The sequence below is a fragment of the Notolabrus celidotus genome, chromosome 12 (assembly GCF_009762535.1).
Source record: "Notolabrus celidotus isolate fNotCel1 chromosome 12, fNotCel1.pri, whole genome shotgun sequence".
NCBI lineage: Eukaryota > Metazoa > Chordata > Actinopteri > Labriformes > Labridae > Notolabrus > Notolabrus celidotus.
This window is the reverse complement of record NC_048283.1, coordinates 21,578,357-21,691,289: the sequence shown is the minus strand read 5'-3', so window position 1 is coordinate 21,691,289 and position 112,933 is coordinate 21,578,357. Positions and strand designations below refer to the sequence as shown.

The 112,933-nt window shown below is 39.2% G+C and overlaps 3 protein-coding genes across 4 annotated transcripts; all 3 read right to left on the bottom strand.

Moving 5' to 3' along the window:
- Positions 1-10,268: 10,268 nt before the first annotated feature.
- On the bottom strand, positions 10,269-59,666 carry sntb1 (syntrophin, basic 1). Its single transcript, XM_034698370.1, has 8 exons — positions 58,866-59,666; positions 42,153-42,402; positions 33,755-33,872; positions 33,495-33,584; positions 30,350-30,486; positions 28,799-28,995; positions 17,459-17,688; positions 10,269-13,242 (listed from the first exon to the last, which is right to left on the bottom strand). Exons 1-8 carry the CDS (start codon positions 59,467-59,469, stop codon positions 13,150-13,152), a joined length of 1,719 nt encoding a protein of 572 aa, XP_034554261.1. The 5' UTR covers positions 59,470-59,666; the 3' UTR covers positions 10,269-13,149.
- An 8,753-nt stretch (positions 59,667-68,419) lies between these two features.
- osbpl3b (oxysterol binding protein-like 3b) lies at positions 68,420-104,657 on the bottom strand. 2 transcript variants are annotated; one of them, XM_034698786.1, is made up of 23 exons: positions 104,465-104,657; positions 86,515-86,666; positions 82,631-82,747; positions 81,894-81,947; positions 81,445-81,558; positions 81,056-81,220; positions 80,733-80,856; positions 80,495-80,598; positions 80,089-80,178; positions 79,836-79,995; positions 78,932-79,062; positions 78,251-78,352; positions 76,252-76,389; positions 75,544-75,637; positions 75,207-75,451; positions 73,334-73,471; positions 73,142-73,205; positions 72,970-73,048; positions 72,730-72,874; positions 71,009-71,153; positions 70,780-70,906; positions 70,000-70,122; positions 68,420-69,910 (listed from the first exon to the last, which is right to left on the bottom strand). In XM_034698786.1, exons 2-23 carry the CDS (start codon positions 86,608-86,610, stop codon positions 69,814-69,816), a joined length of 2,652 nt encoding a protein of 883 aa, XP_034554677.1. In that variant the 5' UTR covers positions 86,611-86,666; positions 104,465-104,657; the 3' UTR covers positions 68,420-69,813. The 2 variants fall into 2 exon arrangements, with proteins under 2 accessions (XP_034554677.1, XP_034554678.1); XM_034698787.1 differs by lacking the exon at positions 78,251-78,352.
- Positions 104,658-107,722: 3,065 nt separating this feature from the next.
- LOC117822763 (uncharacterized protein C7orf31 homolog) lies at positions 107,723-109,981 on the bottom strand. The gene is made up of 7 exons (XM_034697667.1): positions 109,946-109,981; positions 109,808-109,837; positions 109,486-109,676; positions 109,326-109,414; positions 108,957-109,131; positions 107,977-108,059; positions 107,723-107,857 (listed from the first exon to the last, which is right to left on the bottom strand). The coding sequence occupies exons 2-7, from the start codon at positions 109,810-109,812 to the stop codon at positions 107,723-107,725; spliced, it is 678 nt and encodes a 225-aa protein (XP_034553558.1). The 5' UTR covers positions 109,813-109,837; positions 109,946-109,981.
- Between the last annotated feature and the right edge of the window lie 2,952 nt (positions 109,982-112,933).

Here is a 112,933-nt window from a genome sequence, read left to right as displayed (position 1 = left end):
GATTAAGTTTAGTGTTGTGATTAGGATTAGGGTTAGGGTTGTGATTGGGGTTAGGGTTATGATTGGGTTCAGGGTTAGGTTTGTTTTTAGTGTTTTGATAAGGGTTATGGTTAAGGTTAGGATTAGGGTTAGGTTTAGGATTAGGGTTAGGGTTGTGGTTGCAAACTCATGCAAACAGAACCAGAACCAAACCCAATGAAACCCAACGAGAACCGAACAAGACCTGAACCAGAACCGAACAAGAACAGAACCAGATCCGAACCAAACCAGAACCGTACCAGAACCTTACCAAATCAGTACCAGAACCGAACCAGAACAGAACCCGAACAGAACCGAATCAGAAGCGTACCAGAACTGAACCAGAACTGAACAAGACCTGAACCAGAACCGAACTAGAACCTTACCAAAACAGAACCAGAACTGAACCAGAACCGAACCCGAACAGAGCTGAAACAGGACCATACCAGAACCGTACCAGAACCGTACCAGAACCGTACCAGAACCGAACCTAACCAGAACCGAACTCAAGCAAAACAGAACCAGAACCAGAACCAAACTCAAGCAAACAGAACCAGAACCAAACTGGTCAAGAAGACCGGGCTGACCAATCAAAACAAAGTTCTGTTGTGAGCAGAGCTGGGGCTGAGCACTGTGAGACCAGCAGCGAAAGGAAAAAATCAAGAGAGCCGGCTTACTCTTGATGTGAGCCGGCTCTTCTGATTCACTATAAAGCATCAGCTCTCAGAGCCGCAGCTTTTGATCATGACACATCACTAATGTGTTTAATCTGTGTTACAATTATGAGGGGGGCCTTGGACAATTTTCTCACCTGTAAGGGGTCCTTGGCTCCAAAAAGCTTGAGAACCCCTGCTCTAGCTAGTAAGAGTGCAAATTCCCGATAGTGAAAACAAACGGAACAAAAAGAGCGACACAGCTGCACAGAAACTCCAGTTGTAGACATCGCTGATCATAATAGACATCGCCATGCAGGAAGACAGTTCACATTTTTTTAAATCTCTGAGAGATCTTCAAATACAGAGTGCGTCTTTACACCGGTGTGATTTTTTCAGAGTTTACAGTAACTCAAATAAAAAATGTGACATTTGCTTTGTTTTATATTGACCACTTAGCAGGATGAATATCATGATTAAGCAGGTATATTTTGAGTGTGAGTTGAGTTGAGAAACATTTGTGGCTATTTTTGTCATTCAGTTTCATTTAAGTCATTAAAGCACTGATCCTCTGATCATTATTATTATTTAATTATTTCAGTAAGGCAGCTTCCCGATTCCTTTGCAGGCTCTTTTGTTTTTTACTTAGCTCATTTTATATTTTTTGAGAAGAGAGAAAGCTGAGATGTTGCCCATCATTGTTACTTAGTTGCACTAATAAAGTGAAGTGCTGTGCATCTGTGGTTGCATTATTCTATTATCAATTTGCCATCATTTTTAATTATGTAAGAGATGATTTCATGGATAGCCATAGAATACATGTCTTTCAATGTAGATCTCTGGAAAAGAGTGGGAACCCTGTAAAGTAACATAAAAGCAGACGTAGACAGATCAAATAAATTCAAGACCAAAGAAGAATGTCTTTAGTTTTGAGTCCGGTCTGTGGATAAACCAGCTATCCTCGAGCAGACAACCTCAGAGTTCTGCTGAAGCTTTTATTTTGGTATTTCCGCGAGGCGGTGTGAATTTGCATATTAGCTAAATGTTTAGGTTCGCAGAACAACATTTAACATTTAGATTTAACAATCAACATTTAACATTTAGATTTATACTCAACTTTTCATATTTATATTTAACATGTAGATTTAACATGTAGATTTAACATTTAGATTTAACATTGAGATTTATATTAAACATTTATATTGATATTTAGTATTTGGATTTGACAATGATTGTAACTTAAATATATTTTTCACTACAAAATTAAATGTGAAGAAGATCACAATTATTGCTCTAAATGTGATCAAAAGTGACTTTTTAAAATGTACACTACGTTTTTTAAGACGTAGTGTAAGAGTTGTTGCTGTTATTTTCAGTGTACACAACTTTGCAAACGGCGATCCATACCATTTACTCTAAGCACTATCACAAGAGTTTTAAACTGGATTCTGAATGTAATTTAGTGCCAGTGCAAAGACATAAGGATTGGTATGGCATGAGACTTCTTGGATGATTTAGTCAGAAGTTTAGCAGCTGCAGTTTGGACCACTTCTTGTAGGTGGTTCAAAGAATTGTTGCTGAGACATGTGAATAGAGATTAAAACTAATCTAGCTGAGATGAAGCAAAAGCATGTACAATCGTCTCCAGATCAACTTTGGACACAACAGAATGGAGTTTAGTAATATTTCTTTAGTTGGACACACAACTGTAGAGCCAAACAGAGACACCTAGTGACCTAGCAGCGGTGCCTTCACTCTGCAGTACATACAGTATCTTTATAATCGGCATGTGTATCTTTCAGAACAAAGTAACTTGTAACTACAGATCTTAAATAAATGTTGTAAAGGTGCAATATTTATTTTTGAATATAGATGTATCCATCAGTATACAGGAGCACGATGGTAGTACCTGAACAATTAGACTTTGTCACATTGAACCTTTGGTTGCTCCATCATGCAGTTAGGATTTCTGTATATGAGCTCATTTTAGAAACTTTTGTCTTTCTAACTTTTTCTGTGTACGATCAAAGAATTTCAGGAAGGTATCAAACAGCATGTATTTTTTTTAGAATTTATTCAGTGACAACTGCAGTCTGTTGTAGACCACATGGATGAAAACTTTTAGGGTACCAAAACATCAAAGTTATAAGCTGTAAAAACTGAAACAAAGTGCTTATTAGCGCTACAGCTCTCTGTGGAGTATACGGGAAATTGAAGTTGGTGATAATTCTCTGGCCATTTGTCACTTCAAATAATTCTTTTAACTTTGCACACAGTTATTTACTCTGTTGTTTGTGTAGAGATCTTGATTAGTGCCGCTTTAATGTTATAATTAAAATATCTTGTTTTACATAAATAATGAAGCTCCTTTAATCTGAGTTTACTTCTGTTAAATCCCCTATAGCTGTTTTCCAGCTCATTACCGCAGTGCATCCTGTCTGTCACATGATTTCTTTGTATTCTTGTCGTCTCGTCTCTGCTGCATGTGTACCTATTCTCGCTCTCTGCTCGTGGCCCTCTGAGGTTCCATCAGAGGTTTCTTGTCTTTGGTGTTGTCTTCCTCTCACCCACTTGTCATTAGAATACAAATTTTAACTATGATACAGAACATGAAAGAGTTGAAAAGAGCAGAATACAAGAACACCCTGGATTTTATATGAACCTTTGGCATGGGCCTCGTCCCTGCTTGTCAGTAGGAATCTATCATCCTCTATCCTCTTACAACCACGCAGGGCAGATGGAAATCCTACTCTTTTGTCATCAAATAATGTTGTGTTGACATGTTGTTCCTGTGGTGTTTGAACTACAACAGAACATCACTGCTTCAAACTCCCGCTGGTTCTCTTTCCATGGCAGCGTGCATGCATTCACGTGTGCAAAACACATTTATTACACATGCATTCATCCCTCATGTTTCTGCGCACAGGTTCTTGGGACAAGAAACACCAAAAGCACTCCTTCAATATGTGTGTGGAAGAGGGATGGGGTGCACTCAGGGGTACTGTAGGGACTTGGCAGAGGCATCCTGCGGCATTCCTTTCTGTCTCTCACATACAAACCCCTTCCTCACCCCTCATCTCTTTTATCATCAGGTTCCCAGAGACTGCTACTTTGTTTTTCTGTGTGTGAGAGAGAAGAAGAAAGAACAAGAGGGGAGACACAGTGTCTCTCCAGTGAAAGGGTAGGTTGTGTGCAGTCAGTGGGAGAACATCGCTTCATGATTTGAGGTTTCACGTGTGTAGGTTGTGTGGGCGGTTGTTTTTGAGAGTAACAGAGCTTGAAGTATAGCGATTGTTAAGTGGGAGGGTCACGGCAGCAACATCACCTTATAAACATGCCTGTGTCTGTGCTCTGATGTTGTGAGACGTTGTGCCTCCCTGTATACAGTATGTGTATGTTGCTGAAAGGTTACTCATGCTCTTCTTGTCTATTAACTCATAATAACAGTGACAGAGTGTGGCGATGACCCGGTTTCTTTGTCTTGCAATATCAACATAGTGTCTTCTTGTCACACAGGTTCATTGTTAATAAGTCTTTTATAAAACACAACATTAATTTAGTTTGACCTTTCACCTCAGACACACGGCTTAGTGTGAGGCTAACTTGGTTCTATCCTTAGTCTAGAAAAATTCTTCCAAAAATGCTGAGAAGTTAGGTGTCACGTGCAGGCAAAGCTAAATTTCACAAAGGACTAACATTTAATTTATATCCAGATAGAAAAGAAGAGGTCAGAGGTATTTACTTTTCACATCGACTGTAATGATGATGATGATTAATTAATATTGTCACAGAGGCTCAAAATATTAGTTGGTTGAATGCGGTTTTAAACCCTCAAATTCTGCTTTTTGGCTATCACAAATGTTGTTTTCATAGAAAAGAGACCACATCTGAGAAAGGAGGACAATGGAGAGGAGTGGCTGGTTAGCAAAACAACATCAAAGTCACCGAGTGTAAATTTGTTATTTGGCTAATTAGCAATTAACCACAATGTTTCCTGAAGAATGAAATTAGATTTTTTGTGGTAGCTGACTGGAGTCATTAATTAAACAGACTGAATAAGCTAAGAGAAATGTGGGGCGCCGTTTGTGAAGTTGTGCACACTGAAAATAACAGCGAAGATTTTCCAGATTTAGCTCAAAAGTGTCATAAAAATGTACTGTGAATTTTTTAAAGCAACTTTTTTAATCACATTTAGAGCAATATTTGTGATCTCCAAATTTAATTTTGTTGTGAAAAGTATATTTAAATTGCAATCACTGTTGAATCCAAATTCTAAATATAAATCCAAATGTTAAAGGTTAAATATAAATGGTGATGTTAAATCTAAATGCTAAATGTTAAAACTAAATGTTAAATGTTAGTGTGTAAAATATTTAGCTATTATGCTAATTCACACTGCCGCCTAGCGACTACTTTTTTATGATGTTTTGGAGCTAAATGTGAAGAATTATTGCTGTTATTTTCAGTGTTCACAACTTTACAAACGGCACCCCATAGAGAACTTGTGAAATGTTGTATACTTGCTGTTCTCTCACCAACATTTGGACGAGTGAAAGAGTGGTGAGAGGAATTACATGAACCTGATAACCAAAATAAATGGTGTGTGAGAGAGAGAGAGAGAGAGAGAGAGAGAGAGAGAGAGAGAGAGAGAGAGAGAGAGAGAGAGAGAGAGAGAGAGAGAGAGAGAGAGAGAGAGAGAGAGAGAGAGAGAGAGAGAGAGAGAGAGAGAGAGAGAGAGAGAGAGAGAGAGGGGTGGGCCGGGCCTTAAACTTCTGAACAAAGGTATTTGAGAGCTGTTTACAAACACAGTCAGCCAGACACACTTGTCATAGATGTGACTATGAAATGATGCAGTTAAACTGGCAGTGTGAGCTCAATCCCAGAGGGTAAATTGCGATTTTGAAATGTCTTGCTGGCTGAACTTACAACTCCAGAATAATTTGACGTGTGAAAACCAAGGGACTTCGGACTTTGGTCCACAGTTGGTCTCTAATTGGCCAAACATTACATTAATATAAAACTGAAGGTAGGTGGTGAAAGGTAGCCTGGCTCTGCCCAAAGTGTTAAGATCTCCATCACTCAAACATAATTTTTCCATTTTTGTGCCCCATAAAATGTCTGACCTTAATTAAACTGACCTGAAGTTAGGTACTAAAGAAATGTTCTGCTGAAGGAAGAGATGTCCATTTGCTTCTTTAAAATCTGAGATTCAAATGTAGCCAGGCAAACCTAATTTATATGTGACAAATTCCTGTTGAATCTTGGAATACCTGTCTGATATAAAACTGCTGCCCAAAGAAGCCTGAAACCACCAGGGCAAACAAGTGCAAAGAGTGCACAGAGAGTGAGTATATGCAATAAATGAAGCAAAATTTGACAGCAAACACAGTTGATTTAGAGAAACATGGAGGTATGTTTAGATTTTGGATCAGGACTCAGGAGCTTTTTTCTACTATCTTCCAGAAGAACTACCACACACTGAAATATTGAAGTAATGTCTTGTCATACCTCAAGTTTCTAAAAAAAAAAAAAAAAAAAAAAAGAAGCAGTATGGGAGGTAGAGCCTTCAGTTGTCAGATCCCTCACCTTTGGAATCATCGACCAGTCAGGGCCCGGGAGGCAGACACCTTCTCTACTTTTAAGATTAGGCTTAAAACTTTCCTTTTTGATAAAGCTTATAGTTAGAGCTGGCTCAGGCTTTGATCAGCTCTTAGTTATGCTGCTATAGGCGTATACTGCCAGGGGAACTGGCACACTGACACACTGGGATCCTATATCAACATAGAGTTCGGTCTAGACCTGCTATGTTTGTAAAAGCATCTTGACATAACGTTTTTTTATTTTTGTGATTTGGCGCTAAAAATAAAGCTTGATTGATTGATTAATGGCTGAAAATGAAAATGGCTCATTTTAAACATAAATCAGCTACATAACAAATGATCATGAAAACCTTAACAATGAAGAGATTACTTACAAGTGTCATAGGGGGGAAGATGCACCTTGTCCAGTTAAAACCTGGTGGCACTCTTGAATTCTGGCGGCTTCCTGTTGAATCTTGGAAGCATCCCTTTGATTCCTCGTGGCATCCTATCGAATTCTGATGGCATCTTGTTGGCTTCTGATGGCATCCTGTTGAATCCTGGTGGTGGTAGGGGTCTCAGGAGTGTGGAGACTTACCACATAAATAGCAACACAGTTATCCATCAATCAATCAATTAATCATTATTTATATAGCGCCAAAATACAACAAACGTTATCTCAAGACGCTTTTACAAACATACTAGACCATACTCTATGTTAAATTATTAACAAAGACCCAACATCAATACAGGATATGATCCTGGCCCCCCTTGCTGACAGGACTCGATCTTAACTATTCTCAATTCATCATGAGCGTTGCACCTCGCTGTATTTAGCAAGTCACAGCGGCAGGGAAAAACTTCCTTTTAACAGGCAGAAACCTCGAGCAGAATCAGACTCATGTTAGACAGCCATCTGCCTCGACCGAGTTAGAATACTACTACTTTAACAGGACATTTAGTGAAAATCATGGCTCACTTTCTTTCTTTCGTCAGGAATAGTGTCATGTTCAGATGGAGTGTGTTTCCGGGCTCTGCAGGCTGGACTATGACAAGTTTTGACAGTTTCTTACTTTTAGAGACTTTAGGTATGACAAGCAGGCCTGCATGTTGCGAGTGTAGTGATCTAAAGGGGTAATAGGACACCCTGAGCTCTTTAAGATACAAAGGTGCCTGACCATTAAGAGCTTTGTAGGTCAGAAGAAGATTGTTTTATTCTATTCTAGATTTTATGCGGTGCCAGTGTAGAGAAGCTAACACGGGAGAGATGTGCTCTCTCTTCCTAGTTCTAGTCAGCACTCGAGCTGCAGCATTTTGGACCATCTGAAGAGTCTTTAGAGACTTATTAGGGCAGCCTGATATAGAATTACATTAATCGAAATACAAACATGGACTGTATATATCTTTAGTTCAATCATCAAACACTGTTATGTCAGTTACTATTGGGTCCTTAAAGGAACAATTTAACTTTATTTTTTCTCACACTATCACCTCTTTAATTTCCTAAACAGCATGTGATGTTGTCTGTCTTACCTATTTAAAAGCCACAGTTTCTTATTTTCAAAGAGGTAATGTGTCAGTTTGTCTATTGCCTGGTATCAGTAGCAGATGACAGCTGTTTTTAGTCATTGAGCTAAACTAATGCAAACTGACTTCTGGCTGCAGCCTTAGATGAAAAGAACAATAGAAGAGAAATGCCTAACTATTTCTGTAATATAAAGTCCACATCGAAGTGGGATAAAGCTTATGGTTGGGAAAACGGCACTGTAGATGTAATTTGGAGAATGGGAATATTTAATGTGTGTTTGCAAGAAATGAATTAAAGCTACATAAATACTATAGTCCTCAGAAGATATTGCTTCATACTGACATCATCTTGAAATGTATCTGTGCTTTCCTGAGTGTCAGAGTTTTTCAGCTAGTTTGTCAGTTTTATATCATGTGATTTCAATTCTGTAACTTATGCTATTCACATCACACAACACACAGTTATGGTCGAGCATGTACTCATAGAAATAATTAAAGGAGTTATTAAAGATGGAAAAGAATCTCATACAGATTGAATATTAGACTCACAGTAGTGGTGGTCAATAACACAATTCAAATATGTGCTCGTTTTTTTTTATGCTCTTTATCCTTTGATAAGTGATTGTTTATTTGATCAATTTTGTGAGTGGTGCCGTGACCCCCTACTGCTTCTCCTATTATGTACAGTGTTGCTATGTAATCTCTTACACATGAAGCAGTACAAGTGGCTCACTTCTGTGCAACAACACAGGGACTTGTCTAGACTTCTGTGACTCGGGTGGCCAAACTGGGGCACTGACTCGTACAGGGGTGAGATGAAGTATGCAAGCACAAACACACAAATGAATAATGTTTACGTACTATATCTATCTCCCCTATCATATCTACTGTAGTTATAGCTATTGTAAGAATTAGACACATTATTTTCCTGTATTTTGAGCATCATAGTGGCAACACTTACTGAAACATTGCCTAAAAATGATGATTTGACAGTAAGCGAGAAGTTAAATTGAACTGTTTGATGCGTCGATTCCTCTCCTATGCACCCGTCTAATGAAATACATTCGTGAATTTTCTCCAACAGTTTAAAGCACCAACAACAGAAAACAACTTGCTGTCTTTGAATACCAGGAAAACTTCTAGCAGCCTGTTCTAACACAGTCCAAAAAGTTGGTTTTAATATAAGTCTGCCTATGATCAGGCAAATAACCCATCATAGATTAAAATTTTGTGGTGGTACCTGGGTTGGCCAATGGGACTCAGGCTGCCCCCTCTGGACACAGCCCTACCTCTACATGCAAGAACATAGACCCAAATATACATACCTGTGAGGACCTGTTACAGCTGAGGAATGCAACATAAGACTGAGCCAAGACAAAAGCTGTTCATTCTGCCTCCCTTTTATAGACAGACAAACAAACAAACAAACAAAACAACCTTGGTGGAATGTGTTTGCATGTTAGCGAGAAAGGTTTCTATATAAACACAACTCCTAATGCTCATTAGCGCACACACAAATACACACCCAGAGTTTATGACCGATTGCTAATTGATCTAGCTTTCATTAATCCCCTTGAGTGAAGAACTGACCTATATTTCTTTCTCTGGATATGGCAGGGCATGGATGACTTTGAGGTTGTGTGTTCAAATTCCAACAGCAGATGTCCATGTGTGTGTGGGTCCAAAGAGTGGCACAATCACTGGTTTTTGACCTGGAAAGAGTCCTTTGTGTTTTCCTTTCTCATGATACAACAATTGCTACCTGCAGACATTTAGTATCCCACAGAGAGTCCGACTTGATCCAATAACGACCTGAACAGAAGGGGAACGGTGATAAACACAAAGAGGTGGGAAAATCTGCGGGTAAACAATGTCAGCGAGTATACAATGTCAAGAGTTATGACTTTGTTTGAGGGCCAAACTCCTTAGCATCAGTAACACTAATGTGTCCATCCATCTGTTTGTGTGTGTGAGGGAGACACAAAGGATGCCAGCTCATTACCCAGCAGCCAAGTAAACAATGTCAAAGAGTTACGATTGTGTTAAGGGCTGCCTACAACGCAATTAATCTCAAGCTATTTGCACAGAGACACATGAATCCTTCTGCTGATCTGGTCAGTAAAACACACTCTTAACCAAGCTGAACCGTCACTGACAGACAGTAAATCTGTCCCTGATATAAAATACTGTCAGCAGAGAATATGTGTGTGTTTACAGCTGGGCTGAGTTCATTTCAATCTTAGGTGGATTCACAGAGTAGTCTAACATCCTCCTAATAAAGTCATATCAAGAAATAATTAGGAACAAGCATCATTAGCAATCAACTTGAAGAACAAGTAATTTAAATTTTAATATGAAAGAAGTGAAAATTAAACTCCCAAGGTTGATTCCCAAGCTGCCTCTTCTGATGTGTATTTTCCTGTTGATGAGAAATGAATAAATGACAAGTGAACACGAAAAAAAAGACAAACTCATCACGTCACATTTGTTAAATACATGATTTATGTGCACCATTTGAGTTAAAAACTAAACTTTATCATTCTGAGTGACAGTACAGTAGCTGGCAAAGGCATCAGAGTATTCTACATATCAAGGCAGCCTCTGCTCAGTGAGCTTCACTCTACTTGAGGGTAGCAGTAAGTGCTGGATTCTTGGCTAACAAAAGTGTTAAAATGCTTCCACTATCTTCTGATAAGAACGAAACAGGTGACAGTTCTTCTACCATGTGGTAAGCACATAAAGAGTAAATCATTTTTCACAGTGTGACTGCAGATGATCATTGGAAATGAGTATGAGTGCCATATAATGAAGAGAGCTATCACAAAATAACTGCTGGTGGAGTATTTCTGTGTATGAAACCATAGGAAAATAGCCATCACAGAAAGCACATTGTTGGTCCACACTCAGTTTGTCACATCTGTGCATGTTTATTTCAAAGTTCAAATGTTTTCTTCTCAGTCATCTGAAGGCACGAGGAAAGGACCAGGCAGCCAGCCATGCAAGTGACATGATATCCAAAACATAACGTCCTGCACTGGCTTCTGAAGGTCTCAATAAACACTGAAGGCTCTTGCAACGGCCACCTTGCTAATCAGAGAGAAAGAATACTTGGTGATTGTGTTATCATTTGATTTAATTTGGATTGACATTATGAAAATGAGAAGCACACATGGCAGTCGTGTGCTTGTTGGGGTGGAGGATGATTCTGCAAGTTGTTGGGTTGTATTTTTAAAGAGAAACAAAAGATCTCAGTTAATTACTCATCCTTAAAAATCTCATCATTCAATATCAAACCATTACCTGAATGAGGAATGATTAATCTATATCCATTATGATGTGGCTGGTGATCCATGAAGGAAGAGTTCAAACCAGCTGGAAAATACACCTATTCACTGTCTTGCTAACAGGAGAAGTAGCTGGTTAGCATAATAATTGATCCAAAGGTCACTGAGTCCACATTCAAGCACCTCAAATGCTCACTAATTAGCATGTTAAGTCGTATTTAATTAATCTGTATAAAAAAAACAAAGCGTACAAATGTCAGGTCATACTTTGACATAGCTTTGTGCAGATTCATTTGTTGTGTGTGTTGATGACTGACGTCTTTATTAGTGACCTTTGGCGGTGCTAGTAGGTGGATTTTGATTTATTGAGAAAGTGGTAACTGTTTCCATTGTTTGCAATCAGACTCAAAGCTACCTGCTTACTGGCTGCTGTTTAATGTGTTACAGATACTCATCTCAATCTCAGCAAGAAAGTAAAAAGGTAAATTTGGTGAGAGATCTTAATATTGCTTTTGACCGTTGTCTTCAATATTAGGTTATGGTATTTTTCTAATTTAATCATATGCACTTATGTCCTAATCCTAAAATGTCAAATTTATGTGATATGTTTATGTAAGTGGAAATTTAACTGCATCAAAAAGACATGTAATCTCTAGGGATGGGACATGATCTATGAATGATATTCGTTCACTTATTAAAAATTGAAGAGTTCATGCGAATAATCTCGTTTTAAAAGTACAATTTTTCATCGTTTTCACTTGTGTCTGTTTGTAATACGGTATTTCCGCCAGAAGGAGGCTACAGAGCATCTTAAAGCTGTTTGCTAACCGCATTAAGTGGTTGGCAGGAGGTGAAGAATGCTAGCTGCATTAAATAGCAAAAGAAGAAACAAAAATTGCTACAGTCGCTGGAAATACGTGTGTAGTGGTGTGAGACTCAGAAACTGCAGAGACTGAGCGTGGCTGTTAGATGTAAACACACATGCCATGCTGTTGCCTCACAGAAACAAAGATAAAGGTCCCGTGGAGTGTGTATGTTTACTGTCTACATCTTCAGTGCAAGGGGGCTCGATTACGAATAATCGTTGAATAGATGCCAGTGATATTGAATGGTATTTTGGATTGAAATGCCCATCCCTAGTAATCTCACCTGGACCCATAATGTTGTGGAAAAAATTATATCAGTTTGTAGAAGTTGGATCTTTGTTTCGTTTTTTTCTTGTTTTTGAGTGATAAATGATAAAAGATTTTAAACCATGTGTGGATTTATATTAATTGAGTTTTAAATCATATTTTAAGACTTGGACACTTAAGATCACTGTCAAGTCAGTTTAACAATGAAATATCTTAACCACCAGATGGTCACCATATGCAACCCATTCAAAAAAAAAAGCATGACATTTATAGGTGGAGTCAGCTGTCACATTGTGGGAAACTCTCCAGACCACTGTGCCCTCCAGTTCTCCATGATGAATGCTGACACAGCCAACAAGACATTTCAGGGGACGTTAACAAAGACAAATGTATAAAGTTTGTCCACAGTGTGTCAAATATTTGGTGGAGAGAAATGACAGAGTGAAATTCAGAGTGTGCTTTCAGAACTAATGATGGATAAATGATATAATCGGTAAATGGAAGGCAGTTTGCCATTACGTTGTGATTGAATTAAAAGTGAATTCATCTCAACTGTGCTGCAAAAGTCCAGTCCTTCCAATCCTGGACGTGACAGTAATGCCCAATCGGCTCCTTTCTGCCTGTATACACCATCCTTCAGCTCCTGGTTCAGCCTGTTTTTTCTTCTGTGGTTCTTCAGTCAGGTTTCAGTTGTTTCAGCCATAAAAAGCGGGGTTTGTCCCTAAGAATTATGTCCTTGTTGTACAAGTAAAACAGATCTAGGTTGGTCTCTCCAGTGTTTCTTTAACTTGAAGTTTAAGACCCAGGAAAGGTCAATTTCCAGATAGAGGCTACATTCACTCGGCTTGGGTCCTCAGCTGAAAGTTTGACATGGAGTACTGCATGCAGGCTGCAGAGAGGTGCCTAAATAAGGTTGATTTTTGTTTTCATAGTAGATGAAGTATCCTTTTTAAAGTCAGGCCACCAGACCCAGGCGGGAGATCTTAGCAGAGAGGAAGGAGTGGAGGATGAAGACGATCGGTTTTGGACATGAGTGAAGGTCCAGTTGCTGCAGGAGAAAAGGAAAACATTGGAGTTAAAAAGCAGAACAAGACAAAATAATGCAAAACATCACTGAGGACAAGAGGAGAGAAAATGATAAACGAATAAAGCGAAGCAGGCAGAAACACATTTTAGATAACAGAAAGAAAGGAAAGGAAAAAGAAAACGAGTTTGTTAAGCACAAATCATTAAATATAATTCAAAACTAACTACACAGTCAACACAGTTCCCCATGAGGCAAGGATTACACAGTGATAACTGGAGCCAAGCACTGTACAAACACAAACACCAGATCAGTGAGAAGAAAGCTCTGTTCATAGCCTGAATCAACAGACGGCGATTTCACCAGCACTATGACTCATTTCCTGTTCTCCAAGTCTACAGGGAGGTTCTAACCTACAAATCCACGCTTTGACTACTGTTGACGTGGTCGAACTGAACACAGAGGAAGTTTTAGAGGCTACCTCAGGTTCTGTAAACTTAGTGCAATGAAGAATGATCAGGCCATCACGTCATTAATGGCCTATATACTGTATTCTAGTTAATATACAGTATATGTGACCATTTGTAGGGGGAATTGAAGTATGAAAAAGGAAAAAAACTTCTTATTTATTCATATATTATGATTATAGTACAAAATTAGCAAAAAATAACAATGAACTACCCTGAGTATCCATTGGGCTTTTTTTTTTTTTTTTTTTTTTTACACTTTTATACATTTGAGGGACATTCATTCCAGAGGCCACTTTTTCTACGTTTTATACATTTGTGGGGCATCCAGAGGGCACTATTTTTGAGTGTTATACATTTGAGGGGCATCGAGAGGCCACTTTTTTGAGTGTTATACATTTGAGGGGCATCCAGAGGGCACTTTTTTGAGTGTTATACATTTGAGGGGCATCGAGAGGCCACTTTTTCCATGTTTTATACATTTTAGGGGCATCTAAAGAGCTTTTTTTTTTTTTATGTTTTTACATACAAATCTAAACCCATTCAAATATAGGGGTCTAACAAATGCCTTTACACTCAACAGGTATAGCTCTTGGATGCATTTTCTGTTTTTGTAAATTGCAAAACAAAACCTGCTGTGGCTCAGAAGGTAGTCGGTCAGGTGGCGGAAGGTTGGTGATTTGATCCCAGCTCCAGCTGCAATATGCAGAAGTGTCCTTGGGTGAGACACAGAACCCCAAATTGTGCCTGCTGTTGTTCAGCAGTGTGTGAATGTGTACAAATGAGATTAGCTAATACCGATGTCCCCTTACTATAAAGAAGCCTCTACCATCAGTGAGTGAATGGGTGAATGTCACAAGTAGTAAAAAAAGCACTATGAGTAGGGATGTAAGCATATATCTAAAGACGGTAAAAAATCTATTCAGATAAGGGTGGATTAAAATCAATTCAACAAAATGTGTATCTGAATATTATTTTAAAACTCAATATGATCCGTAGCTGTTTAACACCGTCAGTTATATACATTGTGTCGTGAAGGAAAATTTGATTTAGGGGAAAAAAACGCATTTGGCCTTATTTTTGACATTGAAAACGTTCACATTTTTTAAATGATTAAACGATAATTGATTGTTAACATTTCCAAAGATCGATCACAGAAAATCCTTGAAATTGACATCCCTAATTTAAAGAGATTTACCTCATTTGTTTTAATATTTAATACTTTCATTTGGGAATTGTTCACTTTCCATTTCTCTATAATTGTTCTGAAATTTTCCAACAAGGTATTTTTATATGGTGATTTTAGTTTTTTGCAAGTTGCGGAAAAAAAGTGTGCAGTGGTTTTGTTTGAGTTACAACGCACCTTAAAAATGAAAAAGGATTACTTTACTTACAAAGAAATATAAGAGAAAAAATATGTATTGCAACTGTCCATATCTGAGAATTGAAATAAAATAATAGTTATTTAAATTTTGAGTTCCAGTTTCCAGTTTTCTTGAAAATCATTAGAGAATCGTGAGTGAATCGCATCGTGAACCAAAAATCGTGAATCGAATCGTGGGTTGAGTGTATCCGACATCCCTAACTATAAGTGGTCAGAAAGACTAGAAAAACCTGATATAAGTTTAAGTCCATTCACCAGTACGAAAAAATAACTTGACTAACTAACATTTGACCGACTATCAGGGGGCAACCCTTCTAAATTTCAGTTTGCAAATATTACATTTTGGATCATATACCTGCAAAAATGCATTTTTTTTTTGTCTTGTTCTTAGTGTATACCTTAGTACAATTAGCAAATAACAGCAAGCTAACATGCAAACTATTGAGTGTTTGGTATAACTGTAAAATAATAGCATACAAACCCACTAAAATATTAATACATGCTAACAGTTGTGCGGGCTAATCATCCATAACTTTATTTACTCATTTGATTTATCTATGAAGGGGCCATGTACAATATCGAAGATACCACAATAAGTTGAAAGCTAATTTACAGACAGTCTCTTATCATTATTGTCACTGTGAGCATGTTAGCATAATGACTTAAAAAAAACGCCTCACCATGACTGGTTATAGCATCAGAAGCTGCTAGCATTAATATAGACACTCAGCCTAGTTATTTTTCTCCTTGTAGATACACCAGAACAGAAGTTTGTGTATATTTCAGTTTCCCCTGCTACAATCAACGTTTTGGTGTAGTCCAACCTTCTTAATACATTTTCACCACAGGAAAGATAATCTGTCAATTGCTGTGTCAAAATTAGACATACACAGTCCCTGCCAAATAAAGACTGTATAGTCAACACTTTGAAAACAAGCCCAGCTGATTCCACTTTCAAATGTTGAGCTAATGAGCCATCAGCCCTTTCCACAAGTGCCTTTGGGATTTTTAAAAAGCCTTGACTGGGACTGTGTTGGGATTCAGAAATACTAGACACCAAAATCTGTTCCGCTAAGGTAGCCAACAGAGGATTCTGAATCAAAGCTTGAAAGTGCCTTCAGTTTAATCTGAGCAGACTAACATTAGTGTATCTGACAGACATGTAATAAAGAGCTGCATGAGAACGAACAGTCTGAGGCATGCGCTCCTTTTAAAGTATCTCAATTTTTAGTTTTTTAATCCCATCGGCCAGGTGAGTAAATGTTTAGTTTTCACTTTCAGTTTGTTTTCAGCATTCAGTAAATCACATTGCTTTGGCTTTAAGAATGATGAAAAATCGATGTTGTTTTTCAGGGTTCAAACTGTTTGTATGTACGCCAAGGGATGGCAATAAAAGAGCTGCTAGAGCTCATCCTCCCTACATCAAGGTTGATATTTATACCAGTAATATCATATATAGCATCCAACAGCTAAATATACAGACCTTTAAAGAGGACACAAACATACAGAGCAGTGAGAGTTTGTACTTGGTTGTTTTCAGGTCTAGATATATAATGACTTCTTTAAGGCTGGCCTCTGAAACATAAGCTGCGTGGACTTTCATGAAGTGAGTTGTGTAAACTGATGAAAACCTTTACAGTACGTGACAGGCTATTTTTAAACAGAACATACTCTTAAATGCTTTATCTGGTAAGACCTGCGTATGTGGGGTTTGTTTTGTTTTCAGGAGGTATTTTGTGATGGAGTGCTGTAATTTACTTTTTGCTGTAGCACTTTCATATTGCTTGTCTCCAATACCTGTACTCGTGTTTGTTTCATTTCCCAAAAGGCTTTCTGAAATCCCCTGAGATTGTTATGAACATGCTCTATTTACTGAGTCGAACATGGCCACAGTGAAGTGATAAGCTTGATACTAATATTGTTTTTTTCTCCCATGAGTATGATTCAAAAAGCACATTCAATATTTCTCTGAATATGCTGGCGAAATGCAGCATATTCCCCCTTCTGTGAGTTTAGGTCAAATACATGCTGAAAATAATCTAAGTCTAAAAAAAAGTCCCTTATTTGTTCGAACTTGTTTTTTATGAAAATGTAAAGTCCTGAGCAATAGTTTCTTCTACAATATAGATTTCTAACTATATGCTAGTTTAATATCGTTGAGCGAGTCTATTAAGTGCTTTTGATACTTTTCCCTATTAAACTGAGTTGTAGCCGACCCAAAAAATATCTCACAGAACTAAAATAGAGTCAAGAATTTCCATCACTGGCAGTTGTTTATGAGTGTTGCAATACTTTGAGAAGGATTTCTCAGTGAACTCAGAGGATGTCTGAGCATATTTTGATTCATTTTGTGGGTCAAAAAAACATGTTTTAAAAAGCTAACACTCACAATCTCCCCTTCCTTCTCTCCGAAGTCCAGGAAGAGCATGCGAACTCCATCGTCGGATGACATCTTTAGTTTTTCGTAGGGGTAAGAGAGAAGCACTCGGTGCCTGCTCGGTGTGTGCACTCCTCTCTCCTCTCCGTTCTCCCCGTCTACCAGAGTAGGCTCAGCCTGCACAGAGAAGCCCTGCTCGTAGTGGATCACCAGCCGACACTCCTGACCCAGGTATAAACAAGCTGTAAAATAAACAGGGGATTTGAATTTTTGTTCTTTAGCCAACAAAAGATGATGAATAAATTATCTTCATTTTAGTTTCTTCTGTATTTATAATGTGTGGATGAGTGAATGTTAAGGTTAAGATGTAAGTCTGGATTTGCATCAGTGTCTTGTATTAAAGAGAAGGTCATCAAATTGAGAGGTTAACATGAATACAGTAAAATCACAAGCATTTGTATAATTGCCATGCAAGCAGCAACCTCTTCTCCAAATGCAGTGTTAGCCTTGTATCTAACTAACTTAACATCCAGCTAATAAATTGGGCATATAGTGGAAAACTGTAAAACTTTGAGAGCTCAGCACCGCCAAACCCTCCTTTAAATCAACAAGATGCACAAAGTGGCTACATACACTTCAATGCAGAGGATAGTCAACGGCAGTATTAAACCTGTAAATGTGTGTCATGTGGTCTTTAAAAAACAACTTCCTCCCTGTCCTCGGTTCACCCTCTCCTTTGTTCTGTTTACTTTTAGGGAGGATATATAATTTCAGTTTCATAATAACTTAATGGCCAAGTGTTGGCTTGTATTGGCCATGCAGAGTGATTAATGAGTCATGTTATGAGGTTGGATGTTTGAACAAAGTGCTCTGATATTTACTGTCTTAAATATAAAAAAGCAAAAATGACACTTAATGTTAGTTTCTCCTGTTGTTAATTTAAGCGACAGGTGATCATGAAAAGATAAAAAACATATAAAACAGTCAAACTTATGTCTCGTGGTGTTCCTCTATTTATCACTAACCTTTTTTCATCTTATTCTCTGCTGTTCTAGCAGGCAAGCCAAACACTTGTTTTTATCAGTTTTCAATAAATATCAACACTAGCATTAATTTAATAAAATGAATTTTTCAATCTATCTTATGATTGATTTTAAAATGTTTTGAGAACACTGACAGTTCATGTTATCCGCAGTTTTGATCAGATTATTTTCTATAGTTCTTGTCTCTAACTGTTCAGAGTTTGTTCAGTGTCTCTGCTGGCTAAAAATAATTATCTCTGATGATAAATAATTAATTCATATTTTCATTTCGATTACAGAGTGAGACTTGGTTTAACAGTTTCTGTCTCTGGAGGTGTTTAGATGGTTGCTGTGATGTACTGAGAGACGTTTTGTCATATCATATTTGGTCCCGTTTATATCTTTCAGTGTAAAATAAATAATAAAGATCTCCATTTTACACCTTCAGTTTTAGCTGGGGAAAACTAAATACATAGGTTTTATCCAGTGGTCATACGTGATACGCAGGTATATGCCATCTACCCGTTAGGAAAGGTCCCAGATTTCTGCATACTTACTTAGATATGTGCAATGATACAAAACAACACACTTTCATTCATAAAAAGGCACGTTGTGCTCTCAATGTTAAGAAGTGTAGACTGGACCATATGGCCCCTGTAGATTGCAACATTTTGTCCCCCTATGTAACCAAGGCAATAACACAGTTGCTTTGCGGTCATTTGCTTTGGCCAGGCAGTAGCTGCGTAGAATTGAAATACAAATTTAACTTGCATTCATTTGTAGAATAACTAAATGATATATGAAAGCCATACTGTACTCTTTACAAACACTACAGACAGAGAGGTCATTTTGATGAAACAGAATCTAAATCGTCGGGGCATTGAATTTCTGTTGTTGCATTTGTTTTGGGCTTTAGCATGTGTGTGCGAGTTTGCATCGTTTGAGCATAGGCAGTATGTTTCTCCTAATGAAGCTTGTTTGGGCCGTGACAGATCCTTTGCCCTTGTGATCCACCATATGTATCCCTACATCTCTTTCACATGTTGATTTCAAATTTACCACATTCAGGTGAAAGATTCTGCTCACATGAAAACTGAAGTGTAGATTATCTTTTCTACTTCATTTTGTCCTCCTTCCTGTGCTCCCCCTCTCTCTCAGCATGTCTTACCGAAAGCCTAGCATACCGTCTGTATCTATCTCCTAATTTATGCATCATTTTCCTCCACTTTAATGACAAACCTGTCTCATCCCCACACAGTGTGATCTCACTGCGTTTAGTCCTATTTTTCTGTTTTCTGGCAGCAGAGTTCCCTCGACCCCCTCCGCTGACATGAAGGCAGCATTTTGAAAACTTCATTTAAAGCATAAGCTCTTCTCTCTTGCTGACAGCTGATCTGCAGAGCAGAGCTGTGTGTTTGTGTGACACAATGAGCGGGAGGAGAGTTGTTATCTATGCATTGTTTGCTGACGCCCTGTGGAGGATGTGTGTGTGTGTGTGTGTGTGTGTGTGTGTGTGTGTGTGTGTGTGTGTGTGTGTGTGTGTGTGTGTGTGTGTGTGTGTGTGTGTGTGTGTGTGTGTGTGTGTGTGTGTGTGTGTGTGTGTGTGTGTGTGTGTGTGTCATGAACATAAACAGTGAGAGTGTGAGAAATGCCTCCATGCTGGTAAGGAGAAGGCATGCATTTGTGTGGAAATGTGAGAGACATGCAGATGCATATATGAGTGTATGTCTTCTAATACCTTGGAATGTGTGTGCATATATGTCTGTTTATGTTCTCGTTTCCTGAGGCATCATTCAGTCTGTGCATCTATCAACAGACTATTTAACCAAGATGTCAGTCAAATACCGCTAATCATCTACTCTTACCTAAATCCGCTCCTCCTCCTTCTCTCTACACAGGCGATTATGAAACTAAGGTTGGCAAATGTGATCACATTAATACACATAAAGGAGGATGACAGTTAAACACAAACTGAAATAATCCTTAAGTCTAATGTACGTAACATCAAACAGCAACTGTGGATTGTAATGTGCAGCAATGCAAACAAGTCATAAAATTGCATGCAAAAACAATTTCTGAATAGCACATTTTCCCATTTATGAAAAACACATTTTGTCAAAGTGTAAAATACAAAATAACACTTCAGGTGAAAGCATTGCAAATATGACATTTTCCCTTTCTGCTTGTGAAACAAACTGCATCTTTATTGATTTTGCCATGTCTCAATAGGGGGCGCTGGTGACCTAACGGTCTAAGTGCCCCACATACAGAGTTTGCTGCATTTGCTGCATGTCGTCTCCAAGCGGCAACCTCTGGTCTCAAAATGAAGCCCATGTTATACTTTAAACTGCAGTTCATTGAGTGTCCGCTTGAGGCTGGCTGCAGAAACAACAGAAACCACAGAAACCACATACACACCCATTCAAAAAAAGCTGATCTTTGCAGCAATAATAAACATGTTTACAGCCTGGTTCAAAAAGCAGCTTTGGTCTGAAGAGCTAATTTCTCTATCGGCACACACTGTACGGGGGTGATTTTTTTTTGTAAGGCAACAGTACAGAAGATATTAAGATTAAGAGTTTTGCCCATTTAAGGACATGCCTGACTTGACTGAACACTGTAGCTATTAGCGAGGAGGCTCAAAGCCCCCCTCTTTACCTTACACTGGCTCAACAGAAGTTAGGTTGCGCTCAGCAATTCATGGCTCCCACAAACGATTGGCTTCAAAACAGTGCTTCAGAAACATATGGTGACGTCACGGATACTACTTCCATTAACTATAGTTCCCCATTCTCTGCTCCCCACGTTTCCTGTCCCTCTTCAGCTGTCATATCAATAAAGGCAAAAATACCCATAAATATAACTTTTAAAAAAAAGATCAAAGGTGCATTTTTTTGTTCATGATGGTGAACAGTAGGACTTGGTATTTCCAACAGTTTTGCCATATGATAGGTATCACATTACATTTGCCATGATATGAAACATATCGGGACACTCATTGAGTTTGCATATTGACCATGTCCTAGAATTAAACAAATGTTCTTCATTGCAATGAAACCTATGCTTAGGTGTAGTTTTGAGGATCCTACAATTTAGACAAGCGTAAAATAGCCTTTGACTTGTCTCTATTACTTATGTAAATTATTATTGTGAGTTCATTTGACTTCTAATCCACTTCTATTTGCTGCAAGAGTATCCAATGTTTTTGCCTTTCATCTCCATTAAGACTTAAGGCACCAGTGGCCCTGTTGTGTGTAGACAGAGTTTCAACGTGTCGCTGCAGTATTTCACTTTTTTCTGCATTGTCTGGCCTGGATTGGCTTCTATTGCCAGCTATTAGATTGATTTAGCACTGCACCATATGTGATGTCTTCAAAATTGCCATCACTGCATTCACAACAGTATTGATTCTATAGCATGTGCATGATGCACATATGCAAGGAGTGCATGATGATATATTGACTGATTTTTTGAGTAAAGCACCAAGGACAGTGATCTAAAACGTAATAATATCAATCAACTGATACTTGACTAGCTCCAAAAGTGTCCCTGTGGGCTCTCAGGTGTTGCCAGCGTTTAATCAAGTAAGGGATGAAAGAAGTCTACCCTTTTCTGTGCCCTCGTCATTGTTTACAGTCTGACTAATACCTTAATATGTGAGAATTGAGGTGGAGTTGAGAGATAATGTCTGTGACAGGTTGTTGGCTGTATGCAGAGGTCCGTCTTCTAGAGGTAGATAAAAATAAATTATCAGGTGACTGCAGATGGGAGCAGGAATGGAATTATGGTGGATGCATTCTGCCTTTTTGTGCTCACATAGACTGTTTTTCGGGTCAACTAAAGGCACAAATCAACAGACAGAAATACAATTCTGTCTGACACTAGATGATGTGCCACTTCTACATTTTCCTTTCTACTGTTGTCCTGAAGGCCTATCAGTGACAAGACCAGTTCAGACAGATACAGGTACGGCTGGACACAACTACCCTGAACTAAAAACCAAGAGGTGGAATTTAGTAGCAGCTCCACTCTGAGATCTCCCACAAACAGCAAAGCCATTCAAACCAAACCTCACACTTTAACTGTTTTATATAAAAGGTCAATTTCTTGAAGTGTCTCTGACTGATCTGTCTCTTTCAAACTCTGATAACTTGCTTTGAAAGAGAACTATATCTCTGCTAAATTGGATATTGACCAGACTATCGTAGATTGAAAAATGTGCTTGCAGTGCTTACTCAGTATTCTTGAGACGTGATTTTTCAATATTTTTTGAAGTGTTAACAGTATTGTGTCAAAACCATTCGTATGCATGGAAATGTTCTTCAAAAGTGAGTAAGGTTGGCTTCCGATTATATTGATCAGATGAAGTCCAGGGAGTAGTCTAAATTTAGAATCTGCTTCATGAGAGGAGCAGAGTAGTGAAAAACAGTTTCCCCTTCTCATAAACAGAAAGCACTAAAACCATAGGAGGTGTTTTGATTCAAACGAGTAATGTTGATAAGACGGAGACACTGGAAAGCCCACACACTCAGTCAAAAAAAAAAGTGTAATATATCTGGCACCTTGACGACAGCCCATTTATGATGAGAAATGAGTCTCATAATGTTTAATATCTTTATAATGATGTATAAACAATCTGACAGGGCAAACGTCTCCCTAATAACAGTTGTAAATGAGGCAAAAAGTGCTGGGTCTTTGTGCTGTCCCAGAGTGAAAATTAGACCTGAAACTCTACTCCACTACCTGAGAGCCTTGATCTTTGGGGCAAGCAGGGTTTCCCACCAGAACACACACACAAACACACACACAGGCAGACTGACTCAGAGAAAGAGGCTTTTCAACGTGAAACAAAAGCCCTTCTTTCTGCCTGTTGGTGTGTGGAAAAAACGTGAAGGGGGGCTGAGAGTGATAACTGAGAGACGGAGAGGAGAATGAATTGGGGAGGGGATGATGAGAGAGGTGGGATACACTGACTCTGTTACCAACACAACAGGTGGAAATGCAGAAAGGTTATTAAGGGACAAACTCAGACTTGTTTTAGTCTTTTAAATGACACAATCAGCGGGGAAAGTACTTCCTATGTTAGAATGAATCCCAATGCACTGAACTTAAAGTGTCACAGCAGGTTACTAAGTTTGTTTTCCAAAACCACTGAGGTAGAATCCTGTTTCAAAGCCATTAAGGTGTTTACGTTCATTTACAGAGACTCAATTGACCTCAGAGGCAATTTTGAGCACTTTTGCAGCTGTCACCTTTAACAGCAGCATCAGTGAGAAGGCATATGGTGTGCACGAAAAACAAAGAAGTGGGATTTAAAAACATTTAAACACATAAATCAATAGCTGGTCTTTAGATTTGTTTTTCAATCTGTTATTCAAAATTAAGTCATGAAGTTGACCAAAAAAAGAGGGAAATAAAATTTGACACAGCTTTTATTTAATAGCCTTTAACGTTTTTAAAAGGCAAATTAATGCTTTTAATTTCCTTTCGAACAGCTGCCTAATGTAACTCCAGTTTTCAAATTTTCCATAAAAGAGAGAGTGACTGAAGAGAATATTACCTTGGGGGCCTAAGAAATTCAAGACTAGCTGTTTCCTCTCTTGGACGTGCCCATACGAAGCTTCCTCATCACTACACCTCTGCACTTTAACACTGAACCTTGCAACAGTGTCATACTAGTGGCCATTGGTGTGACATTCACATCAATAGAAAGGCAAAACAGAGCAGTGTTAGTAAAGGGGCTAGAGGGAGCAGATATGCGGAGGACATGAGCTGATTTCAAAGTCTGACAATGCAACATCACAAATCTGTCTCATTCTACTAATTACTCAAGTTTCAATATAACCTTTGAAAAAAAAATTCAAGTCACCTTGGACATGATAATAACTGAAATGACAGCAGGCCAAGTGCCTGTGAAATTTGATTTCAGAACCAAACAAATGACTTCCCCTTTAAAAATCCCTCAAAGAATGGCCTGCTGCCCAGTGAGTGATTGAGAGCTGGTATCTCTTCACTGCAAATCTTTATCACCAGACTTGACAGTGAATAAAACATCACAATGATTTATCAAAAGATTTCACAGATGAAAAGCTGACAAGGTCAGAGAACAACTCTTCAAGTGGCAACTGCTGATAAATGACTGAATGCTCTAGCATGCAGTATCACAATCCTTCTCTGGGAAGTATGAATTACTTTTTTATGTCCCAAACAAGAAACTGAAGGTTTGCCGCCAAGGCCATCCGTTTGAGGAAAGTTATGTGATTCCTATAGGACAGAATTAAATAGTGAGTGATAAAAATTAAAAACTGCTATCATTTATTCCTCATTCTGCTGGTTCGTGTCACAGACCTCTATCTAAATCAGTATTGCAGTACAGAACTACAGTTACCATGAAGGATCTTTGTTCATTGATTAACAAATGGCCATGTCAACCACTTTGGTCCAACTAGAGATGTTCCAAAGCAACTACATTTCAAGGTGTTTAAATGAAATTTAAGATTTTGACTAACTGACTAGTCTGAAGGTAAGAAAACACTCAAAAAACAGTCCAAATTGTGAACAATTAACACAGCTATAGTCTAGGGGTAAACAATGTTCATAGGTTTTCAGAGTGCGCCTAACGTTAGCAGTAATAGCACCTCTGGATGCCCACTCTCACAATAAGGATAATCATCTTCACCGAACCAATAGCAGCTGCCATCTGCTAAAACAGTCGCAAAGGAATCCAAACACCCACAGCTGATCAGAAAATAAGCCTATTAAGAGATGGCATACAGTTATATCTAAAAAAACGCTCATATATCACTCACAGAAACCATCAGCACAATTGAATCATTCAAACGAATCTCAAATGACTCTGCAAACTGGTCCAAATCTACCATCCTCACTTGGCAGTAGCCATTAATCAGAGCCACAGCCTGGCTAGAAGCGGTTGGCTGCGCTGCTGCTTAGACACAACACAAGACCAAATATCAGGCCTACAATAATAAAAATAAAAACAGTTTGTTTAATTGACCAATTAGTAATTCTAGTGGCAAGGTGACAATGCTTCATTGTTAAGTTGACGAAACGAACACATCCCTAGTCCATACTGAAATATCTAAATAATAGCTGGATAAATTGTAATGGATTTTTGTCAAAAACTTGAATTGATAGCTGAAGATCTCTGGCCCTAATGACACTTCAGTCAGCTTCACCCTGTATTTATTGCTTACAAGCAGCAACTTTTTAAAACACTCAACTAAGACCATGACTGTGGTTAATCTCCTGCTGTGCATAAGTGCAGCCTCACAGAGCTGCTAGTGTTATCATATTTACAATGTAACAAATGACTGTAAAAATACCACCTCTGGCTCTGATGTTCAGCCAATCAACCAATATCCAACTGCTTTTTGTTTTAACTTTTCAGCCCACAACTTTGCTGTTTGTCTGATCAGTTGCTTTATGACGTAACATGTTACTCCTAATGAATGAATGAACCTATGAATAAATTACTACTACTACCCATCTCATCACTATCATCTCTCTCTCTCTTAATCTCCTCTATCCCTTTTTCCAACCCCAAATCGGTCACGGCAGATGGCTGTCTAACATGAGTCTCGTTCTGCTCGAGGTTTCTGTCTGTTAAAAGGAAGTTTTTCCTCGCCGCTGTCACTAGCTAAATACGGCAATGTGCAATGCTCATGGTGGATTAAGATGATTGTAATAGGAGACTGGATCTTATCCTGTCTTGATGTTGGGTCTTTGTTAATAATGTAACATATAGTATGGTATAGACCTGCTATAAATGAATTAAAGCTGCTGTTGGTAGGAATGGTGTTCAAAACTTTACTTTTTTTCTGCTGGGTTTGGAGAAAAGGTCATAATACCAATCGGTACTGATCGGTAAGTGAAGTAATTTGTGTTTTCTAATGCCTTTGTATTAATCAATGTTATTATTCCCCTCTTTCCCGTTATCACGGACCAATCAGAGCTACTCCCAAACCCTCTGTTGCCCTGATTGGCTGGGAAGCCACTTCTTCCTCATAGAATGCGCACAATAATTTTTTGTGGGCAGGGTTACGGAAGCAGAGAGGGGAGGGGGAGGTGAGTGAGAGAAAATCTGGTGGGAAGGGGTGGTGTTGACATTCAAAATCTCTCTCAGAACTGATGTTTATATCACAACTACCAACAGCAGCTTTAACGAATGAATGAATGAATAAATTCATCAATGAATAAATTCATCAATGAATAAATTCATCAATGAATAAATTCATCAATGAATAAATTCATCAATGAATAAATTCATCAATGAATAAATTCTACTTTCCTAGGACAAAACATACTTTGAGTTAGTAAAAGTAATGACCAGGTTTTCTTACTAACCACCCTGCTGTGTGAAATACTTGATTCTGATTGGTCAAAATCCCTTGACTTTACAGTAGTTATTCACTCTGAATGACAAAGGTGATGCCAGGGACAACCTGATCATTTCAGAGAAAAATGTTACTTTCCGGTAGCATCAGTAGACAACATGAAGAGTATTTGCATCATTCCTCTTGATTTATTCTGAAAGCACTTTACCTTGAAAGAAAATGTGAAATTTAATCAATTAAATCATCTTAAGATCAATACTTCAAGGTGAGACAATACCCCTTTTCTTCGTGTCAACGTCTTGTCTCACCCTGTCAGGATTCTCTTTGGCATAACTACCTGCTATCGTTATGCCAATTAACTATACATTTGACCTTACTTAGTGAAAGTTAGCAAAAGTTTGCTAAATTTAAATTAGCTTTGAAGCGGCTTATGCTGCAATAGCATTTCTCTCTGCAAGAAAATAACTCTGAAGTAAGTTTGCTCCTTATCCGAGAGATGCAAAAATTAGAAACTGTTGCACCAGTGTTTCCATCATGTTACAAAGCTGCTGTGGACAGCTCTATCTTTTTTGAGACTACTTAATGGACACACAGATTTTAAAGGTTTGTCCACCTGCGTTCGTGTTATAATGTATCTAAGCTGGGTCATAGTAAGAAAACTAACAAGCAAGTGAAGAGGATGCTCACCAATCATACTCTGAACACTTCCACACTTAGCTGTGGAGGTCTCTAATCATCCAAAAAGTGCATGTGTGTACCATGGGAGCACAGGACCTTTAATTTGTTTGTTTCTGCTATAAGCTCCAGCACATCGATACTGAGGAGCTTGTTTCAGTCTAGACAGCTTTTGCCATGGGATTAAAGAAAAAGTATTTCTAACACTCACATTTCCTAACTACCATGATATACAAAATCAGATATCTATCAAACACCTCTGAGTGTTCAATCATTTGCAATGCAGACATGGCTGAAGTATTGTAATGCTAATAATAGCAGAACATTCAGAGCTGGATCAGTGGGTGCTGGCAACATTTATGAGAGTTTTAACAAGAGTTTAGAGGTGGTAAATGATGCAGACATATCACTGAGAAGCTGAATGCACTGGTGGGGTAGTGTATAATTTGTAGCTTAGATATATATGTATGTTCTTTCGTATACCAGGGAAGTTTGAAGTGAAACTTAATTTGGCATGGTGTTATCTCAGATAGATAGAGGGAGGAGGGGGGACCCAGGGGATAGAAGCAGTTCCCAGGACATTTTGTGCTGGGAGAAAGAGGGGGTAAAAAAAAAAAAAAGAAAAAAGAGAGAGAGAGAGAGAGAGAGAGAGAGAGAGAGAGAGAGAGAGAGAGAGAGAGAGAGAGAGAGAGAGAGAGAGAGAGAGAGAGAGAGAGAGAGAGAGTGATGGGATATCTGCTGGAATTCCCTGGACAGCCAAAACCCAACGGCAAACAGCATGCAGGCACAGGCAATCACGCACGCACACATATATATACACACACACACACACGCACGCACGCACGCACGCACGCACGCACGCACACACACACACAAACACACACACACACACACACACGCACACATAAGAATAGCATTCCTTTCTATAAATAGAAAGTGCTTTGTCCACATCCTCCATATGGCTGTCAAATTATCACAAACCCTCTTCTGTCTCAGTATATAAGTTCATACAGGAGCCTATATGTGTGTGTGAAAATTTTGCATCATACACTGAGTTCAGACTCTTTTTTAGGCTTGCAACACCTCGGGCAGTAGTTCCCCTTGAAGCCTCTCAAATCTCTCTGGATGCGTTTTGCAGCAGCTTGCCTGGGGAAGCATCTAAGAATCTGACGTAGTGACCCGTGACGCTGACCATCCAGCCAAAGCTACTTGTTTGTGTGTGTAACAGCATCCAGGTTAGTATGTTCAAATCAATTTTAAGAACTTAAAGTCACTAAATGTTTATGTGTTTCAGAACTTACTAGTGGTGACCTCTTTGATCATCTCTGCTGAGGCGTGACATCCATTCACTATATGCCTGGTCCACATGGACAGATCCTTGGTGGTCTCCGCCCTGAACAGGTGAGTCTCGATGCCGAGTCGAGTGCCAGTCCGTGTGGCAAAGAAAAGCTCTGTACCAGAGTGAGGCGACCCTCGGTCAGGGCCAGAGTGGACTAGACTGGAAAAACATACACACATACATCATCGGGGTGATAAGAGTCATGTCACGGTTAAGTATTTTGCCAAGACAAAGCACATCTGTTTTTATTATTAAATTTGCTTTCATTTTACATTAAAACTGTTGACTCTGAGGGGACTGATAAACTAAAGTATGTGACTCGGTCGAGGCAGATGGCTGTCTAACATGAGTCTGTTAGACAGCAGTTTTGAAGATATTAACATTCCAAGTACCATTATGAGAGACACAGCTGACTTGATTGACAGGCAGGAACACTGTAGCTGTTGCAAGGAGGCTCAAAGCCCGCCTCTTTACCTCACACTAGCTCGACAGAAGTTAGATTGAGTTCAGCATTTACAATATGGCCCCCGCCGACGGCTTCAAACAGCACTTCAGAAACAAATGGGTGCCGTCACAAATACTACGTCCATTTATTATAGTCTATGGTCTGACCTCTGCTCAACAAACAAGCATTTAATTAGTTGTTTTCTTTCCTTCTGAGGGACAAACCTGACAATGTTTGCATTTTTACATATTTATTTGTGCTTTTGATCATCATGATGTTATTTCAGCAAACTAAAGATCTCTTAATTGTCAGTAAATAACAAGAAATAAGGTTTCTTTCTGGGCAAATAATGCAGAAGTAAGCCAGAGCCTCTGTGTAAATTACTCTCTACTGTTGAGACAGACTCAAAACTAATGAATGTGCTCTACTGCAGCGGTGTAATGGACCAAGAAATTATGGCACAGGAAAGAAGTTTTGTCTGAAAGTTGTTTAACGCTAACAGCTGGCTACACCGAAGTCAGAGAAAATTTGGCATCTGTCCCCAGAGCCACACATCGCATATTGTCAGAGAGGTTGCAAGAGTGGTCAGGCCACTAAACACACATTAAGAGCCTTTTTGCTCCACATGCTGACTAAATATCAGCAAAACTGCATTTTACTACAAGCCAAACTTCAGCCTTACACACTCTCAGGAAGTGTGGAATTTGAGAATGCAAACAACTCAGTTGTATCACATTGCACCTGTTAGTGCTCTGAGAAAAATGATGACAGATGTTGATATTGTTTGGGCTCAAGCAGGGTTGGTTTTGCTTTTTGTACCAGGTTAAGATACTTTCCAACATTCAAATTAGCAGCCTTTATAAAGTAGCTTCATATGTCTAAACAGTGTGGAAGTGTACAGCAACTTAAGCCTATTGGTATGGTATTCTTGGACCACCATTATTGATACCAAGTTTAGAGTTGGTTTTCAAATCTAAATCCCAGGACAGAAAAACATTTCCATAGAACATTATTTAATAGTGAAAACACACACTGTGTTTTGCATGTGCACATATAAGGTTGACATACCGTGTTGCTAAAAGTGGATAAGTGTGTGCAGGGCTCTGCCAGGCCTCTTTGCCTCGTGGTAGACTGTCAAACAACAACAGGTCTTTCTCCGTCACCACCACCAACACTGGCTTCCAGCTCTGCTTCTCACTCTCCGTCTGCAGCACAAACAGGGAGACAAGGAGAAGTTTGCTTCTATTATTTATGCCCATTCATCCTGTGCAGGGCCGAGGGGTAATCCAATATTAAAATTGAAAACATCTAAACAACTCAAAAACTTTTTCAAAGGATTATTTCAGGGTTATGAAATGTGCAGAAATAGCCAGAGAGCCTGGAATAAAGACTTTTCATTTTCCATTGACATCAACAGTTTTAATTGGGCCGTAAAAGTTCTAAATTTGTTCACAAAGCAATAATGGGGGCGGCAGTAGCTCAGTCCATAGGGACTTGGCTTGGGAACTGAAGGGACACCGGTTCGAGTCCCAGCATGGACCAAGTTTGGCAAGTGGACTGGTGGCTGGAGAGGTGCTGGTTTACTTGCCTGGGCACTGCTGAGGTGCCCTTGAGCAAGGCACCGAACCCCCAACTGCTCTGGGTGCGCTGGTCGACGGTAGTATCCTCACTCTGACATCTCTCCCTAAGCATGTTCACTGCATGTGTGTGCATTTGTATGTATATACCAAAAAAAAACTGTATGTGTAGCATATCCAAAATAGCATGAGTGAAAAAATTGAATTTACCCTTGGGGATCAATAAAGTATCTTTCTTAAAAGGATTTATCAATAAATGATGAAGATTTGTATTTATTTCAACAGATAAACTTAGCAATTAATCAAGCTGACAAGGTTGCTCATTTGTAATTGAAACCAAGCCCTACCTTGACTACTGTGATGCAGCAGAAGTAATTATATCCAAACTCTTTAATAACTGTCAAAAATACTGAAACTGTACTCAGGTTTTTTGGATGAAAGCAGGGATTTTATTAATAACATTAATAACTGTGTGCCACCTCTCACTTTAATCCAAGAGCGACTACAGAACTGTTTCTCTCACATCAACTGTGTACAACATTCATCTGTGCCTCGGTCATATTTAACTCCATATTTCCATAAAAAATGTTTCAGGTCTTTTCCTGGAAATCTATAAGTTCCCTACGACACACTCGATGGCAACTGGGAAATGATCCAACAGTGCTTTACCTTTAGAACACATATTTTTAATCTTTTACCTTTGAGAGAACACACACACACACACACACACACACACACACACACACACACACACACACACACACACACACACACACACACACACACACACACACACACACACACACACACACACACACACACACACACACACCGGTATTTTATTTTACAATGCTCCATAACTATTCTCATTATGAGAGCTTATCTGCAGCCCAGCAATGGAATCCTAAGCTGCTCTTTGAAGTTCTGCCTCAGCCAATTGCATCGTAGGATTTAAAGGGTCGAAGGTCAGCTTTTTAACATAATGAGAATATGTTGCTAAGTAACAGCATTGTACTGCATTTGAAGGATCAAAAACTGGAAAATTCATGAGGACTGAATTAGACAGGTACAAATGTGTGTGTGTTTGCACATGTTAGTATGTTTGTCTCTGTGTGAAAAGGAAAGTGAGGCGGAGTCTCTCTATGTATTTGCTTGTGTGAATTTTAAAATTGTGTGCATGTGTGTTAAAAACATTAACATTATACAAATATTTGCATACAAACAAAGCTACCTGTGCACACAGTCATTAACACACAGTTGCTATTCTGTACCCTGACTGCAGGATGTCTTCCTACTAGTCTAAACTTCACAGTCAGAACTATACAACACCTGGCTGTGTTCTGACCTTAAACTCTTTTTCTGAAACTGTTGAGACCTGAAAAACATTCACATCCACAACAGACGTCAATAGACTGGCCCGATCATAATGTCAGGAGAGTTTAAACTTTTATCTAAAGTTCACATTTTTCATTTGTTGCATCATTACCTCCGTCTCTTTAATAGGTAAAAGCATGTTAGACACCATGAATGCTTTTGATTATTCCAAAGTGGTCATTGTTTTTCCCATTATCTCTAAATCTCCCTTTCTAGTGGCTTTTTGGAATGCCTTCAAACACTGTTCTCGTCACATTTCAAATAAAGAAAGTAGTTTCAAGCATGCCACAAATTTCAAGAGGACATGGACAAAATTAAGGGTTTACAAAGTCACATCATTTCTCTCTTATTCTCCTCTATCCCTCTTTCAAACCCCAACTTGGTTGAGGCAGATGGTTATCTAACATGAGTCTGGTTCTGCTCGAAGTTTCTGCCTGTTAAAAGGAAGTTTTCCTTGTCCGTGTAACTACCTAAATACTGCAAGGTGCAATGCTCAATGCAATGTGGATTAAGATGAGATAAGATCGAGTCCTGTCAATAAGAGGGGGACTGGATCTTATCCTGTCTTGATGTTGTGTCTTTGTTAATAATTCAACTCAGAGTACGGTCTAGACCTGCTATGTTTGTAAAAGCGTCTTAAGATAACTTTTATTGTGATTTGGTGCGATACAAATAAAGATTGATTGACCATTTGTGAAAAATTAAATCAATAAAAAAAAAAAAAATGTTAAATGATATAATAAATAAATATATTTATGTATAAATAATTAAATATCATAGGCATAGTCAATGTATTGTGCCATTTAAATAACACTAGAAAACAGGCACACATCACATATTGTAATTACTTTTCACAACTAAGGACACGATATGAAATTCCTAAAATCTATTCTTAACCTTTTAACAGCTGTTTTAAGACCAAAGGACCAACTAAAGTTGTCTCCACATTTGGTTTGTAAAACCCAAATTGATCCTTTAAAGATAGAGGAGCACACACATGCACACATACAGCTACACACTAGTCCCAAAAAGGTAACAACAGTGAAGGCACCCCATTAAAAATGTGAGAAATTTGAAGGCAAGGGTCTCTCTCTCTCTCACTCTCTGTCTCACACACAAACACAAGCACACACACATACACAAAAAATGGTACAGTTGGGAATTATAAAGCATTTTACACTGCTTATCTCTTTCACATGCACCCCCACACACACAGACACACACACACACATACACACACACACACACACACACACACTTACCTTAGCTGCCAGCCATCCCAGGTGTCGTATTTCTTTGCTGCCAGCCACCTCCATCCTGGCGGTGTTCTGGATGACCTCTGCCAGCGCCCGCTGTGTGGGGACGGCAGGTTTTAGGAGAGACGATCATTCAGGAAATATAAAATTCAAAGCATCTCTGAGGGGCTGAATCATAGCCACAGAGTGTGATCATTAAAATATCTCATTCTAAAATAGTCACACTAATGAAAAGTAACTGTAAAACCAAGTAAATCAAGACATACCTGTGCCAGTGTGGATGTGACGGTGTGCATGGCAGAGAACCAGGACAGGGCAGATGGTTGGTCTGGGCAGCGCAGCACCACGGTGTGCCTGGCGTCTGGGGAGTGCAGCTCCAGTTGTCTGGAGGAAGAGATAAGAAAAGTTAAAACAGCTTTAACCTCACCGTTATCAGCAGAGGTTCTTAAACTTTTACAGTTCACAGCCCTCAATGAATAAATTCCGTTTTGAATATCGAAAATGTATTGCTAGCGCTATCAGAGCAGACCCTGTTTTAAACCAAATTCTGTCCATGTAGGTCTCAGCTTCAGCAGATGCTTGGTTTCCTCATCCACTTGAAAATGGGTACCCGCTCACACAATGACATGAAGTGCATTGAATTTTGAATTTATTCAGGTCAATTGCTCATGCATCCTCTGTGGGCCACATGACACAATGTTAGTCTCCCACTAAATTTCCATAACTAATCTCCTCACATCATATGGGAGTATTTCTGGCCTCCAGAGAAATGCATCTGTAGGATGCTCCTCTGTCTCACTGAACGGTTCTTTGATGGTGTGCTCAGTGAACATGAATTTTAAAAAGGTACACAATGCACCCTTTACAGCGCATAAAGCTATGCGACATAATGTAGCATCAGTCCTATTGGTGTCTATCTCCCTAGAGGAAACCTGTGGGTAAAATATTAAAAAGTAAACTGTTTATTGTCCCTTTTCAAGGGAGGAAACAAGAATCCCAGAGCAGAGGCACAAAGTAAGAATGATCTCACCCTGAGAAATGAAAAGTATAACTCAGTGTGTGAGCATACTGAGAACTGGTCAAGTCCATGATTTCATAATTTTATTCAATATGACGCTCAAGTGATGTATTCACAAAACAGCTAAACAGTGAATAAAAAGGGTGAGTAACACTTGGATGCACTTGAGGCAATATTAAAGGAGTGCAGGCTCAGTTTTGACTATCAACACAAATGAAAATGCAGTCTCTATTTGCAGACTCAGAAACAATGTAGCACCTCATTTAATAGCACCCCACTGTCGAGACGCTCCCAGTGATTTTAAATAGAAACTACTCTAAATCCAGGGTGGTTTCAATTGTGCAAACATGCTTTCTTTACAGCTCGTTTTATTCATACAGTGCACCCTGGGGACCTGGAAAAACCCCGGTGAATGTGATGAATTTGCTCTTCTAAAAAACTCTCAGAGGAAGGAAAGAGTGTCTAGATCCGCTCCAGGTGTTTCTCTGGTCAGGGGTTAAAGATACAACAGCTGCCATTAAAAGGAGAGTTAATTAAGGACAGGCCAGGGTAGAGCAGAGGGGGAGGAGGGAGGTGGGATTGGGGAACACAAGGCCAGATGGGTCTCTGCTCCAAGGATGATGTGTGTAATACAAACAATTTAACTCTCATTAGCTATACCTGACCCAGAGGTAACATTACATAGCATTTTTCTGGGTAAGATAAGGAGTGACTAGGTTATTTTTACCCTTCTGTTGCATATGTAACACAATGTATTCACAAGGGAAATCACTGATGGAGGATGGCCAGTACTTGAAGGTACTGGATACCTTGGGAGGAATGAGAAATGTCTGGTCCTGCTTGAATGGCTATCCATTTCTGACTTGATCAAAGGCTAGTAGCTCTCGCAGGAATAACACTGTATAGTATACTGTATATATATGGAAAATATGTATTCAAGCTAAGAGGGTCTGTTCCAGCATACAGATGTGATTCACACTGTTTTATTACATATTAACCCAGTGCACACAGAAGCAACATCAAAGACCTGTTTGAGCAATAAACCAAGCAACAGTAAAGTAAAAACTCAATGGTTTTGAGTAATGTGATAGCCTTAGGTAACAAAATAAAACATAGTGAGAATTCACAGTTCATTTAATTTATTTTTTAGCAATGATTTTTTATTTTTTGGTGATTTAACTTCATTTGAATTTGAAATAATTGTAACAACATAGTCTTGGGACTTTGGCATAGAAAACCTGAAGAAATTTAAAGTCCTGAGCTAAAATAATTCAAGAGAAAATTCAAAGTTTGTCTTTGGGCTTCTGAATAATTGTCTTTGAATGACATGACAACTGCATGTTTTATTTTCAGGCTTTTCTTTGTTTTGAATCCTCTCAAAATGTGGGCCAAAAAATATATACTATATATATTTTTCAAAAAATATATAGTATATATATTTTTTACTATGTACACTGCCTTTCCAAAAAAAAAAGTTGCACACTCTAATATTTCGTTGGACCACCTTTAGCTTTGAGTTCGGCACATATTCGCCATGGCATTGTTTCGATAAGCTTCTGCAATGTCAACATTTATTTCCATCCACAGTTGCATTAATTATCCGCCTAGATATTGTTTTGATGATGGGAGAATCGCTGCACAAAGTCGTCTCCAGCACATCCCAAAGATTCTCAATGGAGCTGAGGTCTGGACTCTGTGGTGGCCAATCCATGTGTAAAAATGTCTCATACTCCCTGAACAACTCATTCACAATGTGAGCCTGATTAATCCTGGCATTGTCATCTTGGAATATGCCCGTGCCATCAGAGAAGAAAAACTCCATTGATGGAAAGACCTGGTCATTCAGTATATTCATGTAGTCAGCTGACCTCATTCTTTGAGCGCATAACGTTGCTGAACCTAGACCTGACCAACTGCAGCAACCCCAGATCATAACATACCCTCACAGACTTCTAAGGTAGGCACGAGGCATGATGGGTGCATCACTTAATCCGCATCTCTTCTTACCCTGATGCGCCCATCACTATGAAACAGGGTAAATCTGGACTCGTCAGACCACATGACCTTCTTGCATTGCTCCAGAGTCCAATCTGTATGCTCTCTAGCAAATCTCCTTAGTTGTTTACTTTGTTTGGCCAATAATATAACCATTCTGGAATAGATTAACATCCATTGTTGTCTTAGAAATGAGAAGCTACTCACTGCATCAGCTTGGGTTAAATCAGTTGTTGCTAGCTGAAACATAATCATCACTGCAGTAATTATCCAAAGGAAGGCTCTTACCTACTTGCTTTGCTGAATTCAGGTGGTGACTTATTTTTTTGGACGGGCAGTGTATATTGTATGTTTTGTAAATTTTACTGCTCTATCCCTCAAAAATATTTTAAAAGTGCAGTCAGATCTCACAACAGTTTAAAGGTCTCCCATCATTCAAAAATTGTAAGTTCCCTGATTTCTTTCTTCTTCTAGCACTGTGGGATTCAAAAGATTTTCAGGACAACTTCCCTCGCACAGTCTTTGAGGTTCACATAACCGACACCAATTATTCAGTGTCACCTGATCCCTCACCATTTTTTTTGTTATATTTGAGCATCTTTAAAGTTCTGATTCAATTTTATTTGTGTGCTCAAAGGGATAATGATAACCCTCAGTGGTTGACCTGTAAGTGGTTATTTCTGCACGAATACACTAGAACAGACATTTACTTATCAAATAAGATTAAAATAACAGAGGTCTTGCAAAAGGAACCCAACTAGCTGTGAAATTTCAGCATCCAAAAAGTCTTTTCATATATTTATAAGCTGATTTTGATGGGTTTTTTTTAGAACGTCTCCGACAGAGAATTTGGACACAGCTCAGCAGGACACTGAGGGTTTTTCAAGGTAAAAGATGAGATGTCCTATTCAGCGATGCTGGAGACAGGAAAACACGCCTCTGTTAAAGTGAAATACATAAAAAAACTAGATAATGTAATTTCTGAAGACATTGTAGTGTTAAGGCTGCATTCTCAAAAAGCTGACACAGCAAATGCTGTATCTAAAAAGTTGAATAATGTAAATAATGAATGAAAGATATGGGATACATTAAGGTGTATAGAAAAGTTGGATCTTAACAGCTAATGCTGCATTTGAAAGTTGATTAAATTAGTAATTCATGATTGCAGCATCACACCACTGGACTAAATCAGAAGGCTGTATCATTAGTTATGAGGCCATTTTGAGACTCCTGGAATCGGATTTGTGTTGTTCTGTCATCTACGGCAGGCATACACCTGACCTGTGCGAAAAAATTGAGAAACAGGTATGAGAGAGAGCATTTTCTTACATGCTTTCTTAAATGTATCAAGGTTAAACTCTTCAACTTTATAAATCAATAAAGCCGTGAGTAGCCAAGCTTGTTCTGCTGAGGCCCTACTTTGCCTCTACACAATCAAAAAATGTTTTCTTTTGATATCCAAGTGGCACGCATTCACTCTTAAGATTTTTTTCAAGTATGTTGCCTCTGTAAAAATAAAGATTAAAGGAGTTTTGTTAGAAGTGTATTTCTCTTTTCCTTTTTTCTTGGCCTCATCTATACCCCTCCTTCTTTTTATACTCCTCAGTCAATCTTGCCATGCCTTCTCTCAACATTTTAGATCCACACTGTGAATGATAAAAGTGTAATCCTACCATTTTTAAATATTTAATCTGTCACCGTTTGTCACAAAAAGACTCTGTGTCCTCAAACAGTGTGTATAGCTGGGTCTTGAAAATGTCCTTTGAACATTTTACTGAAAGATAAATCAAGTCTCCTGTACTTCTCTGCTAGGCCCGCCTCTCCTTATTCCCTCTCTCCCGTCTATCCTCACAGGCTCTCCAACTGTTTTAACAACATCTGCTGAAATGAAGACAGAAACCCTCAGAGGGATATTATATTTACTGAATCTTGTTAAAAAAAGAGGATAAACCATATCCCCTGTCATTTAATAAATAGCCATTGGACCATTAAAAGTCTCCAGCCAAAAATAATAGAAACAGAGTAGGTGTAGTCTAGCCCTGTAATTTTAAACTGATACATTTAACTTCCCAGGATAAATGTCAGTTTCATGGATTAAGTAGAGCACAGCACATTCAGTGTGGGCGTCCTCTCGTTTAAACATTTACTAAATATTTACTGGAGAGCCAAAGGGGAATTTGTGCTGGCTGTGAGGATAAGGAAGGATCTTCATAAAAAAACATGCTGGTCAAGGTCAATTTAGCTTTATCTCTGCTTGTGAATCTGCCCTCCAGCTCCATCAAACCACAAAACACTGTGTTATCTGTGTGAAGCAAAAACTCAGCTTGACACTGGATGAATTATTGACTTCAATTCGGTGTATGACTGGCTGAACAATAAAGTCAAAGTTACAGCTAACAAGGTGAATGTTCAACCTTCTTGTGCTCTTAAAAAAAGTTTAGTAGCTCAACCAAGTTTTGTGAAAGTGCAGCTAAAAAGTTTCAACAAAAGTTAAAAAAAAAAAGTCAATTTATTAAATTTTTTTACAATAAGGTTAATCAACAACCCACCTGAAAAAAGTAAACCAAAACATCTGTTCCAATCAAGTGTTTAACCTGGTATTTCTACCTCATGTTGACTCAATTCAAGCTTCACACTACTGACACCAGAGAGGTTTGATCTTATCTAATTCTTAGCAGCACAGACAATGAATCTACTGTCTGATAAAGTAAAGTTGTTCCTTAGAGTTCTCACGAGCTCTCAAAAAAGGGTTTTGTATGTTTACTTATTGGTATAATAGAGTTAACCTTTTCATGTTAAAACAAAAATAGAGGTAATTGCTCATCTTTTATTTTGAGGCCTTACTCCATTAAGTACAGAAACTTCATGTAAGCTGGTATTTAACTGTCTCTGAACATTTGTCATAAAGGTACCACATAATGGTATTTGTATCTTTTTGCAAAATCCAAGTTTTCTTTTGATTAGATTTTTCAAATTAGTTTCAAAAAACATAAAAAATTTAACTTCACCTGTAGGGGGAGGGTGCAGAAACATTCAGAGGTGGAAAAACACCAAAACAAACATGGCAAGCACTCCAGAAGAACCCATTGAAGAGGGGTTTTTGCTTCCACATTTTCTTCCTTGCTTGGCTGGAAGACGACTAAATTATATGTTAAGTCAAGCAACATCTTTTTCACCTTTTAGGACCTTTAATGTTCTCATATTCGACACTATTGGCTTCTGTAGGCTATCAATGTCTGCAACAGTCCCGCCCCTGCATCATGCTTTAAAAGGGAAAAACAAATAAAATTGTCTATCTATCTGTCTCCCTGTTTCCTTGCCTCCTCTATCCATCTGCCTGTTTGCTATCCATGTTTCTCTTTTTGTCTCTTCTTCTATCCCACTTTCTCAGCCATGATTGTTCACCATTGTGTCTGGTTCTCCTCAAGGTTCTACTTGTTCTAATTTTTTGTCTTGCCATTGTTGCCAAGTGTTTATTCAGTGGTGAATTAATGTTGGGTCTCTCTGAATAATATAACAAAGATCTGGACCTGATCTAAGTGTAACATTTCCTAAGATAACGTTTCTTGTGAGTTGGTGCATTTTTTAAATCTTCTGTAACGCACACTGAGTTTAAGTTTTTATGAAATGTGCTATACAGATGAAATTGAATTGAATTAAGTGTATTATACACATGGAGCTCAAACCTCTGGGGTCACTCTGGTGCTCATACTGCCAACAGTCAAGTGCAGGGTGCAGCTCTGTCCTCTCTGTCAATAGCTACAGACATTACCAGCAAGGAAATGGACAACTGCATCACTGTCAACTAACAAAGCACAATCTGCCCAGTCAATCGATGATGTCCTCATTTTTCTTTTTGTGTATGAGTCTTTCGGAGCGTTACCATTTGTATTTGATGGTTCCACCAGTGAGTCGTCTAACAACGTCCACACAGACGCAGGAACTTTGAAGTCACTGCTCACTGTTACTATTTGACTTTGATGTTGCCCCCTTCGTCCGAAGCTTTGAAGTTTAGTGAGGCTCAGCTATCTCACACTTCAAATTTTCTACATATGCAGAAAGGGACACACATAGATTTTAGAGAGAAACTAAAAGCTTAAAATAGAGCAAAAGAGAGACAATAATGAGAAGAAGAGAGAGATAGAGGGAGAGGATTGACTCTGACATAGTAAGGCATTTAACAGAGAAAGCTGGAAACAAACACAAGTAGAATATCAAAGAGAAGAAACGAAGACGACGGTGAAAATGACATAGGGGGCAGAAAAACACTAACAATAAGGATGGATTAAAAAATTCAGGAAAAGAGGGAGAGATGACAGAAAGAGTCAAACATGAAGGGTAATGACTTGGTATGAGAGAAACAGGGAAAGAAAATGGGACAGAGAACACACATTCACAGACTGTGACACCAAAAAGTTGAAACAGTAATTTGCTTTTTGGCCCCATGCTGTTTGATTTTGCTTTTGTCATATTACCAACCAATTAACTTGACAGTACATCCAAATAGACCACCCCCTGCTAACTAGGAGCTATCAGGGCACATACTTCAAACGTCTGTCTTAAGAAAAACTGAAAACAGTCTAAATAAGTAAAAACACTAATGAGAAGTCATATCAGGATTGAAGAGGACTTCTTCGTGACACAGGCTTGAGTTGAGGATCAGGGAGGAATGTGTTAACCTTAGGTTAACTATCTTTCACTTATTTAAATGTTGAACTGTGGAGCATTTTCCTGTGACAATACTGAAACAAAGACTGTGAGCAAGTTTATGCAGTTAAGCAAAGTTTGCCACTTCAATCACATAGAACACTTCTCTAACTAAAAAACATATCTAAAGCACCCTTTTCCCAGTTCCAGCGTACTTGAACTCCAAATGAACTTTAAAGTCTCGCTTTTGTGCATAAGGTAATACTTTCCTTGCTATCATCCTTTTTTAAAAAGAGGATAAAATACTTTGTATGACCGGCTTTAAACCCTGGAACAAGCATTTTCTTCAGCAGTTGTTGACTGACATGTAAAACTCAACATTGCAAGCAGAAACTTGTTCAACAGCTGCAGTGCTCTGATACAGCAAATTAAAGTTGCCAACAAAGAAAAACTAGCAAGAATTAAGTAAATTCTTAAAGAATTCAATCTGAAAAATGTCATATCCCTTCTCCCAAAACACATAAACATACTTTTACTCATTAACAGTACGGGACTGGTTTATGACAAAGTGTTGGGGAGAGGAGCATGGCGCAGCACCTTATTATCATCGTTTTAAACTTAATTTGCCATTCTTGCACAGCTAGCGTGCTAGCTTGAGCATGAGCCTATGCTCGTTGTTTAACGCTTTAAATTTTGTTCAGAGCATTTTGTTTAAAGCATTTTCTGCAGGGTTGTGATGAGAGTTTAATGAAGGTTAGACAAAAATGCTAGCTAAATAATTTGTCTACCCTGCCTTTAGGTGACCTCTTCTTTTAAAACAATTTAAATTCACTGTTAAGTCTAAGGATGTTTTAAAAGCTTGTTAGCCTGCCTTGCTAAGATTGGCACATCTGATTGCAGAAACCTTTCTTTCATTTTATTTAACACCTAATTCTCATTGGCAGTTCCCGCACGTCTGATGTTGTATTGTGCTTGGTGCTATTATTGGTGTGGGTCTCACTTACCTGTTCTCAGGGTCTGGCGTGGTCATCGCTCGGGTTACATAACACATCTTGAGTGGAATGCATCTCCTGTCGCCCTGCAGTGACAGTGATGGCTGGGTGGGAGAGCTTGGGAGGTCAGATGAGGAGGGGGAGGAGGAGTTGATGGGGGGACTACCCAGGCGAGGAGAGTCTGGGGGTGGAGTTTCCCAGCCGATTTCGGACACAGGAGAACCCTTTTTGACATACGGTGTCGCCTCACGCATGTACTTCACTGCATAGAAAGGAAAGAAACAAGTTTATAGTTATCTCTAGAGCAGTTTCTTGGTCTCAGATTTTGATTCCCTCATTTCATTGTGTTATTAAAAACTGGAAATTACTTCCATCTCTATACACTAAACAATATGTGGTAAACCTTGTTTTATCAAATGCTTGGTGAGATATTATTTTGTGAACAGGATGTATGCTGCATTATGTTTTCGTGCTTATAATAAAACAATAATCACATTCAAACTGCAACAAGGCCGACTACACCATACAATGAGGTTTAATGGAATAAGGACTATAGTATGTTCATCTTGTAGCTAGGGCTGGGCGATTAAATGATAAGGATAACTATTGTGATATTATTTTTCTCCATATATATATTTATAACAAATGTACAATAAAACTGTGAGGGAGGGGGCGGTAGTGTGTCTTAAACACTAGTTCCCAACCAACATTAAACCCTAGAAGAAGATGGCATGGACCAGCCAATCATGTCGCAGAGTAAGAGGTAGGCAGGCTTAAAGACATTTGAAGTTGAATGTAAACACAGCTGGAACGAGTGTCAGCCACACTGAAGAAAACGCAAAACCTACCAGCTCAAAGCAGAGTGAAAACAAGAATGCTCAACAAGAAAGGCCACTAAACTTCATTAGTTAAGATATTTTGGCTATTTACTAGACTACTAAACATCCCAGAGACAAGCTAACAAACCGTCTGGTTTCTTCAACTTTCACTCAGGAGAAAAAAATCTGCCTTTAAAATGATACGAAAAAATTATTTGCTATTTATTGTGAAAATTATCGATATCAACTGATATGAAAAATGTTATTGTGATAACATACATTTCAATATCGCCCAGCACTACTTGTAGCTATCTTTTTCATAAGAATCTCATATTAGGAGCTTTTCAAGGGCAATACAAAAACGACCTGTTCACACTTTTGAAGGCAGTTTCCTGCAGTAACAGGTCAGAGGAAGGATGTGGGGCTACCACAGGTAGACAGCAGAAATAGAAACTAATTATCTAATGACGATACAGCTGAAGCATTAGCTTAGTTTTAAAAACTGACATCATGTAAGTCAACTCTCAGCAAATCTCTCCGCAAACATGCATGCTTGAATGGTGCTTGCGCTGTGATGGGTGGCAAGATAAAATGTCACTTTTTGTTCCTATTAGAATAAGTATTGACTATCATTCAGTATAACTATTGCAAGTGAACACAAGTCAGTCTTTTACATATGAAACCTCATTTTCTCTCACTGAAAAGTATGCCAATGAATCAGCCGATGCTTTCTCAGCTGATTAAATTATCATCTTAAGCCTTCCTATCACAATGAGCTGACACATTGGGATCACTTTGCTTAATTTTAACACAAAAATAGCAAAAACCATTTTAGAATTTCCAAAACAGACTTTGATGTTCCTTGAGCTCTCAGTCAACCTATTAAAATGTAAGCATTCATCCTGTACAGAGCTCTAAATGATTCACAGCTTGTCTCTGCTGCCATGGGCACAAAGTATCAAGAGAGTTGTAGTCCTGGAAACTCTTAGTATACCCCCATATCCTCCAATGTTTCCTGATAGGACAGTCCCAACTGATGCAGCAGAATTCCTCAGATAGTCCCATTTCGAAACAGCAAAATGAAAGTTACTTGTAAATGTCAAACTCAGACTCACTGGAGGTTTGATTGCTATTTGAAATTCCTTGTGTTTTTAGGTTTGAGAAGGGGAGAGGAGAAGAAACAGACACATTCCCAGCTACAGAGGCAGAGATGAAGAGGGTGCTCAGTGTGCTCGCTTTGTCCTCATTGTTCTGAATCCTCTGTATGCACTGGGTATTTAATTGGCATATCCCACAATATAAGTGGTGTATAATTGGCATATGGCTGGTGGCATTTGTAATCCAGCATGTGAACTATTCTTGGGAGAAGCACTACAGACTCCTGTGAGACTGAGTAACAAGCCTAACCGCCAACCTGTGGATGAGAGATGACAGGCCGACACATAACAATGAGGAGGAGACCGGGGGGGGGGGGGGGGGGGGGGGGTGGTCGACAGTGTCCTCAATGGACCTACAATGACAATGTGATTCAATCGCACAGCAGAATAACACACACAGTCAGATTGTGTTCACAGACCTGAAACATGAATTTGTTAAAAGGCATCATAACAAGGTCCAACTCAAGTGGAGTCAGTGGAGTGAGAAGATTGAATCCGCTGCAGTTGGATGATGACAACCTTGTCTGGCCCTGTTAGTAAGGAGACATGCATTTATGAGACTGAAGAGGCACAAAGGCAGATTTGCTAAGGTATTTACATTTTGAGAGGGGAGGGCAATGCCAGCAGGGAAAATGCAAAGTAATTTCTTATTTTAGCAACACACTGATAACAGCCTGATGTTAGACAAAACTATCAACTCACTTTACTCAATTTACATCAAAGATGAGTAGGAATGCATAATGCATATCAGGTTGATAGTTTATCGGCCTGATAATGGAAATATTTGTATCATTTTTCTTTCCACAAATAATTCTATCCCATGAAAACAACCAATAAAAGTTGCTTTCATGCTTATTAACAAGCCTACACATTCCAACACAGAGAAGAACAACAAGCATCTGCTTGGTCGAAACAGATGGCTGTCTAACATGAGTCTGGTTCTGCTCGAGGTTTCTGCCTGTTGAAAGGAAGGTTTTCCTTGCAGCTGTAACCAGCTAAATACTGCGAGGTGCAAAGCTCAATGTGGATTAAGATGAGATGAGATCGAGCCCTGTCAGTAAGAGGGGACTGGATCTTATCCTGTCTTGATGCTGGGTCTTTGTTAATAATTTAACATATAGTACGGTCTAGACCTGCTATGTTTGTAAATGCGTCTTGAGATAACATTTGTTGTGATTTGGCGCTATACAAATAAAGATAAAGAATAAAGACAGCAGCTCTCTAATTGCGGCAGGAGGCAGCAATTAAGAACATATTTTTATACAACAGAAGTATTGAAACAAGCAAAAAAGCAATAAACCATAAAATCAATAAAAGCGTGGAATAGTTAGTAATGACCTACCAGAGGATATGAGGTTACATTAAGGCTCGTAGGGGGTCAGGAGGTCAGCGAGTAGTCTGGGGCTGACCCCCTACGACTTTAAAAGTTAACACCATCATTTTAAAATCAATTCTAAAATTGACTGGGAGCCAGAGAAGTGATTTTAATGGGTTTGTTGTGTTCTCTCCTGCTGGACCTGGTTATGAGTCTGGCTGCGGCATTCTGGATCCGCTGAAGTTTACTTAGGTTATTTTGTGTGACACATGAGTAAAGTGAGTTGCAGAAATCTAACCTGGATGAAATAAAAGCATGACTAATTGTTTCTAGGTTTTTGATTTATAAAAATTAGCACATTTTTTCTTAATTTAAAAGTGTGATTGGACAACAGAATGTATGTGTTTATCAAAACTGTTGTGAGATTCAAAGATAATACCAAGGTTTCTACAGGAATCAGTATTAGTTAATAGAAGGGGACCAGGATGGGCTCAAATATTATTTATTTGTGTGTAAGTTGGGACCTATAATAATTATCTCAGATATTTCTGAGTTTAATTGTAAGAAATTGGTTGCCATCCAGTTATCAATATCTGCAATGCACATGTGAAGGTTGCTTAATTGAATTGAGTCTTTACTGTCAAATGAGAGATATAACTGTGTGTTGACTGCATAGAAATGGTAAATATTGTTTTTTTAATATATATAACCAAGTGGTAACATGTAAATTGAAAACAGCATGGGGTCCAATCTAATATGGACATGTTAAATCAGTCCAATGAGAGTGCTTAGTTTGAAGACTCAGTGGCTGGATGAAAACTTTAACATTACAAAGACATTATTGGATGCACAGTGCTGTGGTTTACAGTGATAAAAATACATGACAGCTGTAGAGTCAGAAGAGTTCTTTGTTTTATGTGTGTTGACAATAGTGATTTCACTTAGAACTTGTTAGTATAGAATGTTCATAAATGTATATATATCTGCTCACTGAATCTTATACTTTCTTACTCTCAGATGTAGATGAACAACACATTTTGTATTACAAAAAAGTAACAAAAACATTGGTAATCCAAATTGTACATCCCTAGAAACTTTTCAATGGAGTTTTCTCACTTTACAGTCAAAGTTCTCCACTGCAAACCATTAACTGAAGCTGTTTCTGTAATAAAATACAGTGACAACATGGAATAGTCCAAACAAGAGAGACTTCCACACCTTCTCTGTCTTATGAATTAAGTGTTTGGAATGATAACGATGATAAAGACATCTTTATTAGTACCATTTGTTCGTTTGGTGTTGCAGAAGAAGCTGGAGGAATCTCAAGATAATTCTAACGCCAAATTAAAAATCGAAAACAATTTCTTCCCATGACATTATCTGACCTCTAGCATCGATGGAACAATCTTGCTTATTTATTAGTTTATTTAAAGGGACAGTGCATATTCATGAGCATTTCAGCGTAGCATCCACGTAAATATGCCAGAGTCAGCCATAAGGCCAATTTTCATCCCCAGCAGGTCAAAACAGAGTTCATTACAAATGATAGAGATAAATAACAGATGGAAACAGTACATGATAGCATGACAATGAAAACAACAATACATCACAAGTGCAAATAAGCACATTAAAGTGTCGTTCAGCATAATAGAGAGATATGTCTGGAGTTGGACCAAATAAACATGGACCAACATATCAGTATATCACACAAGTAAAAATGCAAACATTAAATCTTTGAAATAATTAGTGTATTCAAACACAAAGTTATATTAGCTTCCATTACTGATTGGTTGTCTAATCTCTCCATCAAGGAAAATGACAGATGATCTGGTTCCTCTGCCTAACATGTATTTCTGCTGCACTGTTTTGAAATCATTTTAGAGAACACATTGCACTCTCTACACATTGCATTAAACACTAATCCAAAACAGCTATTACACAAACTTGATATTTAGTGGGGGATTTATTTTCAGTTAACATTCACTGAGACAGTCTTGAGAGAGGAAATGTAAACTCATTGACCAGCGTCACTGCGCCCAGAAGTAGAGCTGTAAGTGTTTCCAGCAGAGGGGAAAATAAATGGGGTGGAGTCAATGTGATCATTACCGTGAAGTGTGTAAATGTGTGTACATTCCCATGGGTCATGCTTTTTTTTCTCTGTTGCACAGCCAACTTTGCACAATAACCTCAATAACACAACAAGAACATGGAGAGGATTGGACTTGTACTACTTGAAGATTCATTGGAAAGCAGCTGGTTTGCTGTTATATAACTCAAGCAAAAGATCAAAATAAGAAGATTCCCTCCCTCATCTGTCCGCTTTTATTTTCCATTCTTCTGCTTCTGCTTTGGACTAAGTGAGTGAAGACATAGAAACTCAGCTAAATCTTTTTTATTGCGACTCATTCACTTAACTTAATGTAGAAACAGTAACATTAGTCATGATGCAGATGTCTGGATGCCATTGTATAACCAAGGACCAGCTGTTCGGCTCACCAGTGAAAAAGCTATTCGCTTCCATTGATGGTAATTCAAACTGCTGTAAACCCATTCACTCACACATTCTTCCATGAACACTATTTATTTTAAGTGTTAGAGCTTGTTGAGCTGACAGTGAAGTAAACAGTCCACAAATTTCACTTGTGCACCCAGTCGTTTACAATGACTACACACAGAGACACACACACGCTTGTTCAGTGGCATTTCTCAGCATGTGTGTTTGCGCAGTGTCGACCGCCTTTCACACACTCTCCACTCTATAACATCAGCTGCCGTCTCGCTGTCTTTTTCACTCAATGGTCCTTAGCAGTATTTAATGAGCTCTTAAGTCATCAGACATCCTACTATAAGTCTGAAATGGGGGAAATTTTATTCAGTGAGAACCAGAGGAGAAAAGAAACCTTCTCCCATGAAAAGGTGGAGGTTGGGGAGAGAACAGACCGTGGTAAAAAGGTAGAAAAGAGGAAAAAGGCTCCTCTGATTGCAGAATGAAGCCTTTTTACTCCTCGTAAGAAAAGAGCAGGTAGCAGGATACTTCAGCAGCACAAAAGGCCTTTACAAATTTACCCTCAAGGCATCTTTTTGTAAGTTTTGGATCAGCCTCTCAAGGAGTTCAAATATTTCCTTCACTGAACAATGAAAAGAAATAGTCTTTTTTTAGAATGCATTTAATTCTAAGAAGGTAAAATAACTTATGGGCAATGAACTTTGACCTTCATATCAAACAGCTACCAAACCTCATCAAGCTTGTAACTTCCAGAAAGAAGGAAAAAAAAGTATGTGCTTATATCAAGGAGAAACTGGTTTGTTGAATACACTGGCGAAAATACTGCTGTTCATGGTGGATCCAAGATAAATCCAGAATGAGCTAACTCATTGTTTTGTAACCTGGGCAGTTCAGAAAATGGATACCTAATTTTGAGGTCCTGATTTAAAAAAAAAAAATCAATATAGTTGGTTGAACATGTTGCCAACCGGTTAACAATAACCGATAGTGCATGAAGCAGAGAAACTGCGAGATGATCATTTGCAGTCTATGGAGGTGGTTTGTATATTAGAAGTTCTTGTTTACCCAGAGTCCAGGACATTTCAAAATGACACATTTCAGAGCTGTAATCGCAATACTATGATACAGTGATATTTTTGCTTAAAGTGTAACTAAACCCCAAACCACTTTTATGTACATATTTATATAGGGATTTAGTAATGCTGTTAATCAATGTGGGTCTTGATCCCAGTAGTTGAGCATAAAGTATTGAAATTCCTCAAAATGTGTTGAAAATTTGTGTAGCAACTGCCATCTGCAGGTCCAAACCTGTCTACTGCGATGAAGTTTTTCTAGTGGCTGGCTGAGTTCACGGTGACATATTTGGTACTTGCGTCTGTCATCGTACCCTATATAACCTACCTCACCACATTCCACAAACTCCAGCCATGTCCAAATTTATACATTGATTACATTACATCCAATGGCGTTTTTTAATTACTGGGTAGATGCTCTTCAGCCGAAACTAGGGGGTTTAGTTACCCTTTAAGGTTATCATACCATCAGAATCTCATACTGGCACATGCCTAGTCTGAATTCTTCAAAAAGAGATTTCTTTTTAATCTGGTGGTAATTGTGCCATTGTTGACATTTGAACTGAGAAGGCGGGGCTTTGCTAATGGTAAACTAGTATGGTCAACCTCCACATGAACAAGAGCTACTGTTCATGTTGTATCACATTTTAAGCACCTTATCCATCACACCAAAGATTTGGCATACAGTCTTATGTCTCTTAAAGTTATAACTCTACTCTGAGCATTTCCTCAATGTTTACTCTAAATAGGAAAAATACACACACTGGCAAAAGTGGGAAATTAAAGACATGATACATTAACCTTATTGTGACCATTTATGATCTTTAACCAGACCACTGTGTGTTACATGTACCTTAGTTTGCATAATCAGCAGCATAAACTGCCAAACTTGCTTAAAAACCACAAGCACAAAAAGTGTGAACAGATGGCCGTTCATCCATACAGATATAGATTCAATGGAAGTCTGTAAAGCAGCATATCAGTCCAACGCTGTCTTACTATGGATGATTTTCAGTCAGCTGCACAGATCTTCTTTTTAAATTTCTAATTTTAGAATTCGGCGGTCTGTTTAGTCAAAGTGAAACTGCTAAGTTTTATGATGTCTTAGGTGCTTGGAATCAATAAACAATGAATATGCAAAAGTACAACGGTTACAACTGCAGGACCTTTTGAGCTCTACCTCTCTGTCTCTTCTTGTATTGGCTCTATAATCATTCACAGATGAGGGGGATAACGGAATCAATCTTTTATCTTTGTCACGATCACCTCTGCAACTGCTCAGTGGATGTTATTATCATGACTCAGGCTCCACAAACAGTGGCCGTGGAGATGATGGTTTCTCTAATGACATAGTCAGCTGGTAGACATATCGGTTCTCTCTTTTTTATCTTCTCCTCCCTCACTTACAAACTCACTGTCTAGACCTCCGTGATGATGACTAAACATGATTACACACATGCATACACACTGTAAATGTCCAAATAAATCTCTCTCTCTCTCTCTCTCTCTCTCTCTCTCTCTCTCTCTCTCTCTCTCTCTCTCTCTCTCTCTCTCTCTCTCTCTCTCTCTCTCTCTCTCTCTCTCTCTCTCTCTCTCTCTCTCTCTCTCTCTCTCTCTCTCTCTCTCTCTCTCTCTCTCTCTCTCTCTCTCCCTCTCTATCACATTGCTGACAGCAGCACATTCACACAGTCATGCACAAACCCATCCAGATGTCAGGTGATGACAGGTTCAGCTTGTTAAGGGATCAATGGGAGCGCTTACAGGACACTGACTCACTTCCTGTCTGCTGAAGTGTGACAGATGTTCTCTATTGTTTCAAACTTTTGGTTCTCAATTTCCTCTGTTTTATTTTTAGATCTTTTGGACTCATCTTCATGCTTACAAATGAATTAAGCTATTTTCTTCTGTGTGTCTGAACTGATATGAACCTGGTGTATTTCCCTTAAGATTGTAGCTGCTGCCCGTTTTAACCCAGACTGTTTTCTCTCAGCAGAGCTGAGATTGTCTAATAATAGCTTACCCACTGTACCCTTGAATTTCTTCATATGAGTTATGTTTCTGCTAGGGATGCTCCGATCGATTGGCCACCGATCATTATCGGCCGATTTCTGTGAAAAAGTATGTGATCTGCGTATGCCGATCAATGCCTTCATTGCCGATCACAAAAAACCATCACCTGTGGCACAAACTTGGCAGCCTGCAGCCTGAAGAGGACCTGTGTGTAATGTGCCCCCTCCCCCTTTCCTTCACACTGCGCAGGCGCGCAGCAGCAAACCACAACAGACATGTCTGCCGTGTTGAACTTTTATACATCTAAGAGTGATGTAAAGTTTGCATCCTGCAACACATGCAACGAAAAAATACCTCGCAGGGGAAGCACGTTAAAAAAGCCTCAACACAACCAATTTAATAAGACATTTAAAGAGCAAACACTTGGCGGAGTATGGTGAGTTTTTGAGGCTCACGGCAGTGAATGAAAAGAAGACAGCCGGAGCAGCATCAGTCAGACGGCAGCTAACACAGCCCACGGTGGCAACACTCGCCTGTATGAGCGTGACAGTCAGAAGGCTAAGCAAATAACCCGAAAAATAATTGAATCGGGTTAGATGAGCCTTTCTCAGTGGTGGAAGACACCGGGTTCCGCCGACTGCTCTCTCACTTGGAGCCCCGCTACATGCTACCGGGAAGTAAATATTTCATAGACGTAGCGCTGCCAGAGCTCCACCAGACAGTGTATTCTCACCTCGAACGTCTCCCTAAAGAAGGAATCCCATTCTCTGTAAGTTTCACGAGTTTCAAACATGGCATATTCAGAAAGACAAACTTGTGAGACATATTGTCTTTTATTTATTTGACTTTCTGCACTATTTAGCCTGTTGAGAGCCTTAATGTTTCCAATCTGTTAAAGATTGGGTTACTGATAGCAGGTACGTTTAAGTGTCTCTCAGTTGTCCTTTTGACTGAATAGTTGCTGCATTGTGCCTGCAAGTTTTTTTTGTATTTTTTCTCTTGAAGAAGTTAGTAAAAAGACGTTTTTTCTAAATTAAGGTGATTTTATGGTTCCTTTTTTCCCAGATGATGTAGCACTCACCATAACTAAATTGAAAAATGTACAGAAAATCCATGTGATCGGTATTGGTGATCGGCAGTGATCAGCACTCATGGCTGATCGGTATAGGAATCGGCAGCATAAAATCTGATCGGAGCATCACTAGTTTCTGCTTGTAGTAAGTGTGAAACTCTGCTTTTAAAGGGTTTAAAGGAGGTTGTCTTTTTGTCTAGCCTTTCAAGAACAAACAAACAATACATCTTTAAAAGTAAAAGAACATGATTAAACGGCATTTTCTCAGTTGTTAAAGCTACAAACACGAGAAAACATTATCATACTACCTGCCTGAAAAGGTTAATTGTCAAAGACTCACAAAAAACACATATGACATGATGAACCTATGATTAATGTTGTTACTGTGGTTATACAAAGGCACAAAGCAACGATGACTTCAGAAAAAGATCATGGTTTGCAAATAAGTGCTAAGGAATGGCACGACAAAACGATAGAATGTTTTACTCTTCCTAGCTAGCACCAGAATTACTAGCGCGTTAAATAAGTAATCAATCTTTACATTTTTTAAAGCCTGTTGTGTCCAAGCTGGAGTGCAGATACCAGTTACTACCTTCACTGTGGCTCTGGTTAATGGCTACCACCATATGCCATAATGCTATACAACCCTGATGTTAACAAGCACAAATGACAGATGGCATCTTGCAGCGCCATGCAGCTTGTAAATGGGAGTTAAGGTTGTATTGGAAGAAGTTGTATGTAGGCTGTGTCTGGTTAAACTGACATACAAATACTCGACTGCTGCAATGAATAACCAGCACAGTGGACGATAACCTGAAGGGGGACCAAAGGCTGGTGGTGCTAGCTCTGCTAATGTTAGCCCCACTTGGCAAACCAATTTGTACACAAGTTATTTGAGGACGCAACATATCATGTCATGTTGATATGGTGATAAAACAGTCACAAACACACTGAGTGAAACAATACTTTGCTTGTCCTTCCTACAATGGCTTCCTCAGTCACCTGACTTACACCTTTGTTCTGAACATAATCATAACATTTCATGTTATATTTTGTAGTTATTGTTTTCTGTGTGTGGTTTAATTAATTACCTGTGTTTTCCCTCTGTGATTGTCTGCATCTGTGTCTTGGTGGTCTCACCTGTGTCTCGTTACTCGTTACCCAGTGTACATGCATATAGCCCCTGGCTGTTTTCTAAATGACCTGCTTCATACTACCTCCAAATGTAGTTTAAAGGTAGTGCGTAATATGACTGTTCTGTCAGATCTGTTTTGCACTATGCTGAGCCTGGGGTTGCTTGATTTCCGGAGAGCGGAAGTGAACTCTCAACAGCATTCATAACAAAGATGGGCTGGTCTGCTTTAAGGTAAGGGAAAATCTATTAAACCAGTAGCAGAAAGACAACTTTGGGGTTGCTTTGTTCAGCCAACACTTAATTTCATAAACTCATTGGTACAATCATTTTATACTTGAACACAGAGCTAAATAAATAATCTGACCTCACCCTGTGTGAGGTGAGTATCGTGGTTATTCCTCTTTCTGGCTGCAAAACACATTTCACTAATAGAGTTTCTAGTTATATTTCTAAAAGACAGTAAATTATGCCTCACAGTTTTCCAAACAGCTCTTTGTGCTGAAAAAAATAAACACAACGCACCCATCCTTAAGCTAATTTTTCAGTCATCATTGCAGCCAAGTACAATAGAGAAATGTAAACAATAGGTGGAAAACTAAACAGTGCAACAGGAGACTTAACTGTGACAGCTGTGAACATTCAGCGCAGTCAACCTTGTGTGGCGGCACAGACTTCTTCCAGGTCCGTTTTAGGGCGTCATTATCAGGAGAGACAGGAAGTAAAAGAATAATCTGCTAACTTTGAGCTGAAGCTTACAGTAACAGCACATACTTTTGAACTGTTTGTCTTTAGAGGAATCTGTGGTGTGGATACTCAGCTGAACACACAAAAAACAGGTAGTTGTTTGTGTAACGAAAAAAAAAGATAAGTTCAAGTCTTGCATACTTTCTCTGCTCCGCACACCTGGTAGTGGGCGGTTTTCACTTAAGACATTTGGACTTGTCAGAGTAGAGAAGCACAACACCACCAGTGATTCTGTTCAGTGCTTTAAGTGGAAAAAATAAGCACCAGTTCTTCCTCTTATTCACATGTTGGCGTGTGTATTGTGAAGTTTGGAGCCAGGCCAACATTACTGTCATTCTCTTTTTACTCAGACTTTCCTTGTTTATCTAACACTGCAGAGCCTTGTGAGATTGTGTTAATTTGACATCACTCTCTGTCGAAAACAGACATGTAAGCCACATGTAACGCACACAAAAGGATGTGAGTGTCACATGGTGCGCCATGGGTAATGTATTTTAGGTGCTATTATGAATTGCCAAGAGAGACTGTAATATGGTGAGGACAGGAAAGGGTAGGCCTATAATGGCAGCTGTTAGAAAGTCCCTGTACGCTGAAAAAGTCAAGTTACAACATGGATTTTAGAAGTGCAGGTCATAAGGGAGCGTTCCAGACCACTTAAAGCACTGGTTTAATTAAATTTGTGCCTTACCAGCGAGTCAGCATGCACACCAAATGAAACTCTGACATCATATGATTATATTCAGCATCATTACAGTACTAATTGCCCCTGTGCTTTTGTCCAACAGCAAACTGTCAAAGCACTTTTTATCTCTTTGCCCTAATGTAAGTGGATAATTAATGGTGACACTATTAGCACACCTGATAATAATTTCTGCAATATAATGCCATATATTATAGGGCTGAAATGTGTAAGCTAATAAGCCGCCATTACTGCAGAGGCGTGGAGTATATATATATATATGTGTGTGTATATATATGTATGTATGTATATATATATATATATATATATATATATATATACATACACACATATATACATATATACATATATACATACACACATATATACATATATACATATATAAATATATACATACATATATACATATATACATATGTCTATCTATTTATCTACAGTGGATATCAAAAGTCCACACAACCTTGTTAAAATGACAGGTTTTGTGATGTAAAATATTGAGACCAAGATAAATCATGCCAGGACTTTTCCCCCTTTAATGTGACCTATAACATGAACAATTCAATTGAAAAAAAATGTTTTTAAAGATTGAAAAATAAATGTGGTTGCATAAGTACCATTTAACTAATAATTGTTTGAAGAACCCTTTGATTTTATTACAATTTGTTTTGGTAGGAGTCTAATAGCATGGTACATCTTGATGAGACAATATTTGCCCTTTCTTCTTTCCAAAAAAGCTTCAAATCCATCACTAAGTGAGGGCATCTCCTGTGCACAGCCCTCTTCAGATCACACCAGAGATAATCAATTGGACTCAGGTCTGGACTCTGGCTGGGCCATTCCAAAATTGTAATCTTCTTCTGGTGAAGCCATGCTTTTGTTGATTTGGATGTATGCTTTGGTTCGTTGTCGTATTGAAAGGTGAGATTCCTCTTCATCTTCATCTTTCTAATGGAGGCCTGGAGGTTTTGTGTCAAAATTGACTGGTATTTGTAACTGTTCATACTTCCCTCCACCTTGACTAAGGCCCTGGTTCCAGCTGAAGAAAAACAAGCCTAAAGCATGATGCTGCCCCCACCATGCTTCTCTGTGGGTACGGTGTTCTTTATGTGATGTGCAGTGTTGTTTTTACGCCAAACACACCTTTTAGAGTTATGGCAAAAAAGTTCAACTTTGGTTTCATCAGACCATAAAACCTTTGCCACATACTTTTGAAATACTTTATGTATGTTTGTGAAAAATTTTGCCTGGCTTGGATGTTTTTCTTCTATCTATCTGTCTGTCTGTCTGTCTGTCTGTCTGTCTGTCTGTCTGTCTGTCTGTCTGTCTGTCTATCCATCTATCTATCTATCTATCTATACTTTTTATCACATACTTGCTGATGTAACCAGTCTGATGATTAAATGCAGCTGTTAATTGATGCATGTAAATTGCATTGTGGTATCATGCTACATTACATAGCATCTCATCAGAAAAAATGTGACAGATATAGTCAACTCTTTTCTCTACTTCTGCAAATATAATCCAGCTGTTGTCATAGCTGATGTCTTATATAACTCTAAATAATGCTAAGATCATCTGATCATCTGTGGTACTTTCATCAGCAACTGTCTAACAGCTAGCTCTACTGCTGTCACAGGCAGCAGCATACACTGAGTTAACACCACAGTAATAGCAGCTACACAACAAATTGCTAGATTTTTTTATACATTAAGGCAACACAAATACAAACTGATAAGCAAGTTTATTTTAATCAAAGTGTGATATGCATGGATTCAGGATTTGTGAATAATCAGTTATTTAGTTGCACTCCACAGTGACACTTGCTTTAGTTGCAAGGAGCTCTGTGACACATCTGAAGGACTTTGATTGATCCCCATACAGGGATCCGGTTTGGGCTTGTCAGACTGCATGCTGAGCCACATAACAGAACCACCACAGATTTATCTTCTTCCTCAGAGGACACCTAAATGAAGCGTATGCCCTCTGACACGACAGTGCTTGAACTGTGGTTCTCTTGTTTTTGAACACATCCATCAGTTGGAGCTTGCATCTCATAAAAGTGAGTGATCGCTGCCTATCTTAGCTAAATTTGTTCTCGATTTTGCTAATGAGTTTCCATGAAAGCTTGTCTATTATGCAGCAAAATACAGAAACTAAAAACACGCAAGCTCCTCTACATACACTCACACACACAGAACCCACAAAATGCAGTGCACTGAACATTTACACGCACAGTGACGCACACTGCTCTCCCATGAGACGTGTACTATCTCTTCTATTAGTTGAATCAGATGTTTCCTCTTGAACTCTCTGCTCACACTCTTCACGGTCTCTCACATCTAAAAAGACGGCTTACACTCAAGAATAATAAAAGGAAATGTATCTTTAGTTAAGGCTTTTAATATCACAGCACGTGTCCTATAATTTGAAACCCAAGTTTAAATGTCTGGTTATGTGTTTAAGCATCTTTGAAACCCCCACTGATCCATAAACTGAAAGAAAATCTCTTTGCCTTTTTCTTCCCTGTTTCACTGACGAGCTCAGTTAAATAGTGGTGAGCCTCTGTCCCTCTGTTAACCTTAAGTTAACCCTGACTGTCATCTTTAAATCAGCCTCTCTTGTTAGCTCTCCTTTTGTTCACACACTTCCAATCTCTCTACCTCTCAGCGCTTCCCCCCCCCATTAAATACTAATTTCTGCTTCACCCCTCTCATCTCTCTCCCTCCTCTTCTTCCTCTCACTCCTTATTTCTTATCTCAGACAGTCTTCAGCTGGGACTTGCTTTTTCCTCTTTAGTGTAGCCTCTGTGTTCCCATGGGGAGGATCATCATCTCCATGTTTGAAAGTGTGTATAAAAAATTTGTGTGTAAGAGTGTACAAAAAGAGAGACAGAGGGAGAGGCACTTTGTTCTTACTGTCATGGGTCCAAGAGTCCTCACAGGAACAAGAATACAAAACCCAGAAGTGGGCTCTACTGTGCAACATTTTCCGGTGTGAATGCAGGCGTATTTGCGCCTGCATGTGCGCATGCATGTGTGTTTGTTGAGGGTGTAAAATGATCAGAGAGGAATTTGCCCGCCATTAAATGAATTTCCTACCTTCACCCTTGGCTAAAATATTCAAAATACCAAGTTGGCTGCACTCTTTGTGGGAATAAATTGAAAGGAAGTGTGTGTGCCTTCTCTTTTGGGTCCAATTGTTGCTGTGGTTGTGTGTCTGTGAGAAGCTTCAGGAAAGTAGAGCTGGACTCTGGAAGCAGCCTTGCTCTGAGAAGAGCACGAGGGAAAGTGATATGAGATGAGTTTGACCCCAAATGATTCTCCCATGGCCCCTCTGGTTGCATAACAACTGTTTCCAACAAATGTATGAACTAGTCTTTTGTGCTGCCAGTCGGTCACCTTTCCTCCAAATAAATGATTTCCATAAGTATCCAACAGTGACAAAGTTGCACCACATAAACAAGTTAAAGCCTCTCCTCCTCTGCTGAAGTAAATTTAGTAAATTTGCATTGATAAAAGGTTCACTTCTCTTCAGAGACGCCGTCTGATGACAACAGATTCTGACTTTGTAATAAAAGATTTGATGAACTGAGATATGAATAAAATATGGGCAGCTGCATTAAAAATACAATCTCCCATCTCTAACCAGCACCTCGTCCCTGTAATGGAAAATAAATCACCAACTACATCAGAGGTTTTCTACACTTACAGCCCTGCTACTTTCATTCCGTCTAATCAGGGAGTGATTTACACCTGGAATACTAAGTGACTGCAATCAACCTGCAGAGCACTAAAAGTGCAGCCCTTCATGACCTGAGGACCACTGACCCACTGACAGCCCAGCACCAATGCACAAACCAGGCAGTTTGTAGAATTCATGACAAAGTATGAGCCCTCTAGGTGTTCCCTTCCCTGGAAGTTGAGGTTTGCATGCAAGTTATGTCCAGACTACACGTCTTATGAATCACTGAGTACGTTTTATGAAGTCTCCATGTAAGTAAGGGTGAAATAAAGCAACATTTATCTTCCTTGAACAGATTGGCCATGGCTAATCTGATAACTGCCGATTAACTCCTCGGGAATGCTGTAAAATCCTCCTCCAAAATGAGACACAGAAAGTTGTCCCTGACCCATCTCCTTTCTCAAGTCCTCCACTGATCCATTCATCCACTCAAACACTCTCCCTGCTTGCCTACCTTCTAGTGTCACCTCTTTGCCGGCCCGTTTCAGCGCCTGCACCGCCTCGTCGTGGGTCGCGTCCCGCAGGTTCATGCCGTTCACGGACAGGATGGCGTCCCCCACGTACAGAGCCTGGGTCTGATCCGCTGCGAGCCCCTTAAAAATTTTACTGATGAGTATGGGCATTTTGTTCTCCTTCCCCCCTTTGATGCTGATCCCAAGTCCCCCGATCTCCTGCTTGGCCACCTTGACGCATCTCTTTCTGTTGGCGATCGCCTCGGGCACTCGCTCCGGAAGGTCCGTGAACGCGGTGCGCACAGTTTGAGGACCGTTGTTGGAGTTGGTATTGTTGTTGTCAAGGTAAGATCCATTGGTAACCCCGTTGGAGTTGACATTGTCGCTCAGGCTGTCTGTAACGCTGCTCTCCTCGCAGCTCAGCGTCAGCGCTTCCTCGTTTAAGTTGCCTAAAACTTTGTGCCACCGTTCCCGCACCAAAACCTCCACAAATCCACTTTTTTGCACTCCGGAGCTACCTGAAACTCCCGTCGCTAGTACCACCCGCCATCTTTGGAGCATGTCTTTAAAATGCCATGTGATTTTGGTCCAAGCACGCTCCCGCATATGAACTTCCACTCTGTCTGCCTCCTACTCAGCCTGGACTTTGCCCCTCTGAAGTTTTCTGTGGGACTTGTAAAGCCGTCCCAACCACTCAACCAGCCAGCCTGAGCCCCCCTGGCGCACGCTGCCCTCCGCTCCGCCTGCCCGAGATCCTATCAGCTGGGTGGAGTTTGCTCGCCCCGCCGTCAGCAGATCCCATCTCCAGATCATATCCTGCATGCACAGAAAGTGTTCATCATTACCCCGGAACGTTTGAGGCGTGAAAGCTGGTGCAAATTGTTTAACCGAAAATGCGCAAAAGTATTCCTTTATCCACCATACCCTTTGATGTTATGATTTCAACACAAATATATTAAATTACATTGATGTGCATTTTGACTTTAAAATAAAATGATCGTGCATTCCCTGAATAAATTAGACTGTTTTCTGGTCGCATGAAGCCGAAAAGAGGGTATTTCTTTCACAGCTGTTATTTTAAAGCAGAGTTTTAAAAAACTATAATTATTTTATTTAAATTAATCTGGGATAAGTTTGTAGTCTCCGTATATCCAGTTAGTAACAATCTGCCAAACATAAACTTTCACGCTCTGGCAGACGTGAGGTCGGTTACGCGCGTACAGGAATGTGCCTCTGCCTGTTTCAGAGAGAGAGAGAGAGAGAGAGAGGGAGAGAGAGAGGGAGAGAGAGAGAGAGAGAGAGAGAGAGAGAGAGATCGTTTCCCTGAGAGGCTCTGACACGGAGAGACCCACCTTCGGGGCATTACTTTACGTTCCTATTATTATTGGCCTGGAGGACATCCTCACGCTCTGTCACTCCTCCAGGCTCCAGGCTTCAAACACTTGACCGCCATGGCTGTGGGGGTGCAACCAGTGTCACCACTATAAAGACTAGAGCGGCTGGACCTGCCTGTGGCGAGGCGAAGCATCATTCATGCAGCAACCAATGCCGAGAGATGGAGACTTGTCTCACGCAGAATACATTAGTGATGAGGCCGCGACATCTACTGGTGACAAATAATGCTGATTTATGTGAACTGGGGTGCATATTTGTCTCTTCTTAACCCTCCGGTTATGTTTGTTTCTTAGGGACAGCAATAATGTTCGTGGGTCAACTTGACTCGGGGCATATTTAATTATCCAGAAGTGTCAGAACTCAAAAAAATCCCAATAAACATGTTTTAATCTCATTATCAACTCCATTACTAACCATTTAAATGTATATTTAGTGCAATGGTGTTCTTTAATCCTCACAGATCATGGTTCAATGAGGATAACTTTTATGAAAATTCGTGTTAAAGTTTTTTTTTTATTTGAAAGACCTAAATTTAAATACAATAGTTTTACGTGACATTGATTTTTACTTTATTTTTATGAAGTGATGTTGATACATTAACAGGAGACACCTCTTCTGTCACATGCTTCCCAGATTTTGATGCTGTATTTAGCTGGTTTGGAAGGTATGTTTTGCCTAAAATGGAAGGAACCTCTGAATGCCTCTAGCCTTTCATCCACTGTGACATTAGGGCCTGAGTTATAGAGGAGTGGAAGTTGCTCTACCCACTTGTCCCTCACTGTTCTAATGGCTGACAGCTTGTCTCTATTCGATCTCAGCTCCTGCAGTCAAATGCCGAAGTGTCCTTGGGCAAGACACTGAACCCCAAACTGCTCCCTCAGTTGTTCAGCGGTGTGTGAATGTCTAGAATAAGATTAGCTAATACTGATGGTCCCTTACTATAGCAGCCTCTACCATCATTGGGTGAGCGAGTAATGTAAAAGAGCTTTGAGTGGTCAGAAGACTGGAAAAGAGATATATGAGTACAAATCCATTTACCATTTACTATTTATCATGACCTGCTCAAAAGCTGACTTGATGTCTGTCACACGAGTCACTGCTATCTTAGTGGCTCTGTCTTCATAATGTTTTCTGTAGACAGTTTTGCCTGACCTATAATTGGGATGAAGATCGCTGCATTTCCCCATTTTTGATGTGAATGTCTGCTTGGAGGAATATGAATATCTGTTTCTTCATTTGGTTCATAATGAGAATCATCAGACTCAGAATTGACCACAAGATGGTCTTCATCTTCAGACACACCCTCCTCTCTTTCACTGTAATGATCAAAGAGGAGTGTCAGGGTTATCACCTGTTTACTTCTGCTGCTCATTTTGTAAAGCACTGACAGAGAGTGTGTCATGTGTAGATGCAGAGTATAATGTTGGTAGGAATCCCTTGCAGAGAATCTGTATGTTTTTCCCCTCCCCAGCTGTAGTGATGGGAAGTTTGGCTCTTTTCAAAGAGCCGGCTCTTTTGACTCGGCTCCCGAAGAAGAGCCGGCTATTTCGACACCCGAACGGCTATTAATTTAGGATCTTTTGTAGCCGTATATTTTACCTTAACTTTGCAAAAACTATTGGTTTGTGTGTTAAAAACCCTTTTACATACAGTGTTTTTATGAGAAACCGTATATTTGCCAAATTTTCTGCATTTATTCCTAACCCATAACCAGGGTTAGGATTATGATTAGGGTTAGGGTTATAATTAAGGTTAGGGTTAGGGTTCTGATTAGGGTTAAGGTTAGGGTTAAGGTTAGGGTTAGGGTTAGAGTTAGTGTACTGATTAGGGTTAGGGTTAAGGTTAGGGTTAGGGTTAGGGTTATGATTAGGATTAGGGTTAGTAGAGATAGGAAGTTCGGCTCTTTTCAGAGAGCCGACTCTTTTGACTCGGCTTCCGAAGAAGAACCGACTCTTTTGACTCCAATGGCTCTTTTCGCTCCCGAACGGCTCTTAATTTAGGATCTTCTGAAGCCATATATTTTAAAAAGCGTGATATGTCACCTTTAAGAACGGAGGTTGCTGCTTGGTCAGCACCCATCATAAACATATTTTGGCTTTGCTTTTGTATATGAAGGAGATGGAGGCTCGTCGTCCATATTTACATACATGGTCAAATCCACCAGTTTTGCCCTACAAAGTTCAGGGCTTATTTTTTGTACTTTATATCTTGACAAGATATAACTGTTGTAGTGATTTTGTGATACAGAAATTATTGACTTATTGATTAGTTACTTGATTTTCAACAGAACATGTTATGTTGAGCAATTTTCAACCTCTAAAATGCGGATCAAGAAATAACTGGTACTAGCATAACTTTCAATGAACTAAAACTTATTTTTAAGTATGCAGTAAGCCTATACCTCTTTAAATAGAGTACAGAAAGGCTTGTATCATAATGCTGAATAACTTCTGTACCACGTATTCATAATTGAGAAATGGGAAACCGATGTGCAGTGCAGTGTTTGCCCTTTGAGCTCCTGTTTAACGTTGATCGCTGATTTTACTGTGTGAGTGTTTGACTTTTCCCCTGCTATGATTATATGAAGCAAGAATTAATCATGCAGCTACAGATGCATTGTGAAATTGCTTCTCAGATTTTCCAAATTAATATTAGCAGAATTTGAATAGAGGGGCATATTATAAGGGCATGTTATGATCTCATATGATTTGTTTCAGCTTGTGTATCATAATTAATCTATTGTGTAATCATATATAGTCCAACATATATATGTAGTCCATGCATGCTGTGAAAGCCCGCCTCATATTCTATATTGCAACTGAACTGCACAAAAGAGGTTAGAAGCTATTTATTCTGAGAAAGAGACTGAAACAGAATATTTTGGCTTAATGAGGTGTAGGAGCTTCAATTGATTTTGACTTTTATATGGAAATTAGCTATCAGATGAGATGTACATTCTTTGTGGTGGTAATAACCTTCAAACAAACAAACAAACAAACGCAGATTGAATCTTATTAAAGGTGATGTTGTTCACCAGTTGTTAATGAATCTTTTTTAACCCTCAGTCAGCCGTAGCACATTGACTTCAAACTAGCAGCAGGGAGCAGAGAGATTTAATTAATTGTTTACACACAGACGGACAGAGAGACCCATATGGAGCAGAAAAACATTTAAAGGCATGCAGGAACTACAGAATCATATGTGCCTGCTTACATGCATGGTGTCCTTGTGCATATGAACAAACATAAGGGAGTCATTCATAGAAGCGCTGCCTCAAAGCAGTATAGTTTTTCAAATAATATGGGTAACTCCACTTTTAAAAGCATCAGAGTGACTTAGACAAAAGACACTTACAGAGAAAGAAAGAAACAAGAAGATTGTAGACCATAACTAATAAATGTTAATGGTTTAATAAAAATAAATCACTGAAGTTTCAAGATTCAAACAATTAGGGATAGTGTGGGAAATAGAAGAGGTGGAAGAATATAATTTTTGACTCTGATTCAGAGCAGTCAACATAAAAGGTGCAATGCCACTTAATTCACAAAATGTTTGTTTGTCATTTCCTCTCACTTTGCTCCTCTCTGCCCCTCCCAATTTCTTTTTCCTTTAGGGAGACTGGCAGTCTCTTTTTACAGCAGCTTGGCGCCACCCAGTGGCCCAGTGGACTTTAAAAAAACCCAACTTTTTTTTAATCACACATGCTCACCCACCCTCCATTAAAACCACTACCACACTGTGGCAACTGTTAACTCACAACATACTACTAATACACATACTGCACACATAAACAGTGGGGGCCGTAAATTAGGTTTAGTTCATGTCTTGAAGGCAGATAGATTTACAGTAGTGGCCAAAATTGTGATATGAATAAATTGACCTTTTTTGCCTCCAAAACATGATTGCATTTCACAATGTTCATGAAACATGCAGCTGGTTGCTTTGAGCACAACAAATATCAAATGAAGTGAGTCCCACTGTTTTTGTCCATTTTCAACTTTAACATTTGGTATGTCCACATTTTGCAGCAATCACAGCAGCAAATCTCTCTTACATAGTATCAAATTTCCTGAAAACTTCAACACAAATGCTATCCCATGCCTTCTGCAACTCAAGCCAAAGGCTTCCTTTAAAATAAATATGTCCAGTTTATTTTCCAACTCGCCCCAAATTTGCTTGATGGGGTTGAGGTCCAGACTTTGAGGGGGCCAGTCCATCATTATCAATGTTCCAGCAGATTCCCTCTATCACAGTTAGTTCAAGCAATATTTCAGAAACATAGAAGAATGTTTTGTAGGCTCATTGTCCTCTTTGAAAATAAATCCAGGCCCAATAAGATGACTCCCAGATGGTATTCCGTGCCTCACCAGAATACTATGGTATACTTTCTTATCCATGGTGCCATCAATTTTCACTAAGTCACCTGTTCCTAAAGCTGAAATGGCATTTTTGAGATGCTTCACTTGTCTGTCTGAAACAGCAGGACAGGATTTGATTGGTTTCATGAATTAGATCCTAATGGCAGGGATTGGTTGGTGTTTTCCCAGGTTAATCCGGCTGTAGATAGCAGAACACATTATGTATTGATTGCAATCGGGACATAAAGATCATTTTAACCAGTATAACAAAAAATGTATCTAAATCTAACTACCAACCCCAGCTTTAATGAGCAGGATAGGCCTTCTATATTCAAAAGAATCAAACAGCTGTGTCCTAAGACTCTAGCATCACAATCAATTTATCAATGATCACACCTGACAATGATTACACAAGTACTTTGGCTTCTTCTGTGAAGGAACATGATTGTGTGACATTGACAGTGAAATAGGACTAGCTAGTTTTTGTAAGGAAAATGACCTAAATCTCCTTATGATCGCTCTATTATATGGTTTATATAGCATAATGATGACTTGGTAGATATTTCATTCATTTTATGGGTATTTTAATTGCCACTTCAACAAAAACAACTGAAACCTTTAAGTATGCTCAGTGTTCTTATAATTTTGGCCATCACTGTATGTGATGCAAGTGGTCAAAAATGTCAGTGTTTGGTGTTGTCTCAAAGTCTCAAAGATGAAAAAACAGGTCCACTATTTCCATTGGTTGATAACAGTGATGAGTATCAACCTGATACACACACATCCGTTTTTTTCATGTTTTTTTTCCACTTCCTGATTAAGGATAGTGTTCTAATAAACGAGTGCACTTGAATGCTTCTTATTTAATTGGGTGATTTAAAATAGGGCTGTACCACAAGAGACTTTGAGAAAGTTGATTGGAGGGGTATTTTATTTGTCATTTGTTTCCAGCCTGATGCATTAAAAACAAACACTAGATTGTTCTCTTGTGATTGTACCTTTTCATGCCTAAACATTGATGCTATCAGTGTTGTATATACCTCTAATGGTGTCACAGTCTGTTTAACTTAACCCTTGCTTCTATAATATGGTTTGACCAGGAAGTAAGCATGTGTTCAATGTTTGAACAATGTTTGAACCTTACAGCCACATAAACCATCTGCTGAAGGCTCTCCTTCTCTGTGAGTACCATACGTTTTGGATGAATGATTTATATTAAATGCTAAGCAGTATTGGTAAAGCAGAGCTCTGAACCAATTGTTCCACTGTTGGCATTATTTTTGTTTAACATATCTACAGTAACTGCTGGTTTACATGTTCATAAACAAGGTTTAAAATATAGCAGAGCAGGTTGATAGATGTGTTAATATGCTCAGGGAACTATATCATGTTGGTATTTATACTCTTTGAAATGAAATTTGACTCATCATAATGTTGGGTTGTTTCTGGGTTAACTTCTCCCTTCAAAGTCATTCCCTCCAAATCAGCTGGTTTTGGAGAGCAACATTGCCATTTTATATTGTTTGTTTGTACGATGCTGGGAATATTTATTTAAAGGTAACTTACCAATTGGCATATATACTGTTATTAAGAATGACACAATGCTGCTTGGGTATGTTGTTATTTGATAACGCCAGGTCATCATTCAGATTTGTTGGCTGTACGGTAAACACACTGTTGGGTTGTTTGCATAAGCTTGGTTATCAGAGATGTTCTGGGTTCATTACCTCCAAAGCAGTTCATTCTGGAGGGAATTGCATGTATCAGTGCCTGATAGTACTGTATATTTTGATGATACAGTATTTTATTTTTTAAATCATAAAAAATTTAAGTTTTGAAGCAGTTGGTTTTGTTGTAGCCTTTTTTATTGTATGCTTCAATAAATATGGGAGTATTAATATTTTTTTAAATAACACTGTTCACATATATAAATAGTGACAGCAGGAGTACACTCAAAACATTGCTTGTTCTTCTCAGTAAACATATTCAAGAGTGACTATTTTTTATCCCCTCTCTCTAATTCGGGCAGATGATCAGCCTTACCTGACAGGGATGGGCTCTAGTTCAAACACGCATCTTGTCTTGGCTCTGTCCCCCCACCCTGTCTTCTTTCTGTCATTCTATTCACGACAGACTCTTATCTTTGATGTGCTCTCGGTGGTGGCCATTAGGGCTCATGTGGTAGGGTAGGTATAGGTAGTATCCAAAGTCACTACCTGAAGCTTGCATGTATGGAGCCTGGGTCCCTTGAACGTGGCAATGCTGAATAGGTTTTAGTGTAATAAAGAGAGCGGTTTTGCCAGTGGTTAGAATTGGAGATGGGAGCTAGCATTAACCACCAGAGCTAAATGTTGAGCCTCTCTGAGGTGTCATGGGCCTAACTTGAAGAAACATAAGGGAAGGGAGGTGACTACTTGATAACCCAAGTGATATGTGGGCTCTCCCTGCCCATCTATCCCATCTATCTTGAGCTGAGGTAGGCTTTGAAACTTATCAGTAGAGGGTGTAATGGGATGGGTTTCTTCACTGTGTGCTCATCTTTCTTGTGGAAGCACAAGAACCTTAAGTTTATCCCAAATTGCAGGTATATAAATCAGGGTTGTTTGGTGTACCTTAGACACACTTTGATTTGTTTGTTCTCAGTCATGGGGCAGTGCTGGGTTTATTTCCACCAAACAGCACTTTTGAAGTAGCTTTTTGTATCAATCAATAGATGCTTGTAAGTGGGATTTTTTTCTTCTCAAAACCAACTCTTAAAATATTTTAGTGTGAGGATTTCAATATAAAAATCAACCCAACACCAAAATGTATGAGAATGATACAAAATGTGCTGAGCCGTTTTATGCTTGGTCGTAGTTCTGGTGTACTGTAAACACACTGTTGGATTGTGAGCAGGAAACAATAACATTTCTGAAATATGAAAGTTGACACACGCCCAGGGCAGTAGATGATCCAGATCCAGTAGATTGATGATCAGCTGTCAGAGTTTCATACAAAGGTTAACAGTTTCAAACACAAGATTTATCAATTATATTCTGACAATACGTTCACACATATGGGAAACATTAACATCACATGGGAAGACCTTGAACTCACACCCTTCTTGGCTAATGTAAACCTTCAACAGCTCCACAACCTGTCCACACGCTGCAAAGAAATCCTACCTCTTTATTTATTCATCTATTCTATTCAATCTATTCATTGTGCTGTATTCATCTAATTGTTCAGCAGTCAACAACTTGTTTCACTGTGCAATATCCCAACCATTGTGTTTCTTAGTAAATTGCTTATTGTAAATATTCTGCGCCTCTATATTATTTTTAATTTTGGTTTATTTTATTCAGTGTTAATTTCTTATTTTATTCATACTTTCTATTAATACTCTAACATTCTTCTTGATTGTATATAAGAGCAACTGTAATAACCAAATTTACCCTGGGATTGATAAAGTATTTCTGATTCTGATTCTGATTCTGATTCTGATTAGGAACTGCTCCGATAAGGAGCAATGTCCATTTGGGGATCATGGGACGTGGAATTGACAAGCTCTGAGGTGGTTCAGTGAATACAACCTCATCAAGTTCTTCCCAGATGGTAACAAATATTCACTCAGTAAGAGTGCATTAACATATTTGGCACTGGTGACAACAGCCTTGGTCAGCATTCACCCATCGGAAATTTTTCTTCTGCTTGAAATATGGTGGGCTGACACAAACCTGTAACATTTCCTGCAGTGTGACTGCTGTTGCAGTTGTATTTTCACAGATATCTAAATGTGAAAGAAACCCAAATTAAAATAGAGCTGATATGTGATGTCATTTATTTCACATTTCTGAAACGATTCCTACTGTTTTGATACAGAGCTACTATAAATACTTCAACCCACATCACTGTCATCAGAAACAATCTGAGTATGATTCTTTTTCTGCACAGTCACACAGTCATTTATGCCCCCTAAATATTATTGGGCACTCTATTTCAATGCAAATCATCTGTGTTGTTTGAAAAAAGAAAACTGGTCGAAGGACGTCCAAGAAGTCTGAGATGTCGCCATGCCCTTTTTTCTCAAAAAGTAAATGTCTCTTTAAATTTGACAGGCATTGAACCAGGGACTTTTGGTGTCCCTGTTGTGATTCTGCCACCGACAATTTCAGGGCAGTACTTAAATGTTCGATACATTTTCACGAGTCCATTTGAGGGATTTTTTTAACACCTGTATCTGCACAGATGGAATATTTCTTTACAACATGTAGTAAAAGGTCGAGGCCATGACTGCTGTCACAAGGACAATAGCCTCTGTACATGGAGTGTGATTTGTAACCGCTGAGCCAGACTGGTGCCCTCCTGTTCGCCCCTTAAACACACATTGATAGTGATCATGATCAAACTCAAATGGTCAGAAAGTCTCAACAAAAAAGCATCAGAGATTTTATTTGAGCTGTTGTAACATATGTTTGGACATGTTTGGTCCCCAAGCTCAGGGTCCATGCGCACAATGGAGCGATGGACAGAGAAAAAAAATGGCTGGATTTCATATTTGCTACTGCTGCTCATAGTTTCACAATCATTCACAGTCTTTGCAAAAAGCATAAATTATTAATCCTTGCTATTAGACAAAAATAAAAGTCAGGTAAGGATTTAAAGATCTAGGATCAGTCTTGAAAAAATCCTTGCAAAACATCGTTTAAAAAAACATCAGGGCTGGGAGAACAACGAGTAAGGCATTAGGCAGATGCAGACTACATAATGAAGGATTGAATGTGTACACTTTATCAATGTCATATCAAGGCTAGTTGATCTCAGGAGGTAGAGAATGTCCATGATGAATGGCAGCTAAAGTGACCAGTTGCTCTTTACATTTTAAGCCAATGTACGCCGGTTATGATGAGGATTTGTTGTACTTCATACCATGTAGTTTTCCTTTTCTCAGTTTTAGTGGTGCAGTGTGATATATCAAGTGAAAACATGAGCAAAAATGGTAAAAATGCATCAACATTCTGATAATATATTTGCATAAACATGTTTAGACAACGTATATAAGCACTTGCAATTAAGGCAATAATTTTTTTAGTTGCAATAAAAAAGACCAGCACTGAATGTGGATGGTAAGACCAGGATACAGATATCTCCAGAACCTGCCTGGATCACAGTAAAGGCTGTGCAGGTGTAATTATGTGTATGATCTGAAGTTCAGGAGTCACCACAGTGTAGAAAAATCTATGTGGCTGAAGTTAGGATCCTTCCTCAGCTCCCAGTAAGTGTTGTTGCTCACCCAGGTATCATCCATCGACTTCCTATGGGGGTGGAAGAAAATAAGAAATGTGTCATTATATGAAAGAGGGTACTACTGTGAAGCACTAGTCAATCTGAATATTTTGGTCACCTGAAGAACAAAGGTTGATGTGCAGTGTTTTTCTCCTCCAGGAGTCTCTGTGTCTCTCTTTGCAGCTGTTCAATCCTCTGTTTCTGCTCCTCTGCAGCCTCCAGGTCCCCCTCCTCCAGCAGTCTGCCAGACATACACAAGCAAGCTCATTATGCAAACACAAAAACATTAACCTTCCTTCTAATTTTCTAATTAAATCACATACTTTTGTGGTTATTGATAAAAAATGTTGCAGAAAACATTGCAAAAAGAGTTTTACATAGAGGTACCCAATGATGGATTTATCCGGACAGTAATTCCTTGCAATATTTTTGGGCTACTATCAGCATTTTTTTTTTTAATCAATGCCATAATAGAAACTTCTTCCACTACATGTGGCGGCTGTGGTAGCAGACTGCTACTGTATAGAATTTAAAAACCAAGATATGTGAGCTGAAATTAATTTGATGAATCTGAAATCCTCAACAGTTACTTTCTATTCTTAGCATCCAGTCTTGGCTTACATTTCTGTGCTACTTTGGTCTTGGATTACTTAGGATTTGGGGAGCATTTTCAATCATCTATGCATCAGATGATTAAAAGGAGGTGTTATCAACTATTCACGGTTAAAGGGCTACCCTTTACATTACATGTCTCTGAGAATTCTCTTGCAGAAATATAACTGAGTTTCTCTGAGTCTTTTTCTAAAACTGTTACTTATTCCTAAAAATAATTTCCTGTTATGAAATGCCATCCATAACTACTTAAGTGCATTTGCATGCTATTTGAGCTTCCTCTCACCTTTGATCCACACGTAGTCTGGTGTCTGTGGGTGGTAGCAGCTGTTTCAGGGCTGGGTTGAGCTCGTTCAGTTCGATGGCAAACTTGGTGAAACCAAAGTACTGTTCATGGTTGACTGGCATTGCATCTAAATGACACAGATAAAATCCACATTCCCAGATACTTTTAATAGAGAGATGTGCAACGTAAAACCACTAAATCACATTCCAATGAAAGACACTTGACATACTTGATCTCCAGATGCACGTGGCTGAGGGCGGGTCTCCACAGAAAACTGCTTCATGCCACTTTCCAAAGAGTCTACGGATGACCTTCCCTTTGTTATCTGTTATTGTTCCCTCCACCTCATTCACACTTGAATTCCAATATCTGGCCTGTGAAAGGGATTTCAGTGTGACAGAAATACAGAGTGTTAAAAGCAGGAGAGAGCCATTCTATATTAACATGCAGGGATCATTTTAATTCCCTCTTGTGGTCAGCAGATGTTGCTGTTGCATAAACTACAGAGTAGGCTGCTGAATTGTTGTGTTTAATGAGAAGCAAAGATGTACTGAATAATGGCCTCTGACATGTCTGGACGCATCATCCTACACAGCTTTGGGAGGTCTTTTTGCAAATGGGAACACACTTAAGCAATTACTCTTCTCCTCTCATTAAAGGTTTCCAATCATCAGACACTAAAAGCATTGAGGAGTACTTGTTGGCATGAAGTCTGCCCCAGGTTTATAGACTAACAAAGGTACTACAGCATTAACTCTGACTCCAATATGTGGAATTAAATGTGAAAAGGCAAAACCTGAGGGGTTCACAGAGAGATTTCAACCCACACAAACAACTACTGTGACATTCAGTGGGGAGGATCCACTTTTAAAACTTTTTGTTACAACCTAAAAAGTCCAGTCCAACCAATTCACCAGTATTGTTTTATCATGTTGCAGTTTTTCACAGAAGATGGTGCGCCAAGAAGCAAGAGGCTACTTAGCTTCACAAAGCATCCTAGGATACATAACAATACAAACCAGCCTGGCAGTGCCATTTTTTAACAGCTTTTCTGTCTAGATAGGTCATTATTATGTATTTAAAGAAATCAATGGTACACTATTGATAATGTAAACTGTGTGGAGTGCTGGTTTAATTGAAAAGACCTCTTAATTTAAGACAACAAGTGACCAGCAGAGGTGAGTGTGACAAATTGGTCACAGCCAGTGGGTCCACTAACTAACACACTGCTAGGTGGCAAAAACAGATGGTACTAGGGAGAGTCATGGACATAGTGTTAATTGTCTTGCAGGATGGATGACAGCTCATACCTTTTTTCCCTCTCTGAGGCAGCCAAACACAGACTGCATTTTATATGCTGATATGATTTACATTCAGGGTTTCACAGTAACTGATGGAGTAAAGAAAGAGTTTGCTACAGTCTGAATGATCAGTCACATGAAAATGTTGGGGCTTCTGTATCATCACATTTTAAACACAGGCCCATTTTTCAATCACTTCTTAATGCTTAATATTTCTGCAGAGAGGCTCCCTGATATCTTCAGGCAGCAGTTTTAAATATGTAGTGGGTCATACCGTCAGGCAGTTCCTTGAAAATGAAACTTTCATTGGATCCCTTAGTCTGCCAAAAGTTTATTGTCAGTTCAATATTTGATACTTTAATTTGATATTGATATCATTATGATTTTCACAATGATAAATAGATTCAAATGTTGTGATTTAGAAAACTTAATACACGTGCAACTGAACTGAACTATACTTTGAGTATTCTTTGTGTTGAAGATTGAAAGGTGTGAGACCAACTTATTTTTCTCAAAGTCAGTGTTAAGGTATCACATATCCTGACACAGATCCTCTCTTCTGTCTCCTCAATGAAAGACCATAGCTAGAAAAAGTCAGAGGTCACTAGGGTGGGTAGACAGCTACTAAATGTAACCATGCCAGTCTCACCTTAACAAACGTGATCTTGCATTGACAAATATCACTGCTGGAGTTTTTGATGGAGATCTCTCCATAGTGTTCAATCCAGCGTTGTCCACTGAGGATGTTGTGGATGCAGGATGTCACCTTGTTCCACTCATAGTGGTCTCCAGTTCTAGATAAAGAAAGGAAAGATATCTATCTTATGAGTCTGGGTTTGTAAAGTCTGTGAACACACGTGTCGGAGTGAATGAGCTTGAAGAGACTCACCTCGGCAGAGTTACATGAATGGTACCAATGGGAACAATCTCCATTGACTTCCCCCAGAATTTGTTCTTGCACCTCACGTCTATTGAAAGTAATCAGAAATCAAATTCAGATTCACTTTTGACAGCCAGCCAAAACTGTCATCAGACAATGACTAATTTCTGTATTCAAATACCTTGCCAGAAGAGGAAATTTTTGGACTCTGCATGGCAGGCTGAGATTGGTGGGTGATGGCTGACCTGGAAATGTATAGAGGAAATAACAACTAAATTAGCAGGCGTGAGTTAATAAAAGCTTTAAGTGTATCATTATTAATAATATTAATAAATAACACTGACTGACGGCAATGGAATGGACTCCTGCATACCTGCTCTGCTACAAATCGAAAGCCTTTATCTGGCCGCTCACATTCATATGTCTCTCCCAGGACAGGGTTAAAAGGCTTTCCCCTTGTCCTGTAGAAGCTGGAGGCATAGCCTGACACTACAAATGTAGCAATGTACGCCTATACAAAGAGAAAATAATATAATTAGCGGTGCATTTCATGGCAGAAAATAATGGCTAAGCTTAATTGAAAACAAATTAACCTTATGAAAAGCCAAAGGATTATAAACAGATATTTGAACTATCTGAGCTGCATTAACCACATATCATTGGTTCTTAATGTGAACTAACCAATTAAATTAATTAATGTCACATCCTCCTCATTATTTCACTGAAATGAGCCAAGTAACTGACTTCACACTGAGCCAAGAGAGCACTGATAATTACTTCAACCTCATAAATGGAGGCCACAGATTGGAGCTGGTTCCAACTTCAGCTGCTTTTTATTTCACATCCATAAAGTGTACTGTAAAATGCACATTTACCCTTTACAACCTGGCAACTCCACAGGTACAGTATCTCACAAAAGTGAGTACACCCCTCACATTTATGCACATATTTAATTATATATTTTCAAGGGCAACACTGAAGAAATGACACTTTGATACAATGTAAAGTAGTCAGTGTACAGCTTGTATGACAGTGTAAATTTAATGTCCCCTCAAAATGACTCAACACACAGCCATTAATGTCTAAACCACTGGCAACAAAAGTGAGTACACCCCTAAGTGAAAATGTCCAAATTGGGCCCAAAGTGTCAATATTTTCAGCACTGCCTTAACTCTCTTGGGCATGGAGTTCACCAGAGCTTCACAGGTTGCCACTGGAATCCTCTTCCAATCCTCCATGATGACATCAAGGAGGTGGTGGATGTTAGAGACCTTGCGCTCCTCCACCTTCCATTTGAGGATGCCCCACACATGCTCAACAGGGTTTAGGTCTGGAGACATGCTTGGCTACTCCATCACCTTTACCCTCAGCTTCTTTAGCCAGGCAGGGGCCGTCTTGGAGGTGTGTTTAGGGTCGTTATTATTTTGGAGTTCTGCCCTGTGGCCCAGTTTTGAAGGGAGGGGATCATGCTCTGCTTCAGTGTGTCAAAGTACATCTTGGCATTCATGGTTCCTTCAATGAACTTTAGCTCCCCAGTGCCGGCAGCAATCATGCAGCCCCAGACCATGACACTCCCACCACCATGCTTGACTGTAGGCAAGACACACTTGTCTTTGTACTCCTCACCTGGTTGCCACCACACGCTTCACACCATCTGAACCAAATAAGTTTATCTTGGTCTCATCAGACCACAAGACATGGTTCCAGTAATCCATGTGCTTAGTCTGCTTGCCTTTAGTAAACCATATGCAGGCTTTCTTGTGCATCATCTTTAGAAGAAATATGAGGGGTGTACTCACTTTTGTGAGATACTGTAAATATGCAGGATGTATCTTTATACCTCAACAACAAAAATGCCCAGATTTGAGCCAACTATCTGTCAAAAGTTTGTTAATGAAATCGAAGGAATGCAAGGAAAGTTAAATAACTAAAAGAGACAAGTAGTTCAGTCTTCCTGATACAAATCTGCTGACAGAGATAAGAAATTTTCACACACTGGCAGAGCTGACATAAGCTCTCACACCAGCCTTTACCTCTGCCAGCAGGCTAGTATATTGACTTAATATTGACTTAAATCTACATTAGCCTGCTATAAATGTCAAATAATGCTTGTCTTTTAGTATTGATGGGCAAAAAACTTCTGGTACAATGTTCAAAATGTGATAAATATTTTATAACATCACCTAGTGTGCTTTCTCATCAAGAATAGCACTTAAAGACTGAACCAACCCTCTCAGTCGTCTCACCATGCGTTCAAAGGGGTCGTGTGTGTTAGCAGCCCTGTCGAGCAGTTCACTGTACTCCAGCTCCTCGCACAGTCTCTGCAGGGTGTTGAGAGGCTCATTAAGAGCGACAGGCATGGCCACTTTGGAGAGGTCTTTGCCTATGTTGTTCCTGAGGATGTTCCACAGGCTGATGGTGCTGCTGTTTGGGATGGGCGAGGGCAGACAGGATCTACGCTGAAAACGCAGAGCACCCTCTTCCACAGAGCCTAAGAGATGTTTGAAGAGGTAGGACAGTGAAAACAACTAAAATGATTGTGATACTAATGAGATAGAATACAAAATGATCCCCAAAGCTTACCTGAGTTTGGTCTCCCACTTTCTGTCTCGTTGCTGAAGTTGTCCATAGAAATATTATCACTAATGTCACTAATGTTTGAGTCATCCTCTGATACCTAAAAAAAAAATTCCAAACTTTAGCTAACAGATAGATTTGAATATCTCCTGCAGAGAGAAACTCAGCAGGTCTTTCAACATCCTGTCATGTCAGCTGAGGATCTAATGGGCTGAAGATGAACTGTCCCTCAGGACCCGGTGGCAAATTTGCACTTCTACTTGCTGTATTTTTAGATGAAAGTAATTAACTTTCATTTTCACATTGCTTCCACTCCAGCTGCTGTCTTATCAGGCATGCTGCATGAGTACTGAATACAGAGGAGAACAGACTTATTCTTTGACACTTTTCAAGTATATAGCGTTTAGACTTTGAGTTGATGCCAAGTTAAAAGGCACATTCAATCGCACTGAATCATCACATTAATCTTTAACACATTTTGTAGACCAAATGGATTATATGTCAGGTGTAAGAACCCAATGGTCAAATTTTTTTATTTCTGTGTGAGTAAATTCAGTTAAAACTTTACTGACAGAGATTAGGTAAAGTTTTTGTTTCCAAATGCAAAGCCTCTCCAAACTTTTAAGTGTTGGAAGTTTAAGCCACGAGATAATTCCCACTGAACAGCCACATTAGTGAGATTGCTGCTAGTAATGGTTCACCTCCCACACTCACCTCATTTTCAGAGGAACTAGCAGACAACAGGACTTCCTGTGCATCAAAGAACTCTGACAAAGACTCCGTGATTGAAGCTCGGCTCTCGTTGGACACTTGGTGTACAAGGGGAGGGGATTCGTCCACAGAATCCTGTTTCTAGGAGACAGTATTCACAGCTATAATTAAGAACAAGAAAAGGGCAACAGCATGACAGCTAGGTAGGGTTGAAATTGCAGGGTAATTCAGAGTACAATATGAGCATAATGTGGGATAATAAGACCATCACAACAACATGGGAGCTTTAAATCACTCAACATAATGAATTACAGTCTTCTAGGTTCCTAGGTAGACTACATTTGTTATTTTAATCATTGCTGAATGCATTTCAATTTTAAATGGTTATAGATAAGTACCTGGACTTTGTTTAATTCAGTATATAAAAACATGCTTATGTTTAGAGTTTGCTATAACTTTGCCCAACCATGAACTTAAAAGTCAGAATTAAAACTAATGACAAGGAAAGGTTTTGTTGAAGTTTAATAAAGTAGGATGGGAAGTAGAGTTTTCAGTTATCAGGCCCCTCTCCTTTGGAATCATCTACCAATCAGGGTCCGGGAGGCAGACACCTTCTCTACTCTTTAGATTAGGCTTAAAACTTTCCTTTTGATAAAGCTAATAGTTAGAGCTGGCTCAGGCTTGGACCAGCTCTTAGTTATGCTGCTATAGGCTTAGACTGCTAGGGCAACTGGCATACTGACACACTGGGTTCCTACCCCCCCTCCCCATCACTTACTTTAAGTCTCCCTGTCCCATTACATTTACTAACCATAGAACTTTCTGGAGTCCCTGAGTTCATTGTCTTGTAGGTTCCTCTGAGTCACTGCCGTAAACGTCCTGCTAGTGTGGATGCTCTCTCTCTCTCTCTCTCTCTCTCTCTCTCTCTCTCTCTCTCTCTCTCTCTCTCTCTCTCTCTCTCTCTCTCTCCCTCATATATGGCTGTCTCACATGAGTCTGGTTCTACTCGAGGTTTCTGCCTGTTAAAAGGAAGATTTCCTTGCCGCTGTAACTAGCTAAATACGGCAAGGTGAAATGCTCATGGTGGATTAAGAGGAGATAAGATCAAGTCCTGTCTGTAAGAAGGGACTGGATCGTATCCTGTCCTGATGTTGGGTTTTTGTTAATAATTTAACATAGAGTACGGTCTAGACCTGCTATGTTTGTAAAAGTATCCTGGGATAACTTTTGTTGTGATTGATTGATTGAAGTCCAATTGGAAAATACATTTGTAAATTATTTTCGTTTAGTCAGCTTGTGTCTATAGACTGTATGTCAATATGCCACTCTATGATTCAGAGCTAGTCAGAGGTGCAAGCATGCAGCAAGTGTGCAGTGCACAAACACTAGTGTGCAAACTCCATCCGAAATATTGTTAACAAAACAAGATGCACAAACAAATTCCAAACAAACTCAAAGCTATCATACAATCCTTGCAAAGACAAATTAAAAGATGAGGTATTTTCCACAGAACCACACATGCAAGTGAGCTTGTCCCTCCACCTTCTGCTATACCCGGCACTGATTAATTAGGCCTGAGATAAACTCAAAGGAGGCGTATTAGCTTTGCACTGTGTGTTCACCAAATTTCCAGGGGGACCATTAAGCAGATCAGCTCACACTCTCCGGCCAGCAAATCTGATTAAGTGAGCAAAGAGCTTCCTCATGAGACAATAATGTGGCAGAGAGTGAGAAGTCTGCCTCTTGAGCTGTGTGAAAGTGAGGAAAGTGGGCACACTATACTAACACTGAGATAGGACACTTTCTCATAGAAGGAGAGAAACCAACTGTTTATAGGGGGGCAGTTTTCCATACAGAGGTGTGTATTAAAGTAAGCTGCATTGGCTGAAAGGACAGCTCATTCATTCTGTGGGAAATTATAACTCAGGTGGGATGAAAATAAAACAGAGGTAAGAATAACTCTCGTGAAAGGGAACAGAGTCACTACATTCCTGCAACCCACCTGCACAGGGGGAGTGAAATGTATTAGTGTGGGCTCTACGATGTTGGATTCGGCATGAATCTTGCACAGGCGCTCTTTCAGCTCAGAATTCTGGGCTAGAGCCTGAAAAAATAACCATTTTACAATTTTTTTAAACCACAGTCAAAAAATATGCCTGGAGTTTAATAAACTCCCCATTTCGCTTCACCTCTAAAACTGAAATCAGGCTATAAACATGGCATTTCCTGTAAATGTAGAGCTGTGTGTTATGAATCAGACAAAGCCACAGGAAGTCAATACTACACCACTCACCCATTACTGACTCCATGCGAGTAATCAGGATGAAAAGCTAACAGCAGCAGGGTATTTTAAAGTCTAAGAAGAATGTGTTAGCGTGAAGAGCAAATAGTTCTAATGTGGCAAGAGAAGTCAGAAACATGTTGACCATGTGTAAGCAGAAGACAGAAATTAGAAAGGCCTCTGAGTGGGAGGCAGCAGCCAAAGGAAACACGACTGTTGAACATGCTCCTGTTCAGGTGGGCTGATATGACAGAGCCAGCAGCCAGTAATCCCTCTCAAAGGCTTGTTGATTTGTCACGCCTGACGAGTGGTGTGGGAGGACACGACATCGGAGAGGAGTGTATAGACAAAAAGAAAGGGCTCACTGATGGATAACATTTTGTGGTGTAGGTTTTCACTTACTGACGACAGGGCGTTCTTCAAACCAACAACCTGCGGTGAGGTAGGGGGGCATGTTTCATGGTCCAGACATTGTTTTAGTCTTTCTCTCTCGGATGTTAGTGAACTCAGGGCAGATGTCATGGTCGCATGCACTGCAGCAGAGAGAGGAAAATATGAGAAGGAGCTGGAAACTGTGTACATTTCAGCACGATGTAGATCCAGGCTATAACACGGTAAAGTGGGAACAAATGCCAAATTTTGATATCACTCATCTTTTAGTATTTCACAGCACACTTCATAATTGGTGCTTGGGAGGCTTGAACATTAATAAAAAGCGCTGGCAATGTTATCATTACATTAAACGAGGAAACATTTAGCCATTGCAAGCTGTCACTAATGACAGCTTTCAACCCTTTCACGGAAAAGGTGAGAACCGTGATGCATTCTGAGCAGCAATAATTTTAATTATGCAATTTTACGCATCAGGTGTTCAAATATGAATCTCAAAAACTCATTAAGACCCCTATTTTCCAAGCTTAGTCAAGAAATTGTGAGCAATTCTTTCATTAACAGCTCGGGGAAATGCTGAGATGCATCCTCCGAATCTTAATGAATGAAAACTGAGTTTATCAGTAATGAGCTCCTGCTATGGCTCCACAGGTGTTTGTTCCATTTGTGACAGACAAAACATCATGTTAATCCTCCCATCCATGAAAATAAACATAAAAAATGATTGGAAGTAAAAAACTTAGGCTTCTGAGGAATGAGAACTCTGATCTTGTTTTAACTTTCACTGATTTATACTTTGTTTTCTACCCTTCCTTATTTTATCAACTTTACTTTCTTGATGTTATTTACTTTAATCAACATTTTTTCTTTTTTTCTGGTTGTAATTAAAATATAGGGCTGACAACATTTCCCTCACAATTAGTGGCAACACGGCAGAAGTCCTCCTGTAGCTTGGCCACATCAAAAGCAGAATCCAAGGATTCTGTGTCGACCTTCTCATTGGCCATTGCAGCACTGGAGAGGTTTGGGTTAGAGGCATGGAGGCGAACAGAGCCAGAGGAGATGCAGCTGGGTACCTACAATAAAGCTGAGTGAGTACAGCTTGGAGGGACTTATAAAAATAATCAGATGAAGTGTTATCACACTTCATTTTCATCCAACCCCATTACCTGCAGAGTTGTTTTGACATCTTTGTTGTAGTTTTTGCGCCATTTCCTTGGAAGTCTCTTTTCCTTCTTTGGGCTGTCAAATGTAGATGCCTAATGAACATAATGGATGGTACTGGTGGTCAAGATAGAGTACTTTTATTTTAAGACAGGCTTTTTATAGAAAATACTTTCAGAACTGGGATTCTAACTTTAGAAGCAGGTGACTTGAGAGCAACAAAAGATGATAGTGGAGAGAAATGATAAAAGATGAAACAAGAATAGCTTTTGCATAAAATTCTGAATCGTCTTGTATTTTGAATATGCACAGAAAGATTTTTAATAGCTGTGTGTCTCAGATTGAATCTGTACTTCTAGTTATGATGTTCTCACAAATAAAGGTAAAATATTTAAAAAATAAAGTGCTGACCTGCAGTGCCTGGATAGATGGAGCAGAATAGGTGCGGTGGAGGACCTCCATACTCTGAAGCAGGTGGTTGAGCTCCAGCAGGTAAGCTTCACACACTGACAAATCTGTGCAGAGTAAAGATCCACAGTGAGATAAGGTTAAGAAGTTGTTTAAGCGAAATGACGCCAATTGAAAAGGAGCAGTTATTACTTGGTGTCAGTTACTTCAAAAATCACAAGGCACAGCTCTGTCATCTCACCTTTTGAGCACTTGTCCATGTCGTTAGATGACTGCAGCCAGGCTGCTACCTTGGCCTGGCTGCTGCAGCTTAAAGAAAAGGCTCCTGCTGAAGGCACTGTGGACTGCCTTCGTATAGACATGCACTGCAAGAGCAAAGGGACCTAAAGGTCAGTTCAATAACAACTAGCTTCCATAAGGTAGTCCTCTGTCAGGGAGGCTGTGGCTTCAGTAGATATTTCAGATACAATCATGATATTCAAAAACAGAAACACAGCCGTCAGGATAAATTTAAACACTTGCATAGATTTCATTAACAGTGTGCTGTATAGTGTACAGGTATACCTTTCTGATAGAGTCACCGTCAGGCATGCCAGGCGAGTTGGGGGAGGGGTAGTGGGGGTAGTAGAAGGACTTCTCATTAGGGTACATGGCAATCTCATTTTGCCGATAGAGTCGATGGTGACGCAGCTTGGACACCCATTCATCAAACAGCTCTGGTGACTTAATCTGCAGAGCGGATACCACAGTCAGAAACCAACACAAGGACAAGGAGGAGGCGTGAAGGTGGAAACACAGCAATACTCCCTTATTCACATAAACAACACCTAAGGTCACTCTAAAGTCACTTGAATGTTAGCATCTACTTCAGGAATCAGAAGAGAATAGTCTGAATGTTTCAATTTGTGTGAATCACTGAGGAATGGATTAAATTCATTAGCATTGTAGTTTACCTTCAAGTGATAAATATTTTCCTCAGCGTCAAGATCAATGCACTTGGATTTCTTTTTAATTGCCATAACAGAGAGACCAACGTCAATGCAGCCATGCAGTTTCCCTCTTTCAATCTGCAAAGTCAAACAGAAACGTTATGAGAATAACTGAAAACAGACAGACCCAATGCAACAGAGTTCTGTTTTTAGAGTGACATTCAGTGTAAAACTCAGCCCTGACAAAAGCCCAGCTTGGTGTCTAATCATGTGAGATTGGTAGGTAAAATGCACCGTGTGATGCCGATCAGTGATTATGAGATTGCGAGGGATTTGGGGCTTTTTGTAACCACAGACATAGATACATTTTCAGGGAATGACAGAAGCAGGACATCAAGAACACGGAGTATTTTTTATAACCTTCTGTAACTGAAAGGAAACACTGCATGCAGCCTGCAGGCTTTTGTACTCACATCAGCACTGCACTTTCCATACTTCAGGACGCCCTTGTCCAGAAAAAAGTATCTCTGCAGGCAGAAAGGAGGACATGGAAGGAGTTAGATATGCAACATCTCTGACAGCAAAAATGAAGTCACTGTTCTGACTCTGTGATCAAAACATGCATCTTGCTAATGTATGTCATTAATTTCTCATGCACTGAGATGTTTGTCATCCTTGCATCCTGTCTGCCTTTATTATTCTCACTTGATTGCAATCTTTCTCCCGCACTCTCTTAGTAAATGTGATTCTCAGTGCTCTTATTGTATATCACCAGAATCAGACTGGTGAAAGCAGAAAGACCCGAAAGGCTCTGACTGTAAGTCAATACTAAATGTATACAGCTCTATTAAACAACAAGCCATCAGCTAATGCATCTGAGAGGAACACCAAGATGTCTCGACTGTATCATCCCAGTGAAAGCTTTTAGACAGACCATGAACAGGCATTGACCGAGGTCACATGTGGCTCCTCTGTGGGTAAGATCATTTACAGAATAAGCTCATTCAATTAGTTAAAAACAAAACTGAGTCATGTCAGCAGATTTTTCGTAAAAGAGAGTGTGGTAAGCTTAGAGTACACACAGGAAATGGAGATGACAGTAAGCTATCAGGTGAGTCTAAAAATAAGAGAGAAAGTCTGTCACTCTGACAGATGAGTGGAGTGAGGTAAAAAGGGGTCAGTTAAGGACCTTGCGGGTGTTGGATTGTACCTTATGCCAGCCTTTCAAGGGCCATTTTCTCCTCTTTAGGAGGTAGCCCTCTTGCTTCTGTGGCTCCAGGACAGAGCTGAAGTCTCCACGCAGGCCCTCCACAATTTCCCAGCTGTCCTGTGGGCAGAATTTTCATCAGAGCAGACAGAGGAGATGACAGTCAAGGTTAGCGGACTCTCAAGTGATGTCATTTAAAGAAACAAGGGGGTTTAGCAACATAAAACAAGAGAACTCATCAGAGTGAAAAGCATATTGTAAAACCTGGCTGTTGATGTGGTGTCAGATGACTCACAAGAGAGAGAATGCAGCCCTAATAGGTTTTATGTTCAATGTAAGGCTTTACAGAGCGCTTTCACCTCATGGTCCCATTATAATATTAGCTTACCTGTCTAATCTGACTCCTCACAAAAATAATTTCCTGTCTGAGATTAGAGCGTTTAAATCCAAATCCCCTGCAAATACAGAGATTTAGATGATATTTCATCATAAACTAATCCAGATCACTCTGACATGTACTTTACTGGTAGGAATTCCAGGAAGGCAACATAAACAGCATTAAAACAGCAGCTTTTGTAACATATTTTGGAACAGAATATCGAATCATATTCAGGTTTATACAGCTTCAGGTGTATCAGTGCTGTTAGAAAATCAATTATTTATTCAACAGAAGATATAGCTGGTCAATATTTTGGATCAATCAAAAGGGAGGGACTTTTACACATACAGTCCAGGTTATTAGTTGTGAGAAGTACAATTTATCTTATGAACATTAACTTCTTCTCTCTTTCTGAATTGAGCGTTCAAAGCCCCTGATAATCTCACCAGAATATAACTTTTCCACAGAGTTGGGTGCCCAAATGCACCTTCATCTTTCACTATAGTTACAAATGAAGCAGCAACAAGAAGGACTTCATGCATGCTCTATGTGATTTTACATTGTGTGTGTCTGTGAAACGGCTTTCATTTCACCTAAGGAAGTGTGGGTTGCAGTGTTTCTCCAGTTTGAGTCATATTAGAGGAATTCCTCAATTTTTAATGGGGCTTTCTATCACTTGTTTTTGTGTAAAAGAGAAAGACCTATCACAAAATAACATGTTAGCCTGAACTCACACTGGATGTTCCCTCACAAGTTCATAAGAAATCAGTCTCTTGTGGGTGAGCCAACTCCAAGGAAGTGCCATGATTCATTTCTGGGCCACAAATGCAAAACGTGCCTTGGTGCCAACAATCAAAACAGAGTGCTGCTCGTGTCTGTTTTATATAATTGTTTAAGTAATACATTTAGATATTACTTTATAGACATGTTAAAGCATCTTAACTTAATATCGTGAGGGGCATCTGTTCACTATTTTTCACGTGAGACTAATTTACTTACAGTTATCATAATGTATGCAGGCTGATAATGCAGTATTCTGAACATTGTACCTGACAGTATAATTACATTTGTAATTATCTGGTTTTTAAAGGTGCAACATAAACAAAGTGGTTTTGCAGTTAAAGTAAAGACAAGGACTCGGGAGAATAGATGTTTACAAGTCAGACCAAGCAAAGAATAGTCGGGAAGATGCGAGAAAAAGGTCAAAAGGATAAATTAAATAAAAGTGATAAAACAGGCAGATCAAAAGTTGATACAAAATGATGAAACTCTAAATTTAATCCTACTGAGGCATAAACTAAAACACCCACACTCCTGGTACAGTTACCCACAGGGAGGTTTGAGATGACTGGTTGTTTTCTCCATGTGGTCCTGACTGTTCCAGCATACAGTTCAGGCTACATAAACTATATCAGTCAGAGAAGCTGGACCGCTGGAGGTTAGACTGTTTAAGATAAGCTATCACTTGTGAAGGCAGTTGGTGGATGTTGGGGGAGGGGTTTCATTCTCCCTGAAAGCTCGTCACAGTTACCTCGGAGACAGTCACACAATGAGTCATTGTCACACACTGCCTGAGCACTTTTCTTCAAGGTCAAAAGACACATTTTGGAGTTTAAGCAGTGACATACCAAACAAGAAAACATGCTTACAGGAATGGCTATTGGCAAAAGAAGACATAAATGAAGAAAAATACCCCAAGCCTAAGTAAAGCTGAAACATTTGGACAGATTATGTGAAGAATTAACCATATCCAAAATCCAAAATATTAAAACACATACAACTAGAGTGTTGTATGTGGTAGTGTGCTACCTATTTGCATCTCTAGAAAGCACTGATCAGAATATTATGACATTTTTTGTGTACACTGTGGGGAACAGGGGATGTGGATTTCAAGGATGTTTAAGTTTTAGGGTTGTAGTGACTAATTTGCTTGTCGTTTAAACAAAAATTCTAATTCTGACTAACAGACAATACAAAAATAAGAAATCACTCAGTAAACAGACATAATTAAACATCATTATTTAACACATCTGAACACATGATCACAATCAGGAATTTTCATTTTTTTTAAAGTGGTTTGCTGAGTGTGGCTAAATATAGCAGAGCTAGCAACACCAGCATTCGGTCTTCCTTGCAGGATAGGCAAGTGGCAGATGGCAGCGCTAAAGCTTAGCCACAACAAAAGACTAGCATTTCAGGCACAACATAATGAAAATATGAATAATTAATTCAACTAAATAGTAACTCTGGTGTTGAGTAGTGAGGGTGAAACTTTCATTCATTTAGTTAAATTAAAGCCAATATCACTAACGGGTCTCTGAGAGTGCACCTAGCACCATATTGCATTATTTTTACACACATAAAAATCAAGTAACATCTTTGTTTTTATTTTAACCTAGCTTTTAGCTACTTAAGCTAACATACTGGTCAAAATTTTATTTGGTCAAAACTCTCACATCTGTCAAGCAGTAAACCAACTTCAGTAGGCTGAAAGGGAAAAGCTGTTAGTTAGTCAAATTGTTTTTCTTGGTTAATCACATTTTCATTTGATTCCTTTTCTGTTGTTTACTCTAAAGCAGTGGTTGTCATCTGGTTAGCCTCAAGAACCACTTCCTCTGTGATAAAAACTGCCAATAACTGAAATTTCATTCAATGGTGGGTGACAACCAGTATTAAGGCACATTATCTCCACCCACTGTGCTTGAGTGAGCGTAAACTACCCTACCACTGCAAGCCCACTGCATCATAGCAAGCACAGTCCTTCAAAATGAAGGACTTTTGTTCCCACGCACCCACGACCCACTGATAATGGCTCAACATGGAGATCTGAGGCACTGAAGTAATGAAACACTTGTGTTGTGTGTCCCAAGGGCAAAATGTTAACATTTTCATTTAAAAAAGGAAATTAAATTGACAAAGTAATACAAGTTAATTATTATGCTGCCAACAGATGAGCACTGAACAAAAACATTGTCCATGCTGTGAATATCTTCACTTATTTGCAGGAGCACTACCTTTGGGGACATGTTGCAAAATTGCATTTGAGTAATTTATTGTGCTGAACCATTTTTGTTGACGGTGGTGATTTGAGACTGAGGCAGGGGTGGAAAATCTTTGTTAGGTGTAGCTGTTCTAGTCGCACTGCTTTCTCTCCTTGCTGCTGAAGAAATAAAATGCAAAGAGTGGCTCTGATAAGAATTCGTCCCTGGGCTTGCATTTATAAAGAGTTTGTGAGACCACAGGAACTATCAACATAAGTTTTTGTGGTGAAGCAATAACTGTCAGGTCACTCTCCTCCCACCACACAGAGAAATCCCTGTGGACTTGCAGTTTCTACATTTGCAGTACACAAACTCCATTATCAGATAATTAGAATGTGGAGAAGCCAGCAGTTCAGACCCTGGGACTATGAAAATGATCTGTAGTTTGATAACAGAGAATAACAGAGCACCAGAGTGCAGATTGGGCCACAGGATTAGTAAGTGACGTGACAGTTGTTGTGGGTTACCTGTCGGCTGTCATGTTTGGATGAGGAGCTGCTATTGCTGCGTGACACGGTGGATATCTTCTGTGACATGACTGAGCTGCGCTCCTCTGGACCCATCTCGCTGCAGACTGGCCAGAGCAGGCTACTACTGGAGCGCCAGGCACATTCCTCTCCTTAGAGAAAAAAAGGGTGGAGACATACACAGCATTAAGAGGAAAGCCCTTTAAAAGCCTTTTAGCTCTTCCCACTGAAAAATGCATAAGGTTCTGTAGAGTGATTAGTCCCATCTTGGCAAAGCAGAATTAGAGATGCATTGAGAAAAGCTTTGCTGTAAATTCTCAATATCAGCAAAGTAGATTGACAGACGAGACTGGAGGACATAAATTAGGAACCTAAAAGGGAAGAGACCGCAGCTTTAATAATTCATATCTTACACTTACAGAGAGAGATGATTGTGAGCATTTAAGGATCATAATCTAAGGCAGCTACAAGAAGTGGGTTTGTACATCAGTGTTGTACAATGCAGTCAGACTTCAAGCAGCCATAACAGAATTAATGCTACACACGCCAAAGTCCTTAAGCTATTCACTTAAAGCTCCTGTGAGTACTGGTTACGAAAAAGACTGAGATTTACAGCAATGCCTCTTTATGAGCAAACAAGATCATCAAAGACAAAACTGACTATTTCTACATTGTGATTTTTAATGTCTGTACCACTATGAAGAGGGGTAGATGTCAGAAGTGAAGACTTAGAGCACCAATCAGCTTTTAACAACTTATTCCACAGAAAATATCCACAAGTGATACATTTCATTATTAAAAGCAAACATGACACTTTGTAAGAAAGGAACTTAAAAAACATGTGCAGGAAAAAAATGGTCTTCAGTATTGTCAGTAAAAAAAATTTTTGTTTTAAGGTCTAAATATTGAAGGCTTCAAAAATTAATTTAGGAGTGATAGAGAAAAAAAATGTTAAGCTTTTAATCATGTCATGATAAATAAGTCTTGAGAAATAAGAAATATTTGACGTTTCCACCTGATGGCTTATTTTAAGACTTCTCACAATGTTCTGAAAATTTGCCAGATGAAAAAATTCCGTTGTTCATTAAAAGAAAAGGTTTATATATCAAGTCACATTATTTTCTGCATGTACTTTATCATAGCTCATACACTGATATACAGGCAGTATTTTAATGAGCTCCATTTTTGGCTAGATATTCTTTAATCTTTTTCTACGTTATACAAACAACCATCTGATGAATTTTTTAACATTACCTTTATCTATGTGGTAAATTAGCAGTACAGAGTATATTGTGTATAAGATATATAATTGAAATACAGTATATAAGCAAGAATACAGAATAACTTTCCAATGCTAACGTGGATAAATATTGTTCTCCTAACAATACATCGGCTCTCTCTGAGGCTAAATCTGTTCAGTAATTGAGTAGAGTCACTAAGTGTATTTAAAGGTATGCAGTTTGATCATTAGTGTAATGTAATATCATCACTTTAAGTGAGTGTGAAATAATTGGGGCTCTTTACGAAATGGAAACCCTCAGTCGCCTGCCACTCTTCACACAGACTCATTAACATTATGTACCTGGTCTACCACATCAGCACACACAGCCACATCTCTCTAATGCACTTTGATTGGCAGTTTGTCATAGTGTGGAAATAACCAGCCAAGCACGATGTGTTTGTGTATATCATGTGGGTGCACACTGGAACAAGCAGCGGGTCATTAGCTTCACTGTGGATGCAGAGCGGACTTTTTGGACCATTGGGTTCATTACTGCTTTAAAGAGCATCTGCATGACTCTGTTAACAAAGAGACGAAGCCATGATCACATCATTCTTTCTATCAAAGCAGTATTCATATTTTCACAGTATTAGTGGAGTTAGAGCTCCTGTGAGGGACTTAAGCTGAAACAGTTTGTTAGAGAGTAATCCACTTTTTCTACATGAACTGTATACATCATTTAATGTCAAAAAGGTTACTGTCACCTGTTTCAGGAACCAAAGTGACACCTGCAAATGCCAAAATCGAAAGGTACAATACATCCACATCTTGATTACAAAAATACAAGCTGGCTTGCGTAATTGAGAACACATTATGGGTATTTTTCTGGAACAGCTTGAGCTCAATTATCAATTTTACTGTTAATTAATCTCAATCAATTATTCTAACAAACTGAATAACCCCTTATTTTATAACTAATTTAATTTAGTTGTTTTTTTTAAATCTTATAAATCAGAAATCAGAGCAGAACCAAAGTTTCTGGCCTGTGTTTAAGTAAGTAGTCATCCATCCAATCTATCCATCTATTTCCTTTTACTTATCCAGGGCCAGTTCGCAGCTCACGGTGGCAAGTTGCCCCAAACATCCCTCTTCCCCAGCTATATTTTCCAGATGGGATACATAATCCCTCCAGCGAGCATCAGGTCAACCTCTGGGTCTCCTCCCAGTGGGACATGTACGAAAAAACTCCAGAGTGGGCACCTAGGAGGCATCCCAATTGGTTGCCCAAACCACCTCAACTTGCTTTGAGATGCAGGAGAGGGGTAGCGGCTTCTCCAAGCTCCCCTCGTGCAGAGTTCCTGTCCCTATTTCTAAGGCCACCTTTCAAAGGAAGCTCCTTTTAGCCACTTGATGTGCAGTCTCTTTCTTTGGGTCACTAGCCAAAATTCATGACCACAGGTGAGGGTTGGAATGTTAGTGAATCGAATGCCTTGCCTTTAGGCTGAGCTCCCTCTTCCCATTCCAGTCCAGTACAACGCTGGCATTACTGCTGACTCAGTGCCAACCTGTCAATCCTATGATCCATAGCACCTTCACTCATGATCAAGTTCAGTGAAGGATTTACTCCCCCACCCATAGGAAGCAATCCGCCATTTTTCAGCAAATAAAGGTGCTAACCTTATCCCAACCCCTTTGCATTTAGCTGCAAATTGCCTCAATGCCTGCTGGAATTCCCAGGCTGTAGAAGCCAACAGAATCACATCATCTGCATAAAGCAGATATGATAATCTGAGGCCCCAAAAACAGAAACCATATGGTCATAGTCATACGGACATTAAATACTGTACTTTTGTAAAACAGTATGGTGTAACATAAGAACACTATTGTATATGAATACAAACTCTATCATTCGTGAAAACTGTGAAGTGTGGTGCAAAGCTCTAGAAAACAAAACAGAGATTCTTATCGTAAGTTGTATTTTTTTGGGGCGTTATTTCCTATCTAATTGAGAAGACCATTGGATGGTCAGACAAAAGCATCTCCTGTCAGCTAAAACTGAATCAGACAAGGCACGTGTTGCCAACCACTTTGAGGCAGCAGCAAGGTTAATCACATTACCTGCTCTGCACATTTTGTGCAGTATAATAGCCACAGCCTTTTGTGTGGGAGAGACAAAGGCACAGTTATCTGAAACCTCCGTCCTTCAGCCCAGCCTACTCCAATAGTCTGTGTGTGGACTACAGGTTTACACTGACAGAGCACGCCGCCCAGAACGCAGCCACAACAATGGATCAAAGTGGCAGGACACACAAAAAAGAGACTCCATCAGCAGCAGGGCTGCACATGTTGCGCATTTTTATTAGCTCAAATAAGGCTACATGCAATTACCAAACCTCGACTGAGACAAACAAAGGTATGGTTAACCGTGATTCATGGGACGTTTAAAAGTAATACATCTGCAGTAGCAATCCAATAATCCCTATGTGGTTCACTCATCCACCTTTGAATGATCACGACAGATATCTCCCACTGCCACCCTTCAAGACACACTTTTATCTGATGCACAACTTCTCAGGCTTTCATCAGGGTGACCTCAGAGCTAGACGTCACAGCTACAGCGATCACCCTTTCACACTGACGAGCTGCTCTTTGGTAGTAATGAAAAATACAGTGAGTGATTGCAATTGCAACTGTCGTTAGATAAGAGAAGAGCTGGGGGAAAGTATGGATTTGTACCTCCCATAGCTGTTTTTCCTGTCAGTTAAAGACTGGGTAACAGAAGTGAGCAGATGTGAGAACATGTGAAAAAATCTGACAAAAGAAAACGGTGTGTTGTAACATAAAGACTGAAGCACATGCCTGAGCCCACAGCTGGGTTAAAGTGAGGACAGTGACAGGTAGTGTGTCTGGGTGTGTCTGTCTTGTGTGTGTGGTCAAAGAAACAGAGAGCACCGTGGGAACACTGACAGCTAAGTTTGACTAACATCAAGTCGGTCCTCCTCTCATGTCTGAGAAGCACAAGAAGCACAGTGTGCATACTACAAAATTAAAAACACATTCTGGGAAAGATAACAGAAACATTTCCTCTTGTGAAGATACACTCAAAAAACAAGCTTAGATACACTCCCTGTAGTCCAAGTATCTCACTGGAAATGTTAGCTTTAATGCTGGGACACATATTTAGTTTTACATGTCAACTTCAAACACAGTAGATAATCAGAAGAGACAATAAATATAGATAATATAATACAAGATACATATCTCATTTGCATATTAAGATAAAGCTGTAACTTCTGACCAGCTAATTAAAGTTCAGTCCATATTTACTATGCTAAAATCATCAATGTAAATCATTACATAAGCTTTACCCTGTAATTTTTAGGGGTAGGCACAGATATAGGCCTCCATGCAAATGCTCCATTAAAATGTCTCTTGAATAAAAGGCAAAACAATTTGCACAGGAAGGTGACAGACTTCTCTTCATTATAACAGCAAAGTGGGGCGGCTGGTACACATAACTTCTCTATAATGAGAAAACACCGTGACACCTTGAGGAGACAGACATGAACATGAGCTAAAATCTAACATCAACTCTCAGCTTCTCTCACTGAACAGAGTTGTTATTTTATTGGAAAAAAATTCAATCAGACCCCTGGACCGCAGGAAAAAGACCACATCCAAAGAGTGTGAAGAATTGTGTGAAAATCTTTCTATGGGAGGTTTTTTGTCAAAGTATAACAATGAATAAGGTATTCAATTTGACAGTTAAAGTAAACTTGTTCCAATATATATAATGATTTTGCTAATGGCTACTGATACTTCAAAGTATCTGGTATATATGAGTATATTGGAAAAGGTATTGCTGTGTATGCTAGTCCATACACTGATGCAAAAACACCCCCACTCCCAGGAAAAACAATGGGAAAGGAAAATAATCATGTGTTGATCACAAACAGAATGTGGTACTAGTTTTTTATTCTGCTGGCATTGGCGAGGACTCTGTATCAGCTCATTCTCAAGTACCGGAATCAGATTGAAGACGTTTTGAAAAAAAATGTATCATAACATTTCCATGTATTCAGCTGTTGTGTACCAGCCAATCCGAGACATCACTGAATGAGAGTTGGTATACCATGGCCAGGTTACCTGTCATGTACAGACAAACAAGCAGTCACAGACCCACTCACCAGCCATTTAGAGTCAGCAGTTAAGCACATTAAGCATCTTTGGACTGTGGGCCGCTAGAGTACCCAGAGGGAACCAACACATGCATGGGAAACATGCAAACTCCACATAGGCCAAGATTTGACAGGAATGAGTCAACAGAGTGTCACTGTTTAGGGAAAAAACAATTGCAGGCAAACAGAACTAATCACTGCACTGTAGTGCGGTCTATATTTTAACATTTCTAATCCTAAATTCTGATTCAGAGCCTTGACAACTCAAAATATTAAACAGTACTTCACCCTACAATCAAATAGCTTAAAAAAAATTACACCCCTACCAGAAGAAGCATCAAGGATATCTTGTGTTTGGCGCAAATAGGAAGATGTTAGCATTCTAAAAGGTTGAACTACGATGCATATCATGGTACTCACAAATGGTATCTGCTATAGATGCTAGCATGAGTGCAATATCACTGTGAGTAAATCACCATTGCTAAGTGCTGTGGCACAGAGCCTGTGCTTTGAGACACAGCCAAGACAGAAAAACATAGGATGGTCACAACGGATAAGATTAACAAATACATCGTTCAATATTCCTGGTTGATATAATTTTGTTGAATTAAAGCACTTTATGAAAATAGTTGGTGATCATTTCATCGTATCCTCACAAACAGGGACATATCAGATGGGTTCCGCGATTATGGCTCAACTGTTTCAGCTCTACATACAACTAGATCTCCAGGTGAGGTCATCAGTCATGTGACGTTACAGGACCTTCAATTGCACCACAAATGTTTTAATTATTAATGATGCAATTTCAACATTGAGCAAAAAGGACAAAAGGACAAAAGGACAGCATGGATCTCTGCCAAGCCCACTCTTCTATGGAATGCGTTATTCTCACACAAAGTGTCCACGCTGTGCTTTTGTAATGTACCTATACATTGAAGATGAGTCACATACAGACTACATAATCTACATTTGTGCAAGAAAAAAAATACATTTGGAATTATTCATATTAGTAAATGAATAAATAAATAAATAACTCTGACATGGCATCTTATTATCAACGCAGTTTTAAAACATGGATGATATTTTTCGATAATTAAAAAAAAAATCAAGGAACATGAATGCAAGTGGTATACAAATACACCTCACAAGATCTGCTCTTCAAAGCTCATTTACACTGATACTGACCACAAACCCTCATATTAGCTGTTGAGGGTGGAGCACAGAACTGTCATTAAATTCCTTGGGCAGCAATAGATACTGGTTGAAGTTACAGATGGTTAATGTCCTTTTAAGCAGCACTTATTTGATTTACAAAAGCTGAAAGCCCTCCATTACATTGTGCAGTTCATGTTGCAGATGTTCTTCTGTCCCTTCACTGACTCCAGAGTCTGCTAAAGGCTGACAAGCCTGACAGGCTTTCAGGGATCATTAGGATATGACTCATCAGAATAAATGTCTCATGGCTGAACTCCCACAGTCAGCTATCTCAGGAAAATAGTCATTTTTGTGAAAATGACAGCATGCAGTGATGCACCACAGTAATTCCAGAAGTTCTTTTTGACTAGACTTGAAATATACTCCCACTGCAAAGAAACAGGAAGTGAAAGTAGTGACTGTTAAACTTGTTTCAGGAGTGACAAATACTGTTGGAATACAGTAACAACAAGTTAAAGTGTTTCTTCCTCTTGCTGCTTAAGATGCAGGCATGGCTATAAGTGTGAAATGAGTCATATTTAATTTAGAAAAAATTGTGACTTTTATCAAGATGATGAAGGGATATTTGGGTAACCTTTCAAAATAAATGAATTTAAATGCTCTCTTAAATATAATTTTGAAATACAAGTCCAGGAGTGAGTTAAATCATATTAAATTCAGAGCAATGAGAAGCAGCTACAGGAAGGATGGTAAACAGCAATAAACTGAATCGTTTTTCAGTTTTAAATTACCTAAACTGATTACTCTTAATGTGTGACACACTTTATACAAACAAGATTAGACAAAAGTTTATTTAAAATTAGCACCAGGGGGAAAACTTGCCGTAAAGGTCCTTCCATTTAACGCTGGATCAATCGAATCTGACAAAACACATGGCCTCTGCATCCATCAGACACCATCCTCGTGATGTGGTGATTTCTCTCCGCAGTCCACCAGCAAGTCTCTGACAGATCACTCCTATTTACACTAAGCTCTCTGGTGACAGAGCAAATTCTGTTAAGGCAAATAGAGAGTCGTTTACCTTTCCTCTAATGCTGCCATCCATCCATCCATCCAGATAAACCCAAACCAAATCCCTTACTTAATTTTGTCTGCCTTTAATTTTCCTCTGTAGGCTAAACTCATCAAAAGCTGGTTTGCCATGAGCATACACATTTTTCTTCCTGTTTGCTTTGGGAACAAAACAGTCATTAAAAACATTTTCACAACACTCCTTCCCACCACATCAGACACACTAGGCTCCCCTCTGCTGCATCTTAAACTTGCCACTAATAACAGTAATTGTATTACATCAGTCCAGTACATTACTGGGATGACGCCACTTAGTCGCAATTCTTTCATTATTGAATATCAGAACATCTCCTCCTTGAGACAGAGGGAAGGCAGAAAACGTGACATTAAAGGCAGGGAAAAGGGTTGGATCAGAAATAAGAAGGAAACAATGTTCTCTTAATGCTTAAGACTACTCTAATAGAGTAGTGCATTATACTTGTATTTATATTTAAAAAATCCTTAATTTCAGAGCAGCAAAGAGCTTTGGGTAAAATTACAAATTCATAAAAAACAGAATATTCCAAGTAAAGATTTCAGACTGTGGAAAGTATCATTATTTACCTTCTTTTCAATGTAAATGCCAAAGAATGAGAGATCTCAGTTTTTTTCCCATTAAACATGAAACCTAGCGCTTATGTAAGCCTATTAGACATTTGGCCATGTATCAAGTAAAAAAACGCTTTTGACGATACGTTTGCTGCCGAATGATAACAGCTAAGGTGCGCATTCATCGACTTTCTGGCTGTTAATCAATCTTAATCTTAGACAATTAACAGAAATGTTGGGATTTGAGCTTGTTAACATGAAGTCAAAGAAGAAAAAAGAAGTACTGTGGAAGTGTGCATTTAGTCAACTAGTCCCCAGAATTGCTACCCGGTTAAACAGTTAAATTTAAAATTGCTTTTACTGTAGGCCTTAAATGTCACAGGGTGTGTCTAAGCAGTTGAGCCACTGGCCGGGGCTTTAGCTCCAGTTAATAGCTACTGCTATATTGTTGTAATGCTTCTACTTCCTGGATTTAAATAAGCACAGTTGACAGATGTCATCTCGTAGCACAGCATAGTTATTAGTATGGTATTTACTAAATTAATACAGTTAAATACTACAGTTAGTATTTGATCTATTGAAATTGGAGATGAAATTGGCTGTGTCTGGTTGAACTTGCAGATGGGGGCAGCTGTGGCTCAGTGGGTAGAGTTGGTCATCTGTCATTTGGAAAGTTGGCTGTTCGATCCCAGCTCCAACAGTCACATGCCAAAGTGTCCTTGGGGACACTGTGGGTAAGACACTGAACCCGAAAATTCATCCTGCTGTTGTTCAGCGGTGTGTGAATGTGTACGCATGAGATTAGCTAATACTGATAGGCCCTTACTATAGCAGCCTCTACCATCAGTGAGTGAATGTGACGAGTAGTGTCAAAGCACTTTCAGTGGTCAAAAAGACTAGAAAAGCACTATATAAGTGCAAGTGCATTACCAAATAACACCTGAGTTCACCACAGTTGGCAAACCAACCTGAAAACTCTGTGATCCTGTGTTTAGCCATGTTAAATAATTGTGCTAAGTTATCACTGTTTTCTTGGTGTTTTCACCTTAAGACTATTGATTAGTTTAAAACTCCATTTACATTAACGGAAAATTTGTCACTTTAGAACATCCCTAGTTTTGACAGAGCAAGTTAAACTTCCTAGCTGATTAACAAATGTTATGATTTAAGCTTCCCATTGTTGGCTCAATGTCAAAATTAAATTGCTGCTGAGTAAATATGATAGATGGCCTCACAATTTAAGCTGAACATACACATGACATACATGACACTGCCGTTTTTTAATAACTCAATACACAGTAAAAACTTGTCCGACAATAAATTATACTGCAAGTCTGCTTCATTGGCTGAACACGATTGATAAACATGAATCTAATTACGTTGGCAGGAAAAGGATTATTGAGCCCTCCTCTCCTTTCTGTTATTAATGGTGTGTCATGCTTTTCAGTATGCTAACTAACAGGAATTATGATAGCATCATTGGTAGTTGTTGCGCACTGACTGGGATAACATTAGGGAGGAAGTCATGCAATTGACAATCTGAAAGCGATATTTCTTAGATTTTGTTTTCAAAGCTGATGTGATTAGAGTTTCATATAAGGTTCTTCAACATGATGCAATCAGTAGAAGTGTAGAAGTAACATCTCTGTCTCTCTGTGAATCAGCTCCTTGTCAGTGTCTTAAGAGTTATCAGATATAGTTTGAATATGTTTGATTGCAGCGAAAAGAGTCCTGAAAGCCCCCTGCTTTTCACTGTGAAAGAATCAGGGCGCCACTTCAGAGGACGTGAAGTGTTTTCATCTTGAAATATCTTCTTTAAGACAAATCACAGGTCAGCATGGAAGCACCAGGAAGCCATCAGCCAGAGGGTTGACACAGAGACAAAACTGGCTTCAACCCAACATGAGATCTATTATTCATTAGTACATCTCTGATCAAACAGGGTAATGTTAGCCATCAGATGTCTGTGTGTGTGCAGCCACACCCTTCTCTAAAGAGACAACAGATGGTAATGCTTGCTCCTGATCTGCTTAAGATGTTGTGATGAAAGGTTGCCAGGGCCAGAGGGAGCTGCTCCAAAAAACAGACTGGGCTTAAAACATGGAGTCTCACGCTGTATTATGTAATCTTACATTTTAGTGGAATGCAGTGTAGTTACAATTGAGGCAGCAATTAATCATATTTTTTATTTTAAATTCACCTGCCTTTTTTCAATTAAGTGATTTACCATTCAATCTTTAAAAAGTCAGAGAGTTATTAAAATTATAAATTGCTATTTCACAGAAACTGACAAACTGAAAAGCTGTAATGACAAAAAGCAGCAAATCCTTATAGTAGGATTCAACTAGCAAGTGTTTACTTAAAAAGTAATTAAAAGGTCATCAAACTTGTTGGTGATTAAGTTTCTGTCTATTAGTCAGTCTCCAAAGCTCTAGTTTGAAACCTTTCCTCGCCATAATCTGCCCCTTAAAAATACTTGCTGTCCAATGAATGAAACTGCGAGGAGGAGACGAATAGAGTCCCTCTTCAATGACTGAACAGGACATATTTTCATTCAGATACTACCATCTGACAAATGGCAAGCACACCCGATAAAAAAACACAACAGCACATCCTGTTAATCAACCACATCCTTGACACACTCCCTCCCCTCCCACACCCCCATCCTCCCTCTCTCTATCTCAATTCTTTTTACCCGTCACTCCCAGTGCTACAGCAGTCCCCTCTTTTGTTAAATTCACAGTGTGCGGGATCTGGACAGCCTCATAACTCAACACCAGCTCATTAGAACACACAGAAGAGTCACAGCTCAGCTCAACACTGGCTGAAAAAAGAGGTGGGGAAAAAAACATAAATGTTCTGAACTTCGCTGTAGCAGCTTCGTATTGCATTGTAAGTTGCTCTCACAAATTACACAATTACTCTGTTCAACCATCATTCTGTTAACAGCAATATCTCAACCTCTATTTTCATATCCATGCAGAGATGTTGACAGAAAGCAGAGGGTTATGACATTGAGGGGGTGACTGTACATGTAGTGGATGCGGCCAAAAAGCAAGATATTACTGAAACTGGAAAGAACATCTGCACTGCCACAAGCAATCTCTAAGTCCTTAGAGTGCAGATATATTTAGACATGGCATCGTCTTCCATTATCTTCCATTTATGGACAGACAGAGATAAACTGTCTGACTGAGAAGAGTTACCACATCCTGAAAGATTTACTTCATGCCTGAATTCTGACAGTGAGGAAAGCACTCCTAACTCAGAGTATGGATGAACCAACAGTATGAAACAATCTCTGTTTAAACCAAGATACAGTGTCACAGCATCTGAAGCTGACTCACTCTGACAAAAAGAAAAAAGAGTGGGGAGCAGCATTTAATGTTCATCTCTTAACAGTCTTGTGTTCTTGTGTTCTTGTGGTTTGACAGTTTTTGAAAAAAATATTTGCAGCATGTATTAAAGTTGCAGTGAGATCACATCTTTGCCACTGTTCTTTGAAGTTAATCGCTGTGTCTATTTGTGAAGGTTTATTGGCCTGATTAACTGCTTTACCTAATTTACTGCAAAGAAAGAAAACTGTATGACTCCACAGTTTACTTCCCACAGTGATATTACTAGACTGTTTATTTCTCACCCAGTTTTACTGCACATTACTGAGTCATCTTCAAGCATTTCCCTTGACTGATACTTTGAATTACATGTCGTTACAAGTGGACAGCTTCATGTTTGAGACTTTCTCTCAATGTATAACAATACTAAGAGTCTACAGCTGGCATCCTGTTGGGCTTAACACCGATAAAGCATGCTAATATGCTAACAGGAATAAAGCTATATGCAGATGAGTAGCAGGTAACTTAACAGGTTCATCATCGTAGTCTAACCAAGTACAACCTCCAGTTTTGAATAATACAGCAATTGTGGAAGTGCAAAAAACTGCAGTTCCTCATGTGTCCACTTGATGTACAGTGGGACAAAAAAGTATTAAGTCAGCCACTGATTTTACAAGTTCTCCCACTTAGAGATGAGAGACGTCTGTAATTTTCATCAGAGGTACACTTCAACTATGAGAGACAAAATGAGAAAAAAAATCCAGGAAATCACATTGTAGGAATTTTAAAGAATTTATTTGTAAATTATGGTGGAAAATAAGTATTTGGTCAATAACAAAAGTTCAACTCAATACTTTGTAACATAACCTTTGTTGGCAATGACAGAGGTCAAATGTCTTCACCAGGTTTGCACACACTGTAGCTGGTATTTTGGCCCATTCCTCCATGAGGATCTCCTCTAGAGCAGTGATGTTTTGGCGCTGTCGCTGGGCAACACGGACTTTCAACTCCCTCCACAAATTTTCTATGGGGTTGAGGTCTGAAGACTGGCTCCAGGACCTTGAAATGCTTTTTACAGAGCCACTCCTTCGTTGCCCAAGCGGTGTGTTTGGGATCATTGTCATGCTGGAAGTCCCAGCCACGTTCCATTTTCAATGCTCTCACTGATGGAAGGAGGTTTTGGCTTAAATCTCACGATACATGGCCACGTTCATTCTTCCCTTAACACGGATCAGTCGTCCTGTCCCCTTTGCAGAAAAACAGCCCCAAAGCATGAGGTTTCCACCCCCATGCTTCACAGTTGGTATGGTGTTCTTGGGATGCAACTCAGCATTCTTCTTCCTCCAAACACGACGAGTTGAGTTTTTACCAAAAAGTTCTATTTTGGTTTCATCTGACCACATGATATTCTCCCAATCCTCTTCTGGATCATCCATATGCTCTCTGGCAAACTTCAGACGGGCCTTGACATGTACTGGCTTAAGCAGGGGGGGCACACCTGGAGCTGCAGGATTTGAGTCCCTCTCGGCGTAGTGTGTTACTGATGGTAGCCTTTGTTACTTTGGTCCCAGCTCTCTGCAGGTCATTCATCAGGTCCCTCCCTGTAGTTCTGGGATTTTTGCTCACCGTTCTCATGATCATTTTGACCCCACGGGATGAGGTCTTGCGTGGTGCCCCAGATCGAGGGAGATTATCAATGGTCTTGTATGTCTTCCATTTTCTTACAATTGCTCCCACAGTTGATTTATTCACACCAACCTGCTTGCCTATTGTAGATTCACTCTTCCCAGCCTGGTGCAGGTCCACAATTTTTTCTTCTTCCTGGTGTCCTTCGACAGCTCTTTGGTCTTGGCCATGGTTGAGTTTGGAGTCTGACTGTTTGAGGCTGTGGACAGGAGTCTTTTATACAGATAACCAGTTCCAACAGGTGCCATTAATACAGGTAATGTGTGGAGGACAGAAGAGCTTCTTAAAGAAGAAGTTAAAGGTCTGTGAGAGCCAGAAATCTTGTTTGTTTGTGGATGACCAAATACTTATTTTCCACCATAATTTACAAATAAATTCTTTAAAATTCCTACAATGTGATTTCCTGGATATTTTTTTTCTAATTTTGTCTCTCATAGTTGAAGTGTACCTCTGATGAAAATTACAGACGTCTCTCATCTTTGTAAGTGGGAGAACTTGCAAAATCAGTGGCTGACTAAATACCTTTTTTGCCCCACCTGTATATCAAAGCCTGGTTCAAAACAAAGCAACAACCTCTGCTCTTAAAACATGAAGTCCATGCAGAAGTGCTAAAAACTGTAGTTCATCGGGCGTCCGCTTGAGGCTGGCTGCAGAAACGCCGAAAAACCACATACACACCCACCCAAAAAAGACGATCTTTGTAGCAATAATAAACATGTTTCAAAAAACGGTTTAGGTCTTAGTAGCTAATTTCTCTATGGGCACACACTGTAGCTGTTAGCAAAAAGGCTAAAGGTTAAAGGCTAAAGCTCTTTACCTCACTTTAGCTTGGACGAAAATTGGTTGGGTTCAGCATTTCCAATATGGCACCCGCTGACGATTGGCTTCAAAACAGTGCTCAGGAACAGTTGGGAGACGTAACGGATACTATGTCAATTTTTTTATACAGTCTGTGTTCAAAACACAAGTATGATCTGCATCACTCATTTCATTTTTCATAAACCCAGTATGAAGAGTGAATTTAGTAGTAATGCATTCATTATGATTATATTATGGCTAAGAGTCATGCTACATTTGCACAATTAGGGGTATGGTGAGTTTACTGACAGATGAGCCAATAGTAGCTGTTTGCCCTACGGTTCAAGGCCCGCCTCAGCTCCACTTCCTGCCTATGTGTAAGTCGATCAAAAGTTAGGTACAGTCATCATTATCAATACGGTAACTGTTCGAGCCGTATTTGTATTGGTGTATTGTTTGCGAAATGTTTGATTTTGTTTGTTGCAATTCCTTGTTGACACAGTAGGTGGGAAAGCTCACCGTTTTTGACCGTCGCTACATTTTCAGTGAGCCTGCTGATTACTATGCAAGTTATAAATGGATATAAGTGCATGTAGATCAACAGAGGCTTTGTGGTTACATTTTTGTAAAAAAAAACCTTTTTGATTATAAGTGCACAGAGTGTGGACCAGATTGTTAATTCAACTGCTAAATGAAGACGATGCATCAACTAGGTAAGTCCCAGTATAGCAGCCCCTCAGTGGCTTATTGTTTTTTTTCGACTGGTGAAATCAAGTCAGTACAGTAACCACCATCATTTAGCCTCTTCAGAAACCAATGGTTGACGTCACTGACATTTCTACTGCTACAAGTTTAACCTGTAAGAAAGCTAACACCTATGTGTTAGCCCTAAAGAAATAATATAGATTGCTTGAAATGAAAGGGTTTGACTTAAAATGGTTTGAAGAAATATAAGGTCTGCAGAAGTGTTTGGCATACATTCACAGGGGGGTATGAGTGTACAAAATTGCCTTGAGATTCATGTGGAGTTGAGTTATGCATGACAGGCAAAGAAAACATCCTCTATCCTCTAACCATGATGGATGATCCCATTGAAACCTTTGATCGTGTAATGTTTGACACAGTCACTCATCATCTTTTCCTAATACTGTATACATGCAGCACAAGCCAAGACTGGGACAACTTGGTGGATAATTGATGGCTGATAAGGAGACCAAAGGACTACAATCCTCACAGTTTTAGGACCTACACAAGTTTTACACAGATGTAATAATGCTATGTGTTTTAAAACTTGCACAGCTCAGTTGAAATGACAGTTTCAAATCTATAAAGTTACATAAATCTTTCTTTACACAGATATAATACAGCCACTGAGGTGGTAAAGCTGTGAACAATATTAACAGGGTGCACTGGCCAAACCACAATAAAGAATGAAGCCCAAAATGAAGCCAAATACTTATTATATCACTGATTAAAAAGTTACAATCTCTTCCTATTCTTCAAAACTACATTAGCAAGCAAAGGTTCAAGCGCCAAAGCTAAGAGTGACTTCCAATTGAGGTTTTCTAAATGTAAGACTGGACGAACAATTAGTCAAAACATTTTAAGACCTTGAGCGTTCATTATTTAACTGTGCAAGAGCTGTCATCCTTTAAGATGATGAAAAGTTTGAATAATTTAGTCCTTCTAACCAAGAGCATGGCCAAGTATGTGGGAGGAGGTCTAGCGAAAACATCCATTTCTGCTGGAGTTGCTATTGTTAAAAGTATCTGCTAGAGTGGCCTTAGTTAAAATTTCATGCAGATATCTAGCAGCTGATTTCAGCCCTCATGTTTCTTTTAGTCTCTGTGGCTCTCATTCAGTGTCTCTCATGGAGGAGGCTGAAGGCGCAAAAGACGGTCCGAGTCACTTTGATGAGAGAAAAGTCGAGCAGACGAAAGTCTGAACTACGGACAGTTATAAACTGAAACTCTAGTATTATTACTTGAACAGTTTCTGCTATTTGAATTTCTACACTTAAAACCACATTGTTTACATATGAAACCACATTAATTATTCATGGTGGCCAACAGCCCATGCAAAAAGGGGCAGCACCTGCCTGAACCACACGCTCACAACAGCTGTTTCTGCAGGTTCCCTTTATTAATTCCATGTTCTGCATTATTCACTTGTTGCTTAATTTACATTCACAAAAGAGCACGAGGCACAATTCACAGGTGACAGGATGACTCATAATGCTGTCTTTAGGTCACTTTAAGTGACTCTACATGTACTTTAGTAACTCTATACTTCATCCTCTTGCTCACTGGTGTTGGTAATTTCACGCTGATTTATTAATCAGTAAAAATAAATATTTAGAGGGAATATGTATACAATATCCTTATCAGACTTACAGCACACTCACGTATATGGAAACAACAAAAGACAATGGTTGATTTGGAAACCTGCAGACACACACCATATATTATAATAGACCAGAGAGAGACAGATTGCAGGTTGTGCCAAAGATCAGCATGACGCTGGGGAAACAGATGAAATTACTGTGACCTCATACAATAAAATGCCCCCACCCCACTGCTGTTTTAAATGTATCTCTTGCACAGACAAAGATTTTCCTCTCCTGCTGTTGCATTCCACCAATTCTATTGATTCCTCTTCCTAACAGTCGCCCCATGTTTCCACTGAAATCACCGGACCTGGGTGTGATAGGAACGAAAAAAAACCACAGGAGCTTCAGGAATCACAAATTTGCCACCAAAAAAGTGAAAACAGCTGTGACGATTGAAGAGAATGCCATCTCCCAGATGCGTATTTCAACAAGCCAACCGTTTTTTGTAAAGTCTTTTTCCCATGACTTGTAAATGTGTCCCTGCTCTGCTGCAGGCCAGTCTAGAGCAAACTGTTTTCACCATCCACCTTCTTTACGCTGTGTAATGACAGACCTTTCCAAAGAGTCTCTCAGTAGCCCCTATTCAGCCTCACCCTGTTTTCCAAAACATGCAGCCCAGGCAGCACCTGAAAAGCTTCTTCTGTTGCACTGTTGACACAACACCCAAAGGAGCTGCGATAAACACTGACGAAGACCTTAAACCATAGCTACTTTAGTCCTAACCCACAGCAATACTTTACCCATCTAAACCCCTTTGACTCAGGCAGATTTTAGGGATTAACATATACATGTGACTGGAAAGTTTGAGCAAAAACCCAATATTCAACATGAGAATGACTATTATGCTGTATGAAGTGAATAAAGTCAGCAGGGAGTTGAAATTTCTCCTGAATTTATGTCATGGCTCGAAACACAGTGCAGTGAGTAAGCATGAGATCTAAAGCTGATTAAATCTGAAAAAAGGGATCCTATCTGTGCTCCATCACACAACTACATTCACTTGGCATAAGCCACTAATAAAAGTACATTATTCATATTTTTTTGCCAGTGATTGTATAGCTGAACAAAGATCCACATGTGTAAGAGCTTTAAATGTAGTTTTCAGTAGACCAACCCTTCGAAACTTGTGTGTACTTGCCCAAAGAGGAAGATAAAGGGGGCCCACAGAGTTATCAAGAGGACTGACAGGATCTATGTCATTCATGATACGGTCGTGCCTGTTTTGATGACAGTCTTAACCAGTGTTTTAAAGTAAAGTGGTTACAACTGCATTTAACTGTTGGCTCTGTGCACTATGGAGCTACAAAGAGCACTTTAAAATTTAAAAGCACTGTGTTTTATTGCAGTGTAATATTTCAGTAGCACGCTGCACCAGAGGACAAAATAATAAACACTGCAGTAACAACTTTTTCATGCACACGACTTCTTAAACTGATTTGACTTACTTCATTTGTGATTAAATAAGTATACAATCTGGTCGGCTACACATATTTATCAGATTTAGAGAAGAAAAAAAACACGCACTCACCTTGACCGAGTTACATGGGTGAATCCCAGGTGATAAAGGTCGCTTTTTTCAATGCAGTCGGTTTACTTCGCCTAAAGCAGCCTGTAAAAAACACACTCAAGCTTCGCCTCGAACATGCACCCTGCCCTCTCCAGTCTAACATGCACTCACATGTACCCTCCGAGTTCAGACCGCTCTGCAAAGCATCACTTTCTTCACCGCTGTATGGAGGAGGGACCCGGAGCGTGACTGACCGAGTACAACACCAATAAAACGCAGAACACAGCATCGCGTCATCTGAAAGTGGGCGGGGCTCGTGTCATTGACAGCATCTTTTCCATGACGTGTTGTGGAGGTCCCCAAATGCAAAGGACATAGAGTCGGTACTATCATTCTCATCGCTATATGTACGTCAGTCACTTAATTATGGTGTTACTAATTAACTGCAGTTATTTTCATTTTAAGTCAGCGTGTCAGTTTGTTGAAAAAAGTGGAAAGACTTAAAGTGGAATTTATTTCTGACTGTATGAATCACACGATATAGAAATGACCCCATGACGACATAGCCTTTACCAGAAAATCAAAGTAACCTGAAATGATTCATGACATATTTTATAATGATGAGACACTGCCACCTGCTGGACAAATCCCTGAATCACAGCTTCTCATGTGGTATAATAAGAAATACAGCATACAGTCAATTAAAAGCATCTTGTGCATGAAGATACTGATATTAAACGCTTACCAAATAACGTCAGTAAGACTGATAATGTACATGATCTCAAAAGTAAATGATTTTTTAATGAATGCATGTTTATTTTAATCAACAATAGCATTAATACAAACAACATTTACAACTTATTTCACTTCTTATCGACATGGTTTCTTGAAGAAATGGCCCCATCAGAAGTAGCCTCAACATTTCAGATTCTGTGAAATATTCAGCGAGCAGTACATTTTGCTGTGAGACCATTATCATTGAATTTCTTTTCCTTTTTTTTTTTTCTGAAACTCTGAATGAGAGGCTGTTATATCACTCAAGGCTTCAGGCTTGCTGCTCAAGGACTCACTGTACAAAAAACACCTTTCACAGAGAGCCAGCCTGCCTGCAACAGATTAGTGAGAAGAAGAGCATTTTTTCCTTTCACAGAGGCGAGCTAGAAGGTTACTGCAGCACGGGTAACACACAGAGATGGATTCCATAACACATCCAGCACAATGGTTAGCAGTGAACTTTGTGTCACATCTGGGGTAAAAGGAAATCATCTTCATTCAATGTTTTCCTCTATGAAATTAAAAAGGTTACACTGAAGACCAAATAATTCATCAGTGCTGCTTTCTGAACTTCCTGCTGCTGAATATTCTCTCTGTGCAGACTGTGCAGGCAGAATGAACTCACAGTGAGCTTTGAAGGCCGACTCTTCATTTTCCCCTCACAATCAGCCATGGCTTATAGGACACTCATATAAGCCATTATTGTATAACTCTTTCTGAGCTCTAATGGATATTGCGAATGAAAAGCAGAGAACCAAAGAACAAATAATCAATATTTGTTCATTGGTTTGACTGTTTACCTCACACAAAGGAGTCAAATTAACTGTTTAAAATGTAGTTGGAAATCAACCAATCATTCTTTTTCAAGAGATATTTTGTAAGATTGTTTAAAACCAAATATTTCAGCCTTCACAGTCAAGTTTTCTTCTTTAGCCAACCAGTTCATGGTGTGGATAAAACAGTCTTAAAGAACTGAGATTCAGAAAGCCTCTACATAACATGTTAACCATGACTTTTAAAGTTCAAATACCATTGACTTTACATCCTCAATCTTTATCTATACATTTACTTTCAAAATCATCCATCAGAATGTTTGTGCTTTGATGCATTAAGAAATTCAGATTCAGTTAGAAATTGGATAAATCTTTTCATAAACCTGTACATAAGATTCTGAAATTCAGATCTAAAAGTTAAAACCAGTAAATTTCAGGAGGAAAATTCAATTTAGAATTTCAGACTACCAAAGATACTTCACCATCTTATGTTTTACCTAGATGAGAAACCGGAATCACATGTATGAAGAACCTGAGGGAACAGAAGTCTGCTTAGTACATTTTAAAAATTAAAGACTTGTTGTTGGTGATTACAGTAGGCCTTTCTGGATTCCATGAGCTCTATTGTCTCATATAGGTTCCTCTGAGTCACTGCTGTAGACGTCCTGCTGCTGTGGACGTACCGGACTCCAGCGGCAACAGCTACTACTACTACTACTATTCATCTCATAACTATAATCGCTCTCTCTCTCTCTCTCTCTCTCTCTCTCTCTCTCTCTCTCTCTCTCTCTCTCTCTCTCTCTCTCTCTCTCTCTCTCTCTCTCTCTCTCTCTCTCTCTCTATCTCTCTCTTATTCTCCTCTATTCCTCTTTCCAACCCCAACTTGGTCCAGGCAGATGGCTGTCTAAAAATGACATTCATAAATGACTTATTATTAGCAAGGAAATCATCAATCCTAAAGCTCAACATCAAATCTTGAAACGTCACTAATTTTAAGACCCAGAAGGTCTGTGAAGGATTCAGAAAGAAGGATTCAAACTGTTGTCCCTTAGGTTTATCCATGGAGGTAGCAAGAGTTAATCCCAAAGAAGTTGTGTTTTTTCCCTGTGACTACATTGTCCCTCAGGTTCACAGCAGCACGTGTGACAGAGCTGTTGAAGTTGAGATGGGCTGCAGTCTTACTGAATGAATTTTGAAGATCCAGGAGGCCCACAGTCCTGACTCTGCCCTCAGAGAGAATACCAGGTAGGACAGGAGGCCTCGGCAGGATGCAGGAGTTTCTGATACTTTGTGGCTTCTCTTTGCTTTTTCCCAGTTCCTCCTGCTCATAAGACCTACATAATAGATCTGATTCAATAGCTGCTAGATCTTTGGCTCCACCTGACAGACTCAATACATTTCTATTAACTTTTAAATTTGTCTTTTTGCTGCATGGTTCATCTTTAACACACAGGCATCTCTCGAGGTAAAGTGGGTAGCTGCACGGATCCAGGGGTCGCTCTGTGTCTGCATTAGCCTTTTGGCAGTGCTGTGACACACTTTCATCAAACTGGACTTTACAGTTTTCTCTTTCTCTGCCCTCATACGTAGAACCAATTATTCTATTTTGTTGTTTGTGTAAGACCTCCTGGGACAGCACAGTGCTGGGAGCCTCTGTGGCCCCTGAGCTGTTCTTTGATGGCTGTGACCCTTTCGGTTGGATCTTGTGCCTCATTAAGCTCAGCAGTGATCTCTAGTGGCCTGGGTTGATTTGAAGTAGCTGAAGTAGTGCCGTGGTTTGGAGATTGAGATAGATTTGGGAGTTCAGCAGCAGAACTAAAGGTTCCTCTCCCTTCAGACCCCCTTTGTTGTTCTCGACATCCTTTTGCTGGTTTAGAAGGAACAAACACGGGAAAGGAGCGCTCCCTCTACAAGGAGAGGAACTCATTAGGTGTTTTATTATTGCATACTGTGACTCTTGTTTTACAAAGGGTACATTATTCTTACCAGTGGCATTAAATCCATCCCGGGAGGATCACTCATTTTTTCCTTGAAATCATCAATCATCAGAGGGTTTGCTGGCCCCGATCCTTCAAACACAATCAAGTTTTTAGTATGGAATAATAATATTTACATAATCATTCATTAAAAATGTTAGGATCATTGATATTCCACTATTGCATTAATTATTAATTTTTGAAGTGGTTGTATATGCTGTATCTTTTAGAATTTCTGATAGCATAATGCAGCCTGTATTCTTATAGAAGCTTTTTATCTTCTTCTCAGAGGGGCAAACATAACTTTGGAGGCAGAAAGGGGTCTGGAGAAAAAGATGTCCAATATTTTTTTTTCTTTTAGCTACAAAAAGATAGAATTTATCTTTTTGGCAGCAGGTAGGATGGATGTATTTAATTTAAAGCCCTTCTTGCTATAGAAATAGCACTTAAGTGTGCAAGCATAGTGTATCATGTTTCTGTCATAAGAGTAAGAGTTAGCTCATTTGAGTTAGCTCAAAGCACCAAAGTGTCATTTTTTAAAATGAAACAGCTGACGTTGATTTGTGGTGCTGCACTGCCTGCAGGCCCAGACTTGTGCACATCTAATTTATGTTGTTTTGTGCAGATCTTGTGCAATATGGGTGATGTGCAATAAGATGTTTGTGGTTTCCTTTGGTATGTGTTTTTCTGTTTACACATAGATGGTAGTTGGTATTCTGTGTTTCTATTCTTCAGTACTACCAGTGTTGTAGTAGTCAATTCTAGAACTGGAGTACTGATTTTTACGATTAATGCCTCGAATTGGACTTGGGTACTGATGACTCACTCTTGGACTTGGACTCGAGAACTTACAGTGTATCTTGGAAAATAAAGTGGAGGACTTGGACTTGTTTACTGATAAAGACTTTTTTATTGTATAAGGCCTCAATAATATATTCACCATCATTATGTGCAATCCCCAATATCCCAATATCTTAAAGGCATTCTGACCTGTGTAGTTTATTTGGTAAGAGGTGAGCCGGTGTGACTTCTCCAAGTTTTTCAGCATGTTACTCGTCCGCTCTGACAAAGCCAAATCCCAGTCCCGGAGTTTTGGGTTGGGCAGCACTGTCTTAGGAGGAGTCGGGTAGAAGACCTGGTTCCCTCCCTTTAGTGGCTTTGTATGCTGGAGTAATATTTTGTTCATCAAGATATATAATAACAACAACAACAACAACAACAACAACAACAACAACAACAACAACAACTATTATTATTATTATTATTATTATTATTATTATTATTATTATTATTATTATTATTATCCCAACAATTTGGTCTCCTCATACAGTACAAAGCCAACAATATTTCAACACTCACTTCCAAGAAGCCGCATTCACCGGTCCACATTACAGCTTTCTTACTGTTGTTAATGGGGTTCTCCAAGATCTCATGTCTGAATGGACTACCTGTGCATGGAAATACTGACATTACAGACCTGTCTCAAAACAAAATTCTTCATCTTAAGCTGCCTGCTTACCAATAGTTTTGCTCAGCAGAGTGACATCTGGTGCTCTGTTTGGGATCAGGGGGTTGAGGAAAGGTTTGGAAGCAGCTCTGACTCCTGTTTCAGGATCATCTGGAGAGCGGTAGGATGGGAACATTGCAAACTTGGAGATATGGGATGAATAGGGATGTTGCTTTGGTGTTGCAATTTTGATCATTTTTTCCCTGTTGGACGTTTGAGGAAATTACATCAAGACAAAGTCTATTAAAGTCTATGGCATTTGCTAGTTGTGATAAATGTAGAAAGAGAAAGAAGCTTTACATATGTTTAAGTCTCCAAAGAAAAAGTTACTTACATCATATTTACATCACTCGGCTTTGGTATGCTGAAAACACAAACAGAGTTGATGTTGTCACCACTAAAAAATACATTCTTATTTGATTTCAATGGAGTGTTTCATGGTAGCAATGACTATTTAAAACAGGCTACTCACAGTTGGTCATTCAGACGAACTTTGCTCTTCTTTCTGTAAGTACTGTAACAATGCAACAATGTCACAATGAAAAATCATTCAATGTTTAATTCTGATACTTTCTTTGACTTTCTGGACACATTGATTTATGTTGTTTGATACTTACATTGGTTTGACAGCCCCTCCATAGCCAAAGTGCTGATTATTTAAATCAGGCATATTGCTGTGGATTAGTGAGGACTTGGGATCCATCTCGTTACTCTTATTTAGAATTGATGACAGTGAAGAGAGCACAAAACAACATGCAGGGAATAGTTAGTGAGTGAAAAAAATAAAGGGAGTTATGGCAAATTTGTGCTGAAACTGTATCTGCACAGTTATTGTCAATGCTTTGTCTTGTGTTGTTTTCATGGTCATTGTCATTTGTCAAGAATGCTGAAACATCTGATGATACCAATGAGAACAATAGATAGCTTTGTACATTTTTCCTTGTAAATATCACACAACCGTCTTGGCCTTCATGACAAATGTTGTCTTCACAGTATTATTTGTAGTAGATTAGTAATAGCTTGCTTCTAATGCATCTTTCTATTTTTCTGCAACAATATCAACTGGTTATTGGTTATTACTAATACAAATATTCAAAAAAAGGTATCATAAAACAAAGTTTAAGAGTTCTCATCATGTTCACTTACCTCAGCAATGATCTAGAGGAGAAAATGTTGAGATAGATAACTTTGTCCACTCTGTGATAATCAGTCCTATTGACCCAAAAACTGGTAACATGGGAAACATTGAGGCTTTTGTAGACAGGACAGAACAGGACTCCCTCCAATGCATTTCTGAGCAGTGAGGTGGGTTTGGATCCCTGAGACAGCCAGAGTTACAACAAACAAAAGGATCAGAGTGAGTGACACCCAACCCAGCCCAACGCACACAGTGAGCAGGGGGGTGCTTTTAAACCTTCATACAATCAAACACTGAAGATAGTTTGCTTGGACAACAAAAATCAATTGAAATTTTTTGAAAGAACATTGTTTATCCTGTAAGGATAAAAAATAGAGGTAAAAAAAAAGGGTTAAAATTTCATATTACATCAAACTTTTCATAATGTGATCAATCACTGCTTGAATCACTGATCATCATCCTGTCATCATGTGGGGATAATCTGATGATATTACATCTTCACAGTTTGGTGAACTCATACAGCTAAGCATGAGGTAAAATGAAAATCAAGCTGGGTCTGGTCTGCTCATGCTGACACCAGATACAAGCTGTGTGTGTGTGTGTGTGTGTGTGTGTGTGTGTGTGTGTGTGTGTGTGTGTGTGTGTGTGTGTGTGTGCGTGTGTGTGTGTGTGCGTGTGTGCGTGTGTGCGTGTGTGCGTGCGTGTGTGTGTGTGTGTGCGTTTGGTGTTTGGTAACAGGGATCAAGTTTCATTGTCTCCATTCCTATGCAACGTGGAAACACACATGCATTCAGACTTTTGACTTGACCAAAGCTTAAAAGTTCTTCCAGTTTCCCCCTGATTATGATCCTATTCTTCTATTGATTTCAGCATTGTGTGCATGTTTTGTAGAAAATCTACCTTGAGGATGTACAGATATGCGCTGTCCATGGTGCTGATGCTCTGAAATGACTGAGCCTTCATGAATGGGGTTTGGATTTCCCTTTAGGCGACACATAAAACTCTGATGAACATTTTAAATGACTACCAGGACTCATGATTTGAATGGCTGATGATAACAACAATCACGAAAAACTGTACTTATGAGACCAAAGTTGAATTGCTTGTAATACTCACACCCCATTTGATATCATTTTGTACCATTTAAGCAATATTGTGTCAGCCCCAACCATCATCAGATCTGATATAAATGTAGACCTGCGTAGACCTAAGTTGTCCATGTATTTTCCTACTAAGTCACTGAAAATCACACAAGAGATACAACAATCACTCATGTGAAATACTTCTACCTTTTTAGTTTAAAATAAATGCTACCTTCTTGTGGGCTATTATATATTGATCTAAAATAAGTCATCATCTTAAGAGAGTCTTAAACAGGACAGCATCCCCAGTCTGGTCCCATTCTTTTTACAATCAATAACCTGAAAACTGTACCTAAATACAAGTTTCCAATCAGCACACAGCCAAGACTTATAATCAATGCAGATGCCTCTCCTTGGACATGACATGAACTGCTTTCAAGCAGCAAGGTTTGCCTTGTTTGTTGGCCCTCACCAGGACCCATATTCTGCATCTTGCGTTTTAATTGGGATTCCCAGGAGACCTTGTCCAAGTCTCAGCCCAAGTCTTATCAAGCAGCCTAAGCTAAGTCCAGTAACCAATTACCCTGCTCTGCCCAGCGGAACCAACGGATTACATTGCTTTCTGCTGCATTGTAAATGCGCCTCAGCCTGCAGTGATTCCACTCATTTAAACCCATTGTACAGATGCAGGATGATGCTTAACCCCTACAGAGTGGTACAAACCAACAGAAATGAAGTAAACTGTATAGTTATAACCTCTGAAACACTCTGGGAAATTAATTCATCTCTTTCTAAAGGAAGAGTTATGGCATTATTTTATACTTTCCTATTGCAATTTGCCAGTTTACCTCCCCCTGGTCAAAAAAAAAAAAAAAGCCTGCATGATGCCCTGAACGTTTGGCCCCCACTTACTTTTGTAAACAACAGATGCTCCTAAATGTCCACAAGTTGGCAAAGGGGCCAAATTTGCTGTGTATGTATTAGTTTATGGTCCTTTATTTAATGTTCATAATATAGGTGCAAAATAAACTGAAATATTTGAAATAAAGACTTCATAACACTTAGGAACAAAAATGTCACAAAGTATTGTGGATCATCTCTCAAGACAATACAACTAATATGAGCATTTTTGTTTTTCTTCTTAACCTAAATGGTAATGTTTGACTAAACTGTGTTGTCATTCTGATCCATCCATCCATCCATCCATCCATCCATCCATCCATCCAGCTCGCTAGCCAAC

Bases quoted from the DNA above. Each gene is read 5' to 3' on its own strand.
- sntb1 (XM_034698370.1), bottom strand. From the start codon at position 59,469: ATGCGGGAGCGTGCTTGGACCAAAATCACATGGCATTTTAAAGACATG. The intron at 30,487-33,494 runs GTAAGTGTGTGT...TTTGTGCTGCAG, and splicing joins TGGGATGGCTGGCAGCTAAG to ACGGAGAGTGAGAAGCAGAG. The intron at 13,243-17,458 runs GTGAGTGTTAGC...TTTCTCCTGCAG, and splicing joins GAGAGAAGGAAGGGGAGATT to CAACTGGACCTTCACTCATG.
- osbpl3b (XM_034698786.1), bottom strand. From the start codon at position 86,610: ATGGGTCCAGAGGAGCGCAGCTCAGTCATGTCACAGAAGATATCCACC. The intron at 79,996-80,088 runs GTAATGGGGTTG...GCTTTATTGTAG, and splicing joins ATGTCAAAACAACTCTGCAG to GTACCCAGCTGCATCTCCTC. The intron at 73,049-73,141 runs GTATTTGAATAC...TACTTTCAATAG, and splicing joins AAATTTCCTCTTCTGGCAAG to ACGTGAGGTGCAAGAACAAA.
- LOC117822763 (XM_034697667.1), bottom strand. The intron at 109,415-109,485 runs GTAAGCAGGCAG...TTCCATGCACAG, and splicing joins TCTGCTGAGCAAAACTATTG to GTAGTCCATTCAGACATGAG. The intron at 109,132-109,325 runs GTGAGTGTTGAA...ATATTACTCCAG, and splicing joins GTGAATGCGGCTTCTTGGAA to CATACAAAGCCACTAAAGGG.